Raw genomic sequence first — 144,179 nt, 5'->3', positions numbered from 1 at the left:
TTGCTAACACTTTAAGAACTATGGCTGACTCCGTATGAACTTGAATTCTAAAGGAATACATTTCTTAGTCAGTGACCATTTCTCAAATACAGGCAGCACCCCGGGTCAGCCGATCACATGCTGGGAACAGATGGGGTCTCATATTCATTCCCCCGTACTCCTCTTTCTCCCGATTCTTCCGGACTCTGTGTCAAAGAGGACTGGTGGAGGGTGGCGGGGCGGCGGTGGGGGGGGGGTGGCGGACATGCAGTGCAGTGTCCAAGCCATGCTTACACTGAGGAAAGGAAAGAACAATTGTTGAGGGAGAGAATGTTGATCTTTTAAATGTAAAGTAGATAAGAAATTCCTAGAGCTTAGGAACTGGCAGGAAGGCCGTGTGTCAGGCCCTAGGCATCGTGACAACCACAAACCATTGTGCAAACTGAAATAAACTTCAGAAACCTATTTTGCTTTATTCTGGTCAATTAGGGGCCTGAGGAAATTCAACTCAATTGCAATAGCCAATGAATAATAAGGGTAAGTATTAGCAGCTGAAAGGGAAGACTTGTAAATTGTCTCTGATGGAATAAGGTATAAGTGACCATCAGTATATTCAGAAGCAAATACTAAAAAGAGAGTATGAGCGATAACCAGGGGACACAAATGGCCGGAAAGCACTTTGTGCGTACTCTCGTCACTTTTCTCTGGACATTTCTTACTTTGTTTCACAGTCATTTGCTGACAGATTAGTTTCCCGAGTAAACTGAACTTCTTAAGGTCTAGAAACTTCATTTATCTTTGTTTCTCTAGCACTCAGGACACAAACTGGAACTTAAATGAGTGACCAAAGATGATACACATATGACCAACGAACACATGAAAAGAGGCTCAGCATCACAAATCATTAGGGAAGTGCCAGTGCAAACCACAGCAAGACATTGTCTCATAGTAGCCACCACTGGGATGGCTACTACCACAAAAACGGAAAACAAGGACTGGCCAGGATGTAGAGAAATTCCATGGAACCTTTGTGATTGTCAGTTGGAATGTAAAACAGTGCAGCTACTGTGAGAAACAGGATGGAGGTTCCTCAAGAAATTAAAAATACAGTCCAGCAATTACACTTTTAGGTATATATCCAAAAGAACTGAAAGCAAAATCCTGAAGAGGTATTTGCACAACCATGTTCACAACAGCATTATCCACAATGGCTAAGGTACAAGCAACCCAAGTAGCCACTGACGAATGAATAAACAAATTGTGGTATATTCACATAGTGAATACCATTCAGCCTTAAATATTCTGACATATGTTAAGACATGGATGAACCTTCAGGACATCATGCTAAGTAAAATGAGCCAGTTCCCAAAAGGCAAATATTGTGTAATTCCACTAATATGAATTACCTAGAATAATCAAACCTACAGAATCAGAAAATAGAATGGTGGTTGCCAGAACAAGTTTGGAGAAACAGGGAATCATTTTGTAATGAGTAGAGAGCCTCAGTGTCACAGGATAAAAAAATTTTGGAGACGGTTACTCAAGAATGGGAACATGCCCTGACTGGTATAGCTCAGTGGACTGAGCTCGGGCTGCAAACCAAAGGGTTGCCAGTTTGATTCCCAGTCAGGGTGCATGCCTGGGTTGCAGGCCAGGTCCCCAGTGGGGGACACATGAGAGGCAACCACACATTGATGTTTCTCATCCTCTCTTTCTCCCTCCCTTCCACTCTCTCTAAATGAATAAATAAAATCTTAAAAAAAAAAAGAATGGGAACAGTTTAAGTACTGTTTTAAGTATACAGTTGAGTACTATACACTTAGAACAGGTTAAGATAGTCAATTTAATGTATGTATTTTTTACAACAATAAATATATTTTTAATGAATAAATGAATGTGTAAAGAGTAAGCAATATAAACATATTTATAAAAATAAGTAGAAAATCTGGCAATTTATGATATCTTATGTTTTAATTTATGGGTCAAAAAATAATAAGTCTAGGGTGCTACCCCATATAGCATTTGCAGCTGCAGGTATGTTGAAATAACACAGATACCATGTGTGCCTGGTATTTGTTGGACCCAGAGGAATACAGTCTCCTGTTTGGCATTCCACAGTTTGAAGAACTGTGAAAAAGATTTTCATGTCCAGAAAAAGAAAAAAACACTCAAAGATAAAAAAAAAACAGAAACAGAAAACATGTAAACAATTAATTATTTTAAAGAGGAGGAGGCCAAGAGTCCACTGAGTCTTCCCATTCCGGTGGGATTATTGCAGCGGACAAGTTCTAACTTCCCAGGTAAAATGGGCTTACCCTGCAGTAAGAGAGATTTAAGAAGGTCCACAAAAGATACCAATGAAAATTTTTGACTTTCTATTAAAGTAGAAGAGTAGCATGCAATGTTCATATGTGCCTGGTCTCTGTGAAATGAGATGTTAATTTGCAGATTTCTGTTTGTAGAAAAGAAAGCACAAACACGATTTTATTGCTACGCTGCATTATTAACCAGTTTGATATCTGGCTGTGCAATCTTATTTCAGCATTCCATGTTTTATTGTCTGTAAGTACTCAGGCTCTCAAATTCCCCTTTAATTAGATTTATCATGTTTTTGGTCCCTTCACTAAAGAGTAAAATAATTAACACTCACTATGGCTGTGTAGGAGTCATATTTTTAACTTTCTGAAAGTTACACTTTTACCTAATGTTACTATCTGAGGATTTCATTAAAATGAAACTTTTGTGATTCAGATAGTACATGAACTACATAGTACATAGAAACAAATAAAACTCATATGGATCTATGTATGGAGCAAAAGAAAATGAGAGTATAAAAACAAAGTCCCAAAGGAGCCCCCACTGACCAAATTTGAGACAATTTGTGCCTCGATTTAAATAATAAGCATAATAACATATAACTGGAATAATTAAATAAGAATCCACTCTGGCTGGTGTAGCTCACTGGATTGAGCATGGACCTGTGAACCAAAGGGTCGCCCGTTCGATTCCCAGTCAGGGCACATGCCTGGATTGTGGGCCAGTGTCCAGTGGGGGCCACCTGTGAGGCAACCACACATTGCTATTTCTCTCCCTCTGTTTCTCCCTCCCTTCCCTTCTCTCTAAAAAATAAATAGAATCTTTTAAAAAAAGAATTCAAGAATACATGCTGATATAATTAAATGAATGAATAAATGAATGAGGGAGAAAGGAAAGCTCTTCTTCACATTATAATGTGGGAGCAATAAAGGATATAGAAAATCATGGTTCAAACAATTGATTAATAATTAATTAATCAATCAATAATTAATTTAAGCAAGAATCATCCATGGATGCTTAGATGATGAAAGTTTCATGAGGAACAGGATATTTATATAATCTCAAATATCTCCCCATAAATTAGTCATATATCACAAAGTAGTACAAATTACAAAGAGATCTTGATATGAGAAGTTATGTGTCCTAAGACATAATTTCTCTTTGATGATAGTCCTCCTCCAAAATGCAAAACCTAAATCTAATCAGAGGGAAATCTCAAACTAATTCAAACTGAGGGACATTCTACGGAGTAACTAACCACTATTCTTCAAAAATGTTCATGTCATTTTATGTAGAGAAAAGGGAATTCTTGTGCACTGTTGGTGAGAATATAAACTGGTGCAGCCACTCTGGAAAACAGTATGAAGGTTCCTCAAAAATTAAAAATAGAAGTACTATAGGATCCAGCAATCCCATATCCGGGTATAAATCCAAAAATATTAAAACACCAAATCAAAGAGATATCTGCACTCATATGTTCATTGCAGCATTACTGACAATAGCCCAGGTTGGAAAACGACCCAAGTGTCTGTCAATGGTTGAGTGGATAAAGAAGATTGGTACATATATACAATGGAATTTACTCAGCCTAGGACAATTCTACTGCTTGTAACAACGTGGATGAACCTTGAGGGTCTTATGCTAAGTGAAATAATCCAGACAGAAAAAGAAACACTGTGTAGTCTCATTTACATGTGAAATCCAGTGAACACTTAGAAACAAAACAAATTCATGCTTGCCAGGGGCTGGGGGGGGGGGGGGGGGGGGGGGGAGAAAGAGACAGGTTTGCAAAACGGTACAAAACATCTAGCTGTTAAGATGATTCAGGTCTGAGTACCTAATGTATAACATGGTCACTATAATCATAACACTGTATGACATACTTGAAATTTCTTAGGAGAGTAGAACTTAAATCTTCTCAATCAAAAAAAAAAAACATTTAAAAAATTAGTGTCACTTTAGACAAAGGCTAAGGAAAGTGCTGTTCCAGTGAAGGGGTGGCAACTGAGTGCAGCGTGGTTCCTGGACTGGACCCTGGACTGGGAGAAAAACGAAGAACGAACATTAGTAAGACAGCCAGTGAAACTGTAACATTTGAAAATGTCTTCTAGGTTACATCATGATGTAGGATCCATGTTAAATTTAAGTTTGGTCATCGTCCTGTGGTTATGTAAGGGAAAATCCTTAGTCCGACAAAACGTATGCCCGCTGAGGATTTCGGGGGTAAAGGCACATGACGCTTGCAAGCCCACTCTCAAATAGTTCATGAAAACAAACCTATATTTAAGTATCTCTGTCACCAAGATACATACAAGTATACAATTATGTGCGTACCTACGCACACACACAGAGGGAGAGAGGGAGAAAGAGGGATAGAGAGAGCGTGCACTAGGAAATGATAAAGTAAATATTGCAAAATGTTAACAAATAGTGAATCTAGGTAAAAAGAATAGAAAGCCCATTGTAATGTTCTTGTCAATTTTTAGTGAGATTGAAATGATTTCAAAATCAGATAAAAAAAATGGGGTATCAGTGAATAAGACATCTGAAGAAATAGAAAGTAAATAATAAATTTACCATGACATATAATAAAAGGTAGAAATGTTTTTTAAAATATAGTAGACTAGATATTGACCACTTACATTCATGGGTAGAAAAGGTTTAAACATTTAAATGATTAATATTTGTGTTGTATCCTGAAAATATAAGCATGTATAATGATCCACCAGCAATCTTAGGCAAGGGACCTCATTTCTGGAGAAATAGAAAGCCAGGGCGACCTCAACAGGACTTTTGAGTGCCAACTGTTCTCACACAGTAAAACTCACCACCACTAACAATTAGAAAACTGATGTCAGTTCAGTGAATTTAGGAAAACATGTGAGCTTGACAAACACTGTCCACGGATTTCCCTTAAAACACTGCAAGCCTGTTGATGGATGAAAATTCTCAAACAATTATGGTCTAAGACGAATAAGAAAAAATGCTCTCGTTTTTAAAAGAAAATAACAATGAACAATTTCAAGGGAAATTATATGAAAAGAATAGGAGTTTCCTACTTGTTTTTGTTTTGTAAGCAGGTTAAGGGAATGCTCATTTTGATTCTGCTCTGCACACATTGGCAGGTCTGACAAGAATCCTAAATTATGAAGGGAATTTGTTAATGAATTCACAGGAGCCTAAATTATTTTTGTAAGGTCTTGAAGAACTGAAAAGTTGCTAGGGGACTGAAAGAAAACAAATGTAACTGTATCTTTTAAAGAGTTGATTGAAGCAATTAACATCAAATAAGTCAGAAAAAAAAATAATTTGCAGTGCAGCAGAAAACAATGAAAGAACACCCGTATACAAATGGATAATAGGTAACATGTCTCCACTAAGGGAAGTTCATGAGTCATAAAACAGATTAGATTTTCAAGGGGAAGAGCATCAGCTGCCTCACTCAGCTGTGAGTGCCCTGGGGATAAGGGGATGTCTACTCCGCTCCGAATGAAATATTATAGATGTGTGGCTGGTTGTAGCCACAGGATCTCCAGCTGCAGGGTGAGCAACCTGGAGAGACTGACAGCTCAGGTCTGTGAAATACCTGCAGCTGCCACTTGCCTTTCCTAGTGCAGACTTACGAAAAGAAGGGAGGGAGAATAGATTCATGGGGGAAATGCAATACCCTACCCGAACACTAATGTACTACAGTTCGACTTATACAGAACACCCAATTTAATGCCTAATGATTGTCTGAAAACTTTATTTAAACTGAAAACTATAAGTCAAGTATAATGAATGGTGTCTAGCAATGACTGAAGTATAATACAGAATAGACTCATTCTGTCATTCAACGGTCAATAAACAACCAGGGAAGTTCAGAGGAAAAAAATGCTGTTGTTGCCCTGCCTGGTGTGGCTCAGTGGACTAAACTATGAACTGCAAACCAAAAGGTCACCAGTTCAATTCCAAGTCTGGGCATGTGCCTGGATTGCAGGCCAGGTCCCCCACTTGGCGGTGTGTGAAGCCAAGTGATCAATGTTTCTCTCTCACATTGATGTTTCTCTCCCTCCCTTCCCCTCTCTCAAAAAATAAATAAATAAAATCTTTTAAAAAATGTTATTGTTTTGTTGTTCTCTTTCAAACAGAAAATGCAAACTACTTAGAAAACCATTCAATTGGCGGGAATGCAATGGCTTTGAAGGTGATGATAGAATGGGTTGCTTACTCTGTCTGATCAGTATAAGAAGTACATATTTTTATTCAGTATAAGAATTGGTTCCGAGGCAAGAAACAATCATAAGCTGTAGCTAATTATCTCAATATCTTGAGGAATGAGGAATTGAAACATGTGACTTAGTACAAAAAGTGCAAGTTGTGAGAGTTTAATACTCAGACCTCCTGCAACAAGTTCCTTATAAAAAGGAAAGCAAGGAAGCAAACAAGTTGCCTGTGTCCTTTCTGAGTAGTCAAAGAAATGCATCAAGTTTAAAACGATAAATGACAGCATTTTGAATGTAGGAAGCCATTTCTGGCATCATCTTCAAATTACTTTGATAGTCACCACATCTACAAGATGTGGTGTATTCTAGACCCCTCTCTGGTGCAGATTCACCTAAGATGCTGATAGAATATTTTACACTTTCAGTGCAAATATCTTCCAAAAAAAGGTGTCAAGCTGTCTGTACAGTACCAGTTATACTCTGGAAAAAATAGTAAAGCAAAAAGCCATCCTAAATCTCAAGGGTAAATAATCAAGGTGTCGAGGGCATGCCATCGCTGTTAGTAAGACAGCCTACAAATCTACTGATAAAGGACCTGACTGGAGGAGATGAGTGAAGTAATCAGACCAACTCATTTCACGGCCCATGCAGAGTTAGTGTGAATACATGGACATAGAATAAGTGTCATCGAAACTCACAAAAACATCTGTCCTGTTGCCCACTATCTTTCCATAGTGATACATTTTTCAAAAATTTATTTGTTTTTAGAAATCACAGAACTAGGCATCTTTCAATGACTACTTAAAGAACAAAAGATTTTGATGGAAGCCCCATTTCCATCTACAGAAGATCCCCAAAATATCCTGAAAATAACTGAAAAACTTACAATTTACAGAACTCTTTCTTACAATACACTTTCCTACCTAGGTTTCTTAAATTTATGGGCAAGGCCATGCTTTGCGAATGGCTTCTGTGATGGGAAACTTGGACCAGTGAGGGGAGGACAGCCGCGGGGAAATCGTGAGAATGGGGAGTGAGAGGCAGGAGTGAGTACAGGGCTTGTATAACCTTCCTTGTTCCGCCACAACAGAAGCTCCCGCCCTAGACCTGAATCATCTTTCTCTCACTGACAAGGATGAAGGACCTCAACAGGCAGATAGATGACTGGCTGTGACTTACACCTGCATTCGGGTGTGGGTTGAAATTTCTGAATAATTCAGCAATGGCTTGCTAGGGGGCTTGAAACTCTTTTTGCTCTTCAACGGACAAAGCAATGACTTTAAATCTATGGGCAGTCAGTCCTCACAAGAGAAAAGAGGGATTGATGGGAATCAAAAGGAAATTTTTCGCTGAAATTACTTAAAAAAAAAAAAAGACGACTTCCTTATCAGTTTACTAATCAAACATGAAGGAACTCTCTCCTACTCGAAATTTTGCATCTTTTCACACGGGCTTCTTGCTTCGAGTTTGAAAATACAGTGTTCGTTTGATTTTAAAGCATAATCACTATTTACATTAATTCTAAGAAAGGAATTGGCTGCCTAATTATAATATTGATGTTTTCTTTGTGTAATTGGGTAGGTCAAGGCACTAATTTGATTCACAGCTGTGGCATGTTTTTATAGACTTTGGTGAACTTTAATTGCTTATAAATATTGGATTATACAACCATGAGCCTTCAATAGAATCCCGTTCAGCCCCATATGCTTTCAAACTTGACAATATGTTGTCCATTTCCTGAGAATCCTTCATTCCAAATGGCCCTGAGGGTGAGAAGGAAAGAAATAACACATATGGCTCACATAGCTAGAGTCCATTAAGATTTTTGCTGTTGACAGCATCTAATGAATTATTGTCAGGAAAAGATATTACCAATAAGCCCATTCTTCCATAATAATAAAATTGAAATACAAAGACACCACAGCTCAATGCCCTGTAGTCTTATTGTGAAAGTTAGATTATATTTAAATGACGCCCGTGATTCTGTAGCCAGCCGTACAGTAAGTGCGAATGGAAACTTCAGACAGGGCGGCAGCTTGGAGGGGAGCAGGCAGCAGCTGATTAAGTTTCCTGAGTTACATGACAAACGGCCAAATTGGCCTCATGCTGATGCTGGTAACAGCCTGTGACTAGAAAACCCCTCCCAGAGTCTGCCCCGTAGTCCCACAGCCAATGGGGGACTATCACTCTCCTCGTCGCTCCTCCAGCACCGTCCCCAGGTTGCAGGGCCTGGGGCTGTCAGCCCTCCCCACCCTCTGTGGCCTAGTTGAAACTATGAAGGGACATCAGAGCTGGGGAGAGAACCCCACTTTTGCCCACAGATTAGAGCTTGGGTTTCTGGAAGCCTCTCATCACTACCACCTCTAAACAGGCATTCAGATTCCCCAGCAACAGCCATGGTTGTCCTGGAACTATAACTGCCCCCTGCCCCCATCCCATTTCCTGTGGTTCATCCCCCAAAACCATCCAGACTCTCTGACAGCCAGCGCTAGGGCAGGTCGGTGATTCTGACTCCTCCTGTTGCCCAGGCCACCACTCTAGCACCAAGGCCTGCTGGACAGTCGAGCATAACTTCTTTGGTCCCAAAGGTCTGGACTCAAGCCCTGCCTCCAGCACTTGAGATTGGTGGTTACACACTGAAGTGACTTTATTAAACCAAGGGACACGTATCCACTGAAAAGCTGTCTTTTACTATGAGGTACTTTGATACCTGTTTTGTAACTAAATGCTGACATGTGAACAACTTGATAGGAAAAGATTTTTGTCTGCTCTTATGTTGAAGTAATTCCTCTTGTTTGGGTTCTTGGCACATGGAAACATTATGCTTTGATTTGTTTTTTGTTTTTTTTTGATGGCTCTGGTCACTGTGTGGGAAGGAGCAGGCCAGATAGGAGGCTACTGCAGGAAAGAGACAATGGTGCCTTGGGTGAGTCGGGTAGAGGGAGACGAATAGAACAGCTTTATCGGTGATGTAGAATCTGTCTTCAAGGAGGAGTGGGTAAACCTTGTGGATGGAGTGGAAGTGAGGATGAGAGAAACAGCAGCCCTCCCAAGGAAGGAACAATGCTGTGAACTCGTAGCAGCCCCAGCAGCCACGGGAGGCCATGAGGAGCAGAACAACTCTGAAAAAGCAAGCCGGACAGCCCTACTAGGAGCCGGCAAGCACCTGGGGCTTCCCAGGAAGATCTGGCGGAGGGTTGGGGGTGGCAAAGTGGGGCCTGGCGTTCTTACAGTAAATGGGATGGGAGCTCAGTTCATTTTCATTGGACCCTGTGGTGTTCCGGAGCTGGCTCTCACAAGTGATTGTTAAGCATTCAAGAATTTTGTGGGTCCCATCAGTAGCATAAAATTGCGCAAAGCTGGGAACATTTACACCACAAAAGGTAGAGAATACTACGTGTCAGGGCTCTTCCCCACCAGTGCTGCTCGTTAAACACTGAGCAGCACACCCTTGACTGGACTCCACGTGCTGGAAGGCCCAGAGCACTGGGGATATTCGACTTCCACAATCAGCTCTCGTCATTCTCTTTGCCAGCAAAGCAAAGCAAAGCAAAGCATGTGGAAAATTCTCCAAAATTTAGACGCTTTTGGAAAATTCCTTGAGATGCAATGTCTATGTGTCCTACCAGCCAAACATCCTAATGATGTTTTCCTGAAGATGATATTAAGAGCATTTTTTGGTTGGTGGTACATATTGCATAGGAAATATTTGGGATCACAAGAACAGCTGGTGCAGAATTTAAAACACCCTCCCCAGAACTAGGCTATAAAGAATGTGCTCAGTACCCAAGTAATCAGGAATTGCCTTTAATGCATTCTTCTGATAAATATTTTATGATATTTATGCAACCAAATCCTGCTATATACAATAGCAGTATATCATCGATAATATAAAAATGGAATATAATTAAATGCTTTAATTATAAAAATTGTCCAGGGGGCTACAAGAGATATCCTGATTGCTAGAGTTAAGAAATGCAGGACCAAAGAGCTCACATGAACAAACCTTGTTACCCTTTTACTAATTAAAGTAACTTACTTGTCTTGCTTTTACTCTCACCTCCTCCTCCAGTCTTGCACACAGACTATTCTCAGCATGGCAGCCAGAACAATCCTGTTAAAATATTTGCTCTGGTCATGTCCTTTTACTCTACGCCATCCCTTTCACTCAGGGTCAAAGCCAGAGACCATATAGCAGTGCAGGAAGTCTCCCCATGGGCTGCCCTGCAAGGCAACTCTCTGATCGCCTCCCCTCCTCAAGGTTCCCCCCACCCCATTCACTCCTTTGTGACTTTCAGTAAGTCAGGTACTCTCTAGCATGTGGGCCTGTTTTTGGTTTTATTTTGCTTTTTTCTTTTTTTTAGCTTTTCTGTCTGTCTCCTGTCAAGGTATTTATGGGATCAGCTCCCTCACCTCCTTCTCAAAAAGACCCACCTACTTAAAACTGCAACTCCCAATCCTGAATCCACATTCTTTTATCTTCTCTTTGCCATTTTTCTATAGTACTTGGCACCTTCTAACAATGATACACTGTATTACTTATTATGTCATTGTTTATCATGTGCCCACCCCTACCACCGTGGACCATAAGCTCTATTTGAATGGGGATCTTCGTTTTGTTCAGTAGATTAAATGCATTAATAAGTGGCTACATACTCACTCGATAATTCTGAGACTGTATCAACATAATAGTTAAAATAAAATTAAAGATTTCTGGGAAAAATAGAGAGTAAAATAAAGAAATTAGTTAAATGACATTTTTAAAAGACTCCATGCTACAGCTTAATTAAATCCCAAAAATAAATTTATTCTAAACAAGGAAGGAAAGGAATGAGTAAATAAGTAAAACAGTCTCAGCTGACTAGAAATCAGAAAACCTTGGAATGTTCCCAAAGAGTGAATGCATACAAAGGTTGCATAAATGATGACAAGGCATTTTTAGTAAAGCTTTAAGAGGCAGTTTTTGTCTATGTAAACTCTTAAGTAATGTTATTTATTTTTATTAATAAAGATATCAATTGACCAGCAATGGGTGTCGTAAAATATGCAGCAATGACTCGATAAGTAGCCAGAATCTAGCTGGCTAGATTTAAGAACTCCCCTTCAATCAGGCCTGCTTTGGGTTTGTTTATGAGGCTGATAACATGCACATAATTTGAACATGAAAGTTTTAGAACGTATTAGAAGCTCGATGTAGAATCTGTAAACAGAGATAAATAAATACGTGAAGATCTTGGAAGCAACTCCTCTGGCATTTATATTTCTTTACTCTGCAGACACCGTCTCAATTTTTAGTTGTGTTAGTGCCCTCTAGTGGTCAGAGTGGTATACGCAGTTTTGTTAAATCATTCCCTGCCTTCAAAATGGACATCGTTGACATCCCAAAAGAAAAAAGAAAATCATCCTATCAACGGAATTGTCAATTTTTTAAATGCTGCACTCAAAATAAAAGAACATACAAAAATAAAAAATAATCATACATCGTTATTATAAAAAAAGGCTTCGTACATTAACGGAATCTCAATGTTTTGAAGAAAGACTTCTGCGGTCAAAGGAGGAGTTGAAAATGTTGTAAAAGCTATGGACCTACTTCTCATAAAAATACACATGCACCTATAATTTCAGAAGTTCATGTCGCATCTGAAATGTGCATCCCAATTTAAAAGTTTGAGGTTTTTATAGTTCTATCCATGCCCCAATTTCCTCAGGACAAAAATCCTATCTTAAATGTTGAGTTTAAATTTCAGATTGGAGAAAGATATGAACAGTAAGACAATATGCTAAATAAGACTATATAGTTTCTATGTATACACAGTAAAACATACAAACTACAGAAATGATGAACATTAATTTCATAGTAATGGTTACTTCTCAGAGCAAGGGAGGGTAATAAGATGGGAGAAATAGAGTTATATATATATAATTCTATATAATGAGAGTTTTATATATATATAACTACAACATAGTTATATCTGTAGTGTAATACTTCTTCAGAAACTATTCAAGTAGAAATGGCATATTATTTTAACAGAGTTTTAGATATTTAGTAAATATTTAGATAATGAATTTACAGAATTTTATTCTTTATTCTTTTCTGTATACTTGATGTACTTCCTAATTTTAAAAAGTTAAATTAAAAAAGTAAAATTATTATATGTTAGTAATAAATTATCTAATTTCACTGTCATGTGAAAAAGGTTAATTTTCAAAAACATACAAATGTTCTGAGAAATGAAGTTAATTCTATGTTGTGTAAATGCCCAAGCTTATTGTAAAATATAAGCTAAATATTAATATTACAAAGGAGACTATTGGTCTCTTCACAGAGCCCATAAGTAGAAAAGCCTTCATTTTTATGGTTATAATTTTATTTCTTGATAGAGAAAGAAAAAAGGGGAAATTCTTCTGAAACTAATGTTACATTGGAACAAACCTTATTATCGATCCATTCATTCTACTACAAAATATAATGAGAGTTTAGATAAGGTATTATTCTCTTTGGGGACCTCATATATAACAAAGCCAGCGTGAAGCCGACTCTGCCATTGCCTGAGAGTCTGAACCTAATAGCCGATTAATTGACTCATGCTTGCAGCTGCACTGCCGCATAGCATCCCAGAGCGTTCAGATGCTGCGATCAGATACCTCTCATCGCAATGCAAACAGCAGAGTCTTCTGCCTCCCTTGATTTAAATGGAATGCTGCAGGAATGAGGCAGCACTGGCGACGGGCGAGGCTGGTAGGGAAGAGCACCAGCTCTGGTTGGCCCCTCAGCTGATAGAGCGGACAGGCGCCAGACATGCCTGGGGAGGTCAGTCGTGACCACGGCACCAACCTTCTGTTGGATAAATACATCGTTGGCCTCTGGGGTCGGATCTGGGCTCCAGTCCTCCCTGCTCTGCAATCTTTTTTTAAAAAGCAATGTTCATTGAAGAGGATCTTTGTTGGGCCATGGTATTGAAGGGGTGGAGAAGGACCTCCAGTGTTAGAATAAGGAAAGGGCACTAAATTTTTATGCTTCTCTGGCAATATTTTCCAGCTGGACTTGGTTTCTTAGAGGTCCTGTCCTTTCTGACTTACCATATCTCATTAAAACAACTTCCCCACCAGCTGCTGCTCTAGAAAGAGAACTAGGCCCTGCTTTCCACCTACTAATTAACTCCTCCAACCTCCTCTTCTCACCACCCACCCACACTCCACTTCCTGTCTTGGGAAAAGAAGACCTGATCTAAGGCAGAGGATTAGACAACTGCAGCTTGGATCTTAGTGGGGAGAATCATCCGACACATCTTTCTCTTTTCTTTGGGTTTATCCCCACCCCCCAGCCCCCATAATAGAATGAGAAGATTTGGAGGAACTCCTTTTAGTGAGGCCTTTGACAGAAGACACATAGGGGTGTTTTCAGCCCTGTGTAGTCCAGCACAATGGAGCCAAACCGAATATTCCATAGTAATCACCAGCACTCACGGGCCTGGGCTCCTCCTCAGTGCAGGTATCCACTGTGGGGGGTCCAGTACAGATGGCTGTGGTCATACTAGGAGGCTATGTAGAGACTCGGTGATCTTGAGACTGGCCTAACAGCCACTCAGAAATGACTGACATACACTCTTAAAACAGTCTGAAATAGCGGGAGGGAAAAGTAGGATTCAGACAAAATGAAGATGGAGATTCCCTGTACGCTATTACTGTTTTAAGCTTTGGATCCATCAATGTGGCTTCCCTAAATCGGTGATACTTCTGAAGCACTTAAATTATATCCCTGAATATTTGCATGTTTTTTATCTATTTTTCACCTTGTTTATATTTAAGCTACCTCCCAAAGCAAATGCCATCCATCCTAAATGATTTGCTTTCAAACAAATCTTGCCTTTAAAACATTGGTGGTAAATGTTAATATAATAGGTAAATATACAGCTTTAGTCCAGAAGAATCAGTGTATTTCACCATCAAATATTTTTTAAAAAGCAAATAGCCCTGGCTGGTGTAGCTCAGTGGATTGAGCACCAGCCTGCAAACCAGAGTCGCTAGCTCGATCCTCAGTCAGGGCACATGCCTGGGTAGTGGGCCAGGTCCCCAGTAGAGGGCACGCAAGAAACAATTACACATTGATGTTTCTCTCCCTCTCTTTCTCTCGCCCACCCCCTCTCTCTAAAAATAAATAAATAAAATCTTTTTAAAAATTAAAAATATAAAAAGCAAATAATCTTATCTTACTTGTGTTGAATGAGATTCACTCTAGAACTTCTTTCTCATGAGGCAAAGCTTGACATTCAACAACTGACACATTTCATTTCAGAGGTAAATGAACATGCTGCAGCTAAATTTGAGAGTTAATTCCTAGTTAGGAATAAATGGAGTAATCTGGGGGAAAATAACTCCTAATTGGAATACACTGAATGGCTATACGGTTACTCATTACAAAGTAGATCTTTAGTAGCCAAGGACTTCTAGAATTATCCTTTGAAAATCCATATGTTTTCAGTGCATAGCATTTTATTTTGGTGGATAAAGCTAGGTTAGTGAGAATAACTTGGTCTCTGAAGGCAGGCGAACCTAAATTTGAATCCTCGTTTTTCTAATCAGTGACTATGTTATCTCGCTTCAGGCCTGACACATAGCAGACAGTCAACAAATTGTTTTTGTTTCCTCTGAAACAAGTCTGTATTAGCTTCCCATTGTGGCCGTAACAAATTACCACTAGCGCAGTGGTGTAAAATAACAAAAACGTGTCAGGGTTCTGGAGGTCAGAAGTTTTGAAATCAAGGCATGGTGTTAATTTTAGCAATTTGTGTTTCTCCTGGAGTCTCTAAAGGTAAATCTGTTTCCCTGCCAGGCCATTACCCAATTACTAGGGCATATTAGACACCAGGTAATAAAAAGAAAAGACTCCTATGGGTCTCATGGCGAAATTGTCTCAGCATCTCCCTGGAAACACAAATAACCACATTATTCTTCTAATGTACCCATTTTCAAAGTATTTGGTCTTATAACCCTTTTATACTTTTCATAATTATTAAAGACCATGAGCAACTGCAGTTCATGGAGGATGTATCTATCGGTATTTGCCATGTTCAAAATTAAAACTGGGATTACAAAAAATTCACAGGAGAAAACAGAAGCACACATTCCATTGGCAGTCAGGCTAATGATGTCACCACACGTCATGGAGTCACTGGAAACTTCACTCTTGAGAGAGACAGAGTCCAAGAAAACAATAATATCTTGGCATTATTATGAAAAGAATTTTGACCTTCTGGACTTCAGGGGGCATAAGCAGATATAGCCACAAGTTTGTCTCTGTCACAGATGAAGATGTACAGCATATTAAATTCAATAATGGTGGGCAAAAATAGCTGACAAAGTGAAGACATTTCCAGATTGAGTTCAAGAACATTAAAGTAAGTAAATACTCCAAAACCAAATACAACTTTTACAAAGTTAAAGCTTTCTGTCATCTGGGGGACCTTCCGGCCAGTGGATGATGGGAGAGAAGCAGCAACAGCTGCAGAAGTTCTGGCCCCCCATCTCTCAAAGCAATCGCCATGCTTACTAAGCCACGGATAGCATGGCCGCTAATGACACCTACTTCTGGCAGAAAAGGCTGAGCAAGTGGACCGCACCCATCCCCTGAAGATGTAAGCTGTGGGGTGTTAGAATCAACCAGGGAGGAAGCACAAAGAAGCTTTCAAATGGTGCATAAATTCTAAATCCTGAGCTGACCTTAGGAATCAGTTTTGAACTGGGGGGAAAAAAAAAATCAAATGACTTAGGTGAAGTTGGCTATACAAACCATAGCAAGAGACTCAGTGTCAGCAACTATGTTGGGTTCTAACAAACATTTTAAACTTCATTGTCCTGACCATGACTGTCATAGACAATGCAAGAACTGTTACCCGTTCATCCACACAGGAATAGTACACTCAGGAATACCTTCTCCTGGTTGAGCAGCGTATGCTGTTCCTGGGATCCTCTGGCATTGGCTGGAGGGATCACGTGAAACCACAGCCAACGGAACCTGGCGAACTCGGTGTTTATAATACAGGAATAACACTAAGACACTACGGGTGATGGGTCTTGGTGCCACACTGACATAAGTATAGCCTGCAGCCCTTCTCAAGGGGAGCTGTGGGTGAGGATAACGATCAGCCTCATTCGACCCCTTAATCAGATTCCTAGCCCAAGCCAAACAGAGATGGGGCTTGGGGATGAGCAGAGGAACCCACCACAGCACTATGCGGGGGTCTGCACACCCCTGCAGGTCCAAGAATCATCTGCTATTGGTTCATGACAAGAAAAGTACAGCATGGAGAGTAAGGATTTAAAACTTTTAGAAAAATTAGACAAAATTGTATGTCAGTTGAAACTATTTAAAATTTGTGGTTCCATTTTGTGTTTTTATTTTCTCTTTTCTGTTATTCTGGTACTTCAATTTTATTGTATTTTGTAAGAGTATTTGTCTACAACAAATTGATGGTCAGGTGGCGGCCTGGTTTACCATCGATACAGATTGTGAAGCATTGATCTAGATGTTAAGGTCTGTTGATTGAAATCCAACAGGTAATCTTTTTATGCAAAAGTACTGATTCTACATAAATATGGTCATTTTAAAAATTTTCCTCCAGTTTGATTAATCTCAGTAAAACATTTAATGTCACATTTAATCTTGTGAGATTAATCTTGTGAGATTTAATCTTGAGATTAAATCTTGACAGATTTAGATTTAACAACTTCTGTACTAAATAGTAAACTAATTAGAAATCATTATGCTCACCAGATATGTAGATTTAATACCATTTCTTTTGCCTAGCTCAATGGTTTACGGGCTTTCATGAAACAACACTATTTAATTAAATACTGACAATATACCTGTTTCATATGATGCTAAAGTCAAAAGAAATGACACATCTAGATAAGTGAGATACAACTTAATTAAGAATATGGATCACAAGACTTAATTCTTTTAAAAGCACTTTTTTTCTTTGGGTTTCTTTTTTTAATAAAGATTTTATTTATTTATTTTTAGAGAGAGGGGAGGGGAGGGAGAGAGGGAGAGAAACATCCATCTGTGGTTGCCTGCCCCACACCCCCAACAGGGGACCTGGCCCACAACCCAGGCATGTGCCCTGACTGGGAATCGAACTGGCGACCCTTTGGTTTGCAGGCTGGCACTCATTCCACTGAGCCACACCAGCCAGGGCTAGGGTTTTCCCCATCTTTATGGTTCTATGCAAATTTTTAACATCTAATACAAATCTCAGAGTATTCTTTCTGAAGCTTACAGTTGAAAATGCTTGTTTACAAGCATTCATCTTGCCAAACAGATAAATATTAAGGTGTTCTGTAATGGGCTTTTGTTTTGAGTTTTTCCACTGATTTGTAAAATTCAGAGTGAGCCGATCCCCTGTGTTAGGTTTTAAAATTTGCAAGCACTAGAGTTCAATAAATCCCAGTTGTTGGAGGGGGGCCAACATCCCAAGATGAAAGAAAACATTACTTGATAACTCCTTTTATCTTTTTTAAGCAGAGAAAAGAAGCCATCTCATTCAAATGCCGATTTCCCAATGAGAAACACACTTTCTGCTTTATCGCCACCATAAGGCAGAGAGAAGACGAGACTGCGGCAAGCAGGAGAACATTACACTGGAGTCTTAACAGCTGACAGCCACACGCATCAGAAGCAGATCTCAGACGGAATGGTTCGCACCTCTGCACAGATACAGCAGTCACGGGGTAGACTTACCCCTTTAATCAAAGAAACCAAATCTTCGTCTCTTCTCCCACATTGTAAATATTAAAAATTTTATTATGTTTCTCCTGATTATAAAAGTAATACATGTTCATTGTAGGAATGTATAATAAGAAAGCAAAAATCATTCACAGTGTTACCACATGTAGAGATAAACATTATTAACACTTGTTTCTGCTTCTTTCCTTTTTTTCCCTATGGGTATTCATGTATTCTTTTTCTATACAGATGAGATCATTATGTGTATATCGTATCAGTGCATATTTATTCTTTTGTTTACTATTAAAATATAAACACTTTCCACAGTCAATACAAATTATTTGGGTATATAATTTCTCATGACTGCATAACATCATACTGTATTGAATTTGTAATGCATATGAGCAATCTCCTGTTGTTGAACACTTAATTTTTTGCAGAAGTTAAGAAGATGGTTTCAAACTTGGTTAAATCCCAGCTGGCTCTGCCATTTATTAGCTATGTGGCCTTAATCAAGTTACTTCTTCTCTTTAAACAGCAATTTTCTCATCTATAAAAATTAAGATGATAATGCAAGCTACTTGGTAGGGTTGCAAGACAATGCCTATCAGAGAGCTAGCCATGATGCCTGCATTTCCTCAGTAATTGGTAATTATGTTGATATTGTGGTGAATATCTTATTTCATACAGCTTTCATCTAGTATTGTTTATTTAATTTAGACATGCCAGCAACACTAAACAGAAGAAAAGCCTGTATTTTAAACAGTACTTTTCAGCTTTGAGTATAACCAGGAGACACTACTGAGCTTTGACTAGGCTTTATGATGGTACGGTGATAACCGTAAGCAACCTGATAAGACAATATGGTGAAATTAATGGATTTAAATGCTGTAAGAACAAGAAGGTTTTGTGAAAACCTGTTATTACTCACAGATTCCTCAGGTAAGGGTTAAGATGGAAAGACGCCTATTTGGGCTGCTCAGTGAAAGATATTAACGATACTAGATAGATAGATGGATAGATAGAGCCGGCATGTAACACTTGGACCGTATCTTCCAAGGAACGTCACCTCCAACAGGAAGTGGCTCTGACCCGCCAGACTCACCATCTGTCTTCACCTTCCCTCTCTCTTTCATTCATTCCTTACCCCACGACTGACACAGAGAACTAGCTGCTGCTTGCTGAGCCACTAGGCAGATGTGGCCTACACAGCAAAATACTTTTATACACACAAAATCTGTGTACTCCATGTGCCATCAGATAATTTTAAGAGGAAAATAAAAGAAGAACCCAAGATATGTTCACATATGCTAGAGACTAAATTGTATCCCCCATCAAAATTCATACGTTGAAGCGCTAACCTCCAAATATGATTGTCTTTGGAGATGGGGCTTTTAGGAGGTAGTTAAGGTTAAATGAGGCCAAAAGAGTGGGATCCTAATCTGATAGGATTGGTGGCATTGTAAGAAAGGAGGGAGGGAGACAGACCGGGCCCTCCACTTGCATGACCAAGGAAAGGCAAAAACGTGGCTGTTGGCGAGCCAGGAAGACAGCCCTCCCTGGAACCCAACCTTGCTGGCCCCCAACCCAAATTTCCAACCTCTAGAACAGTGAGAAAATAAATTTCTGACATTTAAGCCACCCAGTCTCTGGTATTTTGTTGTGGTAATCCAAGCAGACTAATACAACATACACAAACATTTCTTTGAATACATGAATTCTGATGCTTTGATATTCTTACAAGAATATACAAGAAAGGCACCCCTTATAAAGAAAAAGGTAAACTATTGAAAATAACCAAACCCACTTACTCCCACAAATCTCTAAAATAGTTGTAAGAAATAGATTTTTTTACCCTAAACAAAATTTATTTGCCATGATAATACACATGTATTAAGTAAGTGAATTTTCCCCTCTATTAACATTTTTAAAGATTTTATTTATTTTTAGACAGAGGGGAAGGAAGGGAGAAAGAGAGGGAGAGAAATATCAATGTGTAGTTGCCTCTCACATGGCCCCCCCTGGGGACCTGGCCCACCACCCAGGCATGTGCCCTGACTGGGAATCGAACTGGTGACCCTTTGGTTCACAACCCAAGCTTAATCTACTACTGAGCTACACCAGCCAGGGCCCCTCTATTAACATTTTAAAAAGAGCTTGGGGAATTGAGTTTATAAGAACAACTTGGGCAGCCAACCTCCAGGATGGCCTTGTGTAATCACATCTAATAGGCTAACCTGTGTAGTCAATAGGATCCCGTGGAAGTGATGAAGCATGACTTCTGAAGCCAGGTCATAAAATACATTGCAGTTTCTGCCTTGCTTCCACTTGAATCGCCCACTCTGGCAGAAGCCAAACACAACGTGGTGAGGAAAAGCAAGCAGCCCCATGGAGAGGCCATGTGGTGTGGTGGAGCTGAGGCCTCCTGCCTCCAGCCATGGGGAAGAGCCTCTTTGAAACAAGACCTCCGACCCATCAAGATGTCCTAGCTGACCGTGAGCCAGAACCACCTAACTAACCCATTTCGGGTACACCCACCTTCTTGGCCTAGAGGAAATTTGCAATGTCATAAACATTTATTGCTGTTTTAAAGCACTAAGCTTTGTGTGTGCAGTGATGGACAATACAAGAACTGAAGTCAGTATACGTACAATATTATTGTTATCAGAGTGCTTGCTTGGTTCATGTTGACCAAGTAAAACCTTACTTCATAATGTGGAAGAAGAATGTACAATAATAACTAAAAAGAATCTACTTTGGGGTCAGGTGAGGACATTTAAAATCTAGCACTTCACAGGCACATCTCAAAAGAGGATATTCAAGTGATCTGTAACTATGTGAAAAGTTACTGAACTTCAATAAGTCACTGGGGTAATTCAAATGAAAACCACGGTGAAATACAACTACACACCCACCAGATGGCTAGAATTAAGTGAAACTCTCAGATACAGATTAAAAGCGGACAGTCACTTTAGTAAACTACTTGGCAGTACAGTATGTGCTGAAACAGAACGTATGCCTTCTCTATGACCTAACTGTTCCACTCCCAATAAAGAACCCCACAAAATGTATATATATACATGTGTACTATAAAATAGGGAAAGAAATGTGTATATGTATAAAGATATGCATGTACCTACATATCTATGTCCATCAATCTAAAGAGAAAGCCAATGCTGAAGTAAATACGGCCAAAAAAAAAAAAGTAACAGTTGAGGAATCTGGGTGAAGATATGTGAGAACTATTTGTATTATTCTTATAATTGTTTATGCATATAAAATTATTTCAAAAGTAAACATTAAAAAACATATTTAGAATATATCCAACAATTCCATTTACTAACTGCATTTCCATGGATAAATGGTGAATTTCTCTATGCTGCAGGAGGCTCTACTGTTACATGGAAATATTAATATCTGCTTTTCAAGGCTATGAAAATGATTTGAGGAAATAATAGGTAACAGTTATTCCATAACTTGCTCTAGGCAACAAACCCAGTAAGTGTGGGCCACAATTTGACTCAAGAACTTAACATTCTCATCTAGCACACAGATCCATCAAGCAAATAATACAGTGCATGTCACATAGCACATGTCATTCGTGGTACCTATGATGATGGTGACAATGATGATTGTATTAATTTGCTGGAGCTGCTGTAACAAAGCACCACTAATTGAGACACTTTAAACAACAGAAATGTATTCTCCCATAGTTCTGGAGGCTGGAAGCCCAAAATCAAGGTGTTGGCAGGGCCGTGCTCCCTCAGATCCAGGGGAGCACCCTTTCTTGCTTCTCCCACCTTATGGTTGTCCTAGGCATTGCTTGGCTTGTGATAGCAAACTCCATTCTCTCTCACATGGCCACCTTCCCTCTGTGTGCATGTCTGTCTCTTCTCTTCTTATTATAAGGACACTGGTCATATTGGATTAAGACCCTCTCTAATTCAGTAACATCTCATCTTAACTTGATTACATCAGGAAAGACCTGATTTCAAAATAAGTTCACACGCACAGGCACTGGGGTTTAGGACCTCAACAGGTATTTTGAAGGGGCACAGTTTGGCCCATAACAATCCTTAGAAACTTTCTGCCCTATTTTTGCTGAACAGAGTAAGTTTACATGGAAGAAGTCTCCAGCTGAGAACTGAGGAGTGAGAAGATGATACTTGGTATGAAGAAAATAAATCCTTTTATGGCTCTTTCTTCTGTTTAAAAAAAGTGAAATGGAGCATCTCCAATTTGCTCTCAGAAATGTGGTCATTTCAAAGTTTATCCAAAGGGTGCGGAACAGGGGCTAATGGCTCGAAAGTACCTGAAAAAGGCAGTTTCAAAGAAACGTTGCCCTGGGTGTTATAGCTCAGTGGATTGAGTGCCAGCCTGTGAACCAAAAGGCTGCCAGTTCAATTCCCAGTCAGGACACATGCCTGGGTTGTGGGCCAGGTCCCTAGTTGGGAGCTTGTGAGAGGCAGCCAACTGATGTTTCTCTCTCACATTGATGTTTCTCTCCCTCTTTCTCTCTCCCTTCCCTCTCTCTGAAAATAAATAAATAAAATCTTTTTAAAAATGATGTTAAATAACACTGATTACCACTCAGGGTAATAAATGTAAAGTATTATACATACATCAGCAGGAACCCTGACAAACTGTTATATTTTGCTAAAGGTTTCTCTTTCTCTCTTAAAAGCACCTTTGCCCTTGGGAAATTGTGTGTGTGTGTGTGTGTGTGTGTGTGTGTGTACTAAATTTGATAACTGGAGTCTTCTACAAAGAGAGTATATCTTTATCTAACATTGGAGGAGGGGTGGGAGAGAGGAAATGGAGGTTTGACCTGGAGTCTAGTGCCCACCGTCCACTTCATGGTGCAGCCTCCAGGGATGGTATCACAGCCTGAGCATTCAGAAATAGCAAGCCATGGGCTACTATGTCTAGAGATCACATGGGAGAGGATGCTCAAACACACCCCTGTGAACAGGGATTTTCCAGAAGAGAATTAAAGGTCCATATAGTGTAGGTAGGGATAAGAAAGCAATTGCTAAGAAATGTGGAATCAAGGGCAGAAGACTGGGGACAGAATCTGAGTTGTGTCCACAGAGGGAATCCTTAACAAGGTTCTAGCCTTTGGGAGCTTTTCTCTTGGGCAATAAGAACAATGATGTGTTAAACATAACATAAACATAACATAAAGCTTAAGATTTTTCTCTGTGTCATTGTTCTCTTTACTTCCAACATCACAGGTGAGTCAGATGTATCTCTACAGTCTAGCGCAGCAAGGTAAGGCACTAGGGGGTGAGTAATAAAGGGAAGTATACCAAGTTGCTCATCTATCCCTCTGCATCCAGTCATGGGAGGTCTGTTTTCCAGAATACGTAAGCACTGACAGCATCAAAAGTTAGTGGTCAGTCCCAAAGCAGAACAACATGAGAGAAGGGAGAAGAGAAAGCCAAAAAAGGCAGGAGTCAAGAGGATTGCTCAAGAGTTGGAGTAAGATAACTGATGTATCGCATCTCCAATATTCTAGAGGAGGAAAATCTTGGGAGATCCATGGATTGGGAAAGGTAGCGTGATGCTACACAACCATTGTAAAAGCTTGCCCCCAAACTGCCCTCCACTTCCTCACTCACTATTGGCATCGTATGCCCACATTTACATAAGTTGTATTAAGAAAAATTACCAGAGCCCTGACTGGTGTGGCTCAGAGCATCATCCCATAAACCAAAAGGTCCCAGGTTCAATGACCCGTCAGGGCACAGGCCTCTGCAGCGGGCCAGGTCCTGGTTGGGGTGTGCAAGAGAAAACCGATCGATGTTTTCCTCACGCATCAATGTTTTGTCTCTGTTTCTCCTTCCCTTTCCCTCTCTCCAAAAATAAATTTAAAAAACCATTTTTAAAAAAGAAAGAGTACCAGAAATTTGGAGAAAAGATGATTCTGGTATCTTTTAGTAGCACAACTGTTAGGGTCTAAGGTATATGAAGTTTGAAGTTACATGTTTAACTTGAGGAAACTGATCACCTGCAAATGATTTCGGTTCTAAGGAGAAGCCAACATGGAAGGTTATGGTTTATTAGCAAGAAGGACACTGGCCAGATTTACATATACTCTAGCAATCTAATTTCAGAATTCCTTTTCATCACTTTACTTTTTCAAAAACATGTGTATTAGTCTCATATTCTTGTTTGCCCTGGTTTTGTTGACATACTGACTGAAAGTAAAATCTTTAATCCATGCTATTTACTTGTATGCAAATTATCTTTGTATTTTGAAGTTATACACTTGCATACGTTTGTAGAAAATCATATCAAAGGACATATGCTTTCATTTTGAGCCTGGTTAGTTAGAGATAAAATGGACAGAAGGGGAAGAACAAGAAAGAACATTATCAGACATTTCAGGAAGTACATTTGTAGTCTGTAAAAGCAAACAACATTATAATATTTTATATTTGACTATACTGAATGAAGCTTCATAATTTTATTTTGGCAGTGAGAATATGTAAACTATAGCAATAATTTTCAACTGGAGCATGAGAATTTTATGTCCACTAAAACAGGGGTTATGAATTCAAAAAGATTGCAAAACATTCCTTTAAGAAATTGTTCAGTATTTTAAGCCTCATGCCTGGAAGTATGATGCACTATTCTTTTTATTATTTCTATTACTTTTAAATTGTACAAATAAACCAAATGTTGTGCTTGTCACAAATAGGTTTTAAGAGTTTACATTTGGTGTACCATAAATAATCATTTTGTAAGTTTACTGTGGTTTGTGACCAATTAGCTCAGCTTGTTAGTTCCTTTGTTAATGAGGCCAAAGCTCCAGATCTGATCCCCAAATAATGAAGCTAGTCTTACAAACTCATGCTGTACCATTGGTCACAAGAGAGATCTAATGATTAGTAAGAATCTGGATGAAGCAGCACAAATCCATCAGCCCCCAGATAATTGCCATTGTGCCCCCCCCCAAGTTTCTTTGGCTGCTAGCATTCTTTATTGTAGTATGAGGGTATAGAAACACATCAAACCTGGGGCTAAGGACAGCCGGTGACTTATTTTGTAATTAATGAAAGACAGAAAGGATGTTGATTGTAAAATGTCACAGAATGCTTAGTTTTAATAAACCACTTACCAAAATGTGAATGGCTAGGGCTTCTCTTGTGTAGAAACATTAGCTTTGCTTTACCCAGGGTTATAAATTGGAGCTTTATCTGATGCTGAACTACCCATGGCTTATATTTAACTCACTCTGAGTTAATTGGCTTATTTGGGGACAGTTGAATCCCTGTCGCCAAAACAGTTATAAGAATGTTACAACCCCTGCAGCCCTGCTCTGCCACAGTCTTTCTAAGGCTTTAAAACACATACTCCCCTCTCAGAATGTAAGGAGTCAGGCTTCCCATTTTATCTGACAAAAGGTGAGCGAGAGAGAAATCATTTGCTGAATGTCATAAAATATTCTTACCTTCTATCAGGTATTCTTATTGATTGATTTCCTATACTAAATCCAACAGGATTCTATATCAAAAGCTGAAGGTTCTCTAAAGTCTATGTTGTGCTTGTTTTTTGCCAAGTCCATTCTCTTTTAAGGAGATCACTTTCTTTTTCGAGCCATACTTTACATGCATTCAAATGAGAAAGGCTTCTCTCAGAGGCTTCAAGGCTCTTTCTTCCATTATTTTATTTCGGGAGATGAAATAAGTTAATAAAATCATCTCACTTATAAATAAAACTGACAGTACATTAGGTGGTGGTAAGGCTAAATATAGAGGAAATTGCGCGGAAGAGGGGATAGACAGCACAGGAAGATGCGGCGAGGACTTGTAAACACCCGAGTAGCTAACTCCCTCTTCCCCCTCACGTCTTTCCTTAGATGTCATCCTCTCGGTGAGGCCTGCCCTGATCACTGAACTGCATCGGTTTGGACTCTTTATCATGCGTTCTACTTTTTTCCCCAAAAGAGTTAGGGTCAAATTTATGTCTATATTATAGGATTGCTTACTATCTGCCTGCCCTTATTCCATGAGGGCAGGAACTTGTGTCTGTACATACGCAGGACTCTGCAGCAGTGTGTGGCACGGAGTGAGTGCTCAGTGAACTAACTGATACTGAGCTGAATGAAAAGTGTGGTCAGGGAGGGCCTCTCTAAAAAGTTGACAATGAGGAAAGATGTGAGGTTGGTAAGGGAGTAAAGCTTGAAGGTGGATGCACGCCTGGGGTGTTGAAGCAGCAGCCGTGATTCCACGGGGCTGCAGCAAAACAAGCAAGAGGGGGAATGATGGAGGAGGACGGGAACAGAGGCCAGACGGCGTAGGGTCTGCAGGTGAGTGTAAGCACTTTGGCTTTGATCAGAGTGAGAAGGGACGCCACTGGAAGTTTCAGAGCAGAGCCAGATCATGATTGCATATGCCTTTAAAAGGACTTTGCTGTCTGGCTACTCCATTGAGAATAGACTATAGGGAGCAAGAGAAGAAATGGAAAGAACAGTTAGAAGGCTATTGTAATACCCCAGGAGGGAAGTGACAATTACTTGTCCAGATTGATGGTCGTAAAAGGTGGTTAGGTTCTTGGGGGAATGGAAAAAATGTTGATTCCCACTTTGATTTTGATGGTCAAACAGTTCAAATGTATTGTCTTTATTGACTTCCCTAAATCCCCCAGCAGTTTATGCTGCACTTACCTTGAGGCTTTGTCAGTCTCCCAACAGCCGCCACACATTGCATTGCACACTCTCAATATTACTCTGGGCCCTTTCTAGGAGCCCAGAACCTTTCTGAAAACTACATGTCCTATTATCCTGGCAGCTCGGGGTTCAATATGTATATGTTATATATAATATTATATGTTATATCTACATAGTATATGTTTTATATGTGTGTGTGTATATATATGTATATATTTTTTTAAGATCAAGTTTGCTTTGCATCGGAGAGCTGCATGCATGGGAGCAGAGTTCATCCAGAGGGACGTGCCCATGGCCCTTGGTAACCACAAGAGGAAGAGTGAACTCTTAGGGTTCTGCTGGCGCCCTGCCTGTAGGCCTGTCTAGCTGTCCCCTCAGGCATTAGCAGTCAGCTTCAAATCCCGTTCCTTGTCTCCAAAAGCTGTTTATAATGATTTTAAAAGACAATTTAGGTGACATATACAAACTTTAACACTTACTGGACAGTCGCTGTTTGGTGAACTGCAAAATGGGGTAGAAGGTGAGAAGCCTTTATAAGAGATAGAAAAAAACAACAAGGAAAAGACAAATGGAAACTATCCCATTGGCCAAGGCCTCAGAGTCAACTCATTTGGGGAGGAGAAAGAAGAACTCCTCACCCAGAGGTTCTTGGAGACGGGGCCTTCCGCAGAAACGACGGATAAAGAACCAGTTTTACCACAGGTTAATTGATACAAAGAAGAGTTTTGGTCCCACAGTATACTGCTGGTCACAAAAACATCAGCAAACTTCTAAATAAAGACCCTAAGCACTTCTAATATTAAACATTGAAGTAAATGTGAGCTATCCATACATTTCAGGAGGACTGGTCAAAGCAAGTCAGATCATTCTTCTCCAGCGCACTTATCCCACACCAGGGTTGCCTGGCAGCAGGCAGGGCACAGGCTCCATTGTGGGCCTAGAAAGTTATTTCAACATAGTATTACACATTATTCTCCGAAACAGTAGCTTAGAACAATACACATGTCACCTCCCAGTTTCTGGTAGGGGTCTACCAGGGCGCTTCTGGCTCAGGATCTCTGGTGAAGCTGTAGCCAGACCATCAGCACGGCTGCCAATGTCTGAAAGCAGGACTGTAGCTGGAGCCTCAGCTCCCCAGCCCTAGAGCCTCGCCAGAGGACTGTCCCCACCCACGCACCATGGCTGCCTGCCGACCTCTCCCAAGCTAGTGAGAGACAGGCAGGCAGGATAAGGGAGAATCCGAGGAGGAAGCTGTCCCATCCCCTCTGCAGTGGGTTCAGGTCACAGAGACCAACCCTGCTGCCGTGCGAGACCGGGCCACACAAGGGTAAGAAGATCAGGCGGCAGGCATCCTTGGGGACCATTTTGGAGGCTGATCGCCACACACCTTTTGATCAATTTCCATGATTTTCTGCACAATAAAGTCCTGTGTACCATCAAGAGAATGGTAATGCAATATTTGTTAAACAATACTTCACTCTTACTTCCTTACACGAGGAAGCCCAGAGGAAGGATTGTCTGCCAAGTTACTGACACATTTTGCATTTAATGTTGGCACTGTCTTGATTTTACTAGGTGTCATTGAAAAGATTTTTTTTTTGGTTTGAAAACTATTTTCTTAATGTTCCTAATGCTAATTCAGTGCAAGTTACATAGTAGGTATTCTATAAATGCTTGTTGAATGAATACATCTTTCGAATGATCTAATCCAATTCTTTCATTTTGATATTAGCCCATGGTTTCTCAGCCCTACAAAAACCCTAGTGCCAAAGAATCATATTTTCTCCAGGTGGAAAATTGTCTGGCCATCTTTGGCAGATGGAAGTATATTAAGACAAGAAATAGGTAGTACTTCATAAGGGTGCAGTGTAATGGTGGAGAAGGCATCCACTTCCATACTGTTATTGAGCTGTGTTGCAAAGCCCACCTCCAGCAAAACATCTTCTCTTTTGACACCAACCACCACTACTACCTGACCTAAAATTGGGTATTGTCTTTTTTAAAGGAAAAAAAATGCTTTTGAGAAGTGAAGGAACCCATAGGATTCTTCCTTAACTTTGCTAATGAATCACAAGTCATCTGGTAAATACTACGTTGAGATTTCAAGTGAGACCTCGCCCTAAGGCGATGAGGTACAAGATAAATGCACTTGAGTATGAAGCATGAAGAGGGAGAATTAGGAAAACAAGACCTAGAGTAAGAAGAGTACAGACCACTGTACCACTTTCTTTAAGAGATTATCAACACAGGGGTGCTTCTAGTCAAAATGGCAACATAGGCAAACAAGGCTCACCTCTTAGCACAACCACATCAAAATTACAACTACAACACAGAACAACTATCACTCAGGAATGTCAGAGTTGAATGGAAGTCTGACAACTACAGAATTGAAGAAACCATTTCCATCCAGACTGGTAGTAGGGGTGCAGACTCAGAATGGGCTGGCCCCCCAACCACATGGATAAAAATTCAGAAGGGATACAGCGGGAGGGATACATCAGGAGGGATACATCGGGAGTGAGGAGTCCCAGTCCCGCACCAGGCCCCTGGCCCAGGACTCCAGTGCCAGGACGGTAAGTCCCCACAATTTCTGACTGTGGAAACCAGCAGGAATTGATTTGGTGGAGGAGACTGCTGGACCCCTAAGCAGTTCCTCTTGGGGAACCCACACACACATGGACTCACCTACTCAGACTTGTTCCCTCTCAACTCCAACACCAGAGTGGCAGCTTGAAGGGCACCAGTGCTATACAGGGACAGACTGAAGTGTCTGGCATTGGGCGAGCAGAGGCCATTGTCCCTCTGCTGAGCCCTCCAACCACAGAGCCAGTAGTCTGGTGCCATATCTGAGTCTCCATCAACCTGGCTAAATACTACGTGACTCACCTTGGAGATCCACAGAGGCTCGACCCCACCCAACTCATGGGCCTACCCAAGCTGCTTTTCCACACTTTTCCACAAGAGTGGCTGGTCTTGGCTCCTAAATCCTATGAAACATACAACAGCTGGCTTCAGTGAGCCCTAGCAGCAGCCAAATCAGAGCAACAGCTGGGCTTCACCTGGGAATCTCTAAGCCCAGCACAAGTAGCAGCCATCTCAGATTGCTTTACAGTTCAGGCAGGGTGCCCCGAGCAAACAGAGGTGGGGGCTGACCTTGGCCTGCACCACCCAGGAATCCCCAGGGCCAACACACCCAGTGGACAGCTACAGACCACATTGGAGCACCACCACCCTGCCCCTGCACAGCTCATCCTCCACAGAGGATGGAGATTGGGGATCAGTGGTCACAGCCAGTCCTTGCAGCTGACTGGCCTGGGGAGAACCCTCCCCTAGACCTGCCAACAGCAACCAAAGCTCATCTACAAAAAGAGGGTGTACTCAGCCCACACAAAGGGTACACCTTGAGTACCCAGCTTGGATGACAGAGAAGTCTGTGTCACTTGACCCCACAGGACACCTACTTCATTAGGCCATACTACGAAGACATGGAGTCAAATAAAAAAAGCAGCTCTACCTAATACATAGAAACAAACACAAGGAGGCTGTCAAAACAAAGAGACAAAGAAACACGCCCCAAATGAAAGAACAGATCAAAACTCCAGGAAAGAATTAAACAGAAAGGAGATAAGCAATCTATCACATGAAAAGTTCAAAACACTGTTTATAAGGATACTAAGGAACTTAGTGAGGACCTCAGCAGCAGAAAAAAGACCTAGTCATAAATGAAGGATACACAAATTGAAATAAAGAACAATTTACAGGGAAACAACAGTAGAGTGGAGGAAGCCAAGAATTAAGTCAATGATTTGGAACATAAAGAAACAAAAAACAACCATGCAGAAAAACAAGAAGAAAAAGGAATCCAAAAAAATGAGGATAGTGTAAGCGCCTCTGACACAGCTTCAATTAATCCAAAATTCACAACATAGGGGTACCAGAAGGAGAAGAGAAAGGGCAAAAATTGGAAATCTATTTGAAAAAAAAATGATGAAAGAAAATTTCCCTAATTTGGTGAAGGAAATAGACATGCAAATCCAGGAAGTACAGGAAGTCCCAATTATGATGGATGCAAAGAGGCCCATTCCAAGACCTATCATTATGAAAAGGCCACAGATTAAAGATAGAGACTCTTAAAAGTAAGAGAAAAGATGTTAGTGACTGGATGGGAGGAGGAAGGGGGAGAATGGGTGAAGAAGTGAGGGAATTAAAAAGTACAAATAGGTAGTTACAGAATAGCCATGGGGATGTAAAGTACAGCATAGGAAATGAAGTAGCCAAAGAATTTATATGTACAATCCATAGACATGAACAGTGGTGCGGGGATTGCCTGAGAGGGTGCTGGGTGGAGGGGGCACAGGGGGAAAAATCAGGACAACTGTAATACCATAAGCAATGAAACATAATTTAAAAATAATAAAAGATTATCAACACACACAAACATAAATATGAATGCATACCCATGTGTAAACTTGAGTTATTTATATACAACATTTATGGAAGTTTGCAACATACTTTCTTTTTTTATATTTTCACTTTCTTAAATTGGAATACAACTTTTTTAAAGATGTATTTATTTATTTTTAGATAGAGAGAAAGGGAGGGAGAAAGAAGGGGAGAGAAACATCAGTGTGTGGTTGCCTCTTATGTGGCCTCCACTGGGGATCCGCCAGCAATCCAGGCATGTGCCCTGACCAGTGATTCGCAGCCCACACTCAGTCCACTGAGCTACACCAGCCAGGGCTGGAATGAAACTTTTAATATAAAATGTTATACCTCTCCTGCTCAACAATAAAAAAGTTCATGCAAAACCAATGGTACACCTTAGCACTGAAAAATTCAGCGATTGCTCCTTTTAGGCAGAAATTCATGCTCCTTGAAGGATGTCTTTCATTCTTAGCTCTCTTAATACCCATTAAACTGAGCACAGACTTTAGGGAAATGCAATTTCCCTAAGGGAATTTCTAAGGGAAAATGCAATTTCAACTTTACTACTTCTTAGCACCTTGAGCTTCTACAGGTCTTCACATTCTGCTTCTGAAGAATGGGAGTAAGAATGCAATTTCCTCCATTGCATTACAATGAGAATAAGCGATAAGAGCAATTCATTGACTGGAAAGCATGGTAGTTGGTTATCTAGAAATGAAGTAGGCTATCTTTGCTTGAAGTTCTTAGTTGATGCTGATGACCCAAGGAACAACCTTTGCTGCTCCCTAGTGGTGGTATCTTCTGGGAACATTGTCTAGAAATAAATCATCTTTGCTTTCCTTACTCTTTGATATGTTTAATGTTTTGTGCAGAACAACAGCATGAACCCATTGCATAAAAAATATTTATAGAGAATAATTGAAGGAGAAAATGGTTTAAGTATTCTGTAATTTTACTTCCTTGAACTTCTCCATTTCTCTGCCTTTATTAAGCTTAAATGTCCTGAGTGCCCTCCATTTAATCATTTCTGTCCCTTGTCCTTCATACCTTAGCAAGCATGAATTTTGAATGAGGAGAAACAAGCCTATAAATGATTTGTGCCCTGAGCACTTGGTTCACTGACATTCACGTTCTGTTACACATAGATCCTCCGACCCCTTTCTAGTTTGTTTTATCATTAAAAATAAAAACTAATGATGTTATTTAAACAAAGCCTCTTCTGGATTCCTTTCACTTTTAGACAAGTTAAAAGTTCTTCTTGAGAACAAAAATCATGCTTATTTTTTATTATGTTATTTCAAGGACCAGTCCTTGCCCTGTACTCTCCTGCTATTATATCCATGCTGAATCAATGGTACTCCCAAAACCAAACAAAAACAACAACAAAAAAACAAACAAAGGAGACATTCTTAAATGCCTATTGAAAACCCAGCACCAAAAAGCCCAAATAGATTATGATTTGGGTTTCACAAAACTTAAACTTAAAAATTGTATTTATTTCTAGTCACCATCCCTTAATGTTTAATGACAGTAAAGTGATAATAAATTATACTTACGCTTTTCTGAAATAATTCTGCTGCTTGGAAAATTTTTGTCATGCAAATTCATGTAGTCAGTGTGTGGTCTCATGGGTCTGATATTTAATCTTAATCCTAAACTAGAATTTGGTGGGGGTTGGGGGGTGGAGGAGACATATGACAGATGACAATTGTGTGTCATGTGCAAACTGAGCATATGGAGCCTTTTTTCCTCTTCTTGGAGAGCTACACATTTTTTGCTCCAAGAAAAACACTGAAGTGTTTGATTATGCTCTTATTGTTCCAAGTGATCAAAAATATTTTTCTTTTGCTATTGATTTTTATATGGAACTCTTCCTAGTATTGGACTGAAGGTTTTATTTTAATCTTGTACACAGACCTTTTTCTCTCTAAACACAAGATATTGATTTCAAGGTCTGAACGTACAGTAATATAATACTAAAGATTTGATTTTTTTATGAATAAATTCTGAGAAAGTACACCTGATTTAATGAGTCCATCTTTATGAAGCATAGAGAACAGCATGCAGCATGTAGTGATACATAATTGTTAGCTATATATTTACAATGCCACAGAGACACTGCACAGCTATATATTTGTAATGAGCATTACACATTGCTAGAAGTTAGTATACTGTATGCTGTTGAAAGAAGTTATACAAATAAATATAAATCCATATAAATTATTCCTTTAAAAATTAATTCAGATAAGATTTTTATGAAAATCCTAAACTATGACATTTTCCAGGTATTAAGCCAACATGTATACTTTAAAATCTATGTACATATGCAACTGCTTTATTTCTAAATTTAAAAAATGACACACTGGCAAACAGCCCTGAAATAAAACAACACTTTCCTAAGGTGGTCATTTTTCTGCTGCTGAGCATGATGGGAAAAGCAGAGTTCACCCACTTCCTCAGAGTCTTCCACAAGAACATAAGAAGAGTCTATATCAGGCTGTGTTCTATTTCTGGTTTTTGAACATGATATTTTATTTTTATTTATTTTTTATCCTCACCCAAGGACATTTTTTTTCATTGCTTTTTAGAGAGAGGGAGAGAGAGAAAAACCTCAATATGAGAGAGACACATGGATAGATTGCCCTCTTTGTGCAGTGGACCTCAGAAGGTAAACACCAGGCAGGACCTAGGATCACTTATGCTGGGAGCGGGGATTGAACCAGCAACCTAGGCAAGTGCCCTGACCAGCAGTTGAACCCTGCAACCTTTCAGTTATGGGATGATGCTCCAATCAACTGAGCCATACCAGTCAGGGCAAAAATGATAATTATATTTTAAAAATCAAGTATTAATTTTGCTTTTCCTGCTGTTAGAAATGTACCTTATCATACAACTCAAAATCAAGGATTTTACAGTCAGAACTTACATTTCTTGTCCAGAGAACTGTGATTGTACAGTATCATTTGTCCTTGTATATTACCCAGTATCTTAGAAACGGGAGAAAGATACGAAGAATGCCTCTGTAAGGTAAGGCACCAAAATCATGAATTCATGTAAACGACATTCTGTAAAATCCACCCTAAGCCTCTGGAACTTGTAAGAATTCTGGCAAAATCAAATATGCCACATTTCTAATTTTAGATAATTCCTAAAATTTGCAATTTATACTTGAATCTTGCTATATAAATAGCATCAAAAAGTATCCAGTGTAAAGCATTTTAAAGAATTCTGTACCTTACCTCAGTTGGCAATTGATGTAATAATTCTTGGATTCTGTTGAGATCAGTGCTGTCAAGTAAAAATATAATAAGAAGAACCACGTATGTAATTTTAAATTTTCTAATACTCCTATTAAAAATAGTTTACAAGTAAAATTTTTTATATTTTTATTTACATATTGTCACTACAACATGTAATTCATTAAAATTATTAGAAACATTTTATTTTTTGTTATTTCGGTTCAAAGTCTTAACAATACGGTGTTTATTTTACACTTAGAGAACTCCGATGCTGACTTGGTTTTGCATCTACTACATAAACTACGAAGTCAATCACTTAATTTTTAATCTTCAGGTCTTCGTTTTATATTTTTAGCTTTATTATAACGGGAGGATGGTAGGTGATCGCCAAGATGCTGTCTACCTTCGCCGCTCTATGAACTAACTACGAACTTTTCCTTGTTTCTCAATGATTTTGATACTTTTACCTACACTCCAGCCTTTGGGGACAAGCTGCCCTGGGAAACAGGTGTTTCAGTGAGGCTCTGGGGCAGCCACATTCTGAGGCACGGGGACAAGTCAGGCCTGCAGCGTGCGATTGGCGCGGGGGTCCTTCAAGTTTCAGTTCTGGGCCTGGAAGGTCAGCTGGGGGCCCACACCAATTTCCCTTTCAGCCCCGCGGCTCCAATTTCGCGTCCAAAATCAGAGCGGGGCGGGGCGCGGGGTAGGGCGGGCAGGGTCACGTGACTCATCCGGGCCTGGCTTCCGGGTGGCGAGCTCCTCCAGACGTTCTGCTGTCGCTTGCACGTGGCGCGTGCACTGCTGTCCCCACTCCTCCCGGACCGGCCGCCTGCACCGATGGCGCCCAGCCAGCTCGGTGAGCTCCTCGCGCGTCCACGCGGAGCCGCGCCTTTGCCGCCGGCGCCCCTCCTACCCGCGTCTTCTCCCGGCGGTGGGGGTTGGAGGGGCTGCTGCGCGGCAGGCCTGCAGGCCCCAGCCCGCGGTAGTGCGGGTTGCCTGGAGTCAGAATAGCGCCCCGGGTTTGGGACTGGATAGTGTGGGCGGAAGTGATGGTGGCTTGAGATCTCTGTCCTCCCCAGAACACACCCCCGCACACATCAGGCCTTGAAGAACGTACTGTCACGTACAGCGACTGAGGAGGAAAAATGCCTTCTCTTTCAGCCTTGTTTAGTGTGTCTGACAAAACCGGCCTTGTGGAATTTGCCAGAAACCTAACTTCTGTTGGTTTGAATCTGATCGCTTCTGGAGGGACCGCGAAAGCTCTCAGGGATGCCGGTCTGGCAGTCAGGTAAGGCACAACGTCGTAGTTTCTAAGTGAAGTCCCAGGAGCAGGTAGTACGATCCCGTTAACCAGAAGGTAGTGTGCAGGCACTGTGAGTGAAACACCTTACTTACTCCCGCCGACGGTGCTGTGAGGTTGGTTCACTGCTTATAAAAGAAAGTTGGGCCCAGAGGCATTTAATAACTTCTGCCCAAGTTCACAGAGTTAAGGAGTGGAGCTAGGGGTTAGGACCCCGGGTATCCTCATTTCAGAGACCCCCTTCCAAGCCTCTCATAACACATTAATTTAGGTGGGTTGGGTTTTTTTGCAGCATAAACTTAGTTTATGATCACATGATCTGTTTTGACTGATTCTTTAATAAAACGGTTGACGTTAAGATTCAAGTCTGCCTCTTTTCCCTTCGCATCTCTGGTCGCTATATGAAGTCACAAATTTATCATGCATTCTTTCATCCACATGCTGTTCATTACCCGGCTTAAGTGATGGGGAGAAGGAATGAGCAAAAGATAAATCGGGCTTCAATTCTTGACATCAAAGAGCTGGCATTCTGGTGGGGACAGAGTAACCACCGAAAATGTAGAAAATGAAAAAGGCCACAGGACAATTGTAATAAACTGAAGAGATAGTTCAGAGGAAGGACATCTCCATCTTTGAAATCTGTTTTAGGAGTAAAAGATGTTTCTGTTGTCATGTGGAAAATTTTACTACCTGCCCTTTAGATCCATGTGGAGATAGAGTGCTACCTTTTTAGTCTCCTAAGCCTGCCCCACCTATGAGAGCAGTACACAGCGTCCCTCCATTTGATAAGTTCATTGGCAGGAATGCCCTACTGTATAAATAAATGCAAAGTCTTTTTGCAACACTTCTCTGATGTGCTCTGCGTAACAACGCTGTAAAGATCGTGGAAGGCAGGGCAGAGGGACTCCGAAGCTAGAACTGTGTTCTTTCCATTGCCCCTCGGTGGGTTTAGAGTTGGACCCTTCAAATTAAGATCCTCTTCTGTAGCCTCTACCTCCCCCACCCCCACCAAACTTTGTACTGTGGAACCATTTCAGATGGAACAGGAGAGAGAAAAGTATAATGAGCCCTCATGTTGCCTGTCTATTCTGCAGTTTAAGTGTTTATCACCTCTTTGGTTTTGTTCCATCTGTACCTCTGCCCACCCCTCACTTAGCCCCGTTTGTTATGGCAATGTCTTTTTTAAAAACTTGGGAACGTAAATGTGTTTTTGCATTAAAGGGAGGTTGTTCACACTTTTAAATGTAGGTATGTAATTACTCATGTAATCCTTACTCCAATTTCTTGGTGTATCAGGGGTGTCAAACTCATTCTCACCGAGGCCACATCAGCCTCAAGGTTGCTTTCAAAGGGCCGAATGTAATTTTAGGACTGTGTAAATGTAACTATTCCTTAACAGTTAAGCGAGAGGCAAGGAGCTCTGTGCTACCGCCAGGCAGAAAGAAAGTGCCGAGCTGGATAAAATAAGGTAGAGGGTCGGATTCGGCCCACTGGGCCTTGTGTTTGCCACTTGTGGTATAGGTAATATTATCCCATTTAATAAATAAGGGAATTGAGGCACAGAGAAGTCAATAGCCTAAGATCACACAACCAACAGCTGCAAGACAAGGAGCCAAGATTTTAGGCTAGGAAATTAACCCTGACATGTGAGGTAAACTGATGCGATTGTAATTGGTGAGTTTGTATCAGTGAGCATTCTGTTCTGACGAGGGCAGTTGTTACAGGCAAGTTTTTAAAGACGAAGGAGCACCAAGCTTTTTACATATTCCAAATGGTGGTTAATTCTAAATATAGGTCTGCCTTTTCTCTTCTTTGGCCATTATCCACAGTTGGAGAAACTGGATTTTGTTTTTTGGATTCCAGGGAAGAGAATTTTGAATTGGAAACCTTAATGTCACCAGTTTGTCTATTTACATTGCAACCGTAAGCCGTCTGGTCAGATGGAGTTTGCAAAATGTTTATTATCTTTTACAATAAAAGCATTATATGTTTATTGTAGAAAATTTGAAAAAGGTGAAAAATATTAGAGAAGGTAGTAAAATTGGTAATTCTGTTTAACGTGTTGAAGTGTTTCCTCTAGTGTTTTCATAAGCAGAAAAAGCAGCAGTGTTCTGTGTATCTGTTTTCAGAGATGTCTCGGAGCTGACGGGGTTTCCTGAAATGTTAGGGGGGCGCGTGAAAACCTTGCATCCCGCAGTGCATGCTGGTAAGTGGCTGGAACCTTCAGTTTAAAATAATCAACAGTTTTCAGGAATATTTTAGTTGATACTTTTTAGAATAAACAAGGAAAGAGGCAGCCCATAATCTCAAAAAAAAAAAACAACTGTGAGATTATATAGATTTTGTCACATCTGCTGCCAAAGTTCATAATATGTTAGAACTTGTTTAACTTTAGTTTGCTTTATATGCAATGCATTCAGGTTGTTTTTGTCTGCTTGATATTAGCACTGACCTGAGAATTAATTTAGAGTGATGGCTCCTGCTGGAGTTAATAAGAAAATTTAGATTTTATGTTTGAAAAGGTTTTATCGTGACTCAAACTTGGCATACAGCATGACCATATGATTGACTTTCAAAAGAATTCTTTTTCAAAGAGCTCTGCTCTGTTCATTCATCTGAGGCAACAAATTGCATATCAATCAAAAATGGTGAAAAATAAGTATATCGCTAACTTACCAGTCATAGTAAAATTCGGCATAATAAAAGACTGTACAGCAAAATAAAAGACTGTAAGGCTAAGAATTAGGTAAACTACCTATGGGAGCACATTGCTTAATGGAACTGGCAACAATTATGTGAAAATTTTTTTTTACATTTTGTTACGAAAAGGGGAATCAGAAACTGGTTTAGAAAAAGGTTTGAAATATGCCTGCTAATCTTATTTTTAGCTACGTGTTTGGTGTTCCTAGTTAGGCTACGTGAAAGACTTCAACTTCCGAGTCCCAGGGGTGGGACTACAGCGGAAGGAAGTACCTTCTCTGACTTGTTTTTTGAACTAATATTTTAACTTTGTTGAATTAGGCATCTTGGCTCGTAACACCCAAGAAGATAATGCTGACATGACCAGACTTGATTTCAGTCTTATAAGGTGAGTCTTATAAGTCTCATAATTCAGTTTTATAATTCGAAGTTGAATTTTTTAAAACAGGAACAAAGGTGAAGACTGTTGCCCATTTTGATCAAGGGGAACACTCTGTAAAGTATACGATTGTCTAACCACCAACCTGCACACCTGAAACCAATATAAAATAAAATTTTTAAAAAAGAGATTACCATTAGGTTTAATTTTGATTGTTGACTACAAACATTTGAGTACCTTCTGTACGACGTTGTACATGTGTTAGCATTTTGGTTTTGCCAAGTATGTTACCAAAATGCATACTTAAACTAAAAACAACCTTCGCTTTTTTAAGAAGTCATGATCTAAAGGTTCATATATACAAGCACCTTGGTTATTTGCATAAAGTTATTCACTGTTTCACATAGAACAGCTTTATTTGGATACAATTCACATACCATACAATTCCCCGATTTAAAGTATACAACTCAGTAGTTTTTAGTATATTCAGAGTTGTGCAGCCATCCCTATGGTTAATGTTAGAACATATTTATCACCTCCCTCACCCCAAAAAATACTCATTTGAATTTATACTTCATTTCCCCAACACCCTGTAGCCCTGGGCAACCACTGGAATATTTCTGTCTGTATGTTGACCCATACCAAACACATCATGTCAGTGGAATCCGACAACATGTGGTCCTTTAGGACTAGCTTCTTAGCATGTTTTCACATTACAACATCAGTAACAAGAATGGGTTACTCCAGGTTTTGAGGTGGTATTTCTTTTTTAATTTTTTGTTTTTGTTTTGAGAAGCAACAAGCATTTATTTGCAATAAAAAAGGATTAGCTGTTGAGAAAACACTGATTCAGGCAGAAACCTGAAAACTGTTTTGACTAGGAGACAAAGGTAAAGCGTATTTACAAGAAAGAGAAAAGGAACAATTACATCAATAGAAGGAGCCTATTTCTGTTGGTGCAGACAAGCTGACATAGTGACACTAATTCTAAATGATGTTTCTAATTTTCAGTCCCGAAGCCACCAGTCTAGGAGTCATAGTATCTGCTGCCCTGTTTTCTTTCCAAACAGTTCTTGGGGACACAATGTTGCTTAAATACTGTTTATCAGGTTAAGCAAGTTCTCTTCTTAATTTATTGTTTTTTTAATATCTTACACTAATTATTTTCAAAATTTTTTAAAATTTATTTTCAGAGAGAAGGGAAGGGAGGGAGGAAGAGACACATCGTTATGTGAGGGATAAATCCTCTTGTGTGCTTTCAACTGGGGACCTGGCCCACGGACCCAGGCGTGAGCCGAACCGGCGATCTTTCGGTTCCCAGGCCAGCCACACCAGCCAGGGATATTGAGTGATTTTTATCATGAATGAATGTTCAGTTTTGACAGATGCCTTTTGTGCATCGACTTAAATCATCAGTGGATTTTATCCTTTATGTGATTAACACGGTCTGATACATTAGCTGGTTGTGTGATGTTAAGCCAACCATACATTCCTGGGATAAACCATGCTTGGCTATGGTTTGTACCTCTTTTTATATTTTGCTGGATTCCGTTTGCTAGTATTTTGTGGAGGATTTTTGAGTCAGTATTTGTGAGAAACACCGGTCTGTCCCTTCCTTGTGACGTTTTGCCTGGTGCTGGTGTTGGGGTAGCAGTCACTGGGAAGGGCTCCCCTTCTCTCTTCTTCATTGGTTTTCCCAGCTGAGCTGATTTCACCGGGGAGCCTGCGGTCCTCAGAGTGGAATTCTGCCTCACTGGTTGTTCATTTTAGGTTAGTTCTGTATTTTAAGTTGCTCTTTTGGCCTTCCATTTTTTTTTTATTTCAGTTTAATACAATATATTAGTTTTAGGTGTCCACCCCAGTGATTAGACATTGTGTAATTCACTGAGTGATCGTTCCGATGAATCTCGTACCCATCTGACACCATACATACTTGTAGAACATTATTGACTATATATATTTCCTATGCTGTACTTTTACATCCCATGGCTGCTTTGTAACTGCCCATTTGTACTTCTTAATCTTTTCACCTTTTGTTATCTTCGCCTATGTATGACCTCTGAAGACAAAACAAATACTATGCTTAGAATGATCCATCACTTTTCATCATTACACATCATCCACTGGAAATAGAATCTGAAATTGAATGGTTACATTCCAAAATGAGGACACTCAGTAGCCTTGTATTTATGTTAATTTTTTTGTTAAAATTTTAAAACCTTTTTTTGTGGCTCGATAGTAACGGGCAGCTGGGTTTACCCACACAACAACAATGTGTATTGAAACCTGTCCCCTTAGGCCACTTCTGTTTATGTGTGTTCTGCAACGTGTGATGTGGTGACTTTTCACTGTAACTTTTTAGAATCTCAACTGTCAGGCTCACCGTTTACATTTTAGATCTTAGTGGGGTTTGGTCATGTATTAATAGCGACTTTTCCTGTGTAGCTGCAAACCATGTAAGATGACTTTTAATGACAGGCACCTTCTTGTTTTAGAGTTGTTGTTTGTAACCTGTATCCCTTTGTGAAGACAGTGGCTTCTCCAGATGTAACCGTTGAAGAGGCTGTCGAACAAATTGATATTGGTACGTTGAAAACACCGTTTTTTGAAGACCGACAGAGGGGAGGGTTAGTGAAATTTTAAATGAGATTTTGCTTTGAAATCCACTGTGGAGGGAGTAGGAAGTAGTTACTGCTCTCAGATTGTACTCTGGGATGACTATAATTCAGCTATATTTGCTCAGCTGTTTCTTGGTGTAGGGATTCTTCTGGGTTGTTTTTTCTCCTTACTGTTTAAAGTCAAGAATTACAGTAGAAGTCTGTGTACAATGACAGTGTTTGAAAGAGGTTAAACCGATAGGAAAATACAAATTACCTTTTGGTTTTCAAAGGCGGAGTAACCCTGCTGAGAGCAGCAGCCAAAAACCACGCTCGAGTGACCGTGGTGTGTGAGCCGCAGGACTACGCCGCCGTGTCCACGGAGATGCAGAGCTCCAGCAGTAAAGACACCTCCTTGGAGACCAGGCGCCAGCTGGCCTTGAAGGTCGGGTGCAGTTTCATCCAGTGCAGTGTTTGCAAAGCCACCCCATGCTCCGTTCTCACCAGGTGGTCGCGTCCACCGAGGAGGCTCTGCTCAGAGCTGTGATCCTTCTGTTGTAAATGAAGAGCCCAAGTGCTAGAGAGGGGTTCCCTTAAAAAGATGGAAAGGGGATTGGGACATTGGGATGGGAACACATCGCCACGCTGCTTCGTGTTCTTTGGTGTCTTTCCCGCATAGTTTCCCGCACAGGCATGTGTGCTGAATCGGGGGTTGGGAGGGGGCGGTGCACGTAGTTGGCTATCTGCAGAACAAAACCGTTTCGTTCCCACTTTGGGAAGCGCTGCCCGTATTTCACACAACTTCCACTTTTCGCAGGCTTTTACTCACACAGCACAGTACGATGAAGCCATCTCAGATTACTTCCGGAAACAGTACGGTAAAGGAATCTCCCAGATGCCCTTGAGGTACGGAATGAACCCTCACCAAACTCCAGCCCAGTTATACACACTGCAGCCCAAGCTCCCCATCACAGGTAGAGGCCGGCTGTTCCGTGGCACAGCGCGCTGTGTGCGGGTGTGCGTGTGTCTTCCTCTGTGTTGTTATGTGGCTCGCGTTTAGAAGATAAATTACATGTTATCTCTTAGGTAGCCACCTGAAGTGTGAGATGTCAAGTGGACTTGTGAGCAAAAAATACTGAGGTTGTCTGGGCTTCCGGAGAGAGGGCGAATGGGGGATAGAGGATGGGATGTGTTTGTCACGTAGGTAATTTTCAAGACACAGGGCGGGGTGGTATGGCCTGGATCTCATAGAAGAGGTTCAGGACCAAGCTTTGGGGTAGCAGTGGAGGACCCAGCAGAGGAAAACCGGGTTGGAAAAGGTGTAGTTTCAAATGGTTGGACTGCTGCTGAGAAAAGAAAAGTGACTGTTTGATTTGGGAGTTTTGAGAGAAGCAGTTTCCTTGGAATGGTGGATCTGGAAGGCCAGTTGTTTGACGTGGGCTGAAAGAGGAATGTGAGGTTAACAGTGATTGAGATGGTCCTTTGAACAGAGAACTTAGTCAGGGCCTGCGTGGATTTGTTAGCATTACAAAAGGATTGTTCATATTTTGTTCTGTTTTGTTAAGATGAGCTGTTGGAGCTTGCCCTGCTCTCTGGTAGAAGGGAGAGTGGGTGCAGGCTGCAGAGGAGAAAACTGTGGGTGCGTGGGGTGAGCAGGCCTCTGAGGCCTGGTGTGGGGGGAGGGTTGGTGCTGGGCGAGAGCAAGGGCAGCTCCCTTCATGGCCTGCCAAGGCAAGCCCAGAGCGCCCCAGGTGGTGCGTGGTGGGGGGAGGGCACACACTCCAGGCCACTGCTTACCGGCCGGCTGAGGTGGAGGATTGTGCTGCGGGGCTAGAGGTTTGAGGAGAGCTTGACATACTCTTTCGTTTATTCTTCACATTTAGTGGATTAACTACTATTATTTCTCTACCTCAAAATGATTTTCTTTTTACATCCCAGCTGGTGTGGCCCAGTGGGTGGAGCGCCCACCTGCAAACTGAAAGGTCAGGGCACACGCCTGGGCTGCGGGCCAGGTCCCCAGTTGGGAGTGTTTAAGAGGCAACCCATCAATGTTTGTCTCGCAAGTCATGTTTCTCTCCCTCCCTTCCTCTCTCCAAAAATAAATAAAATTTTTAAAAAATATAAGATAAAAAACAAATTTTCTTTTTTTTTTAAGATTTTATTTATCCATTTTTAGAGAGGGAAGGGAGGGAGATAGAGAGACAGAGAGAGAAACATGAATGTGTGGTTGCTGGGGGTTATGGCCTGCAACCCAGGCATGTACCCTGGCTGGGAATCGAACCTGCAACAAATTTTCTTTTCTAACACTACCCAGCTCCTCCATGTTCACCCTAAAAGTCTCCCGGTAGGCAATAATCTAACCGACCTCTCTTTGCTTTCTTTATCCTTTTTATTCTTCACAACAGTCATCTTTTTAAAACCTAAATCACCCAGAATGCTTCTCTCTGGTCTTCATAGTCCCGGTTTTTGACATTCAGATCTCACCTTAAAGGTCACCGCCTCAGAGAAGCCTTCCCTTACTGCCCAGGCCAAAGTTGCACATTTGTATTGGCTTCTCCCTTTAGGTCGTCCGCTCCCGAGAACAGAAACCTCGTCTGTGTTTGTTCATTTCTGTGTCCATGTTCCCCAAGAATTTATAGAATGGATAAGTAGAAACTTGACATTTTGCATGAATTTTACTTCTAGAATTTATTTTTTTTTACATGCCTTGATAGGTGAGAGAGGAAGGTGAGGTTCAGGTGTGCGCTGGAGAGAGAGCACGAGCGCCCTGAGGAGAAGGGGGTGTGGAAAGGCGCCCTGGAATTTCTAAAAACAGACTTACCAGCTGTTGGGTCTCTGATATCTCATCCTTGTACTCATAGGTTCCCCATTTAGATTCTGTGGCAAAAAAAAATACTAATACTTCATGTACTTTTAGTCCCCAGATTTTTCACTTTCTAAAGCTTTTTAATTTGTACTTGGTTGAGGGAACTGTTTCTATTTCGAAGTACTATTTTTTCCAGCAGTTTTAGATTCACAGAAAAATACCAGAAAGTAGATTTCCCAGACCCCAGACTTCTCCCCAGTTTTCCCCTGATAACTTCTTGCATTTATATGGTGCATTTGTTAAATTTCGTGAAGCAGTATTGATTCATTATTATTAACTGAGGTCCACAGTGTGCATTAGGGTTTACTCTTTATTCTGTATTCTATGGGTTTTAGCAAATGCATAATGTCATGTAGTCACCTCAGTAATATCACCACCTAAAAATGCCCTGCATTCCATTGATCTAACCCCTGCAACTGCTGATCTTTCTACTTTCTCCATAGTTTGTTGTTTCCAGAATGTTACAGGGTTGGAAACGACCACTTCACACTGACTTCTTTCACTTACAGTATGCATTTAAGGTTTCCCCATGTCTTTTGGTGGCATGAGAGCTCATTTCTTATCACTTAACACATTGTTTGCAGGTAGTTTTTATCGCGCTCTACTAAAACATAGACGTAAAATGTATAAATACGTTTCCCGCATACAATGTGTTAATACTGTTCTGTTGAATATGGACGTGCTGTAGTCGGGATCTCTGTTGACCTACTGAAGGATGTAAAAACTGAGAGAACAATATTTGGCAGTTATGAATATAAGCTGCTAAAAACATTCCAGCATAGGTTTTTGTGTGCACGTGTTTTCAACTCATTGGTCTAAATGCCTAACATTTCTTCTTCTTGTTTACTTTTTATTGCCTATTTGTTTCTCCTCTGCTTCTCCCATGGGCTCCATGAAGACAGCGATTTGCCGGGGGGAGGGAGGGGAGGCACCTATTTTTTTTTTATTCATAGATAATATCCCAAGTACCTAGAACTATGCCTCACATTTCAGCAGGTATTCAGTAAATATTTGCCAGTTTTACATTTAAACATATCTAGTATGTAAGATAACACAAAGGAAATACAGTTATTTATAAGTTTGTTTTTAGTTAATGGCCCACTATTATTTTTATATGTGCTAAACTTAACAAATGTGTACTCACTAGAGGTATTAACTTCTAAAAGATCCTACCATTGTTAGAAAAATAGGCAATGCAGAGCTCTGAACCGTAGTCTCTTTAACTGCATTCCACCTTTATGAAGAACCTACTGCATCCAGTGTAAAAGAAGAAAAATTCAGTGCATTTTTTCCCTCCTCTCCTACTCTCAGCTCTTGGCACTTTAGTGCGTAATATTATTTCGTAAATCAACAAAGTTTGCAACTTAAATTTCATACAATCTCTATTTGCCACCATTGGTTATAGTCTTCGCTCCATCTCGAAATGGACCCCTGATCATTGGTGGTCCTGTCGTTCTTCCTCCCTTCCCGGTTGAGCGCTCTTGCCTCCTCTCCAGAGCGGCTGCATTTGGCCCAGCAGCAGAGCGCGTGCGCCTTTTAACTTTTCTCAGTTCCATGTGTTGGCGTCGATCTCTTTGCCTCTTCACTGAAAACGTATTTGTGCAGGTTCGATGCCTGTTTTAAGAGATGTACATATATCCGACCTTATTGACCTGACTTGGTAATGTTTGTGTATTTTTTTTATACGTAGTTCTGAATGGAGCCCCTGGGTTTATTAACTTGTGTGATGCTTTGAATGCCTGGCAGCTGGTGAAGGAACTCAAAGAAGCCTTAGGCATTCCAGCTGCTGCCTCCTTCAAGCACGTCAGCCCAGCAGGTAAGTGTTGTCCCTGGACTGCTCTGGGATTATTCCAAATGCACTTCCTTTTAATTTTAAAAAGAATTTCTGAGTTCTGCAAATAGAGACATTCTGTGAAGTCTGAGAGTGCTGTTTCTCAGGTCTGTTAACACTTTCAATATAGTAACATCAAATGTGATAATAAAATAATACATAGGTGTTATTTACATATGCATCATTGTGTAACATTGTGAGATAAAAAGATTAGGAAATAGTTTTTTTGTAGTGGAAAGATGAAGTTTTAGAAAATAAAAAAGTAGAATAGCTCAATGCAGTGTGACTGAATAGTTTCCCACATGTTTGAGAGTGGAACTGATAGACCTAAAGAAGTTGTTCTCAGGACACTTTATCTGTACCTTTTTATAGCCATTGTATGAGGGTTTTCTTTAAATTTTGGTTTTGGGGTTTTTTTTGGAAGGGGGTTATATTTAAGTCAACTGCACAACTTATTTATATATATCACCAGGTCTGTTGAAGAGTCCAACACATTAGTTCTCAAATATTTATTCAATATTAAAACAGTATGAGCAGAGAAGAAGTAAGTAAGCATCGTGTAGTAAGAAGCAGGATGCAGAGTCTGGAATGAAGTAAACTATCTTCATTCACATGCCTGGTGCTGGCCAAGTTCAGACATGTGGCTTTGTTTTCAGAGGCCGGGGGGGGGGGGGGGGCGGTTCTCTCCCTCACACCCTCCCCTGCAACTGTGATTTTGATGTTCAGTTATCTGGCCAGATTTTTGTTTAATTTGGCACAGGCACTAGAAATTCTGTTGCACAGACAATGTTAAGAAAAACACTGCCTTAATTCAGGAGTTGACAAGAAGTAACTTGAGGTTTTGGAGTTATTTTGTGGCCGTGTCTGTCAGGTGCTGCTGTTGGAATTCCACTCAGTGAAGACGAGGCCAAAGTCTGCATGGTCTACGACGTGTACGAGACCCTCACACCCGTATCGACTGCGTACGCTCGAGCAAGAGGTCAGAAGAATAATGGGGTTTTTTTAATAGATGAGGCAATATTTTACCCTAAGTAGAATAAAATAGTAATAACTTTATTCATTATAAGATTTCAAATTATCTTTAATGTGTATTTTTGTTAAAACTTTAACATTTTATTTATTTTAGACGGGGGGGGGGAAGAGGGAGAGAGAAACATCAGTGCGTAGTTGCCTCTTGTGCACCCCTCCACCAGGGACCTGTCCCGCAACCCAGGCATGTGCCCTGACTGGGAATCAAACTGGCGATCCTTTGGTTCACAGGCCAGTGTTTAATCCACTGAGCCACACCAGCCAGGGCCTGTTTTTCTATTGATACTTTTGAATGATTGTATGAATACCTTGGAATAAGTTTGTTTATAAAAATGTGTTGGTATTTTAATGTAATAAATGGAAGCATAGTTGGCATCTGGTACATGTAACTTCAGATTAGGCTGTGAAATGCACTTGAATTGCTTAATATATGACTAAAATCGTATGGTCATTCTGGCTATACTGAATTTTCTTAGAATTATATTCTCACAAATACCTAATTTGTGAGTTTAATAACCTGTGAATGTTGTTACAACATTTACGGAAGATTATTGTGAAACCTGATGTTATGGGTCACCTTCTGTAATGGCTTAGCGAACTGTGGCTCACAGGCAGGATCCAGCCCGCCACCTGTGTTTTACAAATGGTTCGACTGGAACAGGTTCACGTCCTTTGTCCATGTGGTATCAGTGGCTGGTTCAGAACCACAACTAGAGTTCAGTGGTCGCACCAGAGACTGCGTGGCCACAAAGCTTAAAAGTAGGTACTTCAGACCAGTCACAGACAAAGTTTGCTGAGTGCTGCTCTAGAAGGTAAAGTTAAAGGATGCTTTCTCCCTGAGCATTTCAATTAAATGACTGATTAATCTGCTATTTACATCTTGTGTAAACATTCACAGATTTAGAGAAATGGATTATGATCATATTGGGGTTTTTAAACACCATCTTTTTCTAATTTATGATAAATACCTCTTTAATTTTTATTCTCAGGAGCCGACAGGATGTCTTCATTTGGTGACTTTATTGCATTGTCTGACATATGTGATGTCCCCACTGCCAAAATTATCTCCAGAGAGGTTAGTGGGTATTTATGCATCTTGACCCACGTATAACTGAGTAAAGCTTTACCTGTTCAGTGTTTACTGAAACTATAGCCTATAATATTTATACTTATACCATGTATATTAGTTACTTTACTGTACAAAGGGAAAATTGATTAACCACTCTGAAAAACTAACCTCCATCAGCTGAGTATCAAACAAGCATTCCAGAAAAGCGAGGGTGGTGCTGGGAGCAGGGAGACAGGCGGAGGAAAAAGACAGCTCAGACAGCTAAGAGAGGAAAAAACGAGTAGAAGGGAAGCCTGGAGGGGCGTGTGGCTTGACAGTATTAGTTGCTTTAGGGAATCCTCTCATGACCCTTGTCATCTGCAACCAGAACATGCGCTTCCTAGTGCAAAACACCACTCCATGACCAGAATGGCAAGAAACTGTTTTTCTTCCTCAGTATTAGAGCAAATCATTTGTATATTAGTTAAAACTGAAATGAACAACAAAAACTTGGGACAGCACATGAGATGAGTCCAGCTGTAGAAAGTCGTATCCTGCCCTGGCTGGATCAAGTGTGGGCTGTGAACCATAGGGTCGTCAGCCCGATTCCCAGTCCAGGGCACAGCCTGGGTTGCAGGTCAGGTCCCCAGTAGGTGGTGTGTGAGAGACAACCACACATAGATGTTTCTCTCCCTCTCTTTTACCCTCCCTCCCCCCTCTCTCTAAAAATAAATAAATAAAATCTGTAAAAAAAAAAAGTTGTATTCCAACATAGGCTTGTATTTCCCAAGTGTGATATAGTAAGGGCTCGCCTAACGGCATAGGTAGGTTCTGTGGCGTTAAGCAAAACAAGCAAAACTGTGTATAAAGACACCAATGAATTGATAGAAACAAGAGTTTAAGTTCTTCTGGCATCTTATCAACAAAACGACGTTATCTGAGGACCTGCTATGTTGGCATTATGTGTTTGAGGTAGAAACCAGTGACTGTGGCTGCATTATTTGAGATAAATAATTATCTCTAGATTTTTTAAGAGGTGTTCTCTAATTTCTTAAAACAGAAAATATTCACTTACAGGTATCTGATGGAATTGTTGCACCAGGATATGAAGAAGAAGCTTTGAAAATACTTTCTAAAAAGAAAAATGGGAACTACTGTGTTCTCCAGGTTAGTGACTCCATGTCTGAAACAGTAATTCGATCTCTCATTGTGTGTCTTTTTCCCCACATGTAACCTTTCCTTTACACTGACACTGTTTACTGCAGCTTCTTTGTCCTTAATCCTGCAGTTTGTTATTTTTTTATTGTTGATTTTGGGTTTAAGAAGAGGGTACCTTACTCTTCATAAAGAATCTTTAAGATTTTAAAAATAATTAGTATATTTACATGGTTTTCTATTCAAAAGGTATTAGGGGCCATTTGAAGCAAAGTCTTGTCATCCTTACCTTCTGCCACAGTTGCCTTTTTTAGAAGTACCTAATATTTAATATTTTTTGCTTATCTTCCCTGAAGTACATGTTTAGCAAATATGTGCATTTTTTCTCCTTTCCTTTTTTCCCTTGCTGACACAAACACGCAATGCTCCACCATCTTGGACCCCTGTCCCATGTCTGAGTCTTGTCTGCACAGCTGCCAGTCTTTAGCTGCCGCAGGACCCCTGCAGCGAGTGACCCAGGGAACGAGCCGTGGCTGTGAAATGATGACGGGTTGTAATTTGCACGGTCTTAGAAATTGTATAAGGCACTTTATGTTTTAATGGGAATGTGTAAAGTTCGCCTATCTTTTGATACCATTGCCAGCCTTATGTTCTTAAACTTGTTCATCTTAGCAGTAAGAGAGGGGAAAATGGCATCTCATTGTAATTTTATTTTTTTTTTCATTATAATAGGGTGAACATCTTTTCACATTTAAGAGTATTTTTTTACTTTACGAACTGTCCATACTCTGCTTATTTTTCTAATAGGTTGTTGAGATTATTTTTCTTAATAATTTTTGCAAGGTTTTAGGCATAGAGAAACTAGCCTATGGTCTAGGATTTTACAGTGATAAAGCAAAGAGTTAACTGAGTTGAAAGTAAAAATTCACAATGCTGTTTTTCAGAAAGTACTGATGTCAGGAAATCTGTAGAATCCCAGCCCCCTATAACGGAAGTTATTGAATACTTATCCTTCGTTGTAAGATACCAGTAATTGTATGGCTCACTGTAGGTTCCATGTCAGCCTTTGTGAGGAAAGAAGAAAAAAATACCACTTTAAATAAACATACTTTTTTTTCTAAGCTACTTGACAAGTCATTCAGTTAGCTGCCACTGTGTTTTTCAGTTTCGTAATCATGTCTTCTGATGTTAAATGTATTAAGCACATGTGGCCACCAGCAGTTACAGGCAGCAGCACAGGGCATTTTCCAAACCCTGAGCTCCTCTTCATGACCTCCTCAGCACCTGACGGTTTCACATTCAGAAGTGTAAAAACTCGACTGGAGCTTCCTTGGTGCTTAGAGAGTTTGGCTCAGTTTGCCTGTGGACACACAGTGACAGCCATGGAACCACTTGATTCCTCCTGGCTAATGGCAAGTTTCTTTTGACATCAGCTAACAGGAAGGCACATCCCAGGATTAGAAACTGTGTCATACAAGGGAAAAAGGAAAATGTCAGAATTCAGGCAAATGCAATATAAGCAGAATTAACATGAGGATCTGCTTGTAAGTTATAGACATTAGTGCTTTTAAGTCAAAGATCATCCAAAGGATAAATGAAGAAATGCTGTCAGATTTAGAAAAGTATCTAGGGATAAACTGGTCTTAACACAGATTATTTCCGTGTCTTACTATCTTTTCAGTTCAACATTTAGGAGAGAAAGATAGCAACAAATGACACACTCCCTTTCAAGTAGCAAAGACAACAAAACCAGTCGTGTTTTCCCCCTTTTAACTTCTTCTCAACTTGTAGTTCAAGCTAGATATTTTATAGATTTTCAGAAAGGGGGGGAAATTAGAATTTAATTTTTGAGCCACTATCCATGTATTAGAAAATTTTGTTCTATCTGCTTGATCTTTCAGAAGGATTATATAGATAGTACTTTTAGTTAATGCAACCAAAAATGCACTCACGGGAATCATTGGTTTTAATATGTTAATATAAAAATTGTGAAACCCAGAATACCCTATAGAGTTATAAAACTGAAATTTTTTGGCTCAAAATATTGGTGCCTGGCCTCTCTTTCATACCCATACTGAATTGATCTTGTATATGCTTAAATTGGGAAAAAATGTCCTTATACCCTTGCTTACAAAGAAATCCTTTGTGTATAAATTAAATGAAAATTTTTGAGGGATGTAGGTATATTACTTTTAACTCTCTGTACCTGTACTGCAGATGGACCAGTCTTACCGTCCAGATGAAAATGAAGTTCGAACTCTCTTTGGTCTCCGTTTAAGCCAGAAGAGAAATAACGGTGTTGTCGACAAGTCATTATTTAGCAACGTTGTTACCAAGAGCAAAGATGTAAGTCTGGAAATATCTGAACTGAATGTTAGTAATTCTGTAGGTGTGTTTTTAATATTTATAAGGTTGTGCACTTATTAAGGCCTATATTTAAAACTGGATGATATGCAAGTGGCTACTGTATCTTTGAGTCATTAAGTAAGCTTGAGAACTTAAAAAGTGAATATGTATAGACATAGATTTATCTTCATTTATTCATAAATAGGATCATGAAACTCTGTCCTGTTACTTGCCTTTTTTCACACACTAAGCTACAAATGTGTCTATCAATAGACGTGTATCTGCATCTTCATCTGATAGGCCACACAGCAACTCATGTATCGATGTACTGTGGTGGATAATTTGGTGCTTTTATTTTTAGCGCTGTGATCAGTGTTATTTTGAGACAAGATTTTGCTCTTGTGTTCTCTGTCATCTTTTAGAAAGGATATATTCCTAGGATAATAATGGTGGGGGTTTTTGTAATTATGTGTTGTATCATTTAATATGATAGCACTCCATGGAGCAGAGAGGGCACTACTGTCATCTCTACTGTAGAGGTCACAAAACTGTGACATGGTGGACAGTCCCGGTTATGCAATATGGAAATGGATGAGTTGGTAAACGTTTTCTGAAATCTCTTAATTGGGCCTCCAGTTTTGGAGGATATTTTTGCTGAGTCTGATGTTGGCTATGCTTTTTTTCACTGCTTCAGATTTGTCACTCCATTGTTCTCTGGTCTTGTCTGCCCCTGTCCTGGTATTTTTGATCGACTGTGGTCATTGCTTGTGATAAAACTATAGAGATATTTTGAGATTCTGGATGGCATTTTTTTTCTGCAGAGAGTTGGTTTAAGCTTTTGGCAGGCACATCACATGGAGGCCGATCACCTTTGCTCAGGCAGGAATCGAGCTGATTTAAATCTGGGCTTCAGCCTTCGTGAGGTCTGGTCCGTTACGGTTCACCCCAGTTCTGCCGGAAGCCACAAGGGTCCTCGAGTATCACTCTACCTCAGTGCACACCGAAACATTTTTGCCTTTTGTAAGACTCCAGAGCTGTGCTCAACTTACTCACCTTGGAGTCTGTTGCCTGCATCTTGGAGAATGCTTTGAGGGGAGAAGCACAGGTGGTCACACTCATTGCTCCCTCTCTGAGATCATGCCTTTCAGCACTTGCTCGTTTACTAGCTCTGTGTCCAGCTTTTCTCTTTGTTCCTAGAAGAGGGTTGTTCTATCATCCGGTCATTCACTGTAACAGAAATGAGTGGCTACAATCTATTCCCCGATGTGATTTCGAGGCTTTAAGTAGAATTGCTAAAAATGAGCTTTAAAATAGGTATTGTGATAGTTCTGTTAGTAAGCATCTAGTGATTCATACATCATCTTTATTGATTTATTGGGCATCCTCCCATTTTTTACTTTGAAAATTTTTGGTGCCCTGAAGTAGAGGAACATGTAGGCATTATACACAGAAATATCTTCCAGACCTTTGAATGTATCCCTTGGCCAGGGCTGTGAGGTACTGGGACTTCCACATGGAAACAGTATTCTGCAGCAGGGTAACTTCAAGCAGCTTACAGGCAAGAGAGGCTCTTTTATGACTTTATTAACTGGTTTGGTTAATGTATCTTTAGAAATACAGGAAGGGTATCGACGTCGATTCCCTGGTACCCCTGCTGCCTAACTACTGAGACACTGACTTTGTAAAGTTTTCATTGTAGGTTTATAGGGATTGGACTGATTAATAATTTAGCAGTTTTTGTTAGGTTTTGTGCCTCTGGTTATGGTAGCTTGGATTTTTTGTTTTGTTTGTTTTTTTGAACAAAGATTGAGGGTATAATTTTAATTGCTTTTTTATCTAAATTCTTCTCTACTTGTTTCATACCTATTTTTAATAGAAATTTGCGAGCTTAAGGGTAAGAATGATGTGTTATCCTCCTTTATATTTCCCTCCCTTCTTTTAAAGTAGGTTTTTGTTAACATTGCAGCCTTGAAATCATCAGATTGAACTGTTAGGTCTGGAACAGTCTCAGTCCTGAGAGAGTGGGAGAGGCGTCAGGAGCAGGAACTAAGCATTAACGAACTTGCCTGAATTATTTCCTCTTCCACTGTTGTAGTATTGCCTGAATTCGCCTTGACTGTTCGTGCCGTGCACAGAAGGCCCTCAGTCTCACCGCCTTCCGCCCTCCACACGTCTCGTGTTCCTTGTGCTGACTCACAGTGGCAGGTTGGAGAAGGGAGACGTCTAGGAGCCTGGCCCTGATTGTTAGTCTTTCTGAGAAACAAAGGAATGAATGTATAGTTGGTGACTCAGGCATGTAATGTGTTGCTAACGTATTACATTAGTAGCACCTTAGAATGATAAATTCTTAAGAAATCTTAACAGTATTTTTTAAATTAAGCTTATAATTTTGAGAGTAAAAAATAACATTGCAGGTTCTCATGCAGTTTTAGGAGTGCCCATATTCCTTTTACCCCAGACCCCCTAACAGGCAGGTCCTGCACAGCTGCGACACTGTGTCACAGCTGTGCTGCGGGCTCAGGTGTGGTCAGGACCCCGCGTTCCCACCAGCACAAGGGTCCCCTTTGTTGCCCTTTGTAGCGTACTCATCCCTTCCTGCCCCCACCCCTCCTTAATCTTGGGCTACTGCTAAACTGTTCTCCTTCACTGTAATTATTGTTCACAGTACATTCACGAGCAGGTTTTTGTGTGAGCATAAGGTTTTATTTATGTTGTGAACACCCTGGAGTATAAGTGCTAGGTGCTGGGTGGTGTCACAGTTGCACATTTAGTTTTCTAAGAAACTGCCAAACTGTTTTCCCGGGAATATATACCATTTTACACCTGCAGTGTATGAGTTGTCCAGCTTCTCTGCATTCTTACCATTTTTTAAAAATAGGTGTGTGACAATGTCTGTGTTTTTTTTTAAATTCTCACCCAAGGATATGTTTGGTTTTGGAGAGAGAGGTAGGGGTGGGGGGTGGGGGGGGGGGCGGAACAAAGAGAGTGAGAGGGAGGGAAATGGAAAGAAAGATCAATATGAGAGAAATATCGATTCTTTGCCTCCTGTGCACTCCTCAACCAGGGATCAAACGGCAACCCAGGGTATGTGCCCTGACCAGGAATCGAACTGGTGACCTTTTGGTATGTGGAGCAATGCTCCACCCACCTGAGCCACCTGGCCAAGGCAGAATGTCTCATTGTATTTTTTAAAAGATTTTATTTATTTATTTGCTTTTTTAGAGAGGGGGAAGGAGCAATAAAGAGTGGGAGAGAAACATCAATGTGTGGTTGCCTGTTGCAGGCTCCCAACTGGGGACCTGGCCCACAATCCAGGCATGTGCCCTGACTGGGAATCGAACCTGCAACCCTCTGATTCTCAGGCCGACACTCAACCACTGAACCACACCAGCCAGGGCAGAATGTCTCATTTTAAATACTATTTCCTAATAACTAATAATGGACATTTTCCGTGTGTTTATTTGCCATCTGTATATCGTTTTTGGTGAAATATCTCTTCATGTCTTTTGTCAACATTTTCTAATTAGATTTTTTTGTGGGTAAGTTTCAAGATGTCTTTATATATTTTAGATACTAGTTTTTGTTGGTATGTGGTTTGCAACTATTTTCTTCTAGTCTATGGCTTGTCTTTTTATCCTGTCAGTGCAGGGTGTTTGGCAGAGAAGGCTTTAACTTTGTTGAAGTCTGAGCCACCGGTTCCTCAGTCAGCTGGTTTGGCCATTAGCTGCTGCCCTTGTCCCGTGTCAGACAGCAGAGCTCACAGATCTCCATCCTTTTTGCTTATTTCCTCCTCGTATTGAAGAGAGTGACTTGGGGGCTATAACATTTGTTGTTTTATGTTGGAACTGGAAGTTCACAGTGCATTTTTGAATAGTTTCTGCTTAGAATATTCTAGAGAAACCAGAAAGTGATCCTAATTTGACTTCCCATGAATAGGTTTGGCTGTGTGTGGGCATCAAGTTGTTGGCAATCTCTATGAAAACTATCCTCCACATTCTCTATAAGTACCATAAGAACCATAAGTATTATTACGTCTCCAGGTGTTTGTCACTGTGGTACTAGTCTACCAGGTACTGTGGTAGAAACGGTATTATTTAGTGGTGTTGGGGTGGATGTAGTATTTCTTATCTTGTGTGACATGTAGACAGACAGGCTTCAGCCACAGTTGTCGCAGAGGCGTCAGTCTGGGTCTGGGATGCGGGAGGCGCTGTGCTCGATTCCACAACAGATAATTCAGTGCTGGTCTTTGCAGTACCACACGCTAGTGCTCAGCGCGAGCAGCTAATTCCACTCTGTCGTGTGAGAGAGAGAACTGCATCATAAGTCTACTGCCATATCTGCCGCATAAGATGCTGGAAGTTAAATGAAGTTTAAAAAGCCGGGTGCTGTTTCCCATTCTGTGTTTTCTCAGTTGCCGGAGCCCGCGCTCAGAGACCTCATCGTGGCCACCGTCGCCGTGAAGTACACGCAGTCAAACTCCGTGTGCTACGCCAAGAATGGCCAGGTGACTGAGCTGTGCAGCTCACCCGAGGGGCTGCCATTTCATAAATTCAGAAATCCATCTGCACTTGAAGGGGAACATTTGCCAGTTTTTCCTCTCTGGGGTTTGTCAGTATTACCTGGGTATATGCTGGTGGACTGTTCAAACGAATGATGATTACAGAGTGTCTTTGGAACTAAGTATTAAAATTAGTCATACTGCTTCTTGCCTGGAATGGGCTGGCACACTCTGGGTTAGTGGGACTGGAACAGCTGCTACCAGGCGGGTTTATTCCCCGCCCCCCCCCCACCCCAACCACTGGTAGAAGAGGGAATGAAGAATGCTGATGCCACCCACCGGCCCATGTTTTACAGCTCAGAGGGTATCTTTACATGTATCTTCTGGTTATTTTGCCAAGAACTCATAGACTAGGGGTTAACATGACATTTTAAAATCAGGTTTACTGAGGCACAATTTGTATTCAGTAAACTTCAGCCTCGTGAGGTATAAGCGTTTGACCAGTTCTCACAAATTACGTGGTTATGTAACCTCTGCTGCAGTCAGTCAGGTCGGCGAGCGCGTCTTGCTCTCTGCTGTCACCAGCGAGCTCAGTTCTCCCTCGTGCTCCGAGCCACAGACCGCAGGGGAGGCTCGCTCAGGCTCGCTCTCCATGCGGGCTTCTCCCGCCCCGAGGGCGAGCCTGGCCCTGCCTGGAGCCCTCTCTTCTCACGGCATCCTGTGCTCTTCTCTTGGCATCTGTTTGGTCCTTAAGTGGGCGGGGAGGGTGGGTATGAATGAGCATGGGCCCTGGAAGACCCTCTCACATTGAGAGTTTTGGTGATTGCTGCTAAAAGATTGCCAGTCTCTGATATAGAAACCTGGGAGATTGTGGCTACTGGTCTCCTCAGGTTCTGATAAGTTCCAGTAAGACCATGCTTCCCTACTGATGTCCAGGAGTTCTAGAAACTTCAGAACATGAAGGGGTAAAATGTATAGATATTAGTCATAAACCTCTTGACCTACCCTCACCTTTTAATGACTTAAAAAGTATTTTCATTTCTTTTATTTTGGCCTGCTCTTTTCTTCCACAAAATTAGTAGGTAGGGTTTGGGAGTCTACACAAAAGATCCTTTGAGGCAGGTGTGTAGTTGGAAGAAGTATTCATTTTAGTGTCCGTGTTCTTCAGGTGATTGGCATCGGAGCAGGACAGCAGTCTCGGATCCACTGCACACGCCTCGCAGGAGACAAGGCGAACGCTTGGTGGCTTAGACATCACCCACGAGTGCTCTCGATGAAGTTCAAAGCCGGAGTGAAGAGAGCGGAAGTCTCGAATGCCATCGATCAGTATGTTACCGGAACCATCGGCGAGGTAAAAGGCTTGTCAGTGGGTTATGAGCAGAGTATATTAGTATGTTCACCGTTTTCCGGGTGTCAGACTACTTTCATCATTACAGAGAGAAAATGCTGGGTTTTCTTTTTAATTCTTACCTGAAAGTGTTTATCTAAACTTGTTACCAATTTCTGTCTTCTCTCTCACTTAGCTTCATCCCTTTCTTACACCATGAATTTTCTCTTCTTAAGCTATCACCGTTGGTTTAGTTTGTTGGTTTGTGCTTCCCCTGTTGATGATAAGCGTTCGATGGCAGGGACTGGGTTTCACCCATCTTGAGGCGTCTGTCACAGCGCCACACATGGCGTGATGAGTGTGCATTCAACATGACATACAGATTACCTGATAGCAGGTAACCAGTGTCTCTCTTTTGCCACCTGTATTTTCTCAAACACCATTAACAGCTCAATGTATTTCTGTTAAGTTTCATGTTCTTTACTATCTTTTGTTTTGAAGGTGTGTGGGAACATTAAAACTGCAAGTACCAGGCAGCCTGCCAAAAGACTGGGGCTTTGCCCAGTTTCTGGATGTTAGCAAGTACTTAAGAAATACTGGGTGGAAAACAAGAGAAAGGTCCTGTAATCAGAATTTCAGGGACTTTCTAAAGGGCGAGTCTGCTGCACTGAGGTGTTCATTCGGGCACAGGAATCCGTGACGTAGTGTGGGTCACCAAAGGGTGACGCCGCAGAAGGCACCTTGTAATGGAATGACTTGAACCTTGTATTTTTTCAGTTTGGTATTACCAAGCAAAACCCTGCTAATATTCCTGGAGGAGTCTTTCTATGTGAACAGGAATAAAAGGATGTTGTTTAAGCAAAAAAAAAAAAAAATCACCTTAAATGGAAGCACCTTCTTAAACTACGAATATTACAAGTTGTGTTTTGATTTGTCTCTAATACTGTCCGTATACCTGAGACAGATTGTATAAATGTAGTTTCAGAATATCCCTCATCATCTGTTCCTCTTCTTGTTTTGATACAGGGATATAAACTAGTATAGTAACTTGGCAGAGATTAAAGTACAAAATATATTTGGGATAAACTGATGTAGAATATAAATGGTATAGTCTTTATTTGGTACACTTAGAATCACTAGTCTTCCTAATGAAATGTTAAAAGCATTAAGAGAGAGAGAAGGGGATTCCAGAAACATAACTCGTGTGTAATTGCCATTATTTTTCATTAAGCAGTCCCAGGAAGAATGCCCAAGTGCTTTCCAGCATCCTTGCATCAGATAGTACTAAAGATGGTGTCAAAACCTCTTCCCTTTCCCCCACTCACAGGGCGAAGATTTGGTCAAGTGGATGATGCTGTTTGAGGAGGTCCCTGATTTATTAACCGAGGCAGAGAAGAAAGAATGGGTCGACAAACTTAGCGAAGTCTCTCTCAGCTCGGATGCCTTCTTCCCTTTCAGGGATAATGTGGACAGAGCTAAACGGGTGAGTGTGGGATGGGTGTCCACTTGCGGAAAACTGATCGTTGCACAGAGACGCGGGGCAGTCCCGCCTCTTGAGTTTTAAGTTCCTAGAATTCATACATTTACGCTGTGGCAATGTGCTACGTCACTGACATTGAGAGAATTGTTTTGACTGTCCTGTTTGACGTATGGATCCCTCAAGTCATTTATTTTGCCTTTCTGACTGAGACTAAGTCCGCAGTGTGAATCATCCATGCTTTTGAGATGTGGGTTTTGATTTTCGTGCGATTTAACATAAAACTGTGCTTCCCACTCAGAGTGGTGTGGCGTATGTTGCTGCTCCGTCCGGTTCTGCTGCCGACAAAGTTGTGATTGAGGCCTGCGATGAACTGGGAATCATCCTCGCTCACACGAGTCTTCGCCTCTTTCATCACTGATCTCACCATGCACTGCTCTCAAGTTTGCTTTTATGTGGGTGAAAAATCATGTGGAAATTTTGAAATAATCATTACATTAAAAAATAAATAAAACATTAAATCTGAGTAATTATCTTGGACCCATGGTGTCTGGTAGTTGTTTTCAGTTTGTCCTAAAGCAATGCGTGAGGCATGCAAGAGTCTCCCGGCCTCCTGGAGCTCAGCTCGTCCCAGACTGTCACCTGGGAGAACCTTCTAAAACCCATCGAGTAAGCGGGAGAAACTCAGCAGCGCCGCCTGACGGCACAGGTGTCTTAAAGCCCCACAGGCGTCCCCAGGGGTGTCCTATTCCTGCAGAGCTGTTCTTCACCACAGTCTGGAAAGCGTGCTTTTCTGCCTTCTAAGCAAGTGGCAGATTGTATGCTGTGGGCCAAAACCTTAGAGGGAATGAGCCTTCTGTTGACCCCATAAATGGATAATACTAGTACGTACTCCTCCCTCCGTGAGAAGTGAAATGTTTCCCATCATTTCAGCAAGCCCTTGATGTTGCCTCTGGAGCTGCCTAAAAAAAGTAGTAAGTGTTTGTTGCCCAGAAACAGACCTGCACTCACTGCACTTAGGGTCTTACCACAGAGAAGTGGCGTGCAGTGGGAGGGCAGCCCCCTTGCGTCAGGACGTAAGTGTGCATTCACGTCCCTGCACCTGTGGTCCTGGCCGTTCGCCTCGGTCACCTCTGATACCAGTGCAAACCTTTGGTTGTCCTGCCCCTTAGGAAGTGGATCCCACTCTCATCCCATCTTTTTAACCTACCTCCTCCCTAAATTAAAATTTCTGCAATTTTTTAAGGTCATTTTTCCAGTCATTAATGTATTGACTAATGTGGTCCTTGCATTTTTACCCTGCTACATTGAACCAAGGCCAAGTTGTGTGCTGTGACCAATGACATATGTAAAAGAACGTGTGACCTCATCGGGTGGGTCGTAACAGGCATTCAGTTCATTTATAGTCATGTCAGTTACTGATATATTTGGATTTGAAATTTGAATCCAAAGCTGTATTTTCCTCCTAAGTTAAGAGTTAAGAACTTGAGCCCATTTTGACAAGTTTTTCCCTCCCCCATTTCCCAAAACTCCCATAAGGAGTCCTAGACTTTCAATTCTGGGTTAGGGAGATAAATTGTCTTTCGTCAATTTTTTTTTTTTAAGACAAGCTCTCCACAGTTTCTGTTAACCTTTACCTCACATACCTCTTGCAGCATCCCCTGGGTTTATCTCTCCTCCTGTAGAAACTGCAGTGTGGTCTGCTAGGCATAATAAATTATAGTAAGTCATGTCTGTGGAAACTGCATAAAACATCTACAGTTTAAGGAATAAGTTTTAAACAAACACCTATGTCACCACCAAGTAGGTCAAGAAAAGTAATTTTGCCAGCACCCCCTACCCCCCATACCTGTTCTGGATCGTGGCCCCTGTCTTACCCTGCAGGAAACGGCCTGAAGCCTTCTATGAAAATTTTACCTTGTTTTGCCACCCACCCATTGAGTGATCTTGGGTTTATGCCTTAACCTCTTGAAGTTTGTTTCTCACGTATAAAATGAGGGCGGGTTTGCTTAAAAGTTTTTCAGGTTCTAGTCCCAGCTCTGCTACTAACCTGCCTAATTCACTCAGCCCTTCCCTCACTTTCTATTTGTAAAGCAGTGGTGCTTACAGTACCACCCCTTAAGGTTGCTCTGAGGAGGAAATGAGACCCAACACATAAGAGCACTTAGAACACAACCTAGGATGTGATAAACACCTTTTACAAAAGTGCTGGTTATTGTCATGCTTCTATGTATATGAGGTCATGGAAGGTAGTGGGGTATTCATGTTTGGAAATTACCATAAAAAGTAGTAAGCGTGTATGGAAGATTTTATTTCAGTTTCTGAATAGGTATTCCTAAAGTTTCTGAGTTCCTTAAACCTTTCACTTACTGTGTTTTCTCACACTCCAATTCTCATGGATACTAAAGGATATATTGACTTTCTGACTTCCGGCCAAGATGGAGGCGTAGGTAGACACACTTTGCCTTCTCGCACAACCAAAAAAAGGACGACAGTAACAAATCTAAGAAACAAATTAACCAGAACTGCCATAAAATCAAACTGTGTGGAAGTCCGACAACAAAGGAGTTAAAGAAGAAATATTCATCCAGACCAGTAGGGGCAGAGAGGACTCACCACAAGGCGCAGCTGGAGGACGGGGGCAGGCAAGGTGGCGGCTGGCAGAGCGGGCGGTCCCACATTCGCATGCAGATAAACCAGGAGGAACAACTGGGGAATGAAGCAGACTGCACAACCCAGAGCTCCAGCGTGGAGAAATAAAAAAGGCTCAAAACCTCTGGAAAAATCTGTTAGGGTTGAGGTGCAGGGATAAACTCCCAGTCTCACAGGAGAGTTTGTTGGAGAGACTCGCAGGGTCCTAGAACTTACACAAAACCACCCACCCAGGAATCAGCACCAGAAGGGCCCAATTTGATTGTGGGTAGTGGGGGAAGTGGCTGAAAACCGGCAGAGAGTGGAGCAAGTGGCACTGTTCCCTCTTGGACCCCTCCCACATACATACAGCGTCACAACGGAGCGACGTGAGTTGCCCCACCCTAGCATACACCTAAGGCTCTGCTCCTTTTGTGTAACAGGTGCGCCGAGACAAAAAAAAAAAAAAGGCCCAAATAAAAGAACAGATCAAAGTTCCAGAAAAAATACAACTAAGTGACGAAGAGATAGCCAACTATGAGATGCACAGTTCAAACACTGGTAATCAGGAGGCTCACAGAATTAGTTAAGTATAGTCGCAAAATAGAGGGGAAAAAATGAAGGCTATGAAAAGAGAAATAAAGGAAAATGTACAGGGAACCAACAGTGATGGGAAGGAAACCAGGACTCAAATCAACGGTTTGGAGCAGAAGGAAGAAATAAACATTCAACCAGAACAAAGAAACCAGAATTCAAAAAAATGAGGAGAGGCTTAGGAACCTCCAGGACAACTTTAAATGTTCCAACATCCAAATCATAGGGGTGCCAGAAAGAGAAGAGGAAGAGCAAGAAATTGAAAACTTATCTGAACAAATACTGAAGGAGAACTTCCCCGACCTGGCAAAGGAAATAGACTTCCAGGAAGTCCAGGAAGTTCAGAGAGTCCCAAAGAAGTTTGACCCAGGGAAGCACACACCAAAACACATCATAATTACATTACCCAAGAATAAAGATAAGGAAAGAATCTTAAAAGCAGCAAGAGAAAAGGAAACAGTTACCTACAAAGGAGTTCCCAAATGAGTTCCCTGATTTCTCAAAAGAAACCTTGCAGGCAAGAAACCTTTCAAAGTTATAAAAGGCAAGGGCCTACATCCAAGATTACTCTATCCAGCAAAGCTATCATTTAGAATGGAAGGGCAGATAAAGTGCTTCCCAGATAAAGTCAAGTTAAAGTGAGTTCATCATCACCAAGCCTTTATTATATGAAATGTTAAAGGGACTTATCGAAGAAAAAGAAGATAAAAAATATGAACAGTAAAATGACAACAAACACAACCACAACAACTGAACCTAAACAAACAAACAAAAAAACCCCCACACTAAACAAACAACTAGAACAGGAATAGATTCACAGAAATAGAGATCACATGGAGGGTTATTATCAGCAGGGAGGAGTAGGGAGAATGGGGGGAAAAGGTACAGGGAATAAGAAGCATAATTAGTAGGTACAAAATAGACAGGGGAAGTTTAAGAATAGTACAGGAAATGGAGAAGCAAAGAACTTACACACACGACCCATGGACATGAACTGGGTGGTGGGGGGGTGCAGGTAGAACGAGGGTGCAGGGTGGAGGGGAATAAAGAGGAGGGAAAAATGGGATAACTGTAATAGCATAATCAATTAAATACATTTTTTAAAAAGACCTGGAACTATAGTATTTTATTTAAAAAAAAATTATGAAACCTAACATTTTGACATTTTAACCATTTTAAAGTGTACAAGTCCGTGATTTTAAGTATATTCACAGTTGTTCTGCCACCACCAGTCTCAAGTTCCAGAACATTTCCATCACCCCAGAAAAGAACTCCATTCCCAGTACCAGTTATTCTCTATGCCTCCTGTCCCCCCAGTCCCTGGTCACTATTAATCTACTTTCTGTTTGTATTGGTTTGCCCATTCTGGACATGTCATATAAATCATGTGACTTACGGCCTTTTGTGCCTGACTTACTTCACTTAGGATAATGTTTTCAAGGCTCATGTTGTAGGATGCACGAGTACTCACTTCTTTTTATGGTCAAGTGGTATCCCGTTGTAGGGATGGACCACATTCTGTGTCCTCACTGGTCAGTTGATGGACACTTGGCTTGTTTCCCCTTTTGGGCTGTTGTGGATAACAGTGTTACGAACATTTTTGTGCAAGTTTTTATGTAAACATGTTTTCAGTTCTGGGTGTTGGGGGACTGTACAGTAATGCTGTGTTAAATTTTTTGAAATATCACCGAAAGGTCTTTCTCAGCAGCTGAGTCATTTTACATTCCCACCAGCAATGCATGAGGAGTCCAACTTCTTCACCAAAGTGGCATGTTTTTGAGTCAAATACTGGGTAGCTTTTCAGTGGTTCAGTCAGCATCTTACAACGAATGCTGAATTATACATATCAGCAGGTTTATAGTAAGTTCCGTCCAGTGGTCTCCTGACAGAAGAACAGTTTCCTTCTTGGAATGAAATGGCTGTTTCCAGACCACCGTGAAGCAAAAAGAGAAGGCCAGGAGGGAGTCTTTAGCCCCTGATGCATTTTATGAAGCAGGAGTCTGCTGTGGTGGGCATTCTGCAGGACAGGCGATTGCAGCCCCAGCCGGTGCGGGATCTGACCATCACCCCATGCCAGCGGCTTTCCACAGCCTCCAAATAGTGCTAACTGTAAGTCTTCGGGGGTTCCAAAAGCTATTTTAGAGATAAATTTGCCTCCTAAGATCGTTAAAACCTGTACATCTCTAAAGACTAAGCAAGAATTAAAGGAAACGTATTACATATTTTAATATCTCCTGACTCTACTGACATGTTGGAAAAGGAATTTCCCATTTTCAGTTTTCAACTGAAGCATCAATTCTCTTCCTCTTTTATTACTTGCAACATTCTCTTCCCTTGTAATTTATACAAATTCTTACTTGCAATCCAAATGGAATCTTTTAATGAGGGTATGGAGAGGGACCACATGGCAATGATAATGACTTACCTGTCAAACATGAGTACCACATACTCTTTAAAAGTAACTATTTTAGTCTGAAAAACCCGTAACAGTGCAAGGACATCTTTGTGCTGCTTCTGCTTTATTAGCCTTTATGATCATCTTTAAATGTTCCTAAACATGAGACATCCCAAGAGTGTTGTTTTTTTTAATGGTTGAAATGTATCTCCTGAAAATGGGATTTTTTAATTGTAGCCTGCCACTTTCCCTACCACAGTAATGGGAATTTACTGAATAGGAAGCAATTTCGGCACTTAAATGTGCTGATGTGATGTTTCTTAATCACTTTAATGAGTTATGTAGAACTAGAAATGGAATAGAATTTTCAATGGAAATATAATTAAATAAAAAAGTCATTTCTTGTACTTCTAATTTCTACCTGATCATTTCTTTATTCACCTCCATAGAAAGTGTGCCTTACAGGCTTACAGTGATATTATTATATAGGCTAATTTGCATAATTCAGTTAGGTCATGAGAACTGAAAACAATAGAAATACACAACGATACATTTCACTACAGACCAAGTGCAGCAAGGCACGGTAAAGCTTCCAAGCTGTGATTTTCCTTTTTAAAGTCTGATATATTTACCAGTTTTACATGACTTTCCTTGAATTGGCAATATCTTGCCTAAATTCCAACCCATCTTTTAATTATGTTTTTTCAGTCTGGCCTGCTTAGGATAATTCCCAGGGGAAGCAGTAACATGAGTCAGTAAAAACTAAAAGATGTTTGGAAATCCTCTCTATTCTCGTGTTTGAATGATTTTGCTAAGAAATAGTAAAACAGAAAGTTACACCACTCTTACACTGTGGGGCTGAAACATCACCCAACTCAACTCAACACTTAAACTCACTCAACCCAAAGCTGCTCTTTCCTTGTGCTTTAAAATATAAAGACCTTTCACCAGGATGGACCTGAGGAGCAGGTATGAAAGATGGAGGGGTGGCCTGTGTTCTGTGTTCTCTCATTTAAATGTGTTAATTTGGAGTCAAGACATAGAGTTAACTGTTGTTTTTGAATACCAGTGTCCACAGAACTGGGCCAGGCAGTAGGCAGTGATCACAAGGCCCCATGATACTGGGGTCTGTCATCAGCAAGGGAATGGGTGGGATGATGCACCCAACCATCTTGTCTGGAGAATGATCTGGGGGCCCCAGAAGTCATCACTGTGTCAGGTCTAAAGTCATGAGACTCCAGTGAAGATTCTCAAACCTGTGTTTTCCCGGCTGGGTTATCCTAAGTGAGTCACGTAATCTTGATCCTCCGTTTACCAAAATGTAAGATGCCAGTGATACTTTCTGTTCTACCTTCACCGTAACTTTTAGAAAATAAATGAACACGTGTAGATATTTTATAAATAAAAAATAAATTTAATCTGTCCTGATTATTTAAATGTAGTTACTATTCAAATAGTTTAATTTGTAAATTTAATATACTGCTTTTGAGAACCTGGCAGGCAGTGTGGAAAACGCAGTACTTTTATGCGTGGAGCCTTCGGTTTCCGCATTCAGTGCTAGAAGCCGTCAGAAGGGCTTGCTGTCTGTCCCTTCAGTACCGTCCAAGAGGATTTACTTAAACTCACTTTGCGGGAAATATTTTTAGGTTTGTGGTTAGGCACCATATTTTTTGGACTATAAGACACACCCTTTCCCCCAAATTTGGGAGGATGTAGCTTACCTGGCTAGTAAATGTAGTTTACATTTACATTGGTGAAATATTATGTTGTTTATGTTATTAAATATTTTACCACATTTTTTTGCTTCAACATTTTCCCCCGTATTTTCCTCCCCTAAAACCTAGGTGCGTCTTATGGTTCGGTGCGTCTTATAGTCTGAAAAAATTCAGGTAACGGGTTTGAAATACAGTCAGGCTCAACCCAAAGCTGCTCTTTCCTTGTGCTTTAAAATATAAAGACCTTTCACCAGGATGGACCTGAGGAGCAGGTATGAAAGATAGAGGGGTGGCCTGTGTTCTGCGTTCTCTCAGGCAGGTGTCTTCTGGGGACACCCCATTGCACAGTGTGTGGATTTGCATTGAATCACATTCTCCATCGAGCTATGGGGACCCACGTATGAGAGACAGTCATTTAACATCATGGTGATCTGTACTTTCTGTGATTCGCCCCTTCCATATAGGGCAGCCACCTTGGTGTACAGGCTGGTCAAGCAGAAAGACGAGATGAAGTCTTGGGCCTGGGTCTGGGCCCTGCCACAGCAAACTCCTCTGAGCTGCCATCTCTGTAAAATGTAGACTATAAGAACTACCCCAAATGGGATGCTGGTCAGGAAAGCATTTATAAACTGTACATTGAAATGCAAATTTGTTTTGTTTTTTAAAAACAAATAAACCTGAGGAAATCTCTCTCTGTAGTTAATATTCATTGCCAAGTATTTATTGGAATATTTTCCTGCACTGCACAATAGCATATTAAATGTGTTTTCCATGCCTTGCATTTTATGAGTTAATATTTTACTCGTTAATAACCAAGTATTTCCAATGCCACTGTCATTCTGAGTGCCCTACTTAGTCTCAAAGTTTTGGTGTCACCCCCAAGTTAAACTGAAAAGGAGGCAGTCTTTGCAGACCAAGAGTCAGCAAACCCTGTTCAGTGGGGGACCCTAAAATTGTCAGCTGATTGAAATGTAAACATGTTGGATTGAGGCAGTTACACGGCTGGGTCTGGGACAGAACTGCCCTCTACCTACAGTTCCAGTTTTAACACCTGCTGCCTTTTTGTTCTCCTCGCAGGTAATCTCTGGGGAGGGAAGAATTAGAATGATTAGGAAAGAGCAACTAAAGGTGGTTTCCATGTGACTCTCGAAGAACTAGCCAGCAAGTCATACAAACATTTGCATCCACTTAAATCCGGTTAAAGCAGGAAGTACAAAGCAATCTGCATTACCGAAGAGATGAAATGGTAAGAAGGAATCTGTGTTTGTAGTGATTTAGCAACTCTTGTACTGAAATCACCAAGAATTAGAGAGCTGAACACAAAGATTTTCAAATGTGTGCTGAATGGAAAAGAAAATTCATAAGGATTATTTCCCCCCAAACGTCTTTACATGAAAAAGGAACCACAACATTCAAGTTACGGAATGTAAATCTTTTATTAAACAGTTGTCTTTCCACAGTAGTAAAAGCTTTGGCATGTACAGTATAAAAAATAGTCACCAACCAGAACCCAAATTCTTCTTATCAACTGCATAGTGTCTTCAATGCAATTTTTTTTCCATATAAAAATACTGGGAAAAATTGATAAATAACAGGTAAGAGAAACATATTTCTAGGCAATTACTAGAATCTTTTGGAAAAAGTGAGCACTGTGGATATTTTCAATACCACAGTAACAAGGACATGCCGTTCCTATGATATTGCGGGCCAGACAGTTAAATGGAAGCAGAAGTGTTTGGGTAACTTTCCTACTTAAAGTTTGGTAATATCATTTCAGTACATTTTGCATCTGGGTTGTTGCATGTGCTTCCCTACTGATCCCAAATCACAAGTTAGAATCATTTAAAATACTGAGCGGTATTGAATACTTTGGAACAGAACAAGCAATGGACTGCCCCTTTCTGTGAGAAAAGTCTCAAAACACTCCCAGGGTGATGATGATGCTTGGAGAAGCTGTGAGTCGAGCTGAAGCTGGAGAAGTTACTCTCCAGAGCGAAGGGCTTAAGAAAGAAACAAACACTCTAAGGCGGGGCCTGCACCTGTCACTCCAGTCTGGATGGGCCTCGGCAGAGAGCCACGCTCGGTGCTCTGGGTTGGAAGTGTTACTCCCTAGAATCGTTTATGTCGGCCTGTATGTCTAAGGGCATGAAGCACTCGATTGGGCAGTTGACATTCTGTTAAAATAGAAGACAAAGGATTAGCAGCAGCAAATACTGCAGAGTGTACGGAAAAAAAATGGGTGTTTTTATGACAATTACTTCTAGATTAGGGGAATAGTTCTAGCTTTAAGAACCTACCATTAAGCCCTGGCTGGCATAGCTCAGTGGATTGAGCGCGGGCTGCGAACCAAAGTGTCACAGGTTCGATTCCCAGTCAGGGCACATGCCTGGGTTGTAGGCCACGGCCCCCAGCAACCGCACATTGATGTTTCTCTCTCTCTCTCTCTCTCCCCCTCCCTTCCCTCTCTAAAAATAAATAAACAACAACAACAACAACAAAAGCCCATTTCTTAAGAAAAAAAAAAGAACCCACCAATAAACTCAAACTGGGCAATAGGTGACGTTCAAGAGGTTAACACATTAGCACCTGAATTATGCTACAGGATACAGTACCCTTAAGTCAAGAGAGGTGTTCTGGTTTTTTTCCCCCTAAATAGGTTCAGTTCATCCAAAGAAAAGTATCTACTATGGGACAGATTGCACTTAGGGGAGAAACACTCGTGATGCAGATGCACTTACAGTGTTTGAGTTCTGATGGTACCTCTCAGAGTACGGGTTGTTGTAGGAGTGACCAGGAGTGCCTTCATGACCGGGCTCAGCCCCCGGTCTGCGGCAGTTGTCACAGCGCCAGCCCTAGAGCAGAGGCATGAGGTCAGATGGGATTTACGATAACTCAAGAATACCCCAGTTTAGTGCTTGTGTTCAAGAAGGATTTCAGCTCTTCATTGGCAAACTATAAGCAATTAATCACAAAGGACACTTGGATGATGATTTAGTGAATGTATAACTCATAGAAGACATGTTTGCTGATTATTCATATGTTAGAGCTTCTGGTTATGTTTCTGCTTTTCCTTTCTCCTGAAATGTTCTCTCTGCTCTTCCTATTCCAGCCCCACCCACCTGCAAAGGCTCATTCTGGCCCCAACTGCCTTAATGAGTCTCCACACTAGATAATAGGATTTCCAAGAATCCTAGAGCTTGTAGAAGGGACTTGAGGTCATATGGACAAATACCTTAAATGTATAGGTAAGGAAAATGACACCCACGGGGGTGAGTGGCTCAGAGGGAGCAGGAGAGTTGCACAGTGACCTGCTTGGTGACATTGGGGCTGCCACCCAGCTGGGTGACTCCTGGCCATGCTCTTCCTAGTCACCACATGGCCACTCCTTCCTAAATGTCTGTAGCCAGTGACACACAGCCTTTCTTCTGGCTAGTGATGGCATGAAAGTGGGGATGGGACCCAGCTGGGTCAGGGAGGCTCCATCTGAGGTGTTCGCCAGAAATGGGAGGACATGTGTTCTCATTGTCGCTCCTAAGCTGGTAGGAGATAAACCCGGAGCTGAGGGAGGTCACCTTTGTCACTGTCCCTCCTGGAGAATGAAGCCAATACAAAGAAGCGAAGCATATGAGACCCCAATACCATTCAGGAAGGGGTCCTGAGCTAGTGGATCCCGGGACTTTTCAGTTAAGTGAGCCTTCTTTTGCATAAAGTAACTTGAATTGGGCTTTTCTCTTACAACCAAAAGAACCCTAAGTCATACAGTCACTCTTTTATACTGTCAGTTAAATATTTCAGACGTATTTCTCCATTTAAAAGCATATTCCCTGTAATACGGAATACAATTACCAGTAAATGCCTACTTAGACAATCAATGAATCTTGCTTTCCTCTAGAAATGTAACAGCTCCCACTCCTGTCTTAAGGGTTTCATTTAGCTCTTCGCTTTCGAACAGAAGAGGTGTCACACGTGAAAGGTTTCATGTGCGTAAATAATGAGGCGACGCTGAAGTGAGACCATAACCTACTTCCCAAATTCACTGCCACCACATTTCCTTCTGTACCAACCACAAGACCAGAGATGAGTGAGTTCTGTGACCACAGCCCGTAAGTGTTAATGAGAGACAGAGAAAGAGAGAGACTCTACAGCTTCTTCCCATCAGAATGGGCAGCGCCTCCTTCCCCACCTAACTTCTACAGGCGGACTGAGGTTGTACTAGTTGACTGCCTGGTCCTCAGGTGGGGGCAGAAGCAGACCCCTGAAACCCTTCCCTGCTGTCGGATTAATCTCCCTAAAGGCCATTTCCCATCATGCTCCTTTTCTTCTCAGGCCCCTGCAATTGGCTAATGCCAAAGGCATCAACCAGTGAGTCTTACCCTGGAGTAAGCAGGGAGCATGTCCTCATGCATCGGAACTTGAGGGCTGTGGGGGAGGGCCTGTTCTTGCTGAAAACAAGGGACTATTACGTCCCTTCACTTTTAAAGAGCTACAAGAGTCATTTGATTTTGAAATTTCAAATATTAGAGGGAGGCACAGCCTTCTTTGTTTTATAGAAATAGAGCAGACTAGAAATGGTTGAGAAGTACTGGCTTAAATAATGGACTTCCAAGGCCCATCTGATTTCTCACAAGTCACCAGGCAGAGGGGTGGCTCGCCTGAACCTGCACCTGCCAGCCCCTTCCCATCCCGGGGGTATGATTACTCTGCTCTCTCTGCTTCCTCTCCTCCATCCCTCCCCTCCATCGACCAAATCGAACCATCCTATATCCCAGCCAGGTTACACTTCTCTTGCTTATGAAAATTTTCTTGCTGATTCCAGGCTACCTGGGTACCGTATTACTTGGCAGACCCATTCAGAACCTTATTTAATGAGCTTGACTTTCAGTGCATGCTAATTTCATGTCTCCAGCCACTGTACCACTGAGGGCCAGGACCTCTCTCATTCCACCCCATAGTCCTCTGCACAGCACTAGGCCTGCAGCAGGAATGTATTGTATTTTGGGGAGGGTACAAAGAAAGGGCACTGTCTTACATCTGGGCAGGCACAAACAATGCTATTGTTTCCGAACATTTAACACCAACGCTACACGGGCACCTGTCCTTTAGATTGGAGCTGGAGGCCCAGCACTACTACCCAACTTTTAACACTTTAGTTGCCAGAGAAGAGAGAGAACATGAGAATACTAGCTGGGATGGGTGGGAAGGGTTGGTTCTGAGGCTGTCACAAGAGGGGACAACTGGAAAGGGTATTTAGGAGCTCTGTCTGGGCAGCTCTGTGCCAAGAGGAAATAGGTGTTTCAACGTTTCACAAGGGGCACTGCCATACCTGTATGCACAGCATACACACAAGAAGCTTAACCCTGGATCATCAGCTTATCTTGATCACATCTAAATTGCAGGCAGCCTTACCCGCTGGCCTCCAAAGCATGTGCAGGAGCAAATAGCACCGAGATATTCCTTCTGCCACTGTTCTCCTACGTGGTACGTCTTCCCATCATCATAGCACGTGGTTTCATCTACGTGGAGACACACGTCAGAAGTGCATGTAAGACTGAGAACAACTAGACAGACTCGATCCCTGTGGAGGGCAGCTTCTGTTTCTTCCCTCAATCTGTATCATCATAACCAAAACACTACATGGGTATGGGAATCATTCATCAGAGAAAAGCTACTATATACATCGTAGGGCAGCATTTCCAAAAACTAGATCTAATAAACAGAGAAGATGGAGATCATATTTTCAAAGTTGAATCTGAAGACCCATAAAGCTTTCTGATATCATTTCAATGCAGTTAGTGATCAACATACTCAGGTCGGAAAAGCGCTCAAGTGCCCTGTCATCACATTAAATCATGGCTCGTTTCTGAAGCTTGTCTCCGCTTTCCCAAATCAAAAGATTCACAAACCCACTGTTCCCTCCTCAAGGAGACCTAACATCTCCACTCGTTTCTGTGAATGAGAGTTATAGCTCAGTAATGAGTGCGGGAGTGCTTGACAAGCCACTAAAAGTGATCTGTGGCCACGTACGGGGGTCGCATTTGAATTCTCCTTTTCCATTTCCAAGGCACGTGCAGCTCATCATCTGGCCATTTTCTCCCTTACGGTCCCACTTCTCTCCAATCTTGAAATTCACACCATTGTCGTGGCACCATTCTGCGGGGCGGGGGAAAGCGGAGGCGGTTATTGGGTGTGTTCTGAAGCACAGGACAGTGCACGCACTGGGGCATGTCACAGGAGTTTAACAGCCCGGTCTCTGGAAGGAACGGTAAGGAAAGTTAAAGGTCGTCATCCCAAAGACAAACCAGTTTTTTTGTTGGATTTTAAATTACCATTTAACATTTTCTAAAATGCTATTTTTAAGATTCAATGTATTCCCCCACAATCACGTCACAAGAATAGCCAGTGACCTTCATTTAAATTCTCACTATTAACGTAAAACTAAGTAGGGTTTGGGTATTTTAGGAATAGAAAGTCACTTTGGATTTGCAGAGATCCTGGATACAAAGTAGTTCAATTAACCAAAAAAAAAAAAAAAAAAAGGAAAACAAAACACAACATCAGCAGGTTTTTATATTCCACAACCCGATTCTTGTAAACGAAAGGAGAAAAAGAATAATCTGTGTATCAAAACAACAAAAACAAACAAAACGATAAATCAGTGGTTACTATCCTTAAAAATCAGGTTGGTTTTAAGGATAGCCAATAGTCATAGTTACATACCTTCACTCCTATGCATAAAACATGACTTTTTAATCTCCATGATTTATATAGAAAAAAACCCACACTTCAATAGTTTGTAAAACAATGCACTACTTCCATTTTATCAAAGTCACTCATTCCTTAAACTTTAAGTTAATAATTATGACATCTAAGCAAAGAATATATAATTTGAGCCAAAGAATCACATAAATCAACTTATAGCTCTACTCCCAAAATTGCACCTAATGACATATAAATAAATATACAAACTTAAAAATAAAAATGAACCAACTGTCAATAATACATACACTAAAAACAAAGCATAAATAAAAGTTTATAAATTCTACTACTAAATCTCAAAACATAATAATTCCTCAAATCATCCTGACTAAAAAATAATTAAAATTTTACAATCTTTTTATAATTGGAAGATCAAACCTGTTTTGATGGGAGATTTTTAATTATCTCCAGATTATCTGTACCCCCTCCTGCCTGCTGAGTCTGTGCACGATGATACAGGTGTGTTCAGTTTGTGTTGCAAAAGGCAGAGTGTTTGTGAGTATAAATGTTTACCCCTGAGTTCGTTCAACAGTAAAAGTTAAAAGAAACTTGCTCGTGTCTCCCTGTTGACCAGGCTCCAAAGAGTTTGACCTTGTTAATTTTGCTGAAGAGAAAATATGTTTAAAAATCCTATTATATTTTTACTTGTCGCATTGACAAACCATCCTTGAAACGAAGCACTATTCCACAAGTAAAATTTCCCATCATTTTTCTATGATGCAAAATGTTACTTTGAGTGAAGCAGTCTCCCCGCGTGTGCTCCATGTTTGGAAGAGCCCGCATCTGCCAAACATGAGTCTTTGGCACACCGTGCGAATGCGTGGGACTGGAAGAGATGGACAGATGAGTGGATGGACAAAGCAAGCTACTCACTAGATGAATCGCATCTGAAATGACCACTGCCAAAGCCTAAGCACTGGCACGAGAGTTTAAAGCCCGATTCGGACAGTCGCTCCCACTCCTCTCCAATGGCGTAATGCGAAACCGTGTAGGGGTCGAAGCACGAGTCATCCGTCGGCGGGTTGGGGCCTGGGCCGCATACATGAAGAAAAGGAGGGAAAAGCAATAAAAAGACATCGTACTGGTGGTTTGGGACGATAAGAAGAAAATGGATTACTCTGTGTAGTGACTTCATCTAAAACAAAAATCCCAGTAGCATTAAGAAGCATTCATCTGTTCTATCAGTGCAATGAGCTGTTCTTGTACGCAACGCTTAAATGTTGCCAGTGCACACTTGAAAAGGCATCATCAAAGGAACCCATCTTTCATGTTTGTTATCAGTTCTAGAAAAAAGGCATTTCTGGGAAACCTAGCCTATAGGACGAGGAACAGCCCTGGAAGCGATTTAAGCTAGTTGAGAACATCGGTGAGATGCAAAGACTGCAGATGCCTCCCCATGAGTCCCTGAGTGACCTTAAGCGATTACATTATCGTCATCTGTAGTAAAGAATAACACTGAAAATACCTCTACTTGCTTGGGATCTTGGGAAGATTACATGGGATCATGAATTCAAAGTACTGGTCCATTACCAACACTTAAAAAGTGCTCACCAAATAAAGCATAATTATTAGAGGGCATTTTTCGCTTTTACTGCAAAAGTTTTTAACATTTTGATGTGCCATTATAATGTGATCTTCACTTTTAGTTTGGCATGTTTTGCTTAAGAGTGCAAAACGTTGAGATTTTATACCTTATTAGCATAATTACAGGACTGCTTTACTTAACAAAATCAATTGTTCCAAACAAGAGGAAGCAATGGGGTAGGAATGACTTAGGAACTCGTGATGGTGGCTCTCTATGCTGACCAAGCTCTCAGTCCTTGTGTCTCAGGAAAGCTTGCTGTAAAATAATTCACACAAGGACTGTTTTAAGTTACTCTAAAAACTAAGTAAATTGACTTCTGTGTCTTTGAATCTCACTGCATATATTTATGCTTACAGGGCAAAAATCAAAAGCTCAAAAGCCATAGACATTGGAAGTGCCTAATATTTTAAAAGGCAGCACTCTGGCAGAGTGGGGGTGGGGGTGAGGTGGTGGATAGAGTTCTGGGGAAACTCAGAAGTCTGAGATGTTTCAGAGCCAGGAGAACCTGGCTAGAATGAAGAACATCACTGCTGGGAACATGGAGGCGGAAAGAAAAATGGAAGGAACTGAAACTGCTACGAGGGCTTTCAGTAAGGCTCCTGAAAACTGCCAGGAGTTAAAATTCCACCTGGCTAAAGTTATGGAGATGGAATTTTTACAAAATGGTGTGGAAAAGCACAAAGACCTTTGTGCTCTTGAAAATTCCTTGCCGGTGGCATTTTCCTAGTAAAACCACGGAAGGCAAAAGGTATGTGTCACCGTGGCCATACTACAACCATCGCAAAATGATGCCCACCTTGCCACCCTCCCTCCCAGATACTCAGCTGCTCACTTCACTGGCATTTATGCCTGTAAAACAGCACAGTCGATGCGGACGGAGGCTGAAATGAAGGAAACTGGCCCTAGAAATAAAGCCAGTCGCTTGGTAGAGAAAAAAATGTAGCACTCCTTGCTGATAGACAACCCTCTGTTTGGAAGACACGGGGTTCAGGGTTCAGATTATTTCCTAGCTTATGTTCCTCCGTGAGACTTCAGCTGTTGCAGGTTGACAAGCCAAGGGACATACTGGCTTGTCACAAAGTTCAGGAGAACTTTTCATAGGACTTCCCAGGTGCTCTGAAGACTCAATGACCATTCAACCTTCATAGAGGCTTTGAATCTATGTCATAAAAAGAAAATTGAAATAACATTGGACTAAGGGAGCCCTGGGGACGGAAATGGGCTGTGTTGGTAGCACTTCACATTAGGGAAGAACACCAGCTGTCCCTAAGGTCTGCAGATGGGGAAGTTCCTCTGCAGGTCATCAGTGTCGGGACTTACTAGCCACGCAAGAGGACAGAAACATGGGGAGATGGAGATGGTCTGGGCAAAGAGGCCAGGCAGCCCGTGCCCAGGTCTATCATCCTATCACTGTGTGGGACTCTGAAGTGTGGGTGCATTTTACAAAGACACTAGGATACTACAAGGGGAAAATAATTCAGTGTAAAGTTGCTCATCCGCTTCACGATGCAACATAATTTCCCAAAGTTAAAGGACGACAGCAACAATGGGACAGTCTGTAGAAAAAGTAGAAAGAGCACCCCCGAACCCCCCAAGGGGAGCCTGGGCCTCAGTCACCCAGGCGTTCACATACCTGAGTTGCCCACAGTGACAACCTTCTCCTGAACTTTGTGCCGCTGGTGGTCCTTCAGTGCTTCCACGATGATGTTATAGGTGGTCCCTCTGGTGAGACCCGTCAGTGTGGCACTAGCAGAAGTTCCAGGAACTCGGAACTACCGTGATTGGCACATCCAACACAGAAGAGAAAGCATGACAGTGAGGAATCCCCATGACTTACCCTATGTCCTTCTCCATAACCCTCACTGTGTAAGCAGAATAAAGGGGGACAAATAGAGATGGCTGTCTGGGACCTTGACCCGCTTCCAAGGAGAGAAATGGAACCTGGGGGAGTGGCCATCACTTCCACCTGCCAGATTTTCCTGACAGAAATCTTCCCCATGCGCTGCACAGGCGCCAGGAGTCCCCAGTAACTCTAGGGACAGCCTCCGTTCCACCCTGCTGCACCCGCAGGTCTGTGCAAGCGACACCCCCCTTGCATGGAATGTAGGCCCAGCAGAGAGATTGATTTGTCCCACTCAAGGTGGTACCTGACCCCGCTAGGGTCTTTAAAACGCTTTGGTAAAAGCCTCCAACTCAAGTTTCTGAGCTCATAAATCTTCCACACTTTTAAAAATTCTGCCACTTTCTAAAAATGACAACACAATAAAATTGACATCAGCAAGACAAATTAAAGAATTGGTTTTAGTTCGAGAATCAATCACTTACAACAGCTGATATGCACAGCTTCACCTAAGTTCTTTCTCCTTAGAACTATTGTAGATGATGGGGCTCTTCAAGGACTAACTATAGGGTGTCACTGCAGCCCTTTGGGCACAAATATAAATTCAAGCAGAATATTCCTTTCTTTTCTAGAATCATTTCTTTGTCTGTACTACGAAGGAGCCTCAAATAGGTGAGAATAATAGAAAGGATTTCATTCTTTCTGCTAAATAAAAGCTAATGACACTCTGGTAATCTGCTACCCCCATGCCCTCCTGCTGCAAAGTAGAACCATACTGAGATTAAAAAAAAAAAAGTTAAGGGCTTAAGCAAGCCACCTTTCTAAGAGGCCCCAGGAATGTAGCCACTTTACATCAGCTTCGGTCCCTTCGGTTATCTAGCTTACTCCTTCCCGAGCCGCCCAGTCAGAAGTAAAGAGCAAAATTAATTACCTGTAAGGGCTCTTCGTCAGTGCCAACGGGATGACACGAAATTATATACTCAGAGCTTTCCTGGAACGGGGTCCAAGAGATGGTTGTCTGAGAGAGAGCTTCTTGTCCTGTAGAAGCATTTGGATTGAGTCCCGGAACGTGAGGGTAGAAGTGATGGTCTACGTCTCCCCTGGGGACATGACCGATTTGGATCTCCTCATTTACATTCGGTGCATACGGTCCTGGCCTATGCCTTACAGGGGTGGCCGTGGTGGGAGGTGTGGTCCGCCTAAAACCATGCTCCTCAAAGATCATTTGTTGCCCAACACTGGGCTGCTGACCCGAAGTGCCAGGAAGCTGAATACCGGTGCCATACTCATTGGTGATGGAAGGGGTCTTTTGAGCTGTGGAGGGAACATCCAAGATCTCTGGTCCTTGAAGGTTGGGGTGTGGAAGGGTTACCAGTTGGGGAAGCTCATCTAGCCAAGAGAGGTTAGAGCCAAAAAAGCAAAGCGTGTTAAGCTCCCAGAAGTACCAGCAGTAATCATTATCAACTCAGGCGACACAGATTGTTTATCGATTTGATCAAAGCCCCTGGAAAATGAGCAGTTTTTGGGTCACACAACACTTTTTTTCAGAAAGAAATCTTTATCTCTTTTTGCTCAAAGATTTCTTTAGAGTTTAGAATGAAAAAAGTGTTTGTATGAATTTATCATACACGCAAAGCTTTATACCACTGAGCCCCATTGAAGCTGCCGCTGCTCACATTAATCCTGATGGAAATGAAATGCTTTTTTTTTTTTCACTCGAGAATCATGTTTTAAGGACTAGAATCCACACCAATTATATAAGCAGCTGGAGGATGAGAATTCCAGAGGTTTGGTCCAATGGTTTTTTATGGTTTGAAATGGTACAAATAGATAAAAATACAAGTATATTTTTTGAATTCTAATAGCACAAATGTAGCACTTTCTTTAAATTAAACTAAGCGGATGAAAAAGTAAGATATTCTTTAGCTGCAAGTTTCAGAAAGTCAAATAATATTAACCATTTTTAACTTCAACAAAAGGTATAGGTGAATAGCAATCATAGTCATTTCACTTTCACATTTTTATGTTTTGAAAATTTTAAAGGTGAGTAAAAGGCTTTATATTGACTGGCTAAGAGAAAAATAAAACAATTCAGGAAAAATAAAATTGAAGTAACAGGTTATGTTAGGTTATCCCTACTATCAAAGAGGACAACGTATGTTATGCTGGTGGGGGAAAAAAGCAAACTTCCATGAAAAATGCCTCAGAACGTTTTCACTGCAAAGTAAATTTGTAATATAATTAGTTTTGCCTTGACTGTCCCCCATAACCCGGAAGGTGATCTTTCTTTACCTGTCTTTTTCCTCCCGATCAGAGGCTCACTCTTCTGGTTGTTCTTAAGGGCAATGACCTGGATTGTGTACTCAGTTCCCGGTTCCAGACCTGGTGGAAAGACAGATCGTCACGTTAAGTCCGTGGGCTCAGCCAGCCAAGTGGAAACTGATCTCATCAGGAGACACTCCTGGGGAGCAAGCGCTCTCTCCCCCTCTTGAAAGGTAACATTGACTTCACTTTTCTTCCACTGAACATTCAAATACTCTGCATGTGATGGCCACTTAGCAAATCAATGGTCTTACTACCAAATCAGACACCCGGATAAGCACTTGCATGCTAAATTCTTCTGGGTCTTCTTTTAGCCTGTGATCTCATTTGCCTTTTTGAATTCCAGAAAGTCTGTCAGCACTGTGCCCGGCCAGTGGAATGCACATTCAGGAGGGATCCCTGCAGATGGTCTCCAGGAGTCTGCTCAGGCCCAGTAACCAGGTGACCCTCAGTGACAGGGTCAGTGAAAGGTGAGACAACAGGCTAAGTGCACTGCAGGGGACAATGAGCGATCTTTGTGGGGTCCCTAGTGGAATTATCCAGTTCAACTCCTCCCATAGCTGATTCTATTTTCCTGTCCCCAAAGTTTGTAAAGAAAAAAAAAAACCCCACAAAAACAAACCAAAAAAAAACCCCAGCAAAAAACCAGTGTCTCCCCTTCTGGTACCTGTGTGTTCTCCAGATGATACTCTCACAAAAAAAAAGAATTGAAAATGTAACCTCTTGGACAAAAATAATACCAGAGGCCCATGACATACTGAAACGGACAACTCCTAATTCTCACACTAGGCATTCTCTTCAACATGGGTGGCTGGGAACCACTTTGCCTCATGAAGGGCAGTGACAGATAGAACTCTGGTGGCACATCCTGCAAAACCATCAGATCTTTAGGGAGTTAAGCATAAATTAGCTAGTTTGCCTCGAACAAAGACTTTTTCTAGGACTAGACTGACAAGTGTCTGGCAAACGTACAGCAAATAAAAAGATTTTAGTCATGCCATTAGGACAGTATGGGAATTCCTTCATTTACATGAACTCATGCCACTTGAGACGCACTGAGCTCTCCAGCTCCTACACAGAGCATGCTTCCTGGGCCTGCCCGAGATGGGCTCCCTGTTCTACACAGCCAGGGTCTGCTAAGCACTTGGTGTCCCAGGGGGAAAGGAGGAAAAATAGCAGCAGGGGAGCAGCAATACCAGTAATAGAAGCCTCAGTGACACCAGGGCGGGGCCGAGGGACCACTTCTCTGGGAGGGGACCCAGGCTTCTCATACTTGATGATGTAACCAGTGATCTTGGCCCTTGGCGGCTGCCATGACACCAGCAAGGAGTTGGGTGTGGTGGTCAGGAAGCGCAGGTTGGATGGTGCATCGATGGCTAAAAAGAAATCAAAATCAAGTCTCTAAGAAAATGAATAACCAGGAAAATTACTCCCACACCCTTTTCCCGGTCCTTATTAACAAACTTGAGAGAATCTGCGCGTTCTGTAAGCTGTAACAATGATTCACTATGATCTATAATACAAAAATATCAGCCTCATTTCTGTTCCTTAAGTGCACACGACTGGTCACATAGAAACCAGTGGCATCTCTTCAGCGGAAAATTATAGTTACCAGTGGAGGCGTCGATGATGACCGGGGAGCTCTGGGCATTGTCGTTCAGGGTGTACAAGTAGATCTTGTAGTCAGTGCCGGGTTGCAAACCTGGGATTTGTGAAGAGACAGGTTCAGCTGATCTGGAGTAGGAAGTTCCAAACTCATGTGCAGTTTTCACGGTTCCTCTACTGCCCCATATTTATATGGGCCACATATTAAGTGGCTCGCATTTGAACGTAGAGCGTGGTGTGGGTACTAACTGTTAATGAGAAATATATCTCAAAAGAAAATCGCTGATGTACACAAAGACACTGGCTAAAATAAATCTGAAAATACAAAAAGGCTACGTAAGAAGTGGCCCTCTTGGACCATGAGGGGCGAGTACCTATGGAGCGTTTTCTCTTCATCACCGTCAGACGGTCTTTGATTGGTTTCAGAACTTTAAACCTCAAAGAGACCTGGATCAACCCAGACACTGAACATCCTCTGGCTACCAATTTGACCTTTATGAATTTAGTGTTTGATTTTTTTAAAGCTAATTATGCTTTATAATCTATGCTAATGTCAAACGTTTTAAGTTGCTTTTTGTTTTAAGCATTATGTTACCATTTTTTTGTATATAAGAAAGGGAAAATCAAAAGGATGAATGGAACATGCCACTTCTCTGGCAAACATGAAATAAAATCAGGCATTCACAGGACAGAACTATTTCTGATCACGGTTTGAAAACATGCTGTTAAAGAATAGAGGTGGGTCATCATAAAACACTGAAAATAAAGTGTATCCGTGCAAGTGCTAGAATAATACGCTCATCTATATGGCGAGCAGCAGTGAACAAAGGCGGTCAGTCCCATGAGGTCCCCGACCTGTGATGGTGTAGCTTCTGACATCCGGACTGATGGTTCTCTGAACGGGAGTCTGGCCATTTGCCGGCATGGCTTCCACCTGGAAGCCGGTGATCGTCTCAGTCTTGGTTCTCCAGCTAATGGTGATGGTGGTCTCAGTGGCATCTGTCACGCGGGCCCTTCTGGGAGGGCTGACATCTGCATGGGATCATAGCCAGAGATCAGTGCCTGGCGGGCTCATAGAGGTAGGGGTGGTATTTTAAAATGCTTCTTTATTACACACCAAATACATCCGTTTCTACAGATGACGATGTATAGATTTTCTCCTGTGGCATCCAGAAGGAAAGGTTGCCAGTACTTAGAAATATAAAAATATTCACCTTTTGTTTTGAAGAACTAAAAAACCCTTGTTACAGATACTACCAGTGGTTCCCAAGGCCTGTTTTATAGTACCTTCAAATCTCTCAATAAATGGGAAAAATTTTAATTTATTAAAATGTAACAAGCGTAGTAGGAGTTAGAATCCTATGGCCAGCTAGCAATAACATATATGTGTACTGCTAGTGTTTTGTCGTTTTTATAGGACTTCATATTTTTTCTCTAAACAGATGGAACACCACCTCTTATTCTATAGATGAGGAAACTTTGACACTTTTTTATATGATTTCTGAAAGAGCATATTGTGAGTTACTGATATGGCAGAAAACTAGAGTCTGGGCCCCATTTTGACCACCACTACTGCACTGTTAAAATACGGCAGAAGGCTGCATGGACTCCCCAAACTTAACTCTGTAGAAACAAATTCCCACAAGTAGCGCATCAACTGGGCATCAGTCCTCGTCCATAATGCCAGTGCTTCAACCCCATGAAATGATCCCATGTGTGTGCCCACAGACCACTTTTGCGGACAGGGGCACACAAAAGGTGACAGGAGCTAAGTCACAATGGTGGGTGAGCAAATCGATTTCCAGGCTGAGAGTCATTCCATTGTTAGCTCAGTGATCCAGAAAGTCATGTGCCTTTCTAGATTTTTTACCTATACAGAACATTTTTTGATACTAAAACATTTCACAACTCACTCTCCAGAGTATTGACAACTCCATAAGCTGGCATGCTTGTCAACGTGTCCTTAAGGGCGTAGACACTCACTTCGTATTTGGTGGCCACCTAGAAAGAGGGGCGCAGTGAGCTTTAGCAAGGGGAAGCCCAGGGATCTTCACCACAGCATCAGGAAAACAACATGGTTATAAGAGAAAAAATAATCATAAACTAACAAGACCTGCAGCACTATAAATTCCTAGATTAATTTTCATTCCTACACAACAGGTGATCAATAACAAATTTAAATTACATGAATTTTAAAATGCCTTCAGAGGTTAAGCTCCAGTAAGCTGTAACTTACATACTTAGGCGGAACTGATATGCATTGAGGAAAATGGGTGTTAGCCTGTTTTTGTCCTTCATGAACTGATGTAAAAACTGAGAATTTTTCTGACCATAGGGAGACAAAGAGAATTCCCTATTCTATCACTGAACCCTCTTTCCATAGTTTCTTCTGGAATTGGGCTTCTGTTAAAATGTACATTAGTCTCCTAGGTTCCTGGCTAGTTTTTGACACGCAGGTCCAGAAGGACTAAAGCTGTTTTACTGAAGGGAGGGTCAGGCTGGGTTGGTACAAACTGGAGAATATCCTTTGCCAAGGTAACAGAGCTCAGACAATGCATAGTGACTAAAAGTAGATGTATGCATTCAGCCTGTAGACATATAACTTGCCCCTACCCACACATAACCATTTAAAATAAAGACAATACAAAACAAATAATAAAAGAAATAAACAGAATACATTTAAAGAGCTGTAGAACAGCCCTGGCTGGTGTGGCTCAGTGGATTGAGTGCCAGCCTGTGAACCAAAAGGTCACCAGGTCGATACCCAGTCAGAGCACATGCCTGGGTTGTGGGCCAGGTCCCCAGATGGGGGCATGCGAGAGGCAACTGATCAATGTATACCTCCCTTTCCTTCTTCCTCCCTTCCCCTCTCTCTAAAAATAAATAAACTATATATAAAAGCTGTAGAACATCCAAAACTATTTTTTATAAACTTGGTACAAAATTACAATAAAACAATTTGATGGCGGGGCAAAGAATACAATGGGATATATTATGATATTGTATTTCTACCACCTTCAAGTGTGTAAAAGACGGCCTACTTCTTTATCCAATAAAAAGGGCACTTCTTACCATGAGTCCTGATACAACCACAGATGAGCTATCAGGAGAAAGGTTGATTTCTTTCATTGGTCCTGTCTTCTCTTTGGGGGTCACCCGCACCCGATAGCCAGTGAGCTGAATGTTGGGTGCTGTCCACTGGGCAGTCAGGCTCGTTGGTGTAACCTGAATGAACTTCAGGTTGGTTGGTGCAGGAATGGCTGTCGAGATGGTCATTGGTTAGAGGTTATCGTATAGGAAATGGGGAAGTGGAAAATAAAGTGAATTCCAAGAAGTAGACTAGACTGTGATTGTTTTTGGTTCGGTGGGTTCCCTGATCAAAGATTCAGTACAAGGAAGTACAAGAAGGGATGCAAAATTAAGAAAATGTTTGCTGAAAAAAATGTTTCATATCCACCAATGCTCAGAATCACTGGAAACACAAGTAAATGTCAGAATTCTAGAATTTAGGCTTTAGCAGATGTGTTTGCTTTCCTTTAAATTTTTTTTTAAGTCAGAATGACTTATTGGCCATTGAGATTGATTTTCCATTTATATGGAAAGAAGAGCAACAGCCCTTTTCCTATATAAATTGTCTTTGCATGAAAATCCATTTCACAGAGTATTCCATACCCCAAAAGTTAGAATTATGTTTTTATTCTCTTTATTTGGACCCCGTGGCAGATATCTCTGCTGAAATTTGCAGTATTCTCTGTGGTGCAGCATAAGAAAATTGAATCATAACAGAAGCAGAAGAGAGAAGCAAAGAGCAATAACACAGACTGTCACCTCCAGGGTCTATGCTGTCACAAGGATGCATCTTTAGCATTCCCCTGTGCTTCAGAAACAAAGCACACGAAGGTAAAATATTGTGGAAAGCATCTGCCCTATGTGTCTGACTCACAATGCTTTAAGCACATTAGACACCGAGCACACGATATCTAATCAGAGAAGGAAGGTCTTACCCACGTGTTCTCAGAATCATGCTGCTATGAATGGCCCATTCAGGGTTCCTTTTTTAGAGAAAGCTCTAGGATGCCAAACTTCTTTCCTTTATACACAGTGAGTAGAGCCACAGGGAGGCATGGCTTAGGAAGTAATCCACAGTTTAAGACTTCTTTTCCCATGTCTCGCTTTATGGCCTTGTTTAGAAGCCAAGCTACTCCAAAATGTCTGTTTATTAGACTTCCCCTAAGTATCACCTAAACTTCATTGTTTAGTACTATTCCTCTTAAAGAGGACCTTTCCTTTTTTCTCTCTTTTAACCCCCTTATGCGGGAATCAATAGCCTGATAAAGTATAATTCATTCAGCAGGGCATAAAGCCTCTGCTCCCATGAGCACCCAGTGGTGCGATTAACGATATACCTGTGTACTGGGTTCCAATCAGGGGCTGGCTCTCCATATCATCGTGCAAGGCAACCACACTGACTGTGTACTCAGAACCAGGCCTGAGGCCTTTCAGCTCTGCAGTGTCTTCTTCACCATCAGGTGCAGGGAATAGCTCATGGATTCCATCCTCAGGGCTCGAGTAGGTCACCCTGTACCTGGAAACTTGCCCCTGTGGGCTTTCCCAAGCAATTTTGATGGAATCGACATCCACATCAGTGAATGCCAGTCCTTTAGGGCGATCAATGTCTGTTAGGCAAATTAATGGTAAGAGGTTATGTGAAAAGCAAGTTGTGAAATAAGCATTTTTATAACATGCAAAGCAGTTCTGCAGATACCATTCTGATGAATTAAATTCCAATTAACCCTCTATTACACAGAAAATCACCTGACACTTGAAGTATTTTGGATTTAGAAAACAGTTAATGTCGCATCGCTTAATTAAAACAGGTGTACGCGAGACGCGTAGGCACCCTGCAAAATGTCTTCATGAAGAGGATTTACTTGCGTTAATTTTAAGATATTCTACCAAAATTTGCTTTTGTCATGTGATGTTAGTCTCCCAGACCTGGATTTTCTACACCTTGGAAGTGGTGAAGTTGACTTTCAAGGTTAGATTTACCTTGTTTCTTTAACTCTCCTTCCCCACCCCACCCCCTTTAAGTGTTTACGTTAAACACTGGTGCAGCCACAGTCCTGCCAGTGCTGCAAACCTAGCTGCTTCAGAGGAAACGCTTCAAATCCACTTCACCATCTGGCTGTAGAAAAGACGGGCCTGGGAAAATACTCTGTAGATTGTGCTGTTGGCAAATAAGATTTTGCTGAGGCCATTTGAGCAAAAGAAATTTAAAGCACAGCAACTAACTACAGTGGTTCCACAACTTCTTTCCCTACATGTTCACAGCTTGGCACCAAGAAGGAAAAAAAAAACGTCTGTATATAGGGCTCAACTCAACCTACAAACTAACCAACACGTTGGCTTTCCCCATGTATAATCACAAACGACATGCAGAGGGCATTCAGACGCCTAAGAACAAAGTCTGACTTTGGAAAGGGAAACTGAGCATGGGTTACGTACTGGTTACTGCCGTCTGGACCAGAGGCTGACTCTCTCCGTTCTGACTCTGAGCATAGACACTAACCACATACTCCATTGTGGGCTGCAAGCCTTCGATGGTCATTTCTGTTTGATCTGCAAAGAAAATGAAAAGCAAATGCAGCAGCTCTGTCGTCCACTGGAAGGTCATCCAAGTGATGTTCAGACTCCGGGAGTAAATGTGCGGGGGCCTAGATTTTCACTGGCAGATTTATCAGGAAAACATGGATGAGTCGGACATGGATTTCCTTTTGGACAAACATGGTCATTGCTGATACAAACTGTCATATTGGAATAAAGTCACACTAAAGGATAAGTACTCCATGGAGCATATCTCTTTGCCCTCCCCTAAGATCTCCAAGGGCCCTTCTTTTGCCTCTGTAACGTGTTTCCTTAGCCCACACAGAGCAGCTGGCGCACTTTTCCCACCTCTGTGACTTTCTAAATAAATGTTCCCTTGCATTTGAGAAAAAAAAAAGATATTGCCTTAGGATCCTAATTTCACAAGTATTTTATATAAAAACAAAAACAAGAGCTAAGAAGATCTTTAAAAGTCAGTGAGGCCATTTCTCTCTTCTTGATGTACATGGCAAACAAAACGGTAAAGGCGGATCTCATAATTTAAGGTGTCTGCACCATTAAACAGGACCGTGCAGGTAAAAACAGAGCTGCACTGACCCTGAAAATTCTGTGGAGGGAAGGACAACCTTGAGTCCTGAATTCACAATTGGGGGAACGAGGACATAATGATATAAAAACACATGGTACTCAGAGGTAGGTGGCTGCTTATTTAAAAGGCCTACCATGCGGGCCTGCTCTGTTTTTCCCAGTGTGCGTGAGACGCTGGCGATGCTTACCTGGACCTGCAGTTTTAGTTTTTGTTGGTCCCAAGCCATTTTTGGGAGCGGTGGTCACTCTGTAACCAGTGACAGGGGAACTCGGAGGCAGCCACCTGACACTGATGCTGTTGTCCTGAACATCAGTCACTTGCATCTGGGACGGTTTGTCAATTTCTGTAAATGAAAACAGGGAAAAACCAATGAAGCCACAGTCTATGGCAACAAGACTGAACGTGTCCTTGTCTCCAGTTCTGGTAAATATTGGATGATCTCTGACTATAATTAGTGACCTCCAAGTGTTTCTTTTGCAGAAACAGAGATAGCTTTTAGGGAGTATCTCAAAACCATTACCTACTTTCAAGATGGCTACTTCACTCACAAAGAAACTACAGTCTAACCAGGTGTTTGTCTTCTTATTTTATCAGCTCACTCATTCATTTATTTATTTTTTTAATATTTTATTTATTTATTTTTAGAGAGGGAAGGGAGGGAGATAGAGAGAGAGACAAACATCAATGTGCGGTTGCTGGGGGTTATGGCCTGCAACCCAGGAATGTACCCTGGCTGGGAATCGAACCTGGGACACTTTGGTTCCCAGCCCGCACTCAATCCATTGAGCTACGCCAGCCAGGGCTACTCATTCATTTATTAACAAACATTTATAAAACACCTTCTATGTCTGTCTCTATTGTAAGCAGGTGGACTAAATCAATCGATGAAACAGACAAAAATCCCTGCCCTACAGGGTATTTCTTTGTACATCTGGCTCAAAACAAATAGTTGTAGGTGCTCTTCGTCTTCTTAAAAAATAAGTCAGTTTCACAGTGAAGGAAATTCCTTGGGCGAACACTGTACAAACCATCTGAGTGAATAAGCCTGCGTCATCCGAAGGAGTCACTACCTGTTCGGTAATCAATGGAAATGGGCTTGCTGCTCGCTGGGCTGTCCCCTCGGCCAGTGACAGCGTAAACGGTGATGGTGTAGTCCACTCCAGGTTTAAGGCCACTGATTGTAGCCGTAGACTTGCTCCCAGGCACAGTGAACTCCTGCATGGGGCTGTTTCCTCCTGTTTGGAAAGGGGTTCGTCAAAACCAGAGGGACGGACAGATACTTGGGAATCCCTGAACAACTGAGTTAAGGTGCTGGGAGAAGCATGTAAGCTATACCTTTACTTATTCCCTTTACAAAAGTGCTGTCAATGTGGCTTGAACAGAAATGAATATACTTATTGATGCATGAGATAAACCTTGATAAGTTTGTAAAAACAGGGAGAAAATCACAGTTACGACATTTTAATATGCCAGCTTTAAAAAGCCAGAGTTGTTGATTGACATGAGAAGGGAGAAGAAGGTAAGTCCTCAACTCAGGATTGCATAAACTGTGTTCCTTTTTCAAAATTTTAACAGAATATATTCATGTTAAATAAAATTTTGAAAAGGCAGAAAAGTAAAAAGGAAAACACAAATAAATCACTTATTATTTCACCACTGATAATATACAAGTGAATTTACAATCCTTTCTTCCTCAAATCTTCTCTTCTCCCTCTAGGATTATACAAACAACTTTTTATCTTGATTTTGCTACCAATCACATCGTGCTTATTTTCCTGATTTCCTATTTTCAGAAAAGGCAAGGCTCCACTGAATGGACTTGCCAAACTTTCTTTAATTGTGTGCTGGCTGTTGGGCTTTCAGATTACCCCCAGCACAATCTGATTTGATTAGAGTGTGAAAGAGCCTTTTGCTAACACACCTGTTTCTCCATAGGTGATCCTGTAGTATCTCACGGTGACAGCAGGGGCTTCCCAGCTGATCAGCATGCTGGTGGGGGTCGTGGCAACAACTTCCAGGTCCCTCGGAACATCAGAAACTAGAGAAAGCAAAGGAAAGTTCTTGTGTCCGTAACTTTCAGACAAGGCACGGCTTCGCACGTCGTTCATTTTCCAGGTAATTGGCTTTGTGATTTTTTAAAATAGAATAATGTAAATACGATACAAAAATAGCAGAATTCAAAATTACGAACAGTTCAAGGTAAGGAGTTAAGGAGTCAATTCAAGTTCTGATAAAATTATTATGTCAATTGAATGGTGTTTTTCCCTAAACTTTTTATCTTGAAAAATTTTAGAACAACAGGGAAGCTACACAAACAGTATAAGGAATACCCATAACCCCTTCCTATAAGTATTTCCTAATTGGTAACATTTGCTCTCCTGCTCCCTTTTTATTAATCCATTTGAGACTAGCGTACAGATACTGTGATAATACTTCTCCCCTGAGTACTTCAGCATCTATCTCTTAAGAACTTTGACACTATTACATTAAAATAATTATGCTGTTAAGGAAACTCTTAAAGAGTGTTTTGAATCCAACTGTGGTTAAAAATGCATAAATACCTAAACCAGGTGAGAAATTTCTTGGGATAAGACTATTTCCTTTAACATAATCTAAGAAGAAGATTTTTCTCCACACATTCTCCCACTTCCCTCTCCATGTCTCATAACCATGATGGATTTTTTAAGAGATCGTAACTCAGACATCACAAACCTATTTCACAGAAGAAACCAGCCTAGGAAAGTCCCCTGAGTTTCTTCGAAAACCAGAAAACAAGTTACCTGTTGATTGCTGGCCAACCAATGGGGGACTTTCCTCTCTGCCATTAAGGGCAACAATGCTGACCACATATTCCGTGCCCGGGTTGAGGTTGCTGAGGGTGATGGAATTCCGAGTGGGGGGCACTCGATCTTCTCGAGGTCGTCCACCTGCGTGTTCAGGATGATGGCGAATCCTGTAGCCAGTGATGGTGGCTCGAGGAGCAATCCAATGGACAGTGAAAGAGTTGGCAGTGATATCAGAAAAGTCAATGCCAGTTGGAGAATCAAGACCTGTTTTTCCAATCCAGGGAAGAAAGAAGGAGAGGGGGAGGGAAATAAAAAAAGACACCACCAGGTAAGGAAGTGAGAAAATAGGGGAAAGTAACATACATCCAAAAAGTTTCGGTTTTTTCATTAATACAGTGAATTGCCATAAGCCTCAGCGTATGATACACTGATTCTAAGCCACATATAAATTTCAAAATCATAAACTGACTCAGTTCAAAATGGACAGCTCAAGCATTCTTTTCTTTTTTCTTACAGTACGTTTCTGGATCATATTTAAAGAATAGGTGTTTAAGATATCCTGGGAAATGATATTTTAAATGCCTCAGTGTTCAGTATTCTAGGTTTCTGTCCTATAAGTTTATCTCTGAAAGTGAGAAGACCTTCTCACTCCCAGGCTGTGTTTGGCTCTCCAAGAAGCTTTCTACACTCATAAGAGAATTGGTATGTCAACAGGGTGGTAATGGGGTCGAACACAAAACTTTTTAAAACTAAGACATTATTCTGGACAAATTACAATGCAAGTAATTCCTCATGAATGGAGAATTTAGTGGAGTGTAGAAAACTCAGCAAGAATGTGGAGTTTATCTCAAATTCAAATCATGTAACCTCTCTGGGACTTCCAACACTATCCAATAATATAGTCAAACCAAACTAAGATATCTCAACCCCTTTTTGGAAGTATGTGGACTATAATAAATAAATTAGTGAATATATTAAACTATACTTTTTTTATATATTTTATTTATTTATTTTTAGAGAGGGAAGGGAGCGAGATAGAGAGAGAGAGAGAAAAACATCAATGTGTGGTTGCTGGGGGTTATGGCCTGCAACCCAGGAATGTACCCTGGCTGGGAATCGAACCTGGGACACTTTGGTTCCCAGCCCGCACTCAAAAACTATACTTTTTTAAAGGGAAAAATTAAAAGTACTCATCTTTAAGAAAGAACAGATTATGGGCTTCAATTCAACTTTCTTTTTTTAGTAAATGAAGATTCCATCAAGTAGAAAAAAGAGATCAACTTTCTGGCTTCGTAAAACAGGGAACATACTTATGACAATGATAGCGCTGGGTCAGCCATTAGACAGAACCCCCTAGCGAGAAGGAATGTTTACCATCCCTGAATAATAGACAACAAAGTTTCTGGACTAATTTCAGTCCTCTCTGGAAAGAGAAGAGTAGACTCTGGGAGACCGAAAGTGAGGGCCATAGTTGAATATGGTGTCTTTTAATTTTCAAGACCAGTGATCAGAAAGTAATGACAAGGCCACAAGGACCCCCATCTCCACCACAACAGATGGAGATGTATTTTTAGAAGTAGCATTCCATTTTTGTCACTTAAAATTGGTAGGTGGACGCACCTTGATAAGCATATTGCCAACGTGACTCACCTGTTTTCTGTCTTCCTCTGAGAGGCGTGCTCTCGTGCTGCTCGTAAACACTAGAGACGCTGACTACGTATTCTGTGCCGGGCAGGAGATCTGAAGAGGCAAGTGGGACTTATTTTAAAATTGTGCTTGAAAGCAGGAAACACGGAAACTCCCCTGGGACTATTTCCACTTATAAAATATCAGAGTCCGCTCCTTTAGCCTACTTACACCTCAGTGAATATGGCTACCTGGAGATGGGCTAAGGAAGGGCCACCTTACCCTGGAGCATCTCCAGGCCTTGCCCTCGGGCTCCCGTGAGAGTGTTACTCAGCCTGATCTGCAGTAAAGGTGGAGTTGCTATAGCATAGTAATAATATTCCTATCATCCACTTAATAGATAGTCTGTGAGGTTGTATGATAATAATGACCCTGGCTGTGGGTTATCATTTACTCCTCAGAACAACCTAGTGAGATGGTTGGCTGCGTTTTTAAAGCAGCTGTATTGCCATATAACAAACCGCACACATTTCAAGTGCACATTTTGACAGGTTTTGATACAGGCATATGCTTTGAACCCATCACTACATTCAAGACAATGAGCAAACCTATTACCTGCAAAAGTTTGGTTTATGATTGTTCCCACTTGACAAATGAGAAAACTGAGGCACAAAGCAGTTATCTTCTTTGATCTGCTGCTTGCCCAAGACCGTACAGGAGTTGACCACAGCCAATGGTCTTAACAATTAACCTTTACTGGAAGAGTTACACTCCCAAAGGAAAGTGATTGGTTCTGCCACATTAAGATGAGAGCAGAACACTTAAAAAACTTAAATAAACATTCCTTGGATGGTCCCTCATGTCGAGGAACCAGCAAAGGTACAGAGTAAGGTATCTGACTGTTGAACACCTACTCATTCAACCCCACTCCCCTCCATATCATCTCCCCTTCAGCCTTCCTGCAAAGGCCTGTGCTGGGTGCTTGGACTCCACTTTTCTCCATTTCTACTTGGCCAGGAGCAATTTACTTAACCACTGGGCACCTCAGCTGCTTCATCTGTAAAACGGAGTAATGATGGCTACTCTAGGGGGAAATGGCTACCTTGAGATCTAGAATAGGATCTAAAATAAGATCTTAGAACATAGGATGGGCATGTGCTAGGAGAATAGATGACGGGCATGTGCCAGGTCTGGGGCTTAAGGTGGGGCAGATGGTGGTCCTGAAGCAGGGGCTTCTGTACTGGGTGATGTAACTACTGATTCCAGAGCACTCCAGAACACCCGGCCCGCTGATAGGCACACATGAGGAGGCTCTCGCCCTCAGCCACAAAATGAGAAAGCAAAACTGGTCATGTGCAGAGATGTCTTTCACTCTCTAAAACAGATCTGAATGACAGAGAGGGTTTTCAGACGGTCATGTGGTGATGGACCTCAATGTGAGCTATTCTCCCTGGTGAAAGCACTGGAAAGCCACACTGACGGGAATCACGGCGCCATGTTGCAGCCCACTTACATTTTCTTTAATAAAGGGTATCTATTTCAAAAGAGTAGGAACTAGAAAGGGACAATTTCCATAAATTGTTGTGTTGTTTATTTTAATGTCAGTTGTTTTCTAAGTCCTCAGCCTTCAGAGAAATCCCGCTAACAGATTCTTTTTGAAGTACAAATTACACTGGCTCCCTCTTCAAAGGGGCATCTTGATCTATCCTGAGGAACTAGTCACTGTTTCTGTGTTTTCAGATGCTAAAGAGATTCCCTGCTGACACGTGGGTGGTGGGGCAGGAGGGAATAAAACAGATATGGTGACATTATTTTTCATCTTCATTTTCTCTCTGAACGTTCAAATGTACTCGTATAATTTCTCTGGACATACATCATTTTTACGTGCTTATTTGGCAGCAGAACTCATTTGAAGTCTTCCAACTTCATTGCTGGTGTTTTTCCTTAAAAAGTTGGAGATACCGAAAATGTATAAAGATAACAACAAACATGACATCTTTCAGGATTTACAGCGCTGCAGGTCCGACTTTAGTTTGTAGTTCGGTTGTACTTGCCTGGAGTTTATTTGCTCCTGCCTGAGAACTCAGAATTCCTTCCTGACACTCTAGCTTAGCATTTATCGAACAGATACATCGGACCTCTTACTTGTTAAGACCACTGCATTGTCTGACGGAGAAATCGACAACTCCGCAACATCTTCCTCATTTTTCACAGGCGAGTAGCGCACCAGGATGCTGGTCAACTCGATGGACGGAGGTGGGGCCCAGGTGACACGAATGGTGTCTGGACCAACGTTGGTGAATCGCAGGTCCGTGGGGGCAGGCACAGCTGGTTTCAAGTACGAGGAGAGACTACGTTATTGTCATTTTACAATGAAGGCTAACAAAAATAGCTGGAAATGTAAAAACAATATCTCATGCATAAAGGAAATGAGTACTAATCATGCAAATAGTCTAATCTAAATCTAGTCTAAATGAGAGTAAACTATAGTTGACCCTTGAACAAAACAGGGTTGAACTGTGTGGGTCTAGGTGAACTTTTAAAAATAAATTCTGCAAATGTATTTTCTGTTCTTTATGATTTTCTTATTTTCTTTCTCTAGCTTACTTTACTGCAAGGATATAGTATGTAATTTGTATAACATACAAAATGAGTGTTAATTGACTGTTCATGTTATCAGTAAGGCTTCCAGTGAACAATAGGCTATTAGTAATTAAGTTTCGGGGGAGTCAAAAGTTATACATGGATTTTTTTCCTGTGTGGGCGGCCAGCGCCCCAATCCCTATGTTGTTTAAGGGTCAATTGTACTGTTAAAAATAAAACACTACACCTAGCACTGTTAGGCTCCTTTAACCTTTCTGCCATCAATTTGTCTTCATAATTTTCATATACTTCCCAATATGTTCATCTTAAGTACATTGTTAATACCACTGAAGGTTACTTTATCCCAGGCTGAAGAGGCTCAAGTTGCCACACAGCAAAGAGAAACATAGCAGTACTTTCCAAAGAAACACATGCACACAGACAAAAAGACGAGAGGGTCCTAAATTTCCCCCTGACGTGAGGTGACTAGAGCTACAATTCCATTCAGGAAACACTACTTACAAGTGAAGAGGGTTCATGCAAATCGGTTCTCAGCATGTTTCTTACCATGCAGGGCAGAGAACGTTTATAATGTTGCATGCTGGTCCCCAGACTGAGGTTAAAGAGGAGTTTCTTTACCTCACCATAACAATGGAACTCAGAGCGCTCCAGAGCTGTTGTTTTGTTTCCCTACCTCCAAACAACCCTCCTGCCACTGTACGGTACACTGTACATTTCAATGGGCTTTCTGTCCGCTACAGGGAAGGAGCGTGGTAGAGTTTATCGAAGAGCAGAAGGAGACGCACAATGGTACATTTTGGACAGACGCTTCTAATTAACTGGTGCTGACTATAAAATTTAGCATTAATGTTAGAGCATTTAAAAAAATTACAGGTCTGCAAGCTCAATTAATCTTTGCCCTTTTGTATGTAATAGATCAGCTATCTATATTTCATTAGCTTTGTACATATTTGTGCTTTAAATGAAAGCACACTTAAGATTATTCGAATATGCCTTCATCCAATCAGTTTAGCCTCTGCCTTTGTTTCCTGACGCCTTAAACTAGCCTCTCTTAATCTTTGGCCAATTGCTGGCTTTCCCGTTGAAACATCCACATTTAACCAGAGTGACTGGTGGCAGCATGCAACACCATCCGTGTCTCAAACACAGAAGTTTTCAAAATTCACCCGTTTGCTGTGTCAGTGTGGTAGGGGCACTCTCTCCGCCATTAATGAGCGTGATAACGCTGATGTCATAGTCAATGCCCGGCTCCAGCCCTGTCACTGTGTAGTATCCTACTGAGGAGTCCACAAAATCTTCAAAAATGGGGATACCTTCTCCTGCCGCAACTACTGTGATGCGGTACCCAATAATGGTGGAGGAGTTTAGCGGGGTCCACCTCAGGCCGATGCTCGAATCGGTTATGTCAACAAAGCTTAGGTCAGTGAGTTGGGGCACCTCTATTGAGTTATAAAGCAGAGGGGGGGGCAAAAGAAAAATAGAGGCAAAAAAGAGGAAAAAATAAAGCAGTGTACATCAGGTTACGAGTAGTAAAATCGATGGAATGTGAAAGCAATGATGGTAATATGCAATCTGTTCCAAATTATCTGAAAGACTGTCTGAGAGCATCAGGAATACTTGACTTCCCTGGAAGAATCAAACGGGTACCATATTCTTAGGGATTTTCTTATATTTTGGAAATGTCTCTGAAACAGTATAGTTTGAACCTCTCGGGTTCCTAAAAATTATAGGCCTGTTTAGGATGTCAAAACTGTTTCTAGGATCCAGACACAGTATCTGTAGGAAGTATCAGCAATGTTTAAAAAAAAAATCCAATGTTTTTTTAGTAGGAAATTAAAGCTTGCATGAAGAAGATTTTTAAAAAATTGGTTGATGAGTTTTTTCCTTTTCTCTCTCCATACAAAAACTCATGCAAACATATGGTCATAATGCTAACACATCATATGAATATATGGTGTGAAACGTGCCATTTAAAAGCATATTCAGGTGGGAGACAGGCCTGAGTCCGAGGCCATTGCCAATATTTTGTTTAATTCGTAATCAAAGTTACTTTAGCATCACTAAAGCATTCTACCAAAAAAGTGCGAAGGGGACCACCATCCGTCCGCTGTCATTCTGTCCCAATCCAGCTTTGGACAAACAACAAGCCTATCCCTGCGGGCTTTTCAGGGCTGTGTTTCAGTCCATAAGAAAGAAGCCCCTGAAGGTGTGGTCTTTCTGTTCCTTTCTTTTCAATCTTAAAAAAAAAGGATTTGAAACAGCCAGAAGAAGAACTGGATGTACCAGTCAAGTGCTATCTCAGGGCTCACATACAGAGACAGGTACTCTTCCACAGACAGCAGTTGACAATCGGACAGTGAAACCAGGCACAAATGTACTGATGGCACACATTCACCGTATTACTTTGGGCCTATCAGTACTGACTACAGACACGTGACATTGCTTTAGTGCCATTTCCACGTGAGCAGACATTCAGAGTTAGCAGACATTCGTGGTTGCCACTCCGCTACATACTCATCGCAACAGACAGCATCCCAGTGAAGCACAGACAGGAAGCGGTGTTAAAGCAAGCATTTGTCCAAATAGCTGCTTTGACTTCATGGTTTTGCAGAGTGTGCTTGGGAGGTCAGGATTAAATCCCAGCTCTATCTGACACTCTCAACCATCCGGGGATTAAGACGTTAATCCCCACTCTTACTGAAACTGCCATTCTGAGGATAACAGCTTATTTTTCCATTACCTGGGATGATGGTATCAGAGATAGGGACACTTTCCTTGTTATCTTTGACAGTATAAACACTGACGTTGTACTCCAGGCCAGGATTCAGGTTTTCAAAAGTGCAGGAACTCTGATCTGCATGGACCGTTTCTTCGAAAGAATATCCCTGCTGGTCATTTGTCGGGGTGGTGGTAATTCTATACCCAGTAATGTCTGCAGGAAACAGAAAGGCAGGAGTTACTGAGTGGAGGATTTGCAACCCAGAGCATTCTAAACCAGACCCCAGTGATGATCTCACGTAGGTGAATGGAGAAAGGGCATTTATCAAGGAACTCGACTGTCATTAGTGCTTATAATAACCCTTTGAGGCAGGAATTAATATTCTTGGTTTAAAGAAAATCTTGTTAACAGGGAAGTGATTACCAAGGGTTTTCCTGTCTCAAAATTCCGTGACCCCTGTACCCTGATTTTCCACAATGGGTCATCTACGTGATACCTAAGAAATATTCCATTTTATCTGCTTAGCGTGAAATGGCTTCCAATGCTACAATCATTCCCCAGAGTGGGCTCTCCTAACATTCGAAGTCTGAATCCTATATGGGATTTACAGGGAGGGAAGAGAATAGGAAAAGGGGGAGGGGGAGTGGCTCTGCTTATTCTAGAGAAAGAATATTAATTGATAAATATTTCAGGAATCATAGAAATCAGGCACTAAGAGCATCAAGGAGGAGGACACAAGTGGAAACAGTAATAACTAGAGATCTGCAGGGACAGACTAAAGTAAATGAGAAAGTGTATTTAAGTGAAACTTACTAAAGGGCAAAATGGTATATTTTGTCATTAGACACAGGGTAAAAACTAAAGTGGTACAAACAAGGAAATCCAACTGGATGGGAAGTAAATGTTGAGGGCGTTACATTTGCTAGCAGCCATCCAGACAGGCAGGCTAGGCTATCCATTCAGATGAAATGTTAATGATTGTGCTTTTGGCAAGCATGAAATTTGCCAACTTAGTTTCAAATTCAGTCATTTGGCTGGAAATAGTGTAACTTTGGCTTAAGCAACGTTTCCATAGACCATGAAAACTTCACCAAAATCACTCTACTTCAGAGGGGAATTCAAAAGGATATTTTGGCCCTGGCTGGTCTGGCTCAGTGGATTGAGAGCTGGCCTCCAGACCAAAAGGTTGTCGGTTTGATTCCTAGTCAGGGAACATGCCTGGGTTGTGGGCCAGACCCCCAGTTGCGGGTGTGAGAGAGGATGCCAATTGATGTTTCTTTCCCTCGCTTTCCCCCTCTTTCTACAAACAAATAAATAAATAACATCTTTAATTTTAAAAAGGATATTTTGAGTTAGTTTTATTCTATGCAACTGTGCACATGGATCAGATAATTAGAGATAATTTTCTTAGTTGTGTGCCTGAGCAAAGGTAAGAACTGTTTTTAAAATGACAGTGAAATTAGTCCTGGCTGGTGTGTCTCAGTCAATTGAGCATCTGTAAACCAAAGGGTCTCTGGTGTGATTCCTGGTCAGGGCACATGCCTGGGTTGTGGGCCCGGTCCCCAGTGGGGGGATGTGCAAGATGCAACCACACACTGATGTTTCCCTCTCTGTCTCTCTCTCTCTTTCTCCCTTCCCCTCTCTAAAAAAATAAATAAATAAATAAATAATAAAGTCTTTTTTAAAAATTACAGTGAAATTAGAATTAGTGAAATTATAAACTAAATGTAGACCTTAAAGTAAGAAGTATAATAGTTATGTATGAAATCATGAGCTGGAACTTCTGTTTTTGTTTAATTTAGAATTTTCTCAACTATGAGTATCCCGATATCTCAATAGTGATTCTTCCAATATAACCAATATTAAATAAAATAATTACATTTGAGTTAACCATTTCTGATTTAAAGAGACTCATGTGGACTTGGCAAAGGTGAGGCATATCAAAAATTTCTCCAGTCATGGTCATGTTACATTATGCTGCTTGAATGTTGCTATAGCTAACTTCAATCACTTTCGAACTCTAAAAATAAGACTCAGTGTGTGTGGACATGGAGTTTAGACAAAAGCTACGTTTAAAGTTTTAAAAGTGGTCATGGAACTTCATTTAAGCAACTTTCTCAGTGTTGAGTATAAGTAAAAAACACATAGTTAAGTTCCAAATACAGTCCGTGATGCTGGCTGTGAGAAGGGGTATGGAAAACTTGAGCTATAATCCCAATGGTGTGACATTTAACATTTGTGACTGTGGGCAGGTCAGTTTTTTTCTGAGTCTGTTTTTTCATCCTATAAAATGGACCATTTCTACCTTCCATTACCCTGAGATTTGTGTGGTGCAACTCATGACAAAATATCTGCAACTTCACTGAATTATAGAGTCTGTAATAAGCCATAAAAGGAAAATTACATAGTATGGTTTCATCCATTTGTTTGACAATTTTGAATGCCGCTGAGCAAAAACCACCTTCCAGAACCTTCTCCTGAGCCCTCAAGACTCCCTATGGCTCCATAAGATTCTGCCTTGTCCTCTGTCCTATGATTTAAACAAAGAGGCAGTAAAACACCCTACCTGTCACTCCATGACATTCACTCATGTCCTCCTGTCCTGTATTTTTTACGGAAGGGTAGGTACGTATCATTTTAAACCTATATTTCTCTGAGAACAACAGTTTCTAAAACCTTTGTCTCGGAACGGCAGAGCACATGCGTGCCCTCAGATACGCCGCAGGCTAACCTGGAGTGGAGCTCCTTTCCCATGAGACCGTCAGCACGCCGGTGTCGGGGTTTGCATCCAGGTGCAAGTTGGTTGGTGGAGACACGGCTATGTGGAAAAAAAATGTGTAAATTAAAAGTTAAAGCTAATACGAATTATTTGACCTATGGAATGTTTCTCTCCCTCCCTGCGTTTCCTTCTTTCTTTCCTTCCTCCCTCTCTCCCTTCCTTCTTTCCTTCCTTCCCCTCTCTCTTTTTGAAAGAATTAGTAAAAACATAGAGGTTGTATTATGAAACCATGGTGGACAGTAATCCTCTGACCGAATTTTTTTGATGATCAACAATTTTTTTAATGCTAGTGGAATCATTTCCATCTTGCCAGTTGATAAATATTCTTGACACAGGAAGAACACTTCTGATGCCATGGAATATATGACATGAATCGAACTTGCTACTTAAAATTTAGAAATAGCTGATAACAGCAGGCATGGCTCTTTCCCCTGGGCCATGGTCATAAGTAAAAATGATACGATGTTAGCCATTCTTTGAAAGTGGAACAGTTTTAAAAAAGAAAGAACAGCAAAGAGCTCCTCTTACGTGTCACCACTTTGTTGACAATGGGTGTGCCTCTCTCCTTCCCATCTCTGAGGACGGAGATGGTATACACGTACTCCACGCCCGGAGTCAGGCCAGACACAACAATGCTTCCCGAGTCTGAAGTCACTTCTCGTGGGGCTTCCCCTCCCTGGCTTGGTCGTACACCCAGCTAAAGGAAGGAAAGCAAAATAAACACCAAGGACAAATATTTCCAGAGCTGGGTGACTGCCGAGGGGCTGTGGTTACGCGTCGTAGAACGTGAAAAACTCCTCGGGAAGTGCACAGTGTGCTTTTCAACTGGGGAATGAGTCGGGGCCTTACTTTTGCTCTGTTTGATACTTTAGCTGGAGATTCTCTGTCCTGAGGGGTTGGGGCAGGGGAGGTGTCTTCCCAAACCACACAAAGGTGGTGGCAATGAAAGCTTCCAGGGAAATGTCATCACCTACTATTTTGCTTGATAAATCATCCCCCGCTACAAACCATAACTACACAGCAGCTTACAGCCACATGGAAGTTCATTACTATTTTCTTTCCACCGGAAGAAGTCCCCTAGCTCGCTCTTTAATGAGTTATTAATATTCAGTTCACTTCTTAGTTGCCATTTAGGGTTCTAGCCTCTGTAACACTCTGTACTACAAAAATACTACTTTGGAAGAAGTATGTCCGTAGGTTCGACTGCAGGATAATAAATGAATGTGCCCATAATTTGAAGTCTTTTTAAGTTTCTTTCAAAAACCTAAGTAATACTGTGTCATCGATGTTCAACTCTGTCGACATCCTTTGTACGTTATAAGGCTTCTGGAAGTCAGAATGACACTATTAAGGAAAATATAAAAGGTATGCTAGCCTGATCATCAATACGACCATTTGCATACCTCAATGACGTGAACTTCAGTGTATTTTTCTAATCATGGGAATTTCATTTTGATTTCCAATATTTCTCTATACATAGAGAAAAAATTCTTTTAAACATTCATTTGTGTTCATTGCTCCCTTAATATCATCACTTTAAAGGACATGATATATATCTATAGGAAAGATCTTAATCTTAACTTCTATAAGGGGTGGCCCCATGGGGGTTTTGAATGACTTTCATAAGGGGTGAAATCAAAAGGATAAAAATGTGACTTTTAAGTGACTGAGTTCAATCTGTCTCCCCAAAAGGGCTTTCATGAACTTGTTGACACTCAATTCTAAATGAACAACACATCAAATGGGGTTTCCTTCATATTTTTAAATGCAGTTCCCTTGGGGAAAGGATGGGGAAATTCAGATAACGACAGCTAACAGTTCCACGCCTATGTTTTAGCCTTTGCAAAGCACTTCCATCCCCTTTGACCATCCTTCCAGCCACTCAGAGAAGCAGAAGTACTGTTCTGCCCTGACACTATGATCGGAGAGGTAGGAACAGGAGCAGGCAACACCATCTAGATCCCAGACTTCTGAATGCCTTGTTCCTAGATTGTCCAGAAAGGTGAGGGCAGCTCAGGGCCATATTGCAAGATGTTAGGAACACCTGCGACTTACCTTAAAACCGATCCTCGGAGCAGGCGTCCATGTAATCACAATGGTGGTCTCCGTCACCTCCGTGTTGTAAGGAGGAATGGAGCCCCCGGGCTGCTCTGTGAGATAGGATCAATGCACATGTCAAAACCTTGGCATCAAGACAGCTGCAGAGAACGCAGATAATGAGCGTTTTCATCAAGAACCTCAGCTTCCTCAGCTAGTGGACCCAGAATGCCACATATGTCCCTTCACGGGATGAGGATCCAGAGCAGGTCAGGGCTGCTCAGTCTTTCCTGTCCTACCCAAATCCCGTGACCCCGCTACAGTGCAAGTTAACGTCTTCTCACCCCACTTCAGGTTTGAGTTTACAGTGTGAGTATGTGAACCTGGTCATTGCCAACTAATTATCATTCTGCCTCGAAGTCATTAACTTGAGAACCATGTTAAATTTTAGACAATGACCTAAAATTAGCTTTATGCTGAATTACTTGATGATGGTGGTTATTTATTTTCAGTTGCAATAAGGGATGCCATATGAAAGTTAAACAAAATTGGCCATCATAGATATACTTATAAATTCTAAAAAAGTCTTTCCTGAAATATGAGAGTATTCATTCAGAACAGCAATACTACAGAAATTTAATATTTTGCCACTGGAATCAGGAATCATAACAAAAGTTTACTCTCATATTCTAGCATCCTGAACACCATCATTATTTCTCTTAGTGAAAATATTATTTTAAAAAATAATTTTTAAAAAAGCAGGTATACAGAAAGTTAGCACAGACATTTTCAATAATCCTACAAATCTTATTATAAATTTAGAATGCTTAAATATAATTGGCTGAGGGACTGAATCCTGTAGTAGGGAGAATAAGCATTTCAATCACTGGCTGCTGTGGGAAAGGCACGGTCTCAGAAGCCAGGGTATTTGAGTATGGTCATCAGATTCAAGGGCTTCGAGTGTGTCGATGGTCCTGGTCACATATTTGGGGCCTTCACAATTGCTTCCTCTTTACATCCCAACCAAATTCTGTGCCCTCTGGTGGGGGGCTATTAAATGTATTCATTGTAAATCATGAATGGCTGGTGAGACAAAGAATTGCCCTCCAGAGTTATATAAATGGGGACTGAAGTCTAAAGACTCCCGTTTCTACGCAGTCCAGTCAACTGTTTTGATTTTGTCGTGTGGGAATTCAGACCCAGTAGTGCGATTCTTTCTTTCTCTTCTCTCTTTCTTTTTTTCAAAAAATTTTTTGTCTGGTTTTAATGTGCAATTAAAATAAAATTTTTAAAATGTTGTATGGGGAAAAATAAAATGTGTGTGGGCCACTTTATAATGATTATTCTAATTGCTCACTACTGGTTTAGTGAGCTGTTTCCTAGATATGTTATTCTTGTAATGGCATTTGAGGGGAGGGGCCCTGGAAGGAGTGACCTGTGATGCCTTCTCAGTGTCCCCAAAATCTTACACCTCTTGGCTACTGCTGGAATTTGCCAAAGTGCCGAGGCCAGCCCCGTGTGACTATGTTAATGGCCACAAGAAACAATCCAGCAAGCCGTCCGCTTCTTTCACTGAACACATCTGTGAAAGCCCCAACTTTTTCAAGTTATTTTGTCCTCAATTGTCTTGGGCTTGAGGATTGGGTATTTTGCTATTGCTGGAGCCGGCCAGCCGGATCCTTCTCAAGTTTGAGATGAAGCTCCCTGCCTGGGAAGACCATTACAGGAAAACCTCCAAACCACAAACCCTCACACTGATGTCAAACAAAGGATGTGACTGTAAGTGTGAGCCACGGGTTCTGGCAGGTCTCGTCGGGGGAAGAGCGGCCTAGCTTAGCTGTTAGAGAAATAACATTTACCCGATTTATAAAGGAATACACTGAATTTCCCCCAGAAACAGCCACCACCCCATCGTTGCTATTAAGAATTTAGTACAAGTTACAAAACCCAGCAAAGGTATTCCCAGAATTCAGCCTAGTAAAACAGTGAAAAGCTACAGAAACTTAAAGTAATTTCCAAAATAGGCAAGCCCTGCTGAGGCTAATAGGCATAGCCTCAGACAGTACTGGATGTCCAACAAAAGTTGTAGAACTCCCTGCTAACACGGGTTTATTTAGATATAAGCTTGTTGGGGCTGTTTTCATTATCATTCTTTCCTCAGTTGATCATCTATAAAGTATTGTTTTAAATATACTACGACGTGCGAGGCACTATGGTAACCTCTAGCTAGTGAAATCAGTTTTGATTATCAGCACTTTAATTCAAATACAGTTACATTTTATATAAATGTATTGTGCAGAGAATAAAAGAACATGCCCCATGTATCGAAGTCTCCCAATACTTAAAATAGCCCCTATCAGCCCACCTTGCTCCACTTAATGATTGTTAATATCATTAAAAATTATTTTTCTGCCCTGGCAGGTGTGGCTCAGTGGATTGAATGCTGGCCTGAGAACCAAAGGGTCACTGGTTCAATTCTCAGTCAGGGCACATGCCTGGGTTGTGGGTCAGGTACCCAGGTTGGGGCGTTCAAGACACAACCACATATTGATATTTCTCTCCTTCTCTTTCTTCCTTCCTTCCCCTCTGTCTAGAAAAAAATAATTAAAATCTTAAAAAAAAATTTTAAATTATTTTTCTCTTATGGGCACTCTATCCAACAAAAGAACCTACATAAAATATACCTTACATGTAGGAATAAAAAAGATAACTCCATATACCAATTTAAATGGAAGTAAATTTTTGGTAAATTATAAATTCTTATAGGGAAAAATTTATAGACAATTTCTTTGGGAAATAAATTCCATAGCTGTTTTTGAACTTATATTCACTTTTTGAATGCTTTTTAACATTTATATTTTTAGTCAGAGTAAGATTTGTTAAAGCTTTTAGAAAATTGTAAACTAGTTCATAGTTGTATGTGTGTGTGTGCTTGTGTGTGTGCATATATATATAGTAATATATAATATTATATATATATATGCTTAAAAAGTGTTATGTTAGGTGCTTCTGTAATCCAAAATGTCAAATTAAAAATAAATAATACCCAGCTAGAAATAAGAGGTCTCATAACTCTTTATAATGAGAATGAGAATGTATTTAGTAAAAGGCAGTTAACGAAGACAGGCTTTTATTGTGGTGTAGATATGTAAGAGATTTAAGGTCATTTCCTGTAAAATGTTGAGCAAAAGGACAGACATGACCAAAAATTATTGTCAGTAATTTCCTTCTGTGGAATTTCAAGAGAAATTTAAGAAAGGTTAAAATTTTTTTTAAAAGTTATTCTGTTCTGCTGCAGAATAACACTCATAAAGGAACCATTCCTCAGCTTCATGTTCTATTGGAGTCTGTTCAATCAATAAAGATTTTTATTCTGTACTTACTGCCATCATTCGACACCCAAGGTATTAGAATGTCAACAGAAGTGCTAATTTTTTCTTGTCTTAACTAGTATTTGGCGAATTCATTTAATATGATAGAATTTAATTTTTAAATAACTGGGTGCCTCAAACCATGATACTCAAAGAGTTAGTCCTGGAGCAAATACACAGCTTGGCAACATATGTAATTTAACGCACTGCTTCTTTCATCAAGAAAATTTTTGCTTCAAAAAATCATTAACTGGATTAAACAGTGTGCTTCCTGATTTACATTCTGGCACAAGCTCCTTATTGTCCAGTAACAAACAGCTCACGAACCACAGTATGAGATGCATACTTTTCAATCTTTAAAAAAAAATTTTGGCCCTGGCTGGCGTAGCTCAGTGGGTTGAGCGTGGGCTGAGAACCAAAGTGTCTCAGGTTCGATTCCCAGTCAGGGTACATGCCTGGGTTGCAGGCCATGACCCTCAGCAACCACACAGTGATGTTTCTCTATCTCCCTTTCTTCCCTCTCTAAAAATAAATAAATCTTTAAAAAAATTTTTTTAAACATTTCTTATTTAAATCCTATACTAAGTTTTTTAAGTTAACTTTTTAAAAAGTGGATGAAGACCAGAGAACATAAGTATAGGTAAGAACCAATGGAATGACTAAGAAAAGACATTGAACTTGGCTTACGAGTGGTGAAGACTCCAGTGGCCCTGGGGCTCTGCTGGTTGCCTTTCACAGCCACCAGGGTGGCAGTGTACTCGGACCCCGGCTGCAGATTCCTCAGCGGGTACTGTGAGGCAGAGGGCCCCACGTTGTACTGCTTGGGCTGGCCTCCCCGGGTCAGGCCCACGGTCAGCCGGTACCCAGCGATCCGGGCTCGAGGCGGAGTCCAGGTCACTATCACACTTGAGTCCGTTTCATTCATAAACTGGAGGTTTGTGGGAGCATCCAATTCTAGAGAATAGGATAAAACATATCAAGAAATTTTGAACCTCAGTAATTACCATACTGAAATTCTAAAGTCTGACTGAGTTTGCTCAAGTTTTCTCAAGGCTGAAATACTGCCCTGGCTGGCGTAGCTCAGTGGATTGAGCTCAGGCTATGAACCAAAGTGTCGCAGGTTCGATTCCCAGTCAGGGCACATGCCTGGGTTGCAGGCCATGACTCCCAGCAACCGCACATTAATGTCTCTCTCTCTCTCTTTCTCCCTCCCTTACCTCTCAAAAAAACAAAAAAAGGCTGAAATACTCTATGTCAAAACCTTGGAAACAGTGAGCCACGAAGAGATTGAGCACTACAGAGAACTTTGCAAAACTCTGTGTCAGTCATGAGAAATTGCTGACCTTTTTTGCTTGGTTATGATTCTGTGGAAAATCTAATTGTCCAGCATGCCTTTCTCATTATCCTCTTGGACGGTACTAACATTATAGAGGTGGCATTTTAAAAAAAACTTATAAATACCACAATTGACTCTGCTGAGCCAAGCAAGTTAAGAGAAGAGAAACAAGCCCACTAAAGTGAGGGCAAAAAGAAAGCTCCACATGGAGCAAAAACAGTACATTCCACATTTATTGAAAAATACTCTTGATGGAGAATTAAAAGTAATTTTCACATGACTCTGATTAGACAATAATTGTGAAATTAGATTATAATTATAACAATTATACTCAGAACTTTAGAATCATGGTAGGACACTGATGAAAAAAATCACATAAATTGTGCATTTTCTTCTTGAGTTTGATAACTAGCAGTTACCCTGCAGTAATTTAAAATACTTCTGAGAGACAGAAAATGTTTGCGAAGTAGTTAAGTGTAATAACTGAAAACATGAACTTGGGAGTCAAGAAGACTCCCAACGTGCCCAGCTCCATCACTTCCTAGACCGGTGAATTTACAAGCTGCAGACTTTTTTTATAAGCCTCAGTTTCTTCATGTACCCAAACAGAACAACAGTAAGACATTCCGCATTAGGTCAACAGGAGGATTAAATATGAGGATAATGCTCACAAAGCACTGGGCAGAGGACCTAGAGCTTAGCCGTTACTACTTGTAAATATTTCTACTATAAAAGTGTTAGGAACTTATACCTGAAGTTTGATCTAGATACGTGTATTTACACAAAAAATGCACTCAAATTTTCTGTCTGTGCCTCCATTAGCAAGGAAAATTAGGTTCTCTTAAATTTCCCTCTCTTAGTGTCATTTCACCCATACATGTGTTCGGGGAAAGGGTTAGTATTTAGCACCCATGTCTGAGTTTTGTTTCCAGGTTCACATGCTTTACATCCACTGTGCTGTCCCTTACTGGCCGAGTATTTTCCTCTTTCTACCTGTAGACCCAGGAGTGAATGGTGGACTGCACACGTGTCCCTGCTTGGCAGCGAGGGTGGAGAAGTGGGGGGGACGTGCGGGCGGGAGCGGGACTTACTGGTGGTCTGTTCTCCTACTAGAGGTCTGCTCTCCCTCCCCTGGTTCACGGCAAAGACCTTGAAGTGGTAAGTGACCCCCGGGGACAGCCCCAAGACTTCCGCAAAGTTGTTCCTGCTGATGGGCAGCCGCTGCCCGTGCTCTCCGGGCAGGTTGACAGGGATCACGTCCACGCGGTAACCGGTCACGGCACTCTCCGGGGCTGTCCACATGATGGTGATCTTCACATCTGTCACTTCCACAAACTGCAGGTCCCGGGGAGGGGGGACTTTATCTGATAGACAAGAGCCAACTGGTCATTCACCATGCCTGCTGAAGATTGTTCTTAAAAAGCCAGTCTCCTGAGTTGTCTAAGGCAATTCACAGAGCCTCCCACTCCAGAGCAAGACTAGGTTTCATCCCTTCACCAGACAGTAGGCTTCTTGGCTTATTTTCATGGGTCAGTCCTACAGCGTATGACATAAGACATCTGAAGGTTTTATTTAAAATACGTAGGGAAGCAGATGACGTTCCAACACATGAAGTGTCCTACTGAACAGTTTAAAATAAACATGCAAAAAGGCACTGAGGCCACAGAAAAATATGTGGTGACTTTTATTTTACTGAAATCATTTAATAATACTTAAGAGTAATAGATGAACTGACCCTTAAGTTTCTAGGGAAAAATATGAAGATTTTTATGGTGTTGGTTTTTCATCAGGAAAGCCAGTAACCAGCTTTGATGTTATTTTATAATGAGGACATTTCAGCCAAATTTCATAAATTCAAGGATAAACTAATCTATTAAATTATTAGCATACTGGAACTATTGACAGAGATAAAACAACTCCCCCACAGAGACAATTATTCTTTCTGCCTACACTTCTGGTCCTCCTCAGCAGGCTAAAGAATAAACACAATTCAAGGATTGTCTTGTTTCTCTAACACAGTGATTTTCAACCAATGTGCCACAAAAGCTTTTAGTATGCAATACCTGACTGTTTAGTCAGAAACTGACACAGGCAACTGACCAGTTTTCCCTTACCAGGAGTGTTAAACTCATTTTCACCGGGGGCCACATCAGCCTCGAGGTTGCCTTCAAAGGGCCGAATGTAATGTTAGGACTGTGTAAATGTAACTACTCCTTAACTAGGGGCAAGGAGCTCGGCGCTGCCACCGGGTAGAAACAAGGTGCCAGGCTGGATAAAATAAGGTGGGGGGCTGGATTCAGCCCACGGGACTTCTGTTTGCCACCTGTGACTTAGACTGTCAAATTAAAAAAAAAAATGACAACAGCCAACACAACAGGACCTATCTGGTGTGAATAAATAAAAATTATACCAGCCCTGGCTGGCGTAGCTTAGTGGATTGAGCGCAGGCTGTGAACCAAAGTGTCCCAGGTTCGATTCCCAGTCAGGGTACATGCCTGGGTTGCAGGCCATGACCCCCAGCAACTGCACACTGATGTCTCTCTCTCTCCCCCTTTCTTCCCTCTCTAAAAATAAATAAATAAAATCTTTAAAAAAATTATACCTATTTTTTGTCAGAATGGCAAAAAAAATAGTTTTTAGTGTGCTGCAGAATGTTAGTAATTAGTTTATGTGTGCCATGACATGAAAAAGGTTGAGATTTACCACTCTAACAAAATGAAGGTTAAAGCTGTTACTTGATTAAGCCCTGAGAGGTAAGATAGCATAGGAAGACTCTTTAAGCTCAGTCACCTGGACGAGGGACACCGGTGGTTTCCTGCTGGATGAAAACAGGAGTGCTTTCTTGGTTCTCTTCCACTGCGTAGATAGTGATGTTATACTGAACACCGGGTTGCAGGTCGCTGAGGGTGACAGAGTTGGCAGTTTCGGGAAGGTTGAGCTCTGTGCTACTCCCTTCGACTGATGGTGAGTACACAATTCTGTATCCTGCAGATTCAGGAAGAAAAAAGTGAGGGACGCTGTTTTATGAAACAGAGGCATAAAAAAGCATCCGTACACCTCAGCATCTTGCTCCAGTCATTAAGAAGTAGTGATTCTTGAAAAGTTGACTTTTTTGATGCTGCCACTTCTTTTAAGGAGTATTCAGTACAGAGATGAGCTAAGAACAGCCATGCAAACTGTTTTGATAGTAAATATTATTCCTGAAGACCCGAGATCCTTAATACACGCCTGTTAGAGAAGCCATGAGGTGAAAATAAATACCCATGTGAAACCGGGACCTCCTCTTTGAGCTCCACCTGCAGGAAGAGACCCACCGGCCACCCAGAGCACGCGGCTGCTGAGCACCGTCTGCTTTCCAGGAACCCCAGAGACAGTGGAGTCACCAACGAGCTCCATACGGAAGCGACTCAGCTTCCTCTTTTAGAATTAATCTTAGCGTGAGATTTTTCAGAAAAATTATCCCCTTTCTACTACAGGAGCACCTGATTCAATAAGTCAATGAACTAGCTTTAGAGAGTTTGTGTGTGTAAGAGCTGATAAAATGGATTTGAGGGGGAAATGATCCGTATGAAAGCAGAGCTGTAAGACATGAAAATAATAACATTCTGAATTACTATCTCTCCCCCCTCCCTCTCCCACACATACACTCCCCCACACACACACACACACACACACACACACACACACACCCTTCTCTTCCCTAGACTAGCACTTATGTAGGAGAGCTGAGTGATACGCCAGTCCTCGGATCAGAATCTGCTCCCTCACCTCCTGGGCCACCAAGATTAGCAAGGCAGCCAAGAAGAGAAAGCCAAGCTGACCTGTGATGGGGGCCTGGGGTCGGCTCCAGTGGACAACTATTGAGGTGTCATCAACTTGGCCCACAGTAGGATTAGGAGGGGCATCGGGTGCTAACAAAGAAAAAAACAAACAAGGAAAACAGTCAGAAAATACTACTGTTTTATAGCAGCAGCAACAACAACAACAACAAAAGATTATTTGATGCCGGGCAGTACACATGTACCTGTTGTCTGAGAAGTGGACAGGATCAGGCTCCGCTCCCCTTCTTCAGATATCTGGTAGACATTTACGATGTATTTTCGGCCAGGCAGCAGGTCAGGAATGTTCACAGAAGTGGCTGTGCTTGGAAGATCTTGGAAATAAAAAGGGAAGGTTACTAACCTGAAATACCAATCCCTCAAACAACTTCAAAGCCTCTGATAAGAAGATTTAAAAAACTCTGTATTCACGTAGGGTAGGAAGAAGACTGGAAGGAAATGTACGAATGGATGCTCAATAATTATCAATGTGCAATGGGATAGTTTTTCTTTCTATTTCTCATTTTGCAAATTTGTTCTCTAAAAATGCATAATTTTTGAAATCCACCTCTAACTTTGTAACCCAAGTCTTCTTGTAAACATCATTCTTACATAGTCCATTGTAAACAAAGTAACTGGGAGCCAGAGCGGTGGTTATGGGTAGGGGGTGATGGGGAGTATGGTAGTAAGGATGTTCTTTTTCTTGATCTGGGTGCCAGGCAGGTGGGTGTATTCACTTTATAGAAATTCACTGGGTGCCTGGCTGCTGTGGCTCAGGAGATTGAGAGCCAGCCTACCAATCAAAGGGTTGCCAGTTCGATTCCCAGTCTAAGGCACATGCTTGGGTTACAGGCCAGGTCCCCAGTAGGGGGCATGCAAGGGGCAACTACACATTGATGTTTCTCTCCCTTCCTTTCTTTCTCCCTTCCCCTCTCTGTGAAAATAAATAAATAAAATCTTCAAGAAAAATTCACCAAGCCCTGGCTGGTGTAGCTCAGTGGATTGAGTGCGGGCTGTGAACAAAAGGGTCACCGGTTTGATTCCCAGTCAGGGCACATGTTTGGGTTGGGGCCAGGTCCCCGGGAGGGGGTACGCGAAAAGCAAACACACACTGATGTTTCTCTCCCTCTCTTTCTCCTTCCTTTCCCCTCTCTCTAAAAATAAATACATAAAATCTTTAAAAATAAAAAAACAAAAATAAATTCACTGAGCTCTATATTCATGATTTGTGTGCTCTTCAATATGTAGACTATTCAACAATCAAGCTTTTAAAAGACCCCTAAACATGAGAATTTGGAAAGCACATAGGAGGCTGCTCTGTACCCCCAACACTAATATTTTCTATAGCAGTATTCACCCTGGTGATAACTACCATCAAGAAAACACTTCCGCCCTGGCTGGCGTAGCTCAGTGGATGGAGCGCGGGCTGGGAACCAAAGTGTCCCAGGTTCGATTCCCAGCCAGGGTACATTCCTGGGTTGCAGGCCATAACCCCCAGCAACCGCACATTGATGTTTCTCTCTCTCTCTATCTCCCTCCCTTCCCTCTCTAAAAAATAAATAAATAAAATATTAAAAAAAAAAAAAAGAAGAAAACACTTCCATTGTATGGGCCTGTGCCTGGGCAAACACATCAGGGACCAGGAGAATGTGGACATGGCTCAGGAAAAACCTAGTTCAGTTCTAGAGATGGTCAGTCATTTCCCTTTCTCATACCAGAAAGTACTTTGTTCACAACGAGCTGCCAGCTAGCTCCAAAGCTCACAGACCACCCGCCTGAATGCCAGGACCTCCCAGCCCCAACGCGACAACACACTTAGCTCACCGAGGTACTGAGGCTCATCCCCTTCTTCGCTCAGCTCATACTCCACACGGAATCCTGACACCGTGTCCGAGGCGGAGACCCAGGAGACCACAAAGCTACTGGCCGTGATCTCAGTCACAGATTCAGAAGTGGCCACCACAGGAGAATAGGGTGTTGTCTCTCCCATTACTGTGTTGCCTGGAGAGTCACAGAAAGGGGAAAGAGAGCCTTCAGCCATCAAGAAAATGTACTATCGTCGGTAGAATGTAAGTTTTTTTAAAAAAAAATAAATGTGGGTGTCATCCATGGAAGACTGGGAATCAAGAAGTAAAGCTCTTCCTGAGGAAAGACCAGCTCTGAGAAACTGGGGCGCAGACAGGATGGCGGGGTACGTACTGCTCACTGCTGGGTTCGTGCTGGTGGTGGTGAAGTCGAAGCGGGTCACCTCTTTGTGGCCATACTGCTGGACACTTATGAGCTGCCCCTCATACACCACATTTGGCCTCAGGCCCTTAATGGTATATGAGTTTAAGTGGCCTGGAATGGTGGCTTCCTTCCAATTGGGCGAGTTTTTCTAAAAATTAAAATGAAAAAACAAATCACACGAGTGTTTGCAACAGAGAGCATTCAGAGGCAAAGTGGTATAATCTTCAAAGAATGAGGGGACCTTTGCATTTTCGTTGTGGAGGGAAATCATGGAAAGTTGCAATCAGGATATGGACCTGTGGCAGGGTCTGTTAATATTGAGGATAATTATTTTTATAGCTAATATTTACTGATAGCTTACAATGTACTAAGTTCTGTGCTATTTCACTTGCACTCTCCCACTTCATCTTCAGCTCCCCTCCTTCAAGCTAATGATAGAATTGACCTTGTTTTGCAAGTGTACAAACAGTTCTGTGGCTTGCCCAAGGTTACACAGTCACAGGTGCTAAGCACCTCCCTTCTTGCCGGATGAATTATTGACTATCGCTACCATGATATGATGGACCCGAGTTTTGCCTCTCCTAACTTTTTCATTTCTGCAAGTAACAGATGATATATATATATATATATATATATATATATATATATATATATATCTATATATATATATATCTCCCTCTCTGAAGTGGGGAAAGCCATACATTCTGTTGTTCCCTTGATGGGTTACAATTCAAGTTGCTGAACTTGCAGAAACAGCCAAAGACATAATATTGCTTCATGAGTCAGTTCCTAGTTCCTGTGAAGACTCATTCTTCGATGTAAACTACCCCACAGAAGTGGTTACCAACTGTGGGCAAGACCGCAGGAGAATGTGATTTTGGTTTATTTACTCTTTGCCAGCACTTTGCATTTCGCATCCTGTCCGACTTCACTCATGTGTCATAGACCACACAACTCACTGCAATAAAGCACGTGGAAAAGAAATGCCCTTACTTCATTCAGACCAGAGGAGATCCCTTTAAGTAGTAAATATTCTAGACTAATATAAGTCAAAACACATTTTTAAGACCATTGATTCTTTTAAAATATCCAGCCCACCAGTTTCAATAATTCAAATATTTTGGTGTCCATTTATATTTTTGGAGTAAATGAAAGTGGTGCTGTCACTTTTTTAAAATTTTTTAATTTTAAATTTTAAAATTTAAAATTTTAACTCAAATACACTGTGCACAAAATTAAAATTAATCAATACAATTAGCTCAGGTTTCTTTCATTCACTGTGAACTTTTTTTGGTTGGCTATCAAAATACTAGAAACTCAACTCTTAGGTGACAGACCTTAAAGACAAACCTGAAAAACGACTTTGAGAGTGGATGACTATTTAACATTTGCAAATATTATAAATGGCAGAAATAAGCTGTAAATGACAGCATGTCCTTGGGGCTGGGAGAAGAGACCCAGGTCAGATGTGTCAGCAAACCTGGAATTTTTTAATCGTTAAAAATCTAAAAGAAATTCATTATTGCTGCACTTTGAAGACATTACAATTTAATGTATGTTTTATACCTACCTGTAAATGTCTCTTATTACAGTGGTCTCACATAATACTTCAGGATTAAGTTTACAGCAAATAAAACCAGTGATGAGATGAAAAGGTGAGAGACAAGACGGTATTATAGAAAGAAGAATACATTGATGCCATTGACTGACATTGTTAGATACCAAGTTCTACAAATGGCTCTTTTCAAGCAAGAAGAAAGAAGAAAAAGAATGATTACAACAGTCTGAGTTTTTTTCTGGAGAGCTTAAAATACAACTGCATGAGTTGGTCAAATGGTTTATTTCATATATTTTTTAATTGCTAGAATTCAATAGTTGTGATTAAAAAGGACATTTTTCTCCAGTGTTTAAAATAGTGTTTCTCAAACTCTGAGTCAAGAATTTTGGAGACCTTAGCAGGGCAAGTGTGAGAGGGTAAGAGAAACCAAAGCCTGACGGATCAACATCCTGCTGGTTGTGATTCTTCAACTTCGAGACAGTTCTTGTGAGAAAATTACAATTCATTCTTTAAATAAACAATCATCCCTTATCTATACTCTCTTCTCAGCATTTCTTTCCCTTCTATCTAAATAACTGCAGAGGATCAAAAGCCGGTTTTTAAGAAATGACCACTTATAAAGTAAGCAAAAAGAAAGAAATATTAATTTAGCTACATTTTTCCCAAATGATGAAAATGATGCCAACAATTTTTTTTCCTTTGATGGAGTTATAAAACATATGCAAACTTTAGCTTCTTTTCCTATATGGGGGAAGAGTCATTTTAAGCATTGTCATTTCTAAGTCCTTGCTAAGATCTTTCTAACATAAAGAACTAAATTTTTCTATATACCATAAAAAGCTAAGTTTGTATGTCAATTGATTGGTCACCTTGTTTTGTCATTAAATAAATATTAATGTTATAAGGATAATTCATCCCATCTACTGGGTCAAAAAATGAAAGAAAAATTTGAGAACGTGTTAATTTCGGGAGACTCCGTGGCCGGTCTCCGGGTGGCATACTTACAGGCTTCCACCTGAGGATGTACTTGGTAATGTGGGAGGGCTCTGGTGCGTTCCACTGGATGGGGTGAGAGTTGGGGTGGCCGGGGGTCTCCGTGATGAAGACTTGGACGGGACCGGAGGTGCCTGTGAATGACAGTGGGAGAGATGCTTCTCCTGAGTATTCACTCACTTCAACTGGAGATTCACTGCACCCGGATGGCCATCATCAAAGGCAGTTTTGCTTATTAGTAAATGTGAATATAATAAGAATTTTCTGGAATCAGGCTTTTACATATGGACATTGGAAATCAGTGCAACACATCCTTTTTTTAGCTGATAGATTATTGTTTATCCTGAGAACTGCCAATAGAACTTTTACATTTTTTAAAAAGTAAAATAAATACATTTTTTAAAAAATGCCTCTTAGCTTACTTTCTTCTCCATTTTCAAAGTAAGAATTATAAGAAAATGTGAGACTATCATAACACAAATAATGTAATATTGACTATACATTTCATTTACTTATTATATTTAGCTTCTTTGAAGCAAATTGTGGTTTGGGGAAGCTTGCATCAGGAATGAATCTACCACCTAAGAAGAAAACAACATTCCAAAGGCCACATGACATGATGTAAAACAAATATATTTCTAAGTAGGGTGGACTCTTAGACAAATAGACATGAGTGTTAGTTAAAGACAGTTTTATTTCTCATCAGTTTAAGCATCTTATCATTTTTGGGGAAAATGTTACTTTATTTTTGTACAGTAAGTTTACTCTAAAATCATACTATATTTAGTCAAGTTATTATTTTTTATTGATTTTGACAGAGAGAAAGAGAAAGACTGAGGGGGAGAGAGAGAGAGAGAGAGAGAGAGGGGTACTGATTTGTTGTTCCACTTATTTATATATTCATTGGTTGATTCTTGCATGTGTCCTGACCCTGACTGGGGATTGAACCTGCAACCTTGACTTACCAGTGTGATGGTCCAACCAACTGAGCTACCTGGCCAGGGCCCAGTCAAATTATTAAGAGAAATTTTTTTTTCTAAAGCAGTTATCAACTGAAATGACATTTTGCAGGATACATTAAATTTAGTATTTCCACATGTTGATATAAAGTATGGTTTTAGTTCTTTTAAAAAGAAAATAAGGTAAGTGGAATTACTTTCTTAATGGTGTAGACTCAATTCAGGATAATGAATAACTGAATAATTTATGCTAGCAGAACATAACACTATTTTTTTCCCTAAATACTGTCTTTTTATGTCAATCAACATTCAACTTACTAGAAATAAAAATAAAGTTTCTTATAATAACCTTTTCAAGAATTTCTAACTGGAACTCTGTCAAACACAGCAAAATTTTGTGTGTTTAAAAAAACACTCATGAGATTAACAGATTTAGGTTTTCTGAAAGCTCTTAGAAAATGCTATATTGATTTTCAAACTCATTATCTTTGCTGTTAAATTCTCTTTGAAAATAAAGTTTTCTCTAGCAGAAAAAGTATATAATTTGCAAAGCTGTGTAGATACAAAAGTTCTAGAATAATACATTCATTTTCACACTGGGAATAATTCAAGTTGATTGAAGACTGGCAAATACTTTTTGAATCTTGTATTCATTTAATGTAACTATTTCTAAGCCACATGATTTCCAAAATTCATATACAAAATTCTAATTTTTCCATTCTAAAGTGGCACATATTTCCCAGAACACGGCAGGATGTTTGTTTTATTCAGTTGACAGAAGTCAATGCCATGACCCTCTTTCAGCTACCCTTTCTGTTCATGAAGCTTCTCACAAACAGATAAGTTCTTAAAGGTAAACACTGAGCGCTGGCTGGTGTGGCTCAGCTGGTTGGAGCATCATCCTACAAACCAAAAGGTCACAGGTTTGGTTCCCTGTCAGGGCACATGCGTTGGTTGCAGGTTAGGTCCCAGTAGGGGTATGTACAGGAGGCAACTAATCAATGTTCTCTCCCCCTCTATCTCTCCCTCCGTTTCCCTCTCTCTAAAATCAATAAGCATGTCCTCAGATGAAGATAAAAATAAAATAAAAAAAACACTGAAGCAAAATTTCAGAGATGTAATGATTTAAAGTGCTACTTCCATGTAAATCAGTCAATATAGGAATCGTGTCCTTTAATTATTTACAACAATTGGCATACGGTTGTTTGAATATTGATCCTTTAAAGAAACCCTACTATAATTTCCCCAGATAAAGAGATACCTGGTTTACTTAGTTTAACTGTTTTACTTAGTTTGGTGATCAATCATAATTTTGAGGGCCAAAACTTATGATGCCATAGAATATACAACACCAACAATGATCCCTAATGTAAACCACGGACTCCGGGTGACAGTGGTGCTTCCGTGTAAGCCTACACTCACTGTGGTAAATGCACCCTTCTGGTGACGGTATCGGTAGGCTGCGCATGTGTGGAGGCAGGAAGTTTAGGAAAAATCTTCCTTTCAATTTTGCTGTGAACCTAACACGCCCCTAAGAAAAACAGTCTTTAATTTAAAGAAGCTTATGATGGTTAAATGTCTATTAAAACAAACTTTTAGAAAGGCAACACAAATGACCTTGACTGCCCACCTTGATGCCCAATCATGCTTCTGTGGCTACCAAGAGGACAAGAAAGTGATGGAGCAAACCTACAGAAGTTTCTTTTCTTTCCCAAACGTCAAGCCCCGGTTTGAAGGGGCTTGACATCTATGTTCTCGATGTGAGGCCTGGGCCAGGGCTCCCCTGTGAGAGGACTGCCTTGCACTGCACAGGGAGGGCACACGTCTGTCCAGGCAGTAGAGACTTCACTTGTCCAGTATTTGTAAGGTCAGTTAAATTCTGGCTACCGCTATGCTCTACCTTACTCCGCATATGACTGGAAAACTGAAAATCTGAAAATTCTGACACCATTTGCATTATTTGGATTTAAAATTTTGATCATCCTTCCAAAACTGGTGAGTTGGTAAAACTTTTTAAATTAACCTAAATGAACAATTACTCACTGTTGTGAAAACTTTGTTCCCTCTCTTCCTCAATATGATAAGGCTGACAGTAAAATAGTTAAGTAAAGATATAATACAAGTGTGTCCTTTAAAATTCAGTTAAAAGTAAAGTCAAAAAATGAATAGTTTCCAGTAAAGGTGACCCTGGAGAAGTTAAACATTTATGGGTTTGCAACTCCGTCCTTTTTTTCTCTATTTAGTTTGCTGAGCTCTGTGCCTTCCTAGTTGTCTATTGACAAACCAAATGCCTCTTATCTTCTGTTCGTTTGAACAACTCCACAAGGCCTCTGCTGGAGGGAGAGAGGAGCCAAGGCTCAGAGACCATCTGTCGGCAACCTGTTTACCCTGTCTCCCCCCCCCCACTCTTAGAACCCCATGTGCAAGGCGCAAATTACTGAGAAAACCAGACATACAGACAAGCCGTGTGCTGAGGAGAAACACCAGTCCCCTCTCCCCTACATCTCCTCTACGTTCCATAGGCTGGACTGTTAATCTTTCGAGAGACTAGGAACAAGATCAACATGTACGAGTCCAGCACAGAAGGATTCCCTCCCGTCTAAGTTTCCCCTCTGACACTTCCACGGAAATGCTTCCGGCCAGAGGCTACATGAACAAGCTTACTTCAAAAGACAGAAAAAAGTTCTCTCAAAATCAATGAGAAGAAAATCACTTTTAATAGATTGTCACACCACTCCAATAACAATCACCTACACAGAAACTAGAAAGCATGATCGCTTTCTATCCCTTGACTGCATAATTAAGACGAAAACCACAATTTTACTTTCTGAACATATGGTAATTCTGCAACCATAGTTTTAAGAATTACTAAATAAAAATTTTTTGAAAATGATTCTTATACCCAAATTCACCATGAAATACAATTTAGAGCCAGGTCAATCTGAGCTGGGAACCTGAGTAAAGCAAAGTAACCTTGGCAGGCCTGAGCCTGTCTAAGGCTTGAGGAGTGCAGGACCTCTTCAAAGGTCATGGGAAGAGTGTACCCGGGAGGGTGGTATTCAGGATCAAATCATCAGCTGTTAGGGCTGGAAGGAACTTGAACAGTAAGCTGCTACAATCTCCCCATTTTACAGATGAAGAAACAGTGAGTGAAGCTTCAGGTGCATCTCTTTAGAAGCAGAGACAGAGCTGGAAGCCACGCCTCCCTGAATTCTGCCTTTGGCCAAATTGTTTCATACCTTGTTATCTGGGATAGCGAATTTCTGTCCCAGGCAGATTCTGAGGACCTGATAAATCTCTCTTTTTATTTCTGAATGTAGGTCATGTTTTCAGTCTAAACTTAACGGAAGCCTAGGAGGCCTTGTACTTCAGTAGTTGCTGAAATAATTGATGCCTAAAAATTAGACTTTTATAATTCAATACTTTTTTTATAATTAATCACCCAGTGAAACTTAAATTCAATTTTTAAAAAATAAATTAATAAAACCACGACTCACTCATTTTAATTATGCCCTGTGACCTGAAAAAGCCCCAGCAATAAACATTTCAGAGTGTTTGAACTGTGTGGGTGGAGAACTGACCAGTTACTCAATTATCGACCCAGAGTACTTTGTTCCCCACACCAATTGATCAAACAAATGAAAATTTTGATGAAAAAGGAGCCTAGAGGGAAAAGGGAATGAACACGTACCCTCTATTGTATTCCATGTAATTTCTCTATACAACTTCTCTGCTAAGAACCACAACACGGAACTCTGACCCTTTGCTCTCAGCATAGCTCACTCTGTGGTTTCTGTCCCCAGGTGTGGATGTGAGATGAAACCAGCCAGTGTTTCAACTTAATGGAATGTTCTAAGAAACAAATCACATTCAAGCACTTTTTCACAGCCTTCCACACCTTTTACTTGATTGAGGAGAAAGGAAAATGCTTTTAAGTCAAAAATTTAATTGATTTTTAGATGGTGATAGAAGAGAAAGATGGTAATGAAGGGCATTCCAACTTAGGCATCCGAGTATTAGGGACCAGGCATCGATGCTGCCCTTCCTGTGTTCCTAAGCTCGTCTATAATTCTCAGTTGGCAAGAATAGAGCTACTTACCTGGATAGGTCTGTAAGGGCTGGCAGTGCCACTCCCCAATGCCACGGCCATAGCAGTAGCACTGGTACCTGACGCCATGCACGTACTTCTCCCAGGAGTCTCCAATTTGATAAAACGTTCGAGTCTCTGAATCTTGGCATTGGTCTAAAATATATACAAGTAAAGGTTAAGCAGCCTCAAAGACTTAAAGCTACAAATGTAATTTCAGGGTGCTAGAGCATTCATTCTTAGTTTTAACAGAAACTTACAACTGTCCTTACAAATATATGCAGTTAAAAAACGATTTTGTTCAAATATTCTACTGTACAGAACAATGAGTAGTAAAAAAAAATGCATCAGGAGGAATATTTAGTTTTCCAAAAGAACAATATTTCTAAATAAAACTTTTAAGATTTAGATTCAGTATATATTGATATGCTGAATATTAATTTGAGAAAATAAAGTGCCATAGTTTACCCATATTATAACGGTTTTACCATTTGAATAACAAAGACAAAATATCACTTTATATGCTTTCTTCAAAATTTGACAAATTTAATTTTATATGCAAATAAATGAGCTAGAGTTTCATTGTGAATACATGCTGAGCGGTTTCTAAGAAACCTGTCAGGCTTCTCTCTCAGCTTTGGCAATCTCAGGTCAAACAAACCCGAGTATCTGATCAGTTTGTTTTCTTAGTGAGCAACCTGTCTCTCTTTTAGTAAAGGATCATTAATGGGTTACCTTAAAGCTGGTAACACAGCTCTGTTGAGGCTCAACCTTCACTGTTTGCTTAGATCTATTGTAGAGGGCAACCAAGAACAATAAAGTATTTGGAGGGAGGTATTTACTGGCATCATCATTTGCTCGAGTTATTGCACAGTCAGCAGAGGAAAGTTCTCTTGCATGACACGGACTATCGGCATGATTCAGAACCCAAGAACAAATTACATTTAATGAAAAAAAAACTGTATTTATCACCAAATTTAGTGAAAATAGATGACTGCCAATATCAAGATTATATATGGGTCCGTGATTAGAGGAAAGACTTTGCAAAGCTCTTTGATGAATGTCTCAATCCAACTTCGATCATGTAACATCAAACAGCTCTCCTTATTTGAAATTCGCTAACTATTCTCAGTGGCCAAATCCATCTGGAGGGGCATGACTACTTACCAATGGGATCGCACTTCCATCTACCCCGGCCCTGGCCGAAGCAGGTACAATTCAGCATGTGTCCCTCTTCATGGCGCTTGTGAAATGTGTCGTTCACATTGTAAGTAATGTCATCGACAATGCACTGATCTATTTAGGAAACAGTGGGATGCGTGGAGAACTTTTGAAACAAAACAAACAAACAAAAAAACCCTATGCTTTTCAAAACACACAGTTCCTTCCACTAAATTATCAAGACCTCCCATTAAAATAGCTTTTCTAGCCCTGGCTGGTATTGCTCAGTGGATTGAGTGCTGGCCTGGGAACCAAAGGGTTGTAGGTTCAATTCCAAGTCAGGGCACATGCCTGGGTTGCAGGCCAGATCCACAGTAAGAGGCACACGAGAGGCAACCACACATTGCTGTTTCTCTCCCTCTTTCTCCTTCCCGTCTAACAATAAATAAAATGTTTAAAAATAAAATAAAATAACTTTTCTACTGCCATAGAATAAACATCTTTAAACTCAGTAATACAACTTCTGCACTCACAAAAAGTCTCTCTCTTATAAAATTGTAAATGATGGTCAAAGTAGCTACCACTGAAGAATGTGGTAAAATACACCTTTTTGTGGAAAGGCAATTTTTGAACAAATATGTGTTTTACTTTCAGAAAAGTTCTAGCTTAGTTGAGAATGTCCTTTAAATCTCTGCTTGTTACAATAAATGGAAGGAAGATTAAACATACTCATATACAGCAGCCAGTACGGTATAATGGTCTGATATCTGGAATGGTGGGGGTGGGGAGATAGTGGGATTTGGGAAATAAAAATGATATCTACAGCATTCATAAAGTTAAAAAAAATAATGCAAACTCTGTTCCCTGAGAGGTCCTGAGAAAATCACTGTCTGTCTTTGGACTTCAGCTCCTTCCTCTGTTAATGAGGAGTCAGTTTGCATTCCTTCCTACTCGGGTCCCTTTCACTGCAGCATCGTATGCAATTCTCATTGCTCCTGGGACATGGTTCCCATTAAAAGCACAAGTATGTCTTCTAAAAAAAGTGAACCAATTCAGGCCAGCGACAGCACACCAGCTTCCATGGATTATTTATTAGCTCAGAGTTCTACTTATATTTTAATTTTCAAATGAAGCAAATAGAAAAATGAAAAGAGATTTAATAAATCAATATCCCTATATTCTATACCTGGGTCTAAAGGGGAACACTGATCTGGACAGAACAAACTGGCCTCTCTGTGTATGTGTCTCCTTGAATCTGGATCTGCAAGGGTCTGATTTCAGAAGAGCAAAGTCTCTTTCCTTCACAGAAGTCACTCAGACTTTTCTAGACAAGAATCCGATGGCACAGCTAAATACTAAAGGATCAAATGAGGGTGTTCTAGCCTTTGAAGTCATCGTTTTGGCTCAGCCCACGTTTCACATCCTGGAAATATTTTACAACCATTGAATGGCTGTGCCAGCTTTTCTTGACTGGCTGTCTGACATGTGAAACTCATCCAGCACAGTAGACTCCATGGAACAGTATTGCATGTTTTCTCCTACTTCTGGGTAAGTACAAGTTTTCACATCAAAGTCGCCCTCTCTGTGCCCTTCGTCCTCTCAAATGTTTTCAGGCATCAGCAAGCATACCTCGGAGCCGGGAGTAGGCGACACAGGTCCATTCCCCACGGCCATTCCCCACACATGTGCACCTCATCATGTGGCCCATGTCATGCTGTTTATCCCACTGGTCTCCAATGCGATACATGACCCCTTCTTTGGTTGTACAGATTTCTTCATGGGCTGTTTAGAAATAGATGGGAAACACACGCTTGATAAAAAATGGACATAAGGTCGTGAAAGGTAGGCAGAATTATCAGTCCAGTTTGGTATCCTAAGAACTCTCACTTGGAAAGAATCTCATGTGCCTCAAAGAAATCTCAGGGCTGCTCTGTAGATGAACAGTCTTGAGCCCCAGGGAGGCAAGCATAGTTCAGAGATAAGGTATGTTATAGGAAGTAATCACAGCAAAGGTTAGGGGATGGCAAACCACGATGATACCTTCACATTCACACAAAGGGTCTGCATTATTCTAGATGTCTGGATTTGACTACTGTTCCAGTTTATTCTAACTCAAAGGGAAGCTATGGGTATAGAACTGTAAGCTCCAGTGTGGGTATAGGATAGAACTGTAAGCTCCAGTGTGTTTTTCTTCTAAATGCAACATTCTCTTTGGTTGAAACGAAAAAAAAAAAAAACAAAAGCAAGCCTAAGTTGTTTTTTCCTTATGTTTTGTTGCCTCATAATCCCACTTGACAATACAGTGTACAGGCTCTTGATTCTACAACTGGAAAATCAGATGTAGTTACGAGGTTCTTGAGATTTGAAAACAAATCAAAAGGTATTGGGTCCCCTTTCTCCATTCATGCAAACTAGGGCCCTCCCCCGTCTTTCAGAGAAAGATCCCTTACTTGCCAGGAACCACAGTTTTTGTCACTTTGGTATTTAATAAGTGATAGACCTTATGCCAGTGAATCCAAAATTATGTGTAGATATTGTAGGTCTGTGGCTATCACAGGCAGTTACATCTGAAATGTTTTAAGCTACTCAGTTGTGCGTTCTTTACAAAAGACACATTTGTGCAAAATTTAAATGTCCCAACATTTTAAAGTCTTTTTTACTCCATTTATATTTTGGGATTCTAAATCATACCAATGGGTTTTTTAAATTTTACAAATAACTATATAATTCATATATGTGTATTATATCACCAAGTTGTTTTATAATCTCAAAATTAAGTCTTAATGGGTCAAGTAGGAGTAAAGAGGACACCGTTCTGTCTCGCTCCATAAGGGCCTCATCTTACCAGCCATGGGGCAGAACCCAAACTTCTGGTCGGCGTCATAGTTCTGCGTGGTTCCGCACCATTTCATGTTGTCTCTCCTGCCCTCAGAAGTACAGTCAGTGTAGTTGTGGTTGTTGAATAGGAAGGGGAAGTGGCACAAGGCGCCATTGGAATTTCCACCTCGAGTTTGAATCAACACTGCCCAGAACAATACACAAATAGGAAGAAAAACGTTACCACTGAGCTTTCCAGCGCACAGCAGGGAATGACTACGGAAAGGTTCTGAGAGAGCCAGCCTTCTGCAGCTCATGCACGGTCTGTCTCAGAATAAAAGATGTCTGATAATATAGTTCTAAGCTTCCTTAGCGTGTTCACCTTCATTTTCACTCTCATTTTTCCCATTAAGAAAAAAAGCAAATGGTCACTTTGAAAACACATAGTTGCAACCAGAAGAGAAGCAAAAACAGTCATCTGTCCTCTGTATTCTTCAGCCCATGGGATTACATGCTGGTTTTAACATGCAAGTATCTTCAATCCCGTCATAACCCTGATGTGTCAGAAATAAACGAACTGGCAGCTTTTGCCCTTGGCGTCATTTTCCAAGAGGACTAGGGACCATGGAAGGATCTTCCACTGTTAAATTAGCACCATGTCTCTTGGGTCTGGACTACAGAAAAGTGATACTTCCTGTGCAACCTCAAGATTAATGGCTGGATTGCTGACTGATAAAAACAGGGCATGAGAAATGGGGTCTTTCTCACTGCTGGGTTGCCACCCCGGGGACACTCACCAGTATGGTCTGTACAGAAAGAATATTTCTGGTCTTGTTCATAATTGGACGTCGTGCTGCACCAGAGATGGCCATCCTGTCGCCCTTCGCTGGTGCAGGAGTAGAAAGTCCTGCCGTTGTAGGTGAATGGCAAGACACATGGCTCCCCGTTCGAATTGCCACCGTAAGTTTGCATTACAGCTACAAGCATAACCAAAAAGGTCTCGGTAAATAGAGCTGCATTTATGCCCCTGGTAACTGCTAATTTATACCTTAAACGGGAGACTGAGCTCGTACGACAAAGACAGATGATCATCTGGCTAATTTCAGCCAAAAATGCATTACTCAGGAAGTAGACAGAGCAACACTTTAAGTTTCTCTGCTGACATCCTTTACTACCACCTCTATTACCATGCCTCAGTTTCCCCACTTGTAAAGCTATATTAATACAGGTTAATTAAAGATGCTGCTCAAAGGATACTGGAGGAATATGCATGATTCTTTTAGTGGCCTAAGTATTAACACATGAGACTATTCTAGGGGAAAAGTCAAGTGCACCAATTATTATTGCTATAATTACTAACTACCACTTTTGCAGACCAGAAGAGAGGCATTAGGTTGTTAAAAGGTTACAAAGCTCCAGCAATTTGAGATTTGGAGTTTAAAATATGGATGATTCGTTATTCAGAAAGCAACGCTTCTGTAACAACACTTTAGACAAATAAAGATAATCCAGAGCAGTTTAATTTTCACTACGGAAAAGAAAATACATAGATTAAAAAGAGTGGAAGAAAACATCAAATGTCAATCCTGGCTGTTATCGCTAGGGATGAAATTATAACCTTTTCATGTTTGTTTTATTGTCTTAAACTTTTTGGTAAATTAATGTATTGCCTTTCAAAAACGAAATAAAACAGTACCACTGTTTTATACAAAAGGTATCAGTTCTACTTTTTTAAAAAGATAATGCATACCTGTCTCTTGGCAGCTGACTCCATTGCCCAGGCAAGTGCAAAGCATCTGTTTATTGCCTTGTGTCTTCAGCCACTGCATCCCCACCGAGTAAATCACACCACTGTCTGTGATGCAGTGACCGTATGGAACAGACTGGGAGTTAGTCTGAGGCTGGAAAACGGCCGTTTGAACACCTGTGACAGTGCCAGATCCTAAGGACATGAGAGAAAAACCACAAAGTTGGACCAGAGAAAATAACTATTTCCTGAAGCTGGGATCTTTGGGGTCCCGTACAGATCACTCTGAAATCCATGTTGTTACTGACCTGAAACTACAAAGAAATGCTCCTCCCATTCTCCATTATTTTTGCACCCAGCCTAGGAAATAATCCACAGAGACTAACAAATCGTCTCTACCTACCAGCGCATTTGGAGCTACAGGAATTATTATTTCCAAATCACAGGCATTATTTCTCCACTCAATAGAGTGGATACCTTCAACAACTCCTCACTCCACCAGGCAGCTCATACACAATCCATGCTTTCACAGCTCTTCACACCAACTCCCATTCCAGCTCATTGCTGACCACTTCCTGGCTCTGTGCCTTGTCTCACTCAACTACTTACTCATCATTCCCTGATGTGCCCTGTGCTGTCCTCGTCCTCTTCTCTTCACCTGGAATGATCTACCTCACTCCTTCTCTCCTGGCAGCTTCCGGAAGCCCAATATACCCGGGCACTTCTCTTTCTGACCTTGTTTTGAGAAATCCCAGCCACCCCGCAGCAGACCCCTTGTCCTGTCCTCTGTGTGACTACGGGCTCTTTGGGGCATGCCCTGGGCTGCCATGTGGATTCTCTAGAAGTTGCCCTACCTTCCACATTTTCTTAGGATTATCTGTGAATGTGCTGTGTTTTTTTTTCCTCAAACCAATCAATTCTCTTAAAATACCTTTCTTTTCAAGATGACACAACAGATTGTGTGGATCCTTTCTTTAAGCTTTTGGAAATCTATTCTTCTGAAGGCCAGGCCCACGGTGGGGCAGAGACAGAACTGGTGCTAGAACAGCTGGTGGACTGACGTGAGCACCCCCCTGACTAGAAGCCACAGACAGTTCACAGACAATGGTTCCCGAGATCACACATACTGGGGAAACAAGGCATCTGCGCTCATACACCCCAGCTGGGAGAGTCGCAGTGCACATGAACATAAAGATCCTGTCCAAGTAGGTTCCATTTTGCTTAATCCCGTGCTTCTCAGACCTTTGTGAATAATGGAAACTTTTCCATGTAATATTAATAATATCAATAATACAGGTAACATTTACTGAATGCTTCCCCTAAGTAACCTTGATTACCCTTTTAAATTAAACACTTTAGTAGATTGATATTTGTAATTGTTTCTTTTTTAGGTTACCAATTTTACTGATAATAATCAAATAACTCAAAGGTAACATCAAATCTAACCTTGTTCACCTTCGTAAGTGCTCAGAGTAACATGAAAACTTATCAAAAGGAAAAAAACCCAAGCAAATAATTAAGATGTTTAGGTAAATGACTGATTGCTAAGAGGCTAAGCAATAAGGCTAATGCATTACATAGTGAAAACTGAATCAAACATATTAAGAATAATAACAGAAGTACACGCCATTGATTGTTTGCTCTCTTCTAATTCTTATAAAAGAAGCTACAATGCAAGGATCTTTTTCTTACACCAGAAACAATTAAAACTTCTTTGTAAAAGAATACTTAGATACTGTGTCATTCATTCCCATCTCTGGGCCTCCATAAATTTCTCAAATCATTAATACCAATACATGAAGAAAATGACTGCGCATTATTTTATGGAATACAACAAGGTCTGCTGGAGCATGGAAACACATGTAAAGGATTGCTCCCACTAAAAAAGAGCTGAATGTCAGACAAAGAAAATGTATTCCACTTTGAAAATAGCCATATGTACTTTTTCTCCCTTACCAAACAGAAAAATCAACTAATCATATAACTCATCATAACTCTCATTTCCATTAAAACCCACTTTAGATATTCAAAATGCACATACATGTATATGTATGTGTATAGCTATATGTGTACATATATAAATATATGTATCTATATACCTATAGATAAATTGTGTAGATTTTATGATTCTAGCCTTTAAATCATTTAAAAACAATTTAATCTCTCAGGGCTAAAACTGTTTCCCTCCACCTCAGGTCCATTTTTATTTCATTTTCATAGAATTTAAAAGTTAACATCAAATAAAGTTCTAACAACAATCTATAAATGAACTCAGCTTACTAGCTGAAACACTGCAAGCCACCCTTCAATGGCATGTCAAGGGAGAGCGGGACTCGCAGAAACGTTTCTGGCAATGCTACCCCGCCCCCCACCCTGCTCCCTCGGGGCCTCACTGGTGGAGGTGGTCTGCACGGACGCGTGCCGTTCACACTTCCATTCCCCTCTGCCGTTGCCCGTGCAGATGCACTGCAGCTGGTTCCCCCGATTGTCCTTCTTGCTCCAGGTGTCTCCGATCCTGTAGGACGTCCTCGTGTCCTGGTCGTTGCATCTGTCTGTGTTAGAAAGGAGGCATTTGAATACGTGCAAGTCAGGTCCAGCTTGGCACATGCTCAACTGAAACTTAAAATATACATACATATTTTAACACACACACAGTAGTTTAAAGCACAGTAAGTTATTTTTTATGTTACGTTTCCATTCAGCTGTGGTTCCACACATGTGAAACTTCCAGAAGATGGGATTACATTCGTTCCACCAAAAAGGGAGCTATCTGATTTAACCTAGTTCCACTTCTCTGTTTGCCAAAATACTTTGTCATCATCTTTCATTCATTAATGTTTTAGAGTTTCCCCAGTGTTCTTTTGGCCAGATTCATTCTCTGGTTTTCTACCGGCCTTGTCTTTCCTTCTCAGGCTCTCCCAGTAATTGCTGTACAGGGCCTGCCCTCCAGCAGAGGACTTTGTTTAGAAAACTGGAAACAGTACGGAGGCAAGTAGGATTCAAAAGGTCTTGGGGAGAGGCCCCAAAGGAGCTAGAAAGACTGCAGCATCTCTTTCTTCATCTGTTTGATAAAAAATTCAGGGGACACCAGCTTCTCTGACTAACATGTTCTCTTCTTTCCCCTGCACACCTATTTAAAATGACTAACAAAACGGCTTCCTGAACTGCTCAGTGCTAACTCTCCAAGTGGAAAAGTGGGACTATTATTGTAAAATGATCTATAACCAAATTACCATTAATCTATGTGTTCAATTGTCTGGCAAATAGATCGTTTCCATTATAATCTGGCTTTGCCCATGTGCTACAATGTGAGTATGGAGGGTTTGATTTGTTTGTGAGTCAGAAAAGGACTGCACCGGGTAAGAGAAAAATAATGGGACAGCTAACGCAAATGCACACAAATACACACCCACATTGATTTCCCACCAGAATAGAAGTCTAAAAGAAAGTATTACGGCTGGTTACAGCTTTTTCCCAAGTCCTCAGCGAAAAAGACTGTCTGCCTTTGAACCTCCTATTTTCTGTAGTCACCTTGAAGCCCTTACTATTGTACTTTGTAGAAGATGGCTATATAAGCCTTTCTCGTCTCCCTGACTTACTCACTAAGTGCTCTTTGAAAATTGGGCTCACATCCAATTCACTTTTGCATCCCTCCACCATCTCGTACAAAGTAGACTTTAAAAATTTCATAAAATAAGTGACTTTTCTTTGAGCAGCTGTTCCCAACTTGCTATTATAAGAGTTTTAAGTAATAGGTAAGAGTTTGAGTCAGACATCTCATTTGTCATAAGCTAAAAACATTACCACAAAGAAAAAAAAATTACCACCAAGGTCTTGGAAGTCTGATGTTCATAATAACATTGTAAATGCAAAAAAATCTAATGAACCATCAAGTTCCTGGGAAAGATCGGGTCAGAATCATTATTACTTTCCATGAGAGATTTATTTTTTTGTTAGCAAAGAATTCAAATCTGGATGATGCACATTTTAAGACGGTTAAACATTTTAAGCTACATAAATAAAAGAGGTTCAAAATATTTAGATTTGATTTTAAATATATTTATAACATGCATAGCTAATGGCTATGTTGCTTCTATAAACTCTGCAGTTGCTATTAGTTTGAACGTTCAGAAAAAGCCTTGAACCCCTATGGCAGCCAGCAAGGCCTTGAGGCAGTCTCACAAGGAGCAGAAAAGCTGGCAGCGGCCTGCTCCTCTTTAGCACTGCTGAGCTTACTGAGGACTTGGAGTAAGAGACACTGTCCTTAACCTCATAGTAGCCACATCATTTCAACCAGTGGCATAAACACTTTTTAATTCCATCATTCCTGCTTATGATTTCCATGTAGAACATACAAGGAAGCCTAAAGCCTTAGAACTGGGATCCACTTCATGCCAGCAGCACCCACGCGCCCAAAGGTGCATTTGCATGTTATTTCAATGGTCTCTTTGCTCATAATACTTTGAAAATGTCCCAGGAATAATTTAGATTGAACATTTGCAACTAATCTTCAGGTCCACAAACCCATTTGGCATTTAAATGAATATTAAGCTTCTTGCTTTGTAGCGGATAGTCTCAATGTTTATGGAACTAAGATTTTTTTTTTAATTTAGTCTTCTTTGAAGAAGCAGAATAAGTTTGTTATGGAATTTTTCTTGACATCCAAAAGCTACCAAAGCACGTTGGTGTATTGGGTGTGTTCTAAATGACATCGCATCACAATTCTCTCTAGGAATCCAGAAAAGAATACCTGGACTCATCTTAAGGTAAACATCTAAAACGTACTTCTAGAGGTACAGGTGATGCGCCCACTGCCTTCTCCCAGACAAGTGCAGTCCACCATCATCCAGCCTTGGTAGGGCTTTTCCCAGGTTTCCCCGACAACATAGGAGATCCCAGCAGCATGGTCAAAGCACTTCTCAGCTGCAGGAAAATGTGGACGCAAAAGAGGGGAAAAAAAGTTATTTCAAATTGTGCAGCCTCCCTGTAATTTAAAGTGCGTGTGTAAGCAAAAATCCAGCCACATTTTTTTTAAGTGGTACTCTGTTCAAAAAGAAAGGCATGCCCTGTAACTAAGCACATAGTAACCAAAGCGAAAGAAAGCTCAAGTTGAGTTGGCAGGCAGAAACTCTGTTCCCCTAATAAGTACATAAGTACATGGACTATGTATTTTCAGCCAGTACCATTCTTCTTCACACTGGCATTTTTAACCGAAAAGAATCTATGTATGTATCCAGTCTGGGGGAAACTAAATATGCGACATTTCAATTTAATTATGAATGACCAATTATGAATACCTGAAAAGTGACAAGAAAACCCTTAAAAATTGGGTTTCTATAAAAACAAACACAACACAAAGGAAACTAAAAGTCTCTGAATTACAGAACAATAACTAGATTAAAATAGATAAGAAAATTTCCAATTTGTATCTAGAGAATCAACTAAGGATTGAGATCAAAAGAAACTCAACAATTTTGGTAAAAAAAACAAACCTAAAGTTTGACAGAACACACACAATTTTATGCTTCAGGCTAGTGTGTTCCAATAAAAATGTCAAAAGTATCATTTTTTTCCTTTTAAATAACTTATATCTTGACCAAGGAAAACCTGATATTAGGTGTTAGACAAAAGAAATTACTTCCTCCTAAATCTTTCAGTTCTATCTTGTGCTTTTGAAACAAAAGTAAGACTTACATACAGGTGAGTACTTTTTGATTTGATTCTATAAAACTAAGGATTATAAAACATTTCATAATTTTTTAAAAGATCTTATTTATTTTTAAGAGAGGGGAAGGGAGGGATAAAGAGAGGGAGAGAAACATTGATGTGTGAGAGATACGCCTATCCATTGCCTCTCGCACGCCCCCAGCTGGGGACCTGGCCCACAACCCAGGCATGTGCCCTGACTGGGAATCGAACCAACGACCTTTTGGTTCACAGGCCAGCACTCAATCCACTGGGCCACACCAGCCAGGGCTAAAATATTTCATTATTTAAAATAAAATTCCAAGTTCACCATTTTTTAAAATTGCACTTCAGACCTCTTGTCCAAGTAGAGTTTGGTTCAACCCAACACTGCGTGCATCCCCACCCCTCCTTCATTGGTAGGAGCCACACACCTATGGGCTTGCAGGTCCATTCTCCTTTCCCGTTACCAAGACACACACACTCTAGCATGTAACCACCAGTCTCATGTGGCCTCCTCCAGGTGTCGCCGATCTTGTAGGACTGACCCCCTTCATGGCAGCGGTCTGTTCAAGATTAAAAAAATGTTAAAGAGAGTGGGACAGAAAACATTTAAGACAACAAAGAATAGGTCTCCTGTTCTACCCAGAGTGGGTACTAAGGTTAGCCAAAGTAAAGACACAGAGAACAGCTTTCCCATCAGAGACAGGGGAAAAGTTAACAGGTCTGGTCACTTGGGGTCATTCAATTAAATGTTTTGTTTAAACACAATGGGAAACCACAGAGAAAATTGAATGGCAAGGAAAGGGGTCATAAATCCTGGCTCCCCAGAGGGATCACAGGAAATTGGGTCCTGAGGCAGCAAAGAAAGGCTGGCAGGCAGGGCCTCGTCACTTACACAGCAGGTTGAGCCTGAGCCTAATTCAATGAAAAAGCCATATTGGGTATAGTATTTCAGCTTTTGGGAGTGGGAAGAGTCTGTATTTTAGCCTAGGTTAGAAATGTCATTTTGACAGAAAGCAAAGAGAGGTGTACTTATCAGATGTGAAAATCCAGGTACTTTTCTAGGCTGTTAAACACAGTAACACATCCAAAGGCTGAACTATCCACTAGATTGAAAAGACTATGGTCCACTGGCTCTTAGCATTTGCCAATAAATTGGGATAAACCCTAACATTAAGTATGGGAAAAGCAGTTGGGCCTATTCACAGGGGACTGACTGACCTGTTCTTTTGGACAGAAGTCTTTGAAGTGACTTATACTTAAAGGATGGATCAAAAAAACTAAATGCTATGTTAATAGAATCATTTGTAACAGTGAATCATACTGGAAAGAGCACCTCAGCTAAATACACCAAAATTGATGAAAAGCCACTCAGTCCCCAAAGTACCTTGGAAACACTGATAGGCTACCACATTATCCTTGGGAATAGAGAGATCCACTTCCTGGGTATAAACTATTGGTCACAAAGAAACCAGACTCTTTGTGTGGGGTGCAAGAGATCTCAGCATTATAAACAAGAGCAGCCCACACAACAGGAGGTTCACTCTTCACAGCCATCTTCCCAATCACTGCAGAGTAATCACATGATCAGTCTGGCTTGAAGATGTCCAGGTAATGTAAAATGGGCAACTGCCTTAAACACGTCTCACTGGAGTGGAACCCAGGAGAACCACTTGGTTACACTATGTACACACACACTTAAACACACACACACTTAAACACACACAGACTAAACATTAGTTCTACCTGTGCTCAGAGAAATCTTTCAGAAGCACAGGAACCAGCTGGGTGACCACATAAGAGTACCTGGTCACCTAGGGTGAGTAAATCCCCAAATTAAAACTATCCAGTCATCGATAACAGAATATGACAGTGAGACAGTAATGGAGAAATTCTTATTTATGATATTGGAGCATCATTTTACAGAATGTCTTTCTTACTTGCAATGGTACAGCTTATTCTTCTTCGCCCAGCCCCGATGCAGGTACAGTCCCAGATCATGGAGTCCTTAGGGCGCTCGTAAGTGTCCCCTACCCGGTAAGTGTTCCCAGTGTACTTGTCAAAGCAAGTCTCTTCGGCTGAGGGGAGAAGGAGAGTCCACGTGAGCCTCACACATGTAAACGCTTGCCCATTGTACTAATCACATGCAAAGGAGAACTCACTTTTCAATTTTATGAGCAACACAATACAAGAAAAAGTTTTTAAAAAGTTAGGTGGGAGACCTAGATTGTACCTTAGGCTCTAATAAAACTTTGACAAGTTCCCTAACTTTCTGTACACTAATTTCCATTGTGAACGAGTCTCAGGCCCTAGGAGAAAGCCATATGAAGCACTACCTTAGGACTGGCTAGACGGTGAAGGAAGGACTTCAGATTCAGATCTATGACTCAGAAAGTCAAACTAAGGTCCACATAAAAAGCAAAGAATTTGGAGAGCTCCACCCCCACCAGGCACAGTCACTTGTTAATCGTATTATTTCCATTTTAGCCTCATCCCTGCTTCTTCTCTGTGCAAGTTGCCATAATATACAGGAAACATATCAATGGTCATAGAAAACAAAAACTTTGAAGTGGTTAATGGTTTTGTGTAAAAAAAAAATCACTTTACAATATAATGCCCATAGCGTTTTCTGGCCCATAATCTTATAATTTTAGATTTAAAAATACTTTCTAATAAATTAAAACCTTATAAGTAAGTATTTTGAAAGGAGAATATGCAAAATCTTTGATTTTCTTATCAAAACCTTCAAGAGAGTAACACAAAAAAAAGACTCTAGGAACGACTTGGAAGTACATTTGTTCTTTTGCTTTAAAGGTAAAGGTAACACGTGAAAAGCAAAATTAGCAGTTATTAAGTGTTTTCAAGAGAAAATGATGGGTCCATTGAAAACATGGTGTATGTACTTTTGCTAAGTTTAATTAACAGGCATCACTTCACCACTTACTACAAGACACTAACTACCCAGGCTTCCCACCACTTACGTTCAGGTTTACTCTCGCAGTTAAAGCCTCGGCTCCCTCCATAACAGGTACAAACCAAGGTATTGCCCAGGTATGTGCGTTCCCATTGTTGGTTTATCTGATAGTGATTCCCATTGTCAAAACAACCAGCTGTAAATAATTGAACAAAAAGTTATTACATTTGCACCCCTGCTCTTTTTCCAGATCATGGAATTTCCTTGCACAACTAAATTGACAAGCCTAAGCAACAGACATAGAAAAAATAAGTTAATCTCCAGAACATGAGGAGAATTAAAAGCAATATTCCACTAAAATATAAAACTAGTTATTTAAAGAGTTAACCACAATTGGTACACGTAGATATTTAGGTATTCCTTTTTTCCCTTTTTTTAGACTTAGCTAAATGTTATACAATGATGTCATTTCCATCTGGCCAGGGGTCTACATCAAAGACATGGAAACATTCTGAAAAGCAGATAACTGCAATTGCATTTTTAAATATGCAAGAAACTTCTATGCTTTTCTTGGGTAGCAAGAGGGCAACTTTAAGTGCTTTCCTCCAGCCAAGGCAAAGGGAGGGTGTGTCTTTGGAAAACTGGAATAGGAATTCCAATCTGATCTCCGTTCTTCCAGAAGGGTCCTGAGGGGCCCTGCGGCAATGTAACTGAACTAAATTAACTCTCTTTCAAAGTTAGGAGCAACATGGCTCTGTAGCTACCTTCCTCCCACCCCGTTTTGAAAATATTGAACAAGCTATTTAGTAACAGAGGAAGTTAGAAAGACCACAGTAAACCCAAATGAAAATTTAAAGGCGTGAATTATTTTTCTCTTTAAAGAAAAGCTTTGATGAATTCACAGGAAGACGACCTGAACGTGTGGAGTTGATAAGAGCACAGCAGAACAGCGCAGAGCCCCTGTCCTCCCGACTATTCTCTTATCCTAGGCCCTCAGAACCAGTCTGCTCAAACGAATGCCTTTTGTGTCCACAGCCGGTTCCTCTCCTTAAGGCGTGCACAGCCTCCACGCGCGCGCGCGCGCAAAACTTCAGCCACAACTTTAGTTGGCTTTACGGTCCCATCCCTGCGACAGCCAGCCAGTTTCAGCCCGCAGTCAATACTCACGCTTGTTTTGGCTGACAGGCACCGGGGACTGGGGCTGAATGATTTGCTGAGCCTGTCTCTTGCCCCTCCAGGCGGACACCTCTGTCCCCAGGGACAAGACGACCAGCAGCAGCTGGAGCCCGAGCCCCGGACCCCTGAACATCTTGAGGCGGTGCGGGCAGGGACGCCCTCACCAGGAGGCAAGTTGCCACCTAGTTCTCTTCGAAACCTGCGGGAGGACTCCTTCCCAGTGCGTCCTGGGGGACTGACGCCTTAAAGAAGGTAGGGGCCAGAGGATGGAGAAGGGGACGGGTAGGGGGACAGAGGGGAAGGAGAGGACCGGCGAGAAGTTGTGGCTGCAGGTCCCGGCTCGCGCCTAGAACTCCCTTCCCTCCCCTGGACAGCGCAGCTGGCGCGGGCGGCCGAGCCCGGACTGCCGGGGTTTATATGGGACTGTCCCCTCCCGCCCCCTGCGAGGCCCACGGAGCCCGGGAGGAGAGCCCCTCCCCACCGCCCCTCCCCTCCTGCGGCCGCCGCCGACCGCGCGCCGATTGGCCGGGGCTCCCAGTGACGTCAGGGGGCCTGTGGGTTCGCCGCGAACAAAAGAGATGCTGATCCCCCGCCAGGATTGGGGCTGGAGAACTTTTTTCGGTTTCCTTTGCGGTCGTCCAACTTTTGGGGGGAATGGGTGGGGGGAGGGATGGGAAGCGAGTGGAAAAGGGTAGACGGGGAAGAAAGGGAGGGGCTGGAGCTACGTGATGCAAAGGGGTTGCAAATCCCCCTCCCCGCCGCTTCCTTTCCTTTTTCTTTTTAGGGTAGGGGTAGGACATTTCGTCATCTCCGAAAAAAAAAAAAATCTGTGCTCACTGGAGTGTATTTTGGGGGGAGGACAAAACCGTAAAGCAGCCACCACCTTGCAGCTGCAGGAATGTAGACTTCGCAGTCCCAGGGCGGGGCTGGTTCCCGTCCTGTTCCCTTTCCCTAGTCTAACGCTCATTGATTTGGGACTCACTTTAGTGTGCCTTCGTGGCTTAGCTTCCTGTGCAAGACTTCTCCTGCTCGCAAACGCTGTACCTGCCCGGTTCTGAGGAGGTGCTGGCTGGGGAGCGGAGGGGAAAATTCATCCTTTAATGAGCTTCAGCTAAGTACCAGGAGTTCTGCGGGGCGCTCGGCGGACCTGGGGGAAATTCAGAGAACGAGGTTCCTTTTGAGAGGACAAAGCAGCAGTTTGTTTTAAAGGGGAAAAAAAAAGTGTATAGTATCTTCCTTTCCTGGGGATGGGATATCATCTCTTTCCACTGAAAGTGGAATTAGTGAAAACCGGGAAGCTGGACCGACTATGGAGAGAAAGACCTTCCTGCCTTTGCTCGTGTTCTCCGTGCCCGTTACACACAAAGCAGAGACCTTGTTTGAATCACTGAAAACCAAGAAAAGACCATGTCCAGTCTTGACTTCCTACAGTCCCTCCCTTGCTATTATTTGGCATTTTCTTTTTGTAGACATCAGTTTAGTCACAGAATTCCCCTCCCCCAACCCTGCCGCCAGATTTTTTTGCCTTTAAATTATCTACTCCAAGAATGTGGCAAGTTCCCATTTAAGATTTCTCCTGCTTTCTCTCAACTCAGAGTGTGGATACGGAATCTGAGAAGCTTCTAGCGTTTAGCAACTCATCCAATCAGTCTTTTTTCAGACAGACACAAGTCACACTTGCTTTGCAAGTTCTTCAGCAGGAGTCCACCACCTTCTTCAGTGAACCCTGAGACCCAAACCTAAAGCTTTGCCTTCTAGTTACGCTAGTAGTGCAGACTTCCCGTTTGCTTCAAAAACCTACGAAAGCTACTAGCAATATGTTTATTTCTGCAGGTACTTGTTTTCTCCAGAAGTTCCACCTTCAGTAACTGCCATGGGGGTAATTCCAACTGTATGGCCTATGAAATGCCTAACACATAAAAGACACAAGGCTAAGATTTGTTTTAATTAATGCAGGGAAATTTTTTAAAAACAGCAAATAACCAATTTCCTACAAGTAGAATAAAACAACTCCTTAAGTTTTTGTGACCAACATTGCAAGTTGACAGAGTGCCACAGATTTCCCCAAATTTAGAGTCCTAAGTTAGAGGGTTTTTAAAAAAAAAATTTCATCATCACTCGACAGAACAGTTTTCTCTTTCAAATATGAAAGAAATTCTTGTAAATTCTTAATACATTTCTGGGAAGACGGTGTTCCTTCCAGACGTGAGGATACCTGGAAATCGGGGTGTAAGCAAGACAGACCTGAAGCTGAAGCATTCTTAACACACAGATTCCAGAGGAAGGAAATCAGTGGTTAGAAAAGTATGTAGTCAACCAAAAATATGAAAATGTGATATTTTCATATTTGACTGTACTCAAAATATATTAGAATAATATACACAAGAGAACTTTGAAGAAAACCACCCACCTTAAATCTCAGAAGAAATTTTTACATTTCAGTCCTATTGAAATATAATTTGTTTAAGGAAATGGTATATCTCTAATGTCTCCTAAGCAAAAACTTAGTGATATTTAACTGAATTTTATAGGAATGCTTGAAGTTTACTCTTAAAAGTTTTTTTTTTTTAACTTTGGACATAGAGATATTTTCTTAGATAAGATAACAAGGCTCGAGACAGTATTCTTTCATTATCAAAATCCCTGTAACTATGTCTCTTATCTCTAACTGGAGAGATAATTAAATCTAAAAGATCACACTGACTTTGTTCTAACTCAGCAGACATGCCTAGTGTCCAAGATTCCCTTGCATTCCCTTGAAAATCTTTTAAGGCTATTGACACAGTAGGTTCTTCAGTAAATCGTATGCTTCTGCTTGTATGAAATAGCCTTAGATTTCTTTTTCTTATCTCAAATGGACAGGGAAATGTAAGCGAGCAGACAATAGATGCATAGACGCCTGGGACTGGGGCTGAGAACAGGAATTAGTCATTGCAAATGGGCACCAGGAACCTTACAGAGGTGATGGAAATAAACACTCTAAAACTAGATTGTGCTGGTGGCTGCACAACTTGCTAGAGTTACGAAAAATTGTGAAGTTGCACACCTAAAGTGGGTGAATTTTATGATAGGTAAATTATACCTCAATAAAGTTGTTTTTAAATAATTAATTAAAAGTGTTTTTTACAATTCTTTTCTACTTATACCGTGTCCTGAATCTGTGTCAAGGACCCACTCCCAGGTGGCAGCAGCACATACAAGGTGTCCCAATTTCTTCATTTTTCTAAGAGTTTGCCTTTCAAACAGTAGTGGATTGTTTCTTCTGCACCAGTAACTCCTTACGAAACCTAGTATTTGTGCGATGGCATGTATGTGGTAGAGACAGAGCAAATGTTCATTTAGGGCTGTGTGTTGTTTCTTCTTCAAATTGCCATGGTGATAGAATTTTTCCAGAACTTAAGTCAACTTCAATTTTCAGCAACAAAAAAAGAGCACATATATCTGTGGGTGGTGGGGGAGTGGTATTTGGACGTCTCATTATTGGAGGAAGTTAGTGAGGAGCATGAGCAATTATGGAAGTCCAAATTGCATTGACTCCATCTGAGTTGGAGACTGTGGTTAAGCACAAAAAGAATTTATCAGACCTAGCCATTTTTAAAGGATTGGAATTAAAACAATTTAAGGGATAAGTTTCAAAGGGCAATTATTTCCATGTAAAAAAGTGGGTTTCTTTTTAGAAGAAACACATTACAGATAATACTCGCAGCCAAATTTCTTGCCTAGTGATAGCGAAGGAAAAAAAAATCTTATCCCTGATAAGAAATATCTTCCTGAAAAGTAGGTTATATTTAGAAGCAGGTAGGCTGGTTTTTCCGGAAAACCTTTGTTTTGTTTTGTTTTGTTTTTATCTTGTGTTTAATCTCTTTTAGTCCTATTAGAGAGGCCAGTGACTAGGTGACCTTTGGAATTCTCTGACCTAAGAAACTGGAGTATTTTTTTTTCTGATTCCTGGTCACCTATAGGTAAGTTGAATGGAGATAAATTACAGTAGTTTTGTTTCTTACCATCTTCCTCCCCTAAACACAGCCAAGCTTGCAAAACTGATGCTCCTTAAGTGCAGGTGTGAGAGTGAACAGTAAATACCTCATGGGCAGCCCCCATGGTCCAGCACTTCGTCTGGACCACACAGGGAACCTGCCACCCAGAGAAAATACTTGAGAAGGGCTTTAAACTATGCTTTGAAAGCCAACCAGTTTTCACTTACTAAGCACTTTGTTTATGTTTTAAATGACTTTATTATTTAATCAGCACTTTAAAAAAAGCCTTAATCTATGCTCTTTGTTTCTTAGCAGGGGGTCTCTTTTCTCATTAAAGGGATAGTGAATCCCAAAAGATTTTGCAAAGGAGTCTAATTCATCCAGTGAAATGGAACTAACTACTGTGTAACTGGAACACTTAACCAAAACGGAGTTATAGAACATTTTAGCTTTCCAAGATTGGTATTGGTTTGGGAGAGGGGGAGGAATTTAATTTTTGAGTGCTGTTGCTTCTTTTTCCAGTTTTGCTTTATTTTATGTTACTGGACTTAAAGATTTGTTCTGATAGGCTAAAATTTTTTTAAAAAACTTAAAAGATGTCCTTCTATATTTAAATTATTTTCTATCCTTTTAACATAATTTCAGTATTTTCCTGTGCAGCTAATCATGAAGGTTATGTCAGATGCTTTAAAATTGCCATAAATGTGATCTATTAGGTAAATTTTTTGCCTTTTCATAAATAAATTTTTATGCTGACAATAGACTATTGTGATATAGGTGGTCAGTGGACACTTCTTTCTACTCTTTCTATTGATTAATTAGTTATAGTAAATCAAAGACAAGTTCACCTGAATTATAAGATTAAAATATAAATTTAACTGTCATTAAATTAATGCTAAATCATTTTTTCAATAAAATTGACACATTCTCTCATTAACTATGAAAATTTTACCGAGATAGAATGGACATTTGAAATCATTTCATCTTAAACATCAAATACTAAGGTAGGCTGAAGTGTGGGGACAAGGTCATAAAGATTTCAATAACTAAGAAAAATACATTTAAATAGCCAGATTTTATTAAGTGCTTACTCTGAGCCAGACCTGGTGTTAAGTGCTTGATGTGCTTTTTGTTTCTTTTAATTCATCCATCGGCAGCCCTCCGAGGTAAGTGCTATCATTTCCTCGCTCTTACAGATGAGGGTACAAAGCTTACAAAAGTAACTGGAATGAAGTTTCCTGCACCACCAACTTTACGGAAATTGTGATATCACTGAATGATCTCCCTCTGGAACAAGAGTAGGGGCAAAGCAGTTGGCTAAAGGACCTTGTGGGTGACTTCTTGGACATTGGCACATTAATTCAGATGTCACACAGAATCTTACTAACTGATAACGCTCCCGTTTTCACCTGTTATATCCAGGGTGATTCTTCTGTAGACCAATTTCCTTCAAACAGTCTGGTCGTGTTTTTGGCATTTTGAATCAGATGTGGAAGATGGTTACCTCTAACTCTCTGCTATACTGCTTGCGTGCATGGTGGAGGGCGGAGCCTCTGTTTTGTTTACTCCGTATGCCCAACGCTGGGCACAATCGATGCACCTTTGGGTAAGTGCTTGGCACTCGTGAACGAAAGGATAGAAGGGCCGAAGAAAAATGCTCTAACATTTATAAGGTGTGATTATTTATCCAGCCAGGAATATTACTAAGTGCTCTGCAAATGTTGTTTTAGTTTATTTTCAAAGCAACAGCCAGAAATAGATATTAATAGCCCCATTTACTCACCGAGGGTCAGAGTTTAAATATGGTTTTTAAGCTTATGCAGTGAGAGAGGGTCAAGGCTGGAATTTAAATCAAGGTCTTCCTGACACAAAATCCATGTTCTTCACCAACACATGCAAGACTGCCCCAAAGAGATATTGCCTCATAAAAGGCTTATGAAATTTGGAAAAAATTACTGGTGGTTACTTTCTTTGTTTCCCTGATCTTCATATTCTGCCCTTCGCTGCCTTGCTCTGCCCGGGGAGTAACCTTTGAACCGTCCAGCAGGCTCCTCTGTTTGCTGGAGGGTGGAGCACAAAGAGGTCAGGGTGACTCCACTGAAGCCTGCCTCTAGCCTCGGGGCTGGTGGCAGCTGCCTCCCTCTAGAACGTACATTCTCAAAGGAGACAATATTGACCCCAGAAGGGTAAAAATTGGTTCTTATGGGAGAGATGGTGAAGAAAACAACCAACCAACAAAACACCTCAACCCTACCTGATAAAAGCTTATTCCTTAATTGTTCATTTATTTCAGTGGGTAGAATTTAAACTAGATGTTATTTTTGGAGGGTGTGGGTGTGGTTATTCTTTTGAAAACTAACAAGAAATGGGGAGGAACCTGCTCTGGAACATCAGCTCTGGGCCAGGCTGTTCTCTGAGGCTCCAGCTGGCTCACTGGCTCCCTCCGTTCTGGAGGACGTGATGGTGACGATGACCACAGCTCGGGGAGAGAGAAAACTTCCTCCTTCCTCCCTGTTGGTCTCTGGAGCTCAATATTCCTTCTTTATCCCATGGCCATGCCCACCCCACCTTAACAGTTTCTTCACCAAAGCCTTTCCATGGAAATCGTTTGAATTCTACTCTCAGCTGTAACCCCGACAAGCCGGGTTTTGACAGCCTAACCATGATACAAACAGTCCACGTAAAGCTATGGTTTAAGTTGTGAATTGTAGCAAAATTGAGTTAGGGTATTTGAATTCTTTTCCAAGCTAAGAAACTGATATTACTTGATGATTTCTCCTTGTATTGCATATGTTCCGAATCGTCTTTCTCTTTCTTCTCACGTCCCCCACCATCCCAAATGTGAGCCCCTCAAATACTGAATCTTTTGCAGAGTAGAATGCTGTGAGGATAGGAGCAATGACCAAGAGGTCATGTAATACTAAAGAAAAGAAACCAGGGTTTTGTTTTTAAGTACATACTATTTGCCTTAACTTCTTAGCTACCTTGGAAATAATTGGATTTGTCCACTAATTAATTTGGTTCATGCCAAGTAGTTGTAGTCAGGAACTCAGATCACAGATTTCCACATCAGCAACAGAAATTTATCTTTAAAAGTTCCCAAATAATCTACAAATGTCTCATATATAAAAGTTTAAAATTTTTGCATTTTTTACATGTATAAAATGCAAGTTTTGCTTTGGATTTCATTTAAGATACCGGAGTAATTTAGATGAGAGCTTGTAAATTCAAGGAAATGCGTACTCAGATTTACTTTCTGTGAACTCCCAAATGTCCTTGCCGATGTTGAGTGCAGGTACGTTCCTTAGGTGGAAATAACTTCTCGGACAGACCCAATGCATTACTAATTATTTGTACCTCAGGGACTTTACATCAAAAACAAGCAAAAATCTGTTCTATTTTTTCATCTTAGAATACAGTATGATATTGGGAACACACTATTTCTGAAATGTTTTGAAACTCCTAATATTCTGTTGATTTTTCAACCTACTTTACTCATTGTTTGAAAACTGTTGAATCCATTTATTATGGGGTTACTCTAGACACTAACAGTAATTATTAGCTATGTGTGAGCAGTAATATTTTTCATCTTAAAGATGCTTGATACTTTAGTCGCTATTTTTTACAGCAAAATGGTGACATTTTTGTCAGCTTATACAAAATTCTTGAAAGATTCATGATATTTTACCAACTTACACATTCAACTAATTTTTTAATTTCCTTTGCCCAATTAAATTGTGAAGCAAAATAATGCAAATATTTATAGACCCAAATTATAAACCCATTTCAGTTTAGAAGAGCAACAGTAAGTAAATATAATAGGCAATTATAATTAAAACCTCAACTTGTCCTGATATTTTTCTAACATCTCTGAAGAACTAAGATGTTCAATACAGGCACACAGTATAACAATTAGAAGGTATTTTTCTTTACTCATGAAATCTTTGTCTTTTAATTGTTCTTTTCTAGGTTTGGGTTTTAATTATGGACTAACTTTGCTTAAAGTTAGTTTATGGATTAAGATTGCTAAAGTTACTATAGACAGCGGACTTCGATATTTCAGCAAATTTTGATTCTGTTTGTTCCCAAATCATAATAGATAATTTAGAGGGAGCTGTGATTAGAGACTGTTTTTTTTTTAGGTGAGCATATTGTTTTCCCTGAAATGTTTTCTTCAGATTTTTAAAAGAGCTTTATTGAGCTACAGTCACTATGTAATAAGCTGTACATACGTAAAGTGTTGAATTTGATAAATGTTAACATGTATATACTCCAGAAATAACATAGTGAACATCTGCATCACCCCCAAAAGTTTTCTTGTGCTTTTTCCCTTGGCTACCCCACCCTCCTGCCTTGCCTATCCCCCAGCAACCGTTAGTCTATATCCTCTCCCTGTGGGTTGGTTTGCACTTTCTAGAGTTTTATGTAAGTAGAGTTATACAGTATATATGACCTTAAATGGAAGTAGGGACTTTACAGAGGTAAGCAAGTTAAAATGAGGTTGTTAGGGTAGACCCTAATCCAATGAGATTGGTGTCCTTATAAAAAGGGGAAACTGAGGAAAGACATGCAACAGGGAGAAAGCCATAGGAACAAGAGGACAGAGATCAGGGTGGTGCTTCTACCAGCCAGGGAATGCCAAAGGTTACCAGCAAACCACTGGGAGCTAGCAAAGAGGCATGGAGTAGAGCTTTTTATTACAGCCCTCAGGAGGAACAGACCCTGCTGAAACCTTTATCTCAGACTTTTAGCCTCCAGAACTGTGACATAATAACTATCTGTGTTTAAGTGACCCAGTTTGTTGTGCTGTGTTCCTGCAGCCCCAGCAATCTGATACAAGCACCTATAGTATTAATGCTAAGAAGAGTGTTAGTGATGAATTCAGAGTAATATACAGAGCTTTAGAGGCACTCTAAAGCAAACTACTAGTCAGCTGAAGGGCTGAAATGGTTGTCTTCTTGGCCCACAATTTTTCCTGCAATTGTTTTTGCGCCAAACATTGTACGCAGGAGATAAAGACAGGCAAGACATAGGTCTTATTCTTA

General features: G+C 41.0%; 2 protein-coding genes and 1 non-coding gene across 8 annotated transcripts; 2 read left to right on the top strand and 1 right to left on the bottom strand.

Moving 5' to 3' along the window:
* Nucleotides 1-5,784: 5,784 nt before the first annotated feature.
* On the top strand, nt 5,785-5,911 carry LOC123830118. Its single transcript, XR_006787703.1, has one exon. It is a non-coding gene; the product is annotated as a small nucleolar RNA SNORA44 (small nucleolar RNA).
* A 29,368-nt stretch (nt 5,912-35,279) lies between these two features.
* On the top strand, nt 35,280-59,656 carry ATIC (5-aminoimidazole-4-carboxamide ribonucleotide formyltransferase/IMP cyclohydrolase). Its single transcript, XM_045855837.1, has 16 exons — nt 35,280-35,419; nt 35,725-35,851; nt 37,993-38,069; nt 38,885-38,951; nt 41,438-41,526; nt 41,833-41,984; nt 42,357-42,513; nt 46,096-46,221; nt 47,108-47,215; nt 48,255-48,340; nt 49,391-49,480; nt 51,686-51,814; nt 56,226-56,318; nt 57,481-57,663; nt 58,967-59,122; nt 59,418-59,656. The coding sequence occupies exons 1-16, from the start codon at nt 35,401-35,403 to the stop codon at nt 59,535-59,537; spliced, it is 1,779 nt and encodes a 592-aa protein (XP_045711793.1). The 5' UTR covers nt 35,280-35,400; the 3' UTR covers nt 59,538-59,656.
* Nucleotides 59,657-67,868: 8,212 nt separating this feature from the next.
* Nucleotides 67,869-135,545, bottom strand: FN1 (fibronectin 1). Of its 6 annotated transcripts, none has more exons than XM_045855857.1 (45): nt 135,149-135,545; nt 134,049-134,177; nt 133,008-133,145; nt 131,499-131,630; nt 130,165-130,302; nt 127,773-127,931; nt 125,383-125,574; nt 124,430-124,609; nt 123,661-123,837; nt 122,445-122,597; nt 120,822-120,950; nt 119,667-119,810; nt 114,621-114,742; nt 112,028-112,205; nt 111,653-111,829; nt 110,035-110,163; nt 109,832-109,921; nt 108,801-108,995; nt 107,102-107,374; nt 105,362-105,628; nt 101,322-101,416; nt 99,795-99,963; nt 99,219-99,305; nt 96,509-96,700; nt 93,310-93,492; nt 91,189-91,278; nt 89,533-89,802; nt 88,674-88,790; nt 87,823-87,987; nt 86,940-87,095; nt 86,065-86,178; nt 84,966-85,235; nt 83,632-83,819; nt 82,473-82,560; nt 81,415-81,591; nt 80,567-80,656; nt 80,151-80,330; nt 78,925-79,014; nt 77,564-78,021; nt 76,426-76,564; nt 74,081-74,236; nt 72,476-72,601; nt 71,858-71,964; nt 69,190-69,303; nt 67,869-68,625 (listed from the first exon to the last, which is right to left on the bottom strand). In XM_045855857.1, exons 1-45 carry the CDS (start codon nt 135,288-135,290, stop codon nt 68,554-68,556), a joined length of 7,137 nt encoding a protein of 2,378 aa, XP_045711813.1. In that variant the 5' UTR covers nt 135,291-135,545; the 3' UTR covers nt 67,869-68,553. The 6 variants fall into 6 exon arrangements, with proteins under 6 accessions (XP_045711813.1, XP_045711816.1, XP_045711821.1 ...); XM_045855860.1 differs by having other exon boundaries at nt 77,564-77,946; XM_045855865.1 differs by having other exon boundaries at nt 77,564-77,670.
* Nucleotides 135,546-144,179: the final 8,634 nt, after the last annotated feature.

Source organism: Phyllostomus hastatus, unplaced genomic scaffold, assembly GCF_019186645.2.
Source record: "Phyllostomus hastatus isolate PE091 unplaced genomic scaffold, TTU_PhHast_1.1 phas_contig_137, whole genome shotgun sequence".
Classification (NCBI taxonomy): domain Eukaryota; kingdom Metazoa; phylum Chordata; class Mammalia; order Chiroptera; family Phyllostomidae; genus Phyllostomus; species Phyllostomus hastatus.
Note: the sequence above shows the minus strand (reverse complement) of the source record. Positions and strands in the feature narration are given on the sequence as shown.

Coding starts and splice junctions, on each gene's coding strand:
- ATIC (XM_045855837.1), top strand. Junction 41,527..41,832: donor TGTCGAACAAATTGATATTG/GTACGTTGAAAA, acceptor TGGTTTTCAAAG/GCGGAGTAACCCTGCTGAGA. Junction 56,319..57,480: donor GCTACGCCAAGAATGGCCAG/GTGACTGAGCTG, acceptor CGTGTTCTTCAG/GTGATTGGCATCGGAGCAGG.
- FN1 (XM_045855857.1), bottom strand. CDS start 135,290: ATGTTCAGGGGTCCGGGGCTCGGGCTCCAGCTGCTGCTGGTCGTCTTG. Junction 122,598..123,660: donor TGGGTTCTGCCCCATGGCTG/GTAAGATGAGGC, acceptor ATTTCTAAACAG/CCCATGAAGAAATCTGTACA. Junction 82,561..83,631: donor TGGTTGTATCAGGACTCATG/GTAAGAAGTGCC, acceptor CCCTCTTTCTAG/GTGGCCACCAAATACGAAGT.